The sequence below is a fragment of the Desmodus rotundus genome, chromosome 12, assembly GCF_022682495.2.
Source record: "Desmodus rotundus isolate HL8 chromosome 12, HLdesRot8A.1, whole genome shotgun sequence".
In the NCBI taxonomy this organism is placed as follows: Eukaryota; Metazoa; Chordata; class Mammalia; order Chiroptera; family Phyllostomidae; genus Desmodus; species Desmodus rotundus.
The window spans coordinates 67,221,319-67,365,497 of NC_071398.1; the positions used below are offsets into that span (position 1 = coordinate 67,221,319).

A 144,179-nucleotide genomic window follows, 5' to 3' on the forward strand; every position below is an offset into this window, starting at 1 on the left:
ATCCAGGCTGGGAAACCTGTGTGTCTACTCAGCTATGTGCTGAGGGTCTGCTGTGTGCTAGGCATTTAACATACATAACTCATTTAATCCTAACCATGAAAGCTGAGGTTCAGAGAAGAGAGCTGACCAAGGTTACACAAGTAGAATCAGGCTGAGTCAAGAGTCCAACCTAAGTCAGTCCAAGTCTAACACCTACATTCTACCCACCCATTGAGCCATATCTACCTTGTTATTAGGACTCTCCTTCTGTCTTCTCACCTATCTTGGCCTTCAATTCCCTTTTAACTATATCTATTCTGCACTTTACAATATGAAGACACTTCTCATTGGTGAAGAAAATGGAAACTTGTTAGAACAGAGGTCTTTGCTCCCTCTCATGTCTGCTGTACATTCTAAGCATTCGTTAAACAATCAAGTACATTTTAGCAAAAGGAGATTTATCATTTTTTCACAAGCTTCAGCTTATCTTGTACTTTTATGCTGATGCCAAGCCCATCCCCCATCTTTCACCTAAAACCCTTTGATCATATTGGTGATCCTTGGTTCCTGTAGGTCCTGAGAATATGCATTCTGTTCCTCATCAGGAGTCCATATCTCTTGTATCAAGGCTGTTCTTTGATTCTATTCTCCTAAATGCCAGGGCTTTCCCCTGCCCACTTCTGATCTTCAACCAGGAGATTCTTCTCAGTGTCCTGCCCACCCTCCTTCAGGCCCTTTCTATACCCTCGTGTCCTGCCCACCCTCCTTCAGGCCCTTTCTATACCCTCACGGACTTATAAACTAAAGATATGGCTGTCCACTATGTGTGATTCCTCACTCAGTGTATTCAGTGTATCAGCTGAACACTCCAAGTCTTCCTTTATCTGGAGGAATTTTCACCTTTGGAAGGGACTGGGGAAGTAAGGTATAGTGATTCTAAACATAGCTTCTAGAAAGACACTGCCTGGGTCTAAATACTGACTCTACCACCTACTACCTCTGTGACCTCAGACAATTTACTTAACCTCTCTGGCACTGGAATTACAAAGAAGGGGTTTCTGTAAGATAGGGATTTATCTGTAAGATAGGGATAACAAATCTGCTAGGATAAACATTGGCTCTTATCATCAAGTGAATCTTAATGCTGGCATTTTTGCCCTCTGTGTAGATGAAAGAAAGAAATATTTGAGAGTCAGGAGCACTGAAGGTTGCTAGTAAATTCATACTGTGTGAGGGGTTACGTCTTCTACTTAGCAATACATAGTAACATAATTTTTGAGTTGTAAATGTCACCACATCCAAGCTAGAGGCCAGAAGTTATAGATGCAAAGGCCAGGAAGGCAGACTAGTTGAAGACTGTCAGATTGGAGAGCATATGACCCTTCTGAACAGCGTGCCACGTAAAACTGTGGCCACAATGTCAACAAATCTTCCTTTTATTTTTTTCCCAAGAGATACCCCAAATCTAGACTTTCATGTAAAATCTCCCAATTTTTAAATGTTGGTAAATAACTTTTTAAAAATATTTTGCATTTTCCATGTTTACTGACAACATACCAGCAGTTTGCAACCTCTGGCCTAAAGTCTGAAGTCTGAAGCCCCAGAAAGGACTTGTAGCTACCACATGCTGTAACCATGACTACAGATAATCCCAGAGATAGGTCAGGAAACTTTATCTTATTTATGGAGCACCTCCAGGCTGGGAAACCTGCGTGTCCACTCAGCTATGTGCTAGAGTCACCCTTTTTTTTGTCACAGATATTAATTTACCACAAGACTGCTCTTGTCAGATCCTCCAGAATCTCCAGGTCAAATTCCTGGCCCATCCCAAGATTCCAGGCACTCACCGGTGATCTTATTTATGGTGTCACTTACTAATGGTGCTGAGATTAAGAAGCTGGTGAAACAGATGCCAGGCAAGCTGTTGCTAAAATTGTCTATGTATGGTTAGCAGGAGAAACCACCCCTGCCCTGCACGTCTGTGGGAGAGAGACAGAGGTTGCCAGAGCCAGCAGCCCCTGTGTTAATGGTCAGGTCTGCTGAAGCCCACAGGATGGTCTGTGTGGGGGTACCGGCGTTGGTGGCAGCTGTTGAGTAAGCCTTGCTCACTTGAGCATTATGCTGGAGATAAAGAAGCTTTGATAGGTCGCTAAGAGCCAAGTCTATCTTTGGAATCCAACATAATTTTCCAACAGATTCAACACACAAAGGCTACAGCTAGGTTAAACTAAGATTTAATGCCTACAGGTGGCCAAAACATATATTTAAAATTTTTACTTCAGCATTGTTTAGATTGGCATGACAGTTAGATAGATAGATAGATATGACCTATATGTTTATTTGTAGAAAACTGGATGAAAATTATAGTACATTTATCTATGAAACAGATACAGCCAGCTATGGGATAAATGTAATTAATTTTTAAAAGCTATCTATAGCCCTGGCTGGTGTAGCTCAGTGGATTGACCATGAGCTGTGAACCAAAGGGTCACCGATTTGATTCCCAGTCAGGGCACATGACTGGGTTGTGGGCTAGGTCCGCAGTGGGGGCCACATGAGAGGCAACCACACATTGATGTTTGTCTCCCTCTCTTTCTCCCTCCTTTCCCTTCTCTCTAAAAATAACTAAATAAACCCTTTTAAAAAAAGCAAGAATCACTTTAAAAAAATAAAAATAAAAATAAAAATAAAAGCTATCTATAGAACAATGTGTATGATATTGTCACTTTTTTGTTAAAAACTTTTAAAGACAAACAGAAGGTAGTAGAAACCTATGTGAATGTATGTGTAAGTGTAAGTAGGTATATGAAGATGTGGGCTGAACAGTCTTAGAAAAGAACCTGGAACAACATATACCAAACAAAAAAAGCATGCCAGGGAAAAAAATATTTTTACTGAATATATTCTGTAGTGTTACAAAGAGCAGGAAGTCATTTTGTAAATTAAAAAATTGAATATATAAAGAAAATATTGAATTCATATCAGATATAGTCAACTCAGAATTAATTTAGCATCTATTGTGACTCCAATACTGTGCTAAATCCCATCAAGAAAATAAAAGAGAACTTCTGGCCAAGATGGAGGAATAGGTAGACACACAGTGCCTCTTCTCACAACCAAAAGAAGGACAACAACAAATTTAAAAACAAAACCAACCAGAACTGACAGAAAATCGAACTGTATGGAAGTCCAACAACCAAGGAATTAAAGAAGAAACACTCATCCAGACCAGTAGGAGGGGCAGAAACCCTCCTGGGTGGAGAGGACTTGGGGTGAGGTGGAGGCTGGCGGAGCAGGCAGTCCCACATTGGCGTGTGGATAAACCAGGAGGAACACTGGGGAGCAAGACAGACCACACAACCCAGGGTTCCAGTGTGGGGAAATAAAGCCTCAAACCTCTGACTGAAAACACCTGTGGGGGTTGAGGCGGTAGGAGAAACTCCCAGCCTTACAGAAAAGTTTGTTAGAGAGACCCACAGGGTCCTAGAATGTATACAAACCCACTCACCTGGGAATCAGCACCAGAAGGGCCCAATTTGCTTGTGGGTAGCACGTAAAGTGACTGAAAACTGGCAGAGAGCAGAGCAAGTGTCACTGTCCCTCTTGAGCCCCTCCCCCAAAGACAGCGTCACAGCGCAGTGACGTAAGTTGCCCCTCCCTGGTGAATACCTAAGCCTCCGCCCCTTACTAGAAAACAGGTGAGCCATGACAAAAAAAAAAAGTCCAAATGAAAGAAGAGATTAAAGATCCAGAAAAAAATATAACTAGGCAACAAAGAGATAGCCAACCTATCAGATGCAGAGTTCAAAACATTGGTAATCAGGATGCTCACAAAAATGATTGAATATGGTCACAAAATAAAGAAAAAAGTGAAGGATATGAAAAGTGAAATAAAGGAAAATATATAAGGAACCAACAGTGACAGGAAGGAAACTGGGACTCAAATCAATAGTTTTGACCTGAGGGAAGAAATAAACAGTAAAGCAGAACAGAATGAAGAAACAACAATTCAAAAAAATGAGAATAGGTTTAGGAACCTCTGGGGCAACTTTAAATGTTCCAAAATCCAAATCATAGGGAAGCCACAAGGAGAAGAGGAAGAGCAAGAATTTGAAAGCTTATTTGAAAACATAATGAAGGAGAACTTCCCCAATCTGGCAAAGGAAATAGACTTCCAGGAAGTCCAGGAAATTCAGAGAGTCCCAAAGAAGTTGGACCCAAGGAAGCACACACCAAGGCACATCATCATTACATTACCCAAGATTAACAAGAAGGAGAGAATCTTGAAAGCAGCAAGAGAAAAGGAGACAGTTACCTGCAAAGGAGTTTGCATTAGACTATCAGCTGACTTCTCAAAAGAAACCTTACAGGCAAGAAGGGGCTGGAAAGAAGTATTGGAAGTCATGAAAGGCAAGGACCTACATTCAAGATTACTCTATCCAGCAAAGCTATCATTTAGAATGGAAGGGCAGATAAAGTGCTTCCCAGATAAGGTCAAGGTAAAGGAGTTCACCATCACCAAGCCCTTATTATATGAAATGTTAAAGGGACTTATCTAAGAAAAAGAAGAAGATCAAAAACATGAACAGTAAAATGACAACAAACTCACAACTATCAACAACCGAACCTAAAAAATACAAAAACAAACTAGGCAAACAACTAGAACAGGAACAGAATCACAGAAATGGAGATCACATGGAGGGTTATCAGTGGGGGAGAGGGAGGGGGAGAGAGGAGGAAAAGGTACAGGGAATAAGTAGCATAAATGGTAGATAGAAAATAGACAGTGGGAGGTTAAGAACAATATGGGAAATGTAGAAGCCAAAGAACTTATATGTACGACCCATGGACATGAACTAAAAGGTGGGGAATGCTGAGGGGAGGTGGCCTGTAGGGTGGAGGGGAATAAAGGAGGGAAAATGGGTCAACTTTAATAGCATAATCAATAAAATATATTAATAAAACAAAATAATATAGAGAATAAACAAAAAAGAGAAAATAAAAGAAAAACTCCTCCCATCCTTGAGTACTATATTTTACTAGGGGAGCATAAATATTGATACACACATATATACAAATATATGTATACATAATATATATGTGTGTGTGTATACACATACACACACATACACAGAGTGGAGCAAAAGGTTTAAACCTACTTTTGCCCCACCTTGTATTTATACTACGCTAATGGTGGAGACATATATATCTAAGATATATATATTTAAGGTGTGTGTGTGTGTGTATATATATATATATATACTTAACCCAAGTAATGTAGTCCTTCACTTTTCATAAGTAAGAGAGCTATAATTATTCTTATTTTATAGATGAAGGAATCTGAGGTTCAGAGTAACTGAATGACAGCAAGTGAAAAAACTGGGTTCTGGTTCTAAATCTAGGGATCTTCACTACCAAATGCTTAAAGATAAATATCCTCTTTGGGGTTTCGTATTTGTTGGAGTGTTGTGGCTGTGAAGAAGCAAGTATATTTTAACACAAACTAAGAATTATTTAGAAGTACTTAGGCAGAGATAAGACACCCAAGTTTCAAGTCTGATTTGTCACACAAATAAGATTTGTCAGGTTATTGCTGATCTTGCTTTTCACTTATTTCTTTAAGCAGAATCTACTCCGAAGATTGACCAAAAATCATGGGCACAACCCAGCTATTCTTCATGGAGCAGAGACATTAGAAATCACCTCTTGTGACATCTCTCTTTTAAATACAGCAAACTATGGCCCAGAAAGGGCTGAAGACCGTAATGCAGCCACCTGGGACTTGCCAGGGCTGGAACTTGAATCTACTACCCATTGGGCCCAAGCATGCCACCGTCATTGTCATGAATGACCCAGTGAGACACCAAACTAGCATTCCTAGGTAACCCTGTTAACCAGACAGATGCTCCCACCAAGTGCAATCTGACCTAGACAAGAGTCTCACGGGTTCAAAGCTCCTTGGTTCAGCTGGAATGGAACCGGCAGTCACGCCATTCTAATCATGTCTTGTTTGAAACAGCTTTTGCTAACTTGTTATTTTATATCAGGAGGACAGATGGATGAACACCATCACAACTAGCGTTTATCAAGTGCCTATTATAAGGCCCTTATTGAGAGCAGGGCTTTTGATTACATGCTCTTTTAACAATCTAGGAGGTGGATTATGATCCCCATTTCACAGCTAATAAACAATAGAATCAAAGGCTCAAATCCAGGCCTTTTAAAGACATATCTAGGGCAGGTTCCCTGTGTGCTGCCTTCCATGATACAGCAGGAAAATCACGGGATATGGCCCAAAGACTATAGCTTCTTTAAAAGCAAAACCTGTTAATAAAATCTCTGCTTCCAGGGGGCAGTCAATGGAAATTAAACAAGAGTGAATTTCACTCTGTCATCTCGTGACCTATAAAAGTGAATTAGAAGACCAGGCTCTTGGAGAGTCGCTGCCTTCGGCTCTACAAAAGTCTCTGCTCGTTTCTTGTTGCTGATTTCTGGATCTGGCCTGCAGGCCGGCTTCCTGCTCTCTTCTGCTCACAGCAGCGCTCCAGCCTGAGCTTGGACAGTCTGTGAAATCTGTGCTCCCTTGGAACCGAGGAGAGGTCTTAGGCTAAAACATCCTACATATCTCATCCTCTGAGTTTCTGGAGGTGGGCATTCAGGAGAGCCGAAACCAAAAATAGATGCTCCTCATTTAAATCTAAGGATTACTCTACCACCCTCTGACCCCCTTCTTAATGTCTGCTAGTTCTGATGAGGTCTACTGCTTAATGCAATGGAGAATAAGGATGGTTTTGTGTGCCACAGCAGGTCCCATTGGAGCTTGTGATCCTGTCGCACAACTCTTTGCAAAGCATCATTTTTCCCTGAGATAATGAGCTGGAAGGAATACATCCCCTACTACTGATTCTTCTTTAATTATTTCTCTAAACAGAAAGAGGACTATGTTACTGAAAGTCTAAAATGCACCTAAAAAAATATTCTTCAGTAAAGCCCACTAGAATCAAGGTGTGACATCCCCAAGAACAGCCAAGTCACAAAAGAGCTAGTCATGCTGGAGGCCAAGTCAAATAACTCATAATTTTTGATCTCTGGGTTCTGCTAGCACTCTTGAGAGTGTGGACTTATGAAATGCCTGAACAGGCAAGACGGCCCCTGTTGAAGCTTGCTTGCCTTGGCCCTTGCCTGGGTAAGTCTTCTGTGATTTGGCTCTCCCCACACATGTCACACCTTCCCACAGTGACCTTTTCCCACTCTGCGCTTGGCTTTTCTGTGGTGGGTTAAGTGCCTGCACACATTCTCATCAGCAGGTTCCTGGTTGGACAATGATATGGCCATATATGGTTTTGCTCTTCATATATGCAAGGGGGTTGAAGTTCTGCTTGGGTTCTTGCAATCCTTTCTGGAATAATTATGGATAAAAATGATAAAGCAAGATGACATGTGCCCTACATGTCTCTATGTCTCCATGATACTACCTCTTGTATGTCCTTGAGCAAGCCAGCACTTTAAAAAAAATCAAACTGAGCTTCCACATACCTAATGGCACCTCCTCCCTTGGACTGTAAATGTTAGTGCACGTACTGTTATTTCCTAACATTCCAGAGCCATTTCCTCTTACAGGAAGTTTCCCAGAATTCCACCGTCATACTGCCTTGTGTGGCAGTGGGCTAGGCATTTCTTAGGAGCATTACTGCGGGCCACCCTGGTCTGCAGCTTATCCTGTGTCTGTGTTAAGCAGTCTTGCTTTTAACCATCGTTATCTCCAGGAAGTCTTCCTCACACTCTGGATTGAGCCAACTGTTTCTCTTCTTTGCTCCCGCAGCATCCATTTCTCTCTGTATCATAGAATTTCCTCACGATAATAATTGTTTCTGTTTCTGCTGTCTCCAGACTAGGCTGTGAGCTCCTAAATTATATGGGCCAGCTCTTACTTATACATATATTACCAACACCTAGCACTGTGTACTGCACAAAATAGATGTTCAGTATGTGTTGATGAGCCATTGTTGCAGGTTTAGTTGAATAAGTGTGGGTGAATATTATTCCCAGGCCTGTGGATTAATTCTATTCCAGAAACTCTTTTTGTTGCCAGTATTGCTTTGTCATGAAATATTGAGTATGGCTTGTGTTGACACTCGAATAGAAGAACACACAGCTGGATGAAGTTGTCACCACAGAAAGACTAATTAGTTTAACACTCAAAGGGTAACTTTATTTACCAGGTCTTGTGGAGGGCCACATTGAGGGGGATGACTGACTCCCCTCTTACTTTCACCTTATAAAACATGAGCTAGTTAGCAGACACTTTGGACTAGCCTTCAGTGGGGTCCACAGCTCACTACCACCTGGCAATATCTTCCCTCAGCCCTCCCAAAGGGATTTGCTGGGCTTCGTGAACATTGTCAAGTCATCTGATATGACATATGGACCCCTCACCTTCTGTGTCAACTTTCCAGCTACCACACAAGCATGTGTCTGTCGTAGAGACAGATTGGGTACTCCAGACACAATCTTTGCCGATCTCAGCGCCGTCGGTTTGCTTTAGGGTAGCTCTGTTCAGCTACATAAGAGAGGGTGTCTCTGGGTAATGAAGACTCTTGTATCATGGTTGTTTAAGCAGACCACTGAGTCTTTCCAACTCTGGATCTTCTGGCTTTTTTCCTGATTATTTCACTGAGGCCTCAATCTGCTCTGCTTTTGAATGGTTAAGAAAGGCCTTCCCTGGCCTGGGTGAACGAGCATATGTGAGGCTGACGCTTGGAGAGCTTTAATGAAAAGATGTATATAAGCCCGTGTTGCGAAAAAACAAAACCAGCACTAAGGAAAAAGTCTCCCCAGACCAGCAGGCTCTGGAAGTGGGCAGTGGAAGGTGCGGCAGTTTGCATACATGTTTCTGGGAGCCATTTCTGGATGAAGGGCTTGACGAACTCGTTTCCATTCTTCTCTCTCTGCTCCCTTGGTAGAGGTACCGTGAAGATAGTGGAGCCGGGAAAGAGCCTGGTTCCCAGAATCACTGCTTAGAGAAGAGCCCCCTACCCAGGAAGCCCACGCTGGAGATGGGTGGGAAAAAAAACATCAGTGTATCAATTTGGGTTTTTTTCTGGTACATCATCTAGAAAAAGCTTAGGAGGGGCTTTACTTTTCTATGGGTGGAAGAAGGTGTGCAGCGTGGAAATAAGGAGAAAACTCCAAGAATCCTCTTCATGGAGTCCAGAAACTTCTTCTAGAAAGAAGAACTGCTGGAGGGCCAACTCGGCAATTCTTTGGCAGCCCCCTTTGCCTATTTCAGCTTTACTGGGTGAAAGTATTAAAAAGGACTCAAAACCTCTTTGCTTTCCTGTGCCTCGGCAGAACCTGCCATAAAGTCTAATAGAGGCAGAAAGTGTGAGCAGGAAGCATCTGAAGTGGGAAATGCCATTAGGCTGGCCCGTAAAAGATGAGTGCTATGGGCAGTAAAATGAGCTAAGAAGGAAAGCATGATGAATGTTTTCTCGGCCTTAGGCAGCAAGGTCCCCTTTCCCCAGCCCACGCGGCACTCATGCCTGGCTGCGGAGAGCAAGGGGCTATGTGCAGAGCTGGCCTCAGAGGGCCACGGTGCCCCTCCCCCTGGGACTCTGGTAGGTACAGGGGATGGGGGTGGCTCTGTTGCAGGGGATTTAGCTTGACCATCACCTCCCAGTCCCTACTGGTCCTTCCCAGGGTGAATGTTTTCAGTGAGACATGATGGAATCCTGAACCGCCCAGGTTGCAAGGCTAGGGCACCACACGTAAGAAAAAGGAAATACGGAGTCATAGTGTTGGGAGCCACAGGGAAAACGTTTTCTTTCTTTGACTTTCAGAGATTTGAGATTTGACTGAAGAGAGTAAACACGCTCTCCCCCAACCCCACCGCCACATCTCAGTATCCCAGGTGGAGAATACTTTTCTGAATGGTGCTGCTTCCCACCCTCACACCAGGACACCCTCCTTTCTCCTCAGTTTATGCAGATTCGATGAATTCTTTCCAGGAAAATTCAAGTTCAACCTTCTCCACCAACACTTCTCTCTCTATTACAGTCCCTATAAATCTCATTTTTAGAAGAACATAGGAGTGGAAGGGCTGGGGTGGAGCCCTGTCTTTGTTACTTGGAAGCTCTATGACTTCGCGCGCATTGCTAACCTCTATGAGTGTCAGTTCCCCCATCTATTAAATAGGGGTTGAAATACAAATCCTACAAGGTAGTTGCAAGGATTAGAGGATAACTTTGCATAATGTGTAACATGTAATAAACACTCAATAAAAATGTGTTCCCTTCTAAAATCGTGCCACTCAGACAGACCTGCCTCAGAGATATTGTGGGTTTGGTTCCAGACCACCCCCATAAAGCGAATATCGTAAGAAAGCGAGTCACATGCTTTTTTTGTTTTGCCAAGTATATAAAAGTTACATTTATACTATATTGTAGTCTATTAGGTGTGCAATAGCATTATGTCTACAAAATAATTACATAACTTACTTAAAAATTTTTATTTCTAAAAAAATGCTAAACATCAACTAGGCCTCCAACAAGTCATAATTTTTTGCTGGTGTAGGGTCTTGAGTCCATACTGATGAAAACCCAGCATCTGCAAATGCAGTAACAGAGTGCGGTAAGAACAGGTGAGCCTGCATGGTCTTTACCGCCCTTTTACTGTTCACTGTATCATATGCATAGACCTTGACTTCTTAACCAGGCTGACATCTTCTTCAAGGTAAAAATTTTCTATATAACATAGAACAGTTGTGAGAAAATTATAGAATAGCAAGCTGTAGTTAATATTTTTTCTCCTTAATTATTGCTCAGTAGGAATCTGATTGTTATTCTTTGGTTGTTGGCTCATTAGTTTTAACCTTTTAATAAAGTCAGATAGAAGGAATGATTTTCATCCTTCTGCCAAGGAATTCTTAAAAATAGGACTTTATTGGGACCATGCAGAAGACAGGGGCACTGAGGAATCTATAAATAGCCCCAGTCCCAGAAGGCCAACAACAGGGCTTCATTCAGTATCGACGCCACCAAGCTCTCGGAAGGACAAAAATGCCTGGCCCCAGCTGATGCAAGACTAGCAGAAGGCATCTTCCAGGGAGGGCATGGCCACCCTAGCATACGTACATTCTAACATGATGGCTGCATTGGTAGAAAACTGAGTGAGCCTTTATTCTTAGTCCTCAATTACTCTCTATCATCCTATTACTTTTAAATTCCTCAGCATGATTTTTCCATCTGAAATTATACTGTTCATTTGTTTGCTAGAGTATAGTAGTCCCCCCATCCAGGGAGGGTACATTCTAAGACCCCCCTGTGGATGCCTGAAACCAGGAATGGTACCAAATCCTGTATCTACAGATGCTCCATGTCTTACAATGAAATTATGTCCAAAAAAACCCACCGTAAGTTAAAAACATCATAAGATGAAAATTCATGTACTACACGTAACCTACCAAATGTCATAGTTTGACCTAGACTGCCTTAAATGTGCTCAGAACACAATATCCAAAAATGCTGGCAACACAGTACACTGCGGAGCATCAATTGTTATCCTAGTAATCTCATGGCCGTCTGGCAACAGCTCACTGCTCAGCATCATGAGAAAATATTGTACCACATATCAATAACCCAGGAAAAGATCAAAATTCAAAGTAGGCATCGTAAAGTTGAAAAATGTAAGTTGAAACTTTGTAAGTTGGGGACCATTGGTACGATGTTTTTTCCTCTAAAGTTTAATATATAAAGTAGGCACAGTAAGAGATTAACATAATAACTGATAATAAAATAGAATAATTATAACAATATACTGTCATAAAAGTTATGTGGATGTGGTCTGTCTCAAAGTGTCTTATGTGCTGTTCTCACCTTTTCACTTAAAGGAGCACTTTACAGCTTTTGTTTGGCATCCAAATTGTCAGCATCAGTATTTTGGGATCCTGGTTAAGTAAAATGAGGATGACTTGAACGCCAGCACTACAGTACCAGGAAGGCAATCTGGTGACTGAAATGGCTACTAAGTGACTAACCCGTGAGTTATGTATGTGGTGTGGTGACCCTGGACAGAGGGATGACTCACGTCCCAGCCAAGGTGGAGTAGGACAACATGAGGTTCCATCACACCGCTCAGAACACTGCGTGACTTAAAACTTATGAATTGTTCATTTCCGGAATTCTCCACTTAAAATTTTAAGACCTCAGTTGACCGTGGATAATTGAAATTGTGGAAGCAAAACCGCGGATAAGGAGGGACAAATATATTCCCTATCAGTCTCCCCCTAGACCATGAGCTCCTCAAAAGCAAGAACATGTCTAATGAATGGTTTGCCGCTATAGCCTCATCCAAGAGTGGTGCTTGATGCAGAGTAGGCGTTAAATATTTATTGAGTTGAACCAGGTGAATCGGTGAAGCTGGCCACAGGCATGGCCCTTTCTGGAAATCAGATCTCCAACTGACCATCATAAGCAGATAAGCTTTGTGGAAACTTATCTTTGTGGCTGGGTGTCCTTTGGAGGACAGCTCTCTGTTAGCTTATTAAATGCAAAGCGGTACAGTAGAGCCTCTCTGAGTCCTCAGAGAGCTCAACAAGGACTCCAACAACTGGCGTCTGCCACGCAGCTCTGCCCGTCAGCCTCTGCCCTCCAGCCTCTCACTAACGGTAAACTATTGCACAAAAGAGAACGCCAGTCTGGAGGCCGCAAGAAGCTTCTGAATGTCTCATTTTAGTAACTTATGAGGATTGAGTTGAGATGCTATCATTTTTCTTTTTTTTTGTTTTAGTTTTTATGTGAGAAATAGATTTCATTTATTTTCTTAAAACATTGTTTGTACAACTCAGAAAGAGAATAATGAGCCTTAAAGTACATTTATATATCCCATCAGTTAATTAAGTCTGACAAATCTGTTTAGTCAAACAAATGTTAGTAACTCGGTACTTACACATTATTAAACATATCCAATGGAAAAATAGCTGGTTTTTGAGTGCTGACTAGCCTCAGGATCTGTAACTTCTTCTAAAGCTTATTTTATTGACTTTTAAAACATGATTTCACTCTTGGCCTGTCGTTCCTTACCTCTACCAAAATCCTGAACATCCTTCAAAGCTCAACCAAGTTCTGCCTCCCCAGTGACAACAACACTGCCCTCGCCTTCTTACACGGAGCATCTTCTGGTTTTGCAGAGAGCATCTTCTAGCATTTTCCTCACATGTGCGTGACTGCAGAGAAGTGAACCCTTTCAAGAAAGAAACAATGATGTGTATCTGTTCTAACCCTCCCTGATATGTAAGGGTGCTGGCAAGCTAGTATCTCAACGAAATTTACATTAATCTGTCAAAGATATGACATGAAGAACAATACATCCTTGTTAACTAAGGTCCCATTAATTTGGAGTGAATGATAATTCAGCTGCGCAACCACTTTGCACTATCCTTAAAAAATCAGTTTGGTAAATTCAGCAATAATAATTAATATGTATGGAGCAATAATAAGCCTGGAATGTTCCTAGTCATTGTGGATGCAAAGAGGAATGAGGTATTTCTTGAGACCTCAAGAAATATGAGTGAGGGTAGAGCACCTTAACATACAGAGGAATAGTCCTTCTGTCGGTCTTAGTATATAACAGTATCTAATAGCCCTTTGTATGTAGCCCGTGGACCAATTACAATGAATTTTCCCCATTCCATTTAAGAGAATTAATTGGGTAGAGCATACTCTTGACAATTCTTTATCCAGTTTGTGTTAAAATAAATATTTTTATTACTTCTTAATTACAGATAGAAACATATGCCATAATCCAGATGTAACTGATTTGGATTATTCTAATTCTATAAGTTTTCTGTGCCTATACTCTTAAATAACTATTGAAATTCTTATTCCTACTAGTGAATGAAAATATGGAGATTTCTAAGTCAAGTTTGCTACTTGTCACATTTTGATTGTCTCTTGCCAAAAACCTCACACACAGACCTGTAAATGATGCTTGGTGTGTGCTGTGCTGCTAACTTAGAAACAAATGTAAGCTTCACATGTTAGGTCTACCATTGTTAAGTCAAAGGTTGATTAACAGATTTCCAAATAGAAGGGTCTTTTTAAGTTTTGAGAGCGTATCATGCCCAGAGAGCCTACCAGCCATGGAGGTCCTCAGTCAGCCATTGTCCCAGCTGTTTTGGCAAAGGTCTGGTGGCTCATGGAATTGACTAGCACGGCACTCTTTGAAGTTATTTATGAAACCAAAGCAGTGATTAATTAAGGTTTTACTCCCCCAAACCAATTTCCATTTCCAGTGAGTGAGTCTGGGTGTCAGCAACTCAAGTCCCCCAAATCAAGCACTAGTGAAACGGGTCAGTGGGCTCCCAAGGTAACTGTCCACTGGGAAACAGTCTGGGGCAGGGGTAAGAACAGGAGATTGAAGTCCAGGCTCTGCTGCTTCCCGGCCCTACCTCAGTACAGGCATGCCACAGTCTTCATACTCCCAGGGCCCCAGTTACAAAACCATGCTTCCTGCCTGTCCTGTCTCATGGCTACTGCAGGGGTCAAGTGAGATAATGCGGGAAAGTGCTTGCATGTGGAAGAGCTGTGGGCACATTGTTGGTCTTTTACAAGTCATCATTTTGTGCAAGCCAAGTCAAAATCACTCCTCCTGTGCTGCGGTGGTACATTCAGAGGAGAGGGTATATAGTTATAACCAAACACACGAAGTAAATCCAGCCACAGGGCAGGCCTGGCTCCACCCCTTCGGGTGTATCTTCCCTCCTTCCCCCGTGTTCCTCACGGGACTGATGGGGCTCCAGAGGAAGGACTTAGTGTTACTGCAGTCAAATTGCCAACTTGGTCACTTGATACGTGAAGGCCTTGGTCAAGAACTTCACCTTTTCAAAGCTTACTTCTGGATCTATAAAATGATGATGAACAGAATAGCTATCTCGCAGAACAGTGGGACCACCCGACGAAATAGTAATGTGATGTCTTGCCCGTGGCTGAGATGAGGGCAGCTATTGGACTCATGAGAGGACTTGAGTCCATTGGACTTCAGCCCCAGCTGGTCTGAAGGCGAACGTCCCACTGGAAGGATCAGACCTGCCTTCAAGTTCCCTTCCCTCTCTGACCAGCTGATTCTGGGTAATTCGCTCAGTATCTGTGGAGCTCAGTTACTACTCACAAAGTGACGACGGCAATGTTTCCTTCGTGGGGTCTGAATGAAGATCACAGAAAGCAGCGGAGATGAGAGCACTGCGCTCATCATAAAGCTCAGGGCACGCACACGGGCTGCTGTCCGCTTTGTCCACACAAACACACACACGGGAAACAATGGCAAAGATTTTATTCAGCGGCTTTCTGTGCTTGGCACTTAGAAACAGAGTTCCGTGCATAAGGGCAAATTTTTATACACCTTTTCTTCATACATATTTTACATACCCTTTTTATTGCCCCCTTTTTTAATATTCATAATATTGAATTCCCCACTAGGCACATAAATACACTTATCTACAACACCTCAAAATCAAAAATCTTATTAATATCTGTATTATTTTACTTGGTATTATTTGCATTTCCACACCACTTAAAAAGTTTAGCTTACACCAAACACCACTTGTTTTTCTTATCATTAAAGGATTTGAAGGGGAAGGGAGAGATGGAGGCAAAAACCCAAACATCAAAATGCAATGAACTATTTGATAAAAATGGAGTTCTAAGGGCAGGTGGAAGGGTGTCGAAGGCCCATCGCAATTCTCTGGAACGTGACAGGATTTCTCCAGCCACAAGGACATTGGGGCAGCTGACCCAGGCCAGGTGTCTGGATCTGACACACAGAAGGCCAGGCCTCTATTCGTCACCTCTGTACTTGGCTTCATGTGCCGGGGTTCTATCACTCTCCCGTCTTCACACCCCGCCCCCCAGCCTCCTTCCCTGCCAGGCTGCACGCTCTGGAATCAGCACTTCCCACATGGTGCACCCTCTCCTGGATCGCAGTGGTCAGGGCTGTGGGATCAAGACGCGTTCCTTGCCCGGTCCCTCTCACCATTGCCCTTGACCACGCACAGTGTCCCGGAGATGTTTACTCCTCAACAACACCGTGATCCTTTCAATAACCTGTAGGGGGGACAAGGAAAAACAAACCAAAACCAAATTTCCTCGGTGAGTTAAATCTCTCAACATCGCTCACACTGCCTCTGTCAGTCTCGCTCTCCGCCTCTCTTGCCTTCTATTCTTTCTCTTTCTCTCTCCATCTTTTCACAGGACCACTGGAACATCAATGCTAGCATGCTGAGTGAGGACAGCTAAAGTTTAAAAGCAATCTTCTTCAAGAAGCCAAGTCCAGTTGTTGTGCTGATGTCTGTCCACCCTCACAGATGGAAAGGAGTTCCAAGATACATGGTTCATTCCAGAAACAGGGTAAGCTGCAGGAGGGGAAATGGGCAGCTGCTGCTGACCGCGTCTGTCTAGAGCTGTACACAGACAGTGTCCGTGAAAGCACCCGTTCCGGGCCTCCCTCCACAGAGTTCACCCAGTTCTGAGTCAGTGTGCATGTATGTGTGTGATGAGTGGAAATGTGTGTGTGTGCATGCATGCATGTATGAATGGGTAGGTCTGCATGTGTGTGTGGCTAACTTTTCATGGCTGCTACATGCTAGCATCTCCCTTAACATTATTATAAAATGATTATTCAGTTTCTTCAAAGGCCACTCTGGAGTAGACGATGCTTTATAAAACTAAGCTTTGGGAAGACAGGAGAATGGCCACTGAGTTGGAGATGATTCCACCGCAAGTATATTTCAGTGGCTTAAACGTCTCTTGTTCTTGGGTATATGCTTTCCTCCTCCAGCAAAAACAAAAAACAAAAAACAAAAAACCCACGCAGTTCCTGTGTTGCAAAGCCATTGGGCTTCCAAAGAGGAGGATCTCCCTATGGAGACTCTGGGCCTTGGCTGCAGTAGGCTCCGTGGTGTTTGAACTGGCCATTAAACCATGTGTACGGACATCTGGGAGGAGGAGCCTGGGACCGCCCCATACTGCCGGCCATCACAGGTGTTAGCCGCCTGCTGGTTATTGGGTGAAGGGCTGATCATGTGCATGCTGTGCTCCATCCCCGTGGGCAGGTACTGCCTCTCTCCGAAGGCCCCATTGGAAGGCGAAGAACAGAGTAAAGTGCTTTGAGAGGCGCTCAGTTTCTCTGGGCTTGCAGCTAGCCTAGGGGAAGTGGGGAAATTGTATCCGTACAGATTGTAAGGGTTGTGGAGAGAGAAGGCATTGTAGGAGCTCTGCTGCATGTGGCTGCCCCCGAACATGTGTGGTGATGAGGAGGTGGAGGCTGCATTGCCTGCCTGCATGACATACTGAAACTGGGAAGTGGGGAAGGACCCCAGCTGGCCCCCGTAGGCTTCCATCTTGCTGTTGCTAGGCAACGAGGGTGGAGTTGGTATTCCTGAGATCAGGGATGGAGTCCTCTGAGGCATGAAGGTTTCAGAGGGCTGAGTGGCTGCAGCAGCGCCACTCTGGAGCCTGTTGTAGCCACTGTCACTCAGCCCCGGGTAGCTCTGCAAGGCAGCCATGTTGCTTCGGGCACAGGGTGGGTAATCAGAGAGGTTCAGGTTACACAGCTGGCTCTCTCGACAGCCCACGTTGAAAGTGTTGGGGGCCAGATGAAAGGTTGGAGGAGAACAGGATGGAGATAAAAGATGAGAAGAAGCTGAAGGGGATGGTGTGCCAGTGCTGGAGGTGGTCGGGGAGGTGCCTGTGCTGCCCCCTGAAAGACAAAACATGAATTCCCTTAAGACAGAGGCCTTTTAGGTTGAGTCTGTCTAGGGCAGATGCAAGCCATGCCGGAGGTACCCTCAGGTGTGCGAGATGGGCTGACCTGTACAGAACCATTGCTTTCTCTTAACTCAGCAAACTTAAGTAATTCCACCTGTGTGGGTGCACACACACCCTGCACAGGAGAGGCCAAAGAGAGTGACACAAAGAACACGGAACTCTTTCGTTTCTCTGTGAAGTGAGTCTTAATAACTCTTGTCTTATAAAAATAATAGTAATAATATACCTTCTAAAATTTGCTTTGCCATTTCTTGCCATCAACTTCCCTTTCCAGTATAAGACCTCTGGCAGTCAGCATTAAAAGCCACTAGCTCAACTTGTCCCATTCGCAGTGGAAATGCATTAAGTATGTCTATTGACCTGGCACTGCTCTTTACTTCACCGTATTTAGTCTTCCAGCTAAAAATATAGGATACCAAGACTCAGGGCCTTAATCTCAGAAGAAACGCAGCACTTGGGGCAAGGTGGCCAAGTCAACGTTGAAACCTGGGAGGGCTGAGCAGAAGGGCCCAGGTGGTGGGGCCTGGGGTGTGGGGTTAAAGCTCTGTCATATGAAAGACATTATGAGCACAACTACAAGAGCTAGATGAGCGTAAAGCAAAAGTAACCCAAAACAAAATCATTATGACCCATAGGCTCTGCTAATCTCCTTTTACAAAAGTCTGCCCCGTCTCAGACGGGAGACAAATTGTGAATGGAGTCTGGGTTTGGGACATTTATGAGGACGAGAGCCAAACGGGTCATGAAGTCCAGAGATCTGCATTCTACTCCCAGCTCAGTTCGATGAACCAACCACACCACCTGACCCTAGGCACACCACTTTCACCTCTGGGCTTCGGTCTCCTTCTATAAGGTGAGGACTTGGGTTTGATCAGTGGTTCTCAAGCGAGGAGAAGCTGTGAGCTTTAAAAGCTGCTGAAGCCCCAGCATCCCACCTCAGACCAACTACATGAGAATTTCTGAGCATGGGACCTCCATGTCCGTATTGTCTTAAAACTCCCCCAAATGATTCTAATGTCTGCAGTTGAGAACCAGTGACACAAACCAAATTCCTTACTTCAAAGTACCCGAGTAGTGATTCCTCAACTTGAGCATGCTTGAGACTCACTGGAGGGCTTGTTAAAACACTGGAATCCCTGACTGCACCCCCAGAGTTCCTGATTCTCTAGGTTTGGGGCAAGGCCTCAGAATGTGCACTTCCAGCAAGCTCTCAGGTGAGACTGATGTTGCTGGTCTAGGGAGCACATTTTGGGTCAGAGGACCTCTAGGGCCCTTTCAACTCATGAAGCCCCTGTATCTGAAAGAGTTGCTCCTATGACCTGTGGATATAGAACTGGACTGGTGGCTGATGCACCAACAGAGGGAGGACCAGTTCAACACAACCTAGTTTGGCCTTCAGGTAGTTTACGAAGACCAAAAAGGACCTTTCCAAGCATCCCCTTTCCAGGGCCAGGAAGCAACAGTGAAACATCCACTTTCTGTCTCCCCACTGGTCAAGACAGTGGCAAGTGGCTGCTGGGTCTTCCATAGGGAACTTCCCATGGTGGAGTCCCTCCTTCAGGGCAAGATTGGGAGTTCCCCAGAGCTATTGAGAGCTATGATTCCCGAAGGAATAGAGGACATGGTGCCCTCTAGGTCATCCACAATTCATGGAAGGGCTCTTAGAACCTGAGCTGCTATAAAAGGGTAAAGGACATTTTCAGTGGAAAGAAGCAGGAATAGTTTTTACTTTGAGGGGACTGTTTAAAAAAAAAACTGGAAAGATTCCAAATATTGAGATTGCAAAGACACCATCCCTAGAGTGACAGGGAGGAAGGTCCAGGTGCCCAAATAGAGAGGTAGATACCTCAAAGAAAAGCTGAGGTTAATTTTTAGCAGGAAAAAAAGGCTTCAGCCTACATCTACAAATATGGTAGTAGTACTGGGTGTAGAAATACAAATTTAGCTCTTGATAGTTTTCTCAGAGTTAAATTTTTACAGAGCCCGACTGATATCTTTTCCTTGGTCAAAAGAATTTCCCCAATGAATTTCCAAGGTACAATTGGATTTAGTTATAAATAGCTGGCGATTTTAGAGTCATCTCAGGAAATTCTTCTTCCTTGTTTCTTGTCCATGCCTAAAATTCCTTTAAGAGAGGTAAAAAAGACTCTTAGTAAGGGATGTCCAACTGTCTCTAGTCCGCACTGGATAAAGAAGGGTTGTCTTAGCCCACACAATGAAGCACAAACGCTAATAAAAACTGATGAGCAGAAAAAAAGGTTTACGTGAGTTTACAATTTTGTGTTGGGCCACACCCATAGCCATCTTGGGCTGCATGCAGCCTGCTAGCCACGGGTTGGACACCCCTTACTAAGGCCAACATTGTAAAAACCTCTGGAAGACCTAAGTCAGCAGCTGACCACGGTAGGAAGAGCACCAAGCCTGATTCCAGGTTCACCAGCATCCACCCAGCTTGTGCCCACAGGCAAGGTGGGCTACCTCCTAATTCCTCTCACCTGTGAAGTGAGGGGCTTGAACTGATAGACTTCAGTTTCTGTTTTTCTCAAAATTACATCTTTGTGTGAGGATTCAATTGATGCTAGCATGTCAATGACCAACAACGAGTACTTTCCAGGAATCTGTCTGGAAAGGGGAGACCGAGAAGGATGAGAAAGAACCTCTCGTGCATCTTGTCCTTCTGAATGCTCTGCCCGCAGGGCCTTACAGGAAGCTCGGGTGCTCGTTTTCTGCAAGCCTGTGGTTCCTCTCAGAGGCACATTTTCCTTGTCTTTCACCCTAAATGCCATGAGCTTCTGTGAAATAAATGTTGTGCCACAAATGGAGAAACCTGACTCCAGCTGTAAAGAGAGTTGTGTTTTATGAGCTATGTATCTGGTCTCCTTGCTTTTAAAGTCAGTCCTTGCACTTCCAGAGCTGGTGTTTATGCGGCCCCCCGGGGAGACCCCCTGTTCAGCCCACCATACTGTCCTGTTATAGGTCTGCGCCATCGGCGCTGGGCCTCGCCCTGCAGCAGGAAGTGCAGATTGGAGCAGATGACTTTTTACAACTCTAAATGGTTTTCTCGGATGGCCCACGATGGAACGAATGGTACTGATTTAAGGCCTCAATTGGTTTCACTACCAAAAGAAAAAATAATAATAATAAGGGAACTATTAACAAATTACAGGGATTTCTGCTGAGCAGATGAGAGGCACATGTTAAAAAGTTTGTAGTCAGCTTGTTTTGGCTTTCAAATGACACTCACTGGAAATGAGAGTTGGTGACCTGCTGAGCTTCAGGGGGTGAGAGCCCCCATATGAATTAGTGTTTGAAGGGGAAGAGCAAACCTGTGAGGACAAGGGCATAATGCTTCCATTCGCATTGAAGAAATGCTCTAATGCACTTGAAGTTCTCCATACAGATAACAGCGAGCTTTGAAAGTTCATATAGAGAAGACTGCTATGCATTTTGCAGAGAAGCAAACTGAGAAACTCAGAAGTCTTTACTCTCTTATGATCTAACAACTTGTCAGCTGTTAAACAAGACTGGGAGTGCCAGCCAAGTGCTAAGTAAGCAGAAGGAGGCAGGCTTCCCTCCCTGTGCATTTCAACACTTGGCTGCCTAGAGGCTTCTCCTCACAGAAAAGCTCGGGCCGAGTGGGAAGGCCAGGCCCCGCTGATACAGAGGGATCAGAACTGCCTCTCGGAGAAAAGCATGCCTCCCTTTCCTGCAGCCTCATCCCCTCTCTACCCCCCAGGTCCGAAAGCTCAGGGTCTCAATTTAAACTTCATTTAATGATGAACGTTGGCTACAGAGTCAAACCAACCCAGTTCCAATTCCAGCCATTGTCCTGACCTTAGCAAGTTAGCCTTTCCATATAAATGGAATTATGAATATCTACTGGGTAGGGGTTTTAAGGAAATGGATGAAATAATATATATTACAAAGTGCATATAGGTGTTAACTATTTGTTTCCTTTCTTCTTTACTTGTAGGAGTGAAGGGAGGCAAAGGGAATCTTGGTGTGTTTAGGCACTGATGGGCCAGCTGCCAGGTGTTGGCCTCTGTCCTGGGAGCTGAGCATCTTGGCCTCGCCACTGGTGAGCTGTGTCACAGGTGGATGCCCTGACATAACAGGCTCGAAGAGCCTCCATGGCTGTGAATGATAGAGCACTGGGCACGTGATGGCTATCTATGGGCCCACCAGGGCCATATTCCCAACTCTGTTTCCTCTCTGAACTATCTGCCCCTCCCCCCCTTGCCTCTGCCCCTAGACACAGATGCCCCACCTCTCCATCTCTTCTCAGATCAAGCAAAGCAGAACTGAACACAGAGAGGTAGACTGGTATCTTTCCCCAGTGGATTAAGACCACTGACTATACTCAGAGGACTTAATCCACTTCTGAGAGGCGATTACAATTTAATGCCCATGACTTATTTATTTTATAGCTGGAAGTTTGTACCTCTTAATCTCCTTTACCATTTTTGCCCATCACTGCCCCTGCCCCCTGCCCCCTGCCCCTGGCAATCATCAGTTTGTTCTCTGTCTCTGTGAGTCTTTCTGTCTTGTTCTGTTCGTTCTGTTTCTTGGATTCCACATACAAGTGAACAGGGGTGTACAGCACAGGGAATACAGTCAATAACATCATAATAACTTCGCACGGTGGCACAGATTTACTGAACTTGTCGTGGTAGTCACATTGTAAGGGATATAAATGTCGAGTCTCTATGTTGTACACCTGAAACTAATATAATATTTTTAAAAACATAATTCCCTAACTAACCAAAACCTCTCTGGAATCCCAAGACCCATCCCCCACCTGCCCCGCCCCTGCACCCTGTTTTGTTTGTGGACCAAGGTGAGAAGGTGCTCATTAAAATTCAAATTCAGCATTCATTTGCTCCAATACTCAAGGCTAACAGACAAAATAACCGAAAAGAATACATGTTTAGCAGTGGTTCCACATGAGGACAATAGCCTAGCATATACTTGTGCACCATGAAGACAAGTGAAATGTGACCATGAAAATCCTGAACAGCAAACCTGCTGACTTCTGCATCTTGAAGTCGATCACTTCCAGATTGTAATACAGAGGCTTTCGCTTACAGCTTCCTTTTGGGTTTATTTTGTTGTGCTCTCCCTCCCGCCCCCGCCAAAAAACAAAAAACGCTTGAAAACAGTACAACAAAACCCCATCTGGACTAGTAAAGAATAAATTTCCATGTAATTACTTGGTTCCATGAGCCACACTCTTCTCTCATATGACGCGATGGCACCTGTCCCTGAGGAGTGCTGATTCACTGTGTATCCCCGAGACATCTTCTTTGGGGCTTTCGGACAGGTAAGAGGTAAAATGTCAGCCCCTGTGGACTGATCCCAGGGAATAAACCCAGTAGCTGTAAAGTTTAATGATCACAGCCCTGTTCATACCAACCAAGGAACTGCCCTTCCTCAGTGCCCTTCTCCAAATGCAAGTGTGAAACAGTAGAGCGCTCATGCGAACTGGGTGGTTTCAGTCTTTCAGTCTTAGAAAGACTCCAAGTGCATCCTTCTCCATGAAGTTCCAAGACATGCATTGGGCCAAACCTCTTCCCTTTAAAACAGCTTTTAACATCATCACCTGGTTCTCAGTTTTCACTTTGGTCTCTCTGCTTCTTAAATGGCCCTAATCTATGCCTACCACACTCCCTCGGTGGAGTGCCCCGTTTTCTTCACTTGCCGTGAACTTGTTTCTCTGCCTTCCTGTCTGCAGTGTGAGTCTGTTATTATAATTTAGACTGAATCTGCTTGTGTCCTGGCATTTGCATCTGGTTTCCCACTGAGAAACACCCTCTCTTCCACTCTCACCCCTTTGCCAGATCTCCAGGGAAAGAATATGACGCATGCCAGGACAATCCAGGCATTGTGTTCCTCTCCCCCAGGGCCACAGCAGTTGGTTCAGACTCAGTGAGATTTTGCTAGAACCCTTAGGAGAGAGGCACATGACCTCTCCCATCAGATTTAAACCTAAAACGATGCAGGTCCAGGGCTGCTGGCAGCTAAGTTACCACCCTGGGGAGCCTGAGAGTGAAGTCAGGTGAGAAATGAGGACATGTCGGAGTAGGGTGGTAGCAAGGGAGGTCAGTGATGTGGATGGGCTTAAGGACTTGGCAATGGTTGGAACTGGTGGGGAAGAGGAACCTCCAGGCAGATGGAAGGATGGTGGTGCCGTCCTTCCAGGAGAGGGCGCCAATCCCTGGATTCAGTTCTGGATACACTGAGTGTAAGGCTTTGGGGACAAATAGAAAATGGAAGCGGTAACTGTCAGTTGCAGTGATGGAACTGAGATGTCCTCCAATCCCTGTCATGAGTTCCTCAAGGTCTTTATTCCTTATCTCAGCAATAACTGAAATCGGCCATTTCGGAATCATTACAGTGATCGCACAGTCGTTCAAAGACTGCTATCCATTCAACTGCCCTCCTTTCCCAATCTCTTACTAGTAGGAATGAACTCAGTAACTGGTCCCTCTCATAACCAACCTCTGATTAATGCCAAATCTCCAACCAACAGAGACATCATCATTCAGACTGTTAACTACCTGACAAGCATCAGAACACCCAACGGTGGTGACGTCTGTCTAGGGATGTCTGCTGCCAGTGGAGGACAGGGAGGGCTTCCGTCAATGGCAGCTCTGTCTCCTCCTTTCCGTGGGTGCAGACATATTGCCAGTCCTGGGGTCACGGGCCCTGGAGGGCTCCTTTTAGCAAAGCAGTGGTCAGAAACACTTCGAGACACCGCTCACAAACGCTCTCTCAGGTGTGGCTGTACAAACAGCTCCACCTATATTCTACTGGCACATGTCTGAAGATCAGACCATACACTTGACTTCATTAAAATGAAATATGGGCCAACTTAGAGCTAATGCACAAGTTGTTAAACAATAAATTTAGCTGGAAGAATCAACTAAATTTTATAAAGGTTATATTTATTTATTTTTAGAGAGAGGAGAAGGGAGGGAGAAAGGGAGAGAAACATCGATGTGTGGGGAAAACATCAACGGATGGCCTCTTGCACCTCCCCAACCGGAGACCCGGCTCACAACCCAGGCATGTGGCCTGACCTGTACTGAAGCCTGCCAGGGATGAACTAAAATTTTATTTCTAGAAAATTAAAGCTGTACTAAGTAAGAATGGAGGCAGATACCGTGGTCTGGTGGAAACTGTCCTGCCAAGTAAGAGATCCACTGCAGAGTGCTCAGCTCAGCTCTGCCACCACTTAACTGCAGACACAGTGCTAGACTGCTCTGCACCTCAGCTCCTTTTTGTGTAAAAGGCAGAGGATAATGAATCCCATGCATGCTTCCTATAAGAAAAAACAACTATGTAGAACGCCCACTCGATGTTTTTAAAAGCAGAGGATTTGGGTTTTTGCAAAAGTGTGGCTCATTCACCTAAGGGCTTTCCTTGGAATCTTATCAACAGGAGGATCTTAACGAAAGAGAAACAAAAATAATGCAAGGGCAGGGTGAAAAAAGCACCCTTAACCTCGTCCAAGCAGAGGGGCTGACGCAGCCTCCAGCAGCAGTAGCGCAAGACCATCTCGAGCTATGTATTCGACACACCAGACGGTCCTGTGTGTGAGACAGTGAGGTCATATGGACACCTTGGCGAGTCAGTCCTCGTGCGGAGGTCAGGTTCAGTGCCACCCTGCCAAGACTCTCCTCACTGAAAGGTGATTGCTACACCATTGGTCTGCCACTGAGGTTTCCTCTAGAAGTTCACCACTCCCTACCTCTTCTAAGACACACAAACAGTCCCGCACAGATGGCTGCACCTCTTCTCTTCATTTCATGAGTGATACTGTCCAGAGTTACTATAACTCTTAGTCCTTAAGGGAAGAGGGAATGGGTATTGTTACTTTTACATCCTTTGTTAACGTCAAGAAACCAAGCCACATATTTTTTAATAATGAGAATCTGGATCAAGTTCAGTGTATAGTTCAAAAATGTATTTCAATTATACTATTTAATAGGGTCTTGGCTTTTCCTCTAGCCCATCCCACTGCCATATGTATCCAATAATTCAAGCTCATTCCCCCCTCCGAGTCACTGAATAAACGTGACGTTTTACTTCGAAAGTTCAGTTTCTCTTTAACCACAGGTTGCTAAGTTTCACCAATAAGTCTTCATATCGAAAAATTTTCAGTAGAAGCACCATGAAACCTAAAATGCATACACCTAAGCTGCTCCCACGCCTACCCAGTGGCCCCCGGGCAGGTGAAATGCAGTCAGCAGCCCCAACACCACTCCCCATCCACACCCACACATAGGTGGTTGTGCTCCGAGACATAATCAGACAGTGACCCTGCCTCCCTGAGCCACAATGCCACCATGTGACCTCATTCCTTGTTCATTGGGTACTTCCTGGGTGCCAGGCCCTGCAGTAAATCTTGGGGACATGGCAGTGAACACAATGCTACCACCAATGTCTGTTCTCAGGAACTGCCAATATCTCTGCCAGCCTCTTCACACCAGCCTCCATGACACAGATGCTGCTTAGCTAGAGCTTGGAGAGTCCATGAGCAAAGCAAAGGTCTATAAGCAAGAAGCTGTCTCAGAAATACACAAGGTCAAGTGTGTATGTGATACATTTTCACTTATAAGCATGTTTATATGAGGAGCCTCAAAAAAAAGATCATCACTTTCTGGTGGTGAGGAAGCTGGGGCCCAGATACTGAAATAGCTTGCCTGAGGTTATATAGAGTTAGTGACCATCAAGGATAAGGGCCCAGGTTTCCTGACTCCCCATAAAGCCTCTGCCTCAAAAGGGCTACAAAGGCCTAAAAGTAACGCACTGAATATTTACTGTCCTTCTTCTCTCAAAGCTTCATGGGGAGCAAGTCACTTCATAGGGAGGGCTTCCATGTCTCTCCCACTTACGGAAAAGGAGATAGAAATTCTGAATCATTTGCTTCTCCAGATCCCAATGGAGGTGAACATTTTGAACAATCATCAGAAAAGCTATATCTCTTGACCCTGATTCATCTTCCTCTTCGGTATCCATATACAGAGACATAGGGGATGAAGGTGATGGTGATGGTGACGAAGGTGATGGTGGTGATGACGACAACCACAGCTAGCTGTACCGAGCGGTTCCTATGTTTTTACATGCATGATCTCATCTAATATTCACGAGAATTCTATTACATTTCCTCATTTTGCAGATGAAAAATTAAGTGTCATAAAGGATGAGGGACTAGACCAAGTTCACAAAGCTTGGAAGGAACAACGATAAGAGCCTAACCCAAGCGCCTATGCTTTTCATCTCTATATTCATCTTAAACCAAGAACGGTGGCCTTTCAGTGGAACAGAATAGGCTCAGTCTATCATTTTGATTGGTGTCACTTTTGAGCAGGACAAGACTGGAGAGGGGAACTCAGAGGTGTCTGACTCGGTGGGAACCTGTCACTCCGGTACCTGATGAACAGGGGAGTCACTGAGCCCTCTGTACACGTGGCCACCAGTCTCCCAGCCTGAGCTGTAAGGGAAGGGATGTTAGAAACTGGGTGAAAAGCACAGAGCAGGGGGCACGGGGGAGTCTACCCAGCCCATCACCTTGAGAAGCGTGTTCCACAGGATCAAAAGAGGAGAGAGCACGAGTTACAGCTCCAGGCGGGTTTACAGCAGCCCCCTCCTCACTTTCAGACCCAGGGTAATTTATTCCCATGGTCCAAAGCTAAGTTTTTTTCTCATCCACAAATCTAAGAAAACCTATAAGGCTGCCATGAGGAATAAATGAAGTTATTATGAAGATCTCTTCAAACGCCAAGGGCAAGTGATAGAAAAGATCCTCTCCCCACCGTCATAATCTTGCCTGTATGACCTCACTTTTAGGAAGGCAGAGGGAGTGTGGGGCTCCAGGGGAGGCGCTGCCCCTGGAACCAGCCTGATTGCACAAGTGGCGATGCTTTTGTTATTTGCAGAGCAACCAAGTTCTCTTCGTTCCAGAGAAATCAGGCTTGGCTGGGGGCCAGGTGTGCTATATTCAGTTCAGCTGCCACTCTCTCCCTGGCCCTATCTCTGAGCAGAGGCCTTGCCCAGGGCTTTACCTTGCTGCTTCTGCATGGTGGTGAAGTCCTCAAAGGTGAGTGTGCGCACAGGGGGTCTCCAGAACGCGTAAGTCTCCATGATGGCTTCCAGTCCAGTTCTGCAGAGAGAAAAGCCAGCAAAGGAAGTTGTAAATAATCCCAAGAAATGCACTGACTTTTTACAGATTCTGGGTGGTTTGTCTGGCAAGTGGTGTATACAAAGGCATGCATGAGAGACAGCACCACCAGGAAATGAGTCTGGCAGAGCACAAGGCACAGATGACACTGGGTGGCGGGAGGAAGAAGAAATGAACCCAATTCAGATGATCTGCAAGCAAGTCATAACTACGATGGAATTTCACTCTGACCTTCTTCAAAGGAGGTTTGGTCTGCATGAAAGAGATAACACGTTAAGATCAGGGATGCTAATATCACAAACAGAGTTGAGCACAGAGTAGCATTGGCTGTGTCCCTGGCACAGGACAATGTCATCATCATTACCAGAGTGCACTGACCCAGCCTGTCCCAGAGTCAACTCCACCACTGGGTACGTGGAGTCAATGAACCTGACAAGCAGGGCAATAGAAATAAAAGGTGAGGTAAGCAATCAAACACACCTGCATTTCTGTTGCAACAAGAAATACCTATTTGAAGGCAAAGAGAGGGATTGATCCCAGAAATTATACATCAAGCAAAAAGACCGATCCACTTCTGCAAATATTTATCTGTATTTTGTAATCTAATAATCAAGCTGAACTTTGAGGGTCAGATACTTGGGACTGTCAGACTTCAGAAAACACCCAGGAGTTTGCAGATACATTTAAGGCTTCTGTTTCACTGATATTGGAAGCTCCATTAATTGAACTATGCACGCACTCCTACTTTACCCTGCAATCAGTTCTCTCTGTATCATGTCAGTGAGGTGTTGAGGGACATCAATTTAACATAATTATCCAAGTTATCTCAGACATATTCTTGCTGATATCCCATATCGCCAAAACAGAGTATTGAAGTTGGGGTTTCATGTAAAACTTTGAACACAGCTTCTGACATTTGACTTTTCTTTAAAATTAACTGCTTCTCTCTAAGTGGAGGAGGGGCAAGTTCAAATACAGTGGAGAAGGTTGGAGGAAGGGGGTAGAGAAGTGGCATAAGTCACTGGACTGTAACATGGTGGCCTTTCCTGGAAGAGACAAGCTTTCACTCTTGAGATGCACCTTAGGCTGCCTTTCGGTCTCCCTAGGTAAAGCATTTCCAGAATTCTCTCCAGTCTTGCACACCAGGAAGAAAGTGAGAACAAATATTCTTTCCTTATAAATGACTCTAAGAGCCCCTGAGGTTCTTCTTAGATGAGCTGCTGATATACTGATTGGCTCTTTGTGTTGGAAAATTTCCTCTCTGAACAGGCCTTACTTGCACAGTTAACTTTCTAAAGTCTTCTCTGGAATCTTGGAGGCTTTAAATACACCAATGTTGGCAAATCAAACTCTGTATTTTTAGAAGAGGTGGAGAGAAGAGGGTGTTGCATGGTGTTTATTAGCTGTTAATCTGTTAAAAGTAGGAATAGAAGACATCTCCACCTAGTCACCTACATTAATGCTGAATACAGTACATGAAACTATTTGTGGAGAGAAAGAGTCCCAGCAGTTAGGAAGTTCAGGATAATAAGGGGATAGGCAGGTAAAGCCACACTGAGCTCTTTGTTTTGGAATGTTAGTGGCCCATTAGAGCATCTTAGGGGTCCCTTTGGTGGCATGGGAGGCTCACTGCCAATGGCAGGATATTTATTGTTCCACCTCCTATTCCATTCTTCCCGAGAGCATGTACTGATGATGGTGACAAAATATTAGCTCAAGGACAAAGAACAGTCTCTTCTCATTTCATAATAAGGTGACAGAAGAAGACTGCAAAGTATCAGTAACACATTGATATACTACCAATATTAAATTCATTAAAGAAAGAGAAGATGAACTTTGATTTCATTTTCATAACAGGCAAAAAGACTGTAGCAAATGTATTAATAATTTTATTTAAAGCAGTCAGTTCTATATAGGAGAGTGACCATTTCCCCAGATCTAAAATCCAACTGAAAGACTGAGTTGTAGAATCATAGATTTAAAAAATAGAGATACTGGGTGTCATCAACTTCTACTTTCTCTGACACCATCTGGGGTAGTAATCCAGCCTCTGTTGGAGTATTTCCCAAAGAAACCATTCAATTTTTTGACAAATCCATTAGAAAGTTCTCCCTGACTTTGGGCCGAAATCTCTAATGTAACTTTACCCTCTGGCTCCATTACCAATGGGTAAACGGTGAGAGTGCGCAGCATTCCCACATCCTCGTCCGGAAGACCTGCCTTAGCTGTGAAGAGTATAATGGATAACATGCCACATAGGGATGCACCCGTGGTCATGCAGTTCAGGGGTCGGTCACAACAAGGGCTATTCTGATGATGGAATTGAGGGGTAGGGGTCATGGCTACCCAGAAATACTGGCTAAGACCACACATTCCTACCAACACTTTACGAATCCACTGCGGATCCATCTCTCATAGATTTATCCTAGACTGAATCTATGTATTCAGAATATATTTCTTCTTAGAAAAATTAATCATTATCTGTTTATAACATGCCACATCTTCTTTGTCTTCAAACCACATTGAGCTTCATTGGCAAGATCTAATTGTTACAAAGTACCAGTTCTCTACATCCGGACTTAGGAACGCGCCATGGCAACATTCGGATTAGATAATCCACCTCCCTCAGCACTAGCACGTCTGCTTGGGATCCCATGCCTTTCTCTGTCCCGATGCTTAGCACGTTGCCTGTTACATGGCAAGACATCAATGGACACGAGTCATTATTCCATGAACTTTAAGCAGCATTCATTTTTCAAAGCCTAAAATTTAGGAAAACAACTTGAAGTAAAATCAAGACCCTGAAGACAGGGTCTAGTATTGGAGACTTGGGAATTATTTCTATTGCTGATGGTACCTTTCTTGACTCAGGTCTCAGCCAGATTTCAGTTTTCCTTTGGTTTCTTCCATTCTGGTCACAGAATTTCTGACCTTGGACAGAGTCTGAGTGCCCTAGCCAAGGTCGGCCAGTTCCACCCTCCTCTTCTCTTACAAGAGTCCTTGCCAACCGTCTATTAACACCTTCCGCCACTTGATGTCTTTTGTAACACATTGTTTACTTATTCGTCATCGTTATAGCCTATTTTTTATCTCAAGGTTCTTAAATGTGAATTCATTGTCTAACATAAAAAAAAAGTGGCCTTAGGTAACCACATATCATTAACATGTTCCACAGGGTAAGCCACTCTGGGTTTGCTGCATACCAGAGACCTGATGTCATCTCTGAGGTTTGCAATCAGAAATGATCACACTGGCAAGTGTCCCTCTCTTGCTTACTTTTCCCTGTTTTCTCCAGTGACAACAGAGGCCATATCCAAACTGTTTTTGTTCAGTCCTTTGGCTGTAATCACCTCTTTGCTTTCCAGGCCTTTTCTCTTTAGACTTTTCAGTCTGCTCCCTGGCCAAACCAACAGAAACTGCTGAAGAGGCAGGAGAAAAGAAAAGAGAGGAGACAAGCCAAAGAGCTCTTGCAAACTGATGATGCCTTGAGATCAACTGATTTGGAAAAATAGCCAGACTATAGAGAAATATTCTTCCAAACTTCTCATTCAAAAAAGTTGCTGGGACCATCCATTTGCAGTTCAGCAAATATTGGTAATTAAAATAATTACAACTATGTTCATGAGCCTATTAGGTGGCACGCCAATGCATGGTTCTGCTTCTTATTTGTCTTGAGACAGAGAGCTACTTTTATGTTTCTCCTGTTTATTTTCTCCCTAGTTCTGCCTCTGGACTCTTCCCCAATCCTATTTGCTGGTAACAAAGGGAACGTATATGCCACGAGTTGATAAAACCATTGATCATCTCTCAATAGAGGACAGTCAAGAGCTAAGGCAAGTCTACTGATCAAGATCTTGAAGTCATAAGGAGTTATCTAACCAGGAAAACAATTATGCTAGAGTCAGGAGATATGAAGGTGAAAAAAGACACAAGATCTTTATCCTTTAGGTGCGTCCTGTTCAACAAAAAGAGCACACACAAATGACTGATTTCTGAATTATGTGATAAATGCCACACCGGAGACATGTAGATGCCACGGAGCACTGAGCAAGAAGTATTAAATATGCCTGAAAACCCAAGGAATAGTCTATAAAGTCCAGTTATTTAAGCTCCATATTAAAGGGTACTCAGCAGTTTTCTACACAGAGGCAGAAAGAACTTTCCTAGTAGAGTTATCCCTGTGTGCAAAGACTCGGAGGCATAAAAGAGAAGGTGTGTTCTGGGAACTGAAAATAGTTCACAGTGACAGAAGCTCTGGGTACAAGGTGAGGGTGGGGGACGTGGGAACACCAATGGATGTTTATTCCGTGTCAGCTGTCAGCTGCTTAGATTTTATCCCACGGGCAGCACTATGCCTCTGAGCAACCTTCCTTCCTCTTCCTGTTCCAACATTTGAAAAGATACAAAACAAGAATATACTGTTCTCTGAGATCTCATTACTGTATCTCAACTGCCAAATCCTTTCTCTGAGACTGCCCTTGGTCCACCAAGGTGAGGTCAAACCCTCTACACAGCCTTCTCCTTCACTGGCTCTGGAATCGGCTCCTACATCTAGATAGATTCCTCTGAGTATTTGTTACCTGGGGATATTCTTAAAAGACCCCCCACCAGAAGTCTGCAAATTGGCAAAACAAAACAAAGCAAGCCATCACCCAAAACTTGGTTTTGGATGGTACAACAAATAAATCTATGTGGTTACTTGGCTGTCACTGATGCGCCTTACAATGGTTTGGCAGAGCAGGTAGCTGTCCAATGGACAACCGCTTGGAGCTGAGTTAAAATAGTTTCTTATGCAGTGATCCCAACCTGGGAACCCCGTCCCTTTGAGCGAAGGCAGTCCATAAGGAGTTTTCACGGCCTCGGGAGGCACAATAAAAAGCCATGAAAACACAAAGCAGGCTGACTAAAATACTAAGTTCCCTTGCATTTGAATGGAATGGTCTAACTTGAATTTGGTAATACTGACCCTGGACTCCAGTTGTCCTCCTGAAGGAGAAGAAGCTCATGGATGTCAAAATAGGGGAGCTGCCAAACTGGATACTGATGTGGATTTCATCCCAAAGGCATTGCTGGAGCGTTTCAAAGAGGTTACTACTGGTGTCACAGCAAGTATGTCAGCGGGAAGAAAGAGGGCGTCGCTGGGGCTTCTACAGTGCAGGCAGCTTCCGTCCCTTTCAACTGCTGCCGGTCTTACAAGGAATCAGACATGAGTGCAACGGGAGTGCCACTGAAGACGGCCCAGTGTGGACTCCACATTCCTGACCATGACCTTTGCCCAGCACCGCTGGGTCCCTTCATATTGTAATTAACTCCTAATAAAAGATGACTGGTAAAAAAAAATGGGGGGGGGTGATACTGAATCACATGAGGGGCAGATTAGCATAGTGGTTAAGAACACAAGCTCTGGAGACAGACCGCCTTGGTTCAGAGGGCAGCCCGGCTGCTACGAATGCCAACTCGGCCGTGTGACATAACCTTTCCACACCTAAGTCTCCTATCTGTAAAATGGGGGCCATGGTACTGCTCCCTCCTAATCATGACTTAATAAACACAGATTGATCGGAGACAAAATACATCAAAACAAGAGAGAAAACAATGAAAACCTGAGGACCACTGGTCTAACTGAAGCAAAAGCAATCCCCCCGATGGCTCAGGTGGCGACTCATAACCAGAGCAAACACTCTTACTTCACTGGAATTCAGAGCTGCGTCTGCCCTCTGGCTCCGGATCGAATGTGGAGGGATCTGTGTGTTACCTCATTCCGTTTCTCATTCTCTCCTCCGAGAACCAAAAACGTGTCCCTCAAGTCTCCGTAGGCCTCATTATCTTGCAGATATTTCAGACTCCAATATGTTAGCCATTAAAAAGACGTCACTCTGTTAGATGACACCATCGCTGGGCAAGAGCCATAGATAATAAAACAGCTGCCAACCTTCCGTGGCAAATCCACATGGCCGAAAGGACAACGGTGGAAAAGGTTCATGACAGAGGAGGGAGAACAAATAACAAGGCAGAGAAAAATGTGAAATACCGTAAGCCAGGGGACGTGATGAACAGCTCTGGCCTGGATGAACAGGAGGAGTCTGGCAGGAGGCGGCTGCCTGAGTCCAGTACGGGGCCAGCTACCTTGAACTGTAGATGCAGTTGCGCTGGCTGGAGAGGGAGTCCAGCGCTGATTACTCCCATAGCTCTGCTCAATGTCACTCGTGCCAGGGATAACAAAAGAGTGTGCAAAATCTACGGAGGCTAGAAAGATTGCCAGGAAAGAACAGGAGGAGATTGGCTGGAAAAAGCACAGCCAATGGCTCCAGGGAGAACAAATGAAAATACAGAAATTGAAAGTGAGATGCTTAGAAAGTCGTGCTGGTGGAAAGAAGGCAAGTGGTCCGCTCATTGGCTCTACGCTGGCTACGTGAGCCTTCAAGAGTGACAGGGAATCCAAGGTGGATGAGGGCAAGGTTTTCTGTTGGCTGGCAAGCTGAGACTAGCAGAGGAGGGTGACATCATTCTCTGGATGCTGTCCCTGCTGCATGTGCAAATTCTGAAAGCTACTAACTCACTGTTCTTGGTGCTACCATCAGTAAAATGGGTACACTGAGCCAATACCGATCAGCTCGGAGATGAAAGTGGACAACTTGGACCACAGATGCTATATGAAGTGCTTATTGCTCTTATTTGTATATTTATAATTTAAATGACTAGAAATAAATATCAGGTTGAACTGTATAAAATTACTGCTATTTTATCATTTTGACCTACAAATACAGTAACTTTTTGTGTTCAGCTTGATAGATAGGTAAGGGTGTAGACAAGATTTCAGATACTTGGTTGTAACAGAATTCTACTAACTGATTGTAACAGATCCGCCCTGCCCCATTTCTCCCCTGACTCCCACAGAAATGTTGTTTCTTGTGGGATCTAAGCAAAGATGAACTGGCCCAGGGCCGATGTCTAGCTGACTTTTCCTTCTCCTGTTTGCGAACTTCAGCCACTCTACTTCCTCATCTCACAGTCCTCTTGCTGGCTGCACACTCCTCTTCAGTGGCTGTTGTGAGGAGAGGCTGGGCCTTTACTGGGGTTCCTGTCTGTGTCAAAGGAGATGGTTTCTTCCTCTGTGAACATGGCCTTGGGATAACAGCTGCTTAAGAGGGAGGCACAGAAAAATTCTTTACTCCCAAGTATTTTCCCCACCACGAGTAGAGACCTCTCCGTTTGGGTTAAATATGAGTCTTGTTAAGTATCCTCTTCCAACAAGCAAATCCATCCATCCCTGTAATGCAATTAATGGCTCCATTTTTAGATCCCAACCCCCTGAAACGTTATGTAACAGGATACCAGGCGCCTGGAAGGGCTACCACCAGCCACGTTCCCGGCCAATGGCAGGGGCGGCTAACAGCTCAGGCTCAGGTTGCTTCCTACACCGCATCCTGCGGACCCTATCGTTTTCTCAGTGAGGGATCACCTAGTGAAACTATTAGCCCATAGGAACCAACCTCGCCATCATTCAGGGCCTGCCACCAGCTCCTTTCTGATGGTTCCAAGTTGTGGAATTTGAGTGTCCAGGCTCAAGCCTGCAAGGGTGGACTCCACAGAAAAAAAGATGCCCTCCTGAAAAGGTACACCAGCTCCCTGAGCTACAGAAGGGCCACTCTACCTGGGACCTACTGTGAGACCAACGGCAGTGGCTTCTGGGGCAGCATGCCCGCTGGGAGCGTGGGGAGGAAGACACGTCACGTGGGACAGCACCCCTCGCAGTTATCTTAGATGCAGTGAGGCTGGGAGTAAGGGGAGAGCCCGGCGTCAAAGACCGGAGTCATACACTTATGACACTTTTAAAACAAGTTCATGGAACCTCTCACTCCCCACACAGATCAAATTTTTAATCCTCTCCTTTTCATGTATGTGTTTGCTTTGGAGGAAGTCCCTGGGAATTATATAAAATTTCCCAAGCTGACTTGGGCTTTCTGTAAAATCTTGGCAGCCACCCCTAACAGGCACAAGGCTCTCACACTAGATGTGGGCCAAGGGCCCCCCCAGAGTCCGCTTCTCCGGCTGCCCCTCACAGTGCAAGGTCTGCGGTCAGATCGCTCCCTCTAGCTGAGCATGGTGGGCTGTCCAGGCATGTGGGCGGGCGTACCTCCCGCGGCCGCTTCTTGACCACGAGACTCAGTGCAAAGACTATTGCTTCTCTCCAGTTTCATCACCTTTGTCTTCTGTTTGGCACCGGTTTCCCATTGGGGTGGCACCCCCACAAAGATGTAATCTTTCCTCTCAGTTTGCTATGGAGTGACCTTTCTCAACCAAGCCTTACTCTGCTCGGGCTCAGGCCCTGAGACCCCTTCTTTCCTGAGGCTCCCAGGCTCTGAGACGGACTGGGTGTCCTCGGTGGGCCTGAAGGCTGCATGTGTCTAATCTGCAATGAGGGTAAATCAGTGTCTCACAGCAGCAGTCTGGCTCGGACTGGACTCAATTATTGCCTTTAGTCTTTCAAACTAAGCTTCTTTATAAATTCACTGCTGTTCCCCTTCTTATTTGGTGTCCAAAACTAACTCCCCACTGTTGCTGTACCTGACTCTCCCTTGCTTGGGGAAGGCTTTCTCACTCTAGAGTTCCTGGCTTTTAATTTCTCTACCACTCCCCAACTCTGGTTACTGTTTTGTAACTAAATGAACAAGTATTATTTTACTCTGTACACCTGGCACTATAGGAAAAAAGGACCTAAAAATAGAAACCTGAAAAAGGTACAGCCCCATTCCCAGGAGCCTATATTCTAGCCGGGGCAGAGCCCCCGGACACAGACCACAGGACAGAAAGTCACCTCGGGTTGAGGGGACCTACTTTCCCCTGGGAGCAGGAAGGTGTTACTGTCTCCTCCTGGCAGGAGACAGCTCCCAGAGGGAACTCTGGGTACTGTGCCTGATTGAAGGTCTGATTACAGTAAACGTGTATTGACCTACTCCCCAGACAAAGCCAGCTTTGGACCGCATCTTTTTTTTATCCTCGCCCGAGGACATATTATCACTGTTTTTAGAGAGAGAGGAAGGGAGAAAGAGAAATATCAATGCAAGAGACAAGCATTGATTGGTTGGACCACATAATTTCTGAGAAATCTAGAAGGAGGAACGATTTCCCTCCCATTGTAAAGACGAGGTCTGGAAGCAAAATCGGCCAGGGTTTCCATTCCAAAAGGCCCGGGTGTCTACTACTCTTCCCCCGCCCCCGCACACTCACATACATGAACACACACAAACACACAAACACATACATGTGAGCACACACGTGCACACTCTTCTGGTGGAGACTTCTGAATAGGGACATAGTTACATGGGAATGAAATTGAAGCTCCACAAGTCAAGCCTGCAGGGTGCTGCCTCTCACACTGAGGTGTGTGAATGACGCTTCCTAAAGAAGTAGGGAGAACTGCGACAGGCTAGGATGCTGGTGACACCACAGGGCTGACACTGTGGACTCCCTGGGGCTCCTGCTGGGGTTCTGGAAGGCCCCATAAATACCACCTCTTGTCCTTATTCCAACGCAGAATAAATTCCCAGAGAGACCTAGGAGTCTAATGCAATGGAGGCCAGAACACCAGTGCGACTAGCGATGAAAGTGTCTGGAGACTATGACACAGGTATGAAGGCTGTGAGTGGGCCAGAACTCCCCTGGAATAAGCTGGCTCCCCCAAACTGTGGGCTTCCTCTGCTGGGCTTACCATACAACAGAGAGAGCCCAGAAAGTCAGCGCTCTGCAGACGAGCAGGTCCTGAAGAAGTCCTCCTCCCAGGCTCAGCAATGAGATCAGTCACTCTGGTTCCCACCGAGGGGAAGAGAAAGCGATTGGGCTAGAAGCCAGGAATATTTCTCCAAGGATATCACTTTGCATTAAAATGGGGAGAATGGGAACTAAGCATCCTTACCCCAGGCACCCTCAGAGGACATTGCCATCAATCCAGCTGTGTGAGAGGGCTGGCGCTGCCTTGACAGGCTCACGGGCCAAGAGACTGACATGGGGCATCTAAAGAGACTGTCGTGGGTGGCTGTGTCCTCCCCATCGTTCCCCTCACATGCCTCCCTTCCTAGATCATGCTGTGGTGGATTGAGATCAACAAACCTGAACGTGTTTTGGTTTGAGGTTTGGCAAATTCTGTAACTCCAAAGTATTCCACAAATGTTTTGTGTTCTGCAAAACCAAAAAACACCAGCCGAGTGCTTTCCCCCCTAATTTTTAAGCCCATGTGTTTAAAAGGAAATGTAATCCGTATGTTTGGGGTACATTTATATGCAACTCGACAAACTATGCTCGTCTGTATGAGTCATTTGACGTCTAACAGGCATGGGGAAGATCACGGATTTGTAAGAACTCAATTAGCAGGAGGAAGGCAATAGACAAGGCACTGGTTGGAAGGCGAGGAACTGGGCTCTGATGTTGGCACAGAACCACCAGGAGATTTACAGACAATCCTCTAGATCCTCAATCCTTCCCATCTGCAAAATGGCCTTAATAATTCTTGCCCTCATGAGATCCTGCAGGCAGCTAGCGAGGACTGCATTGTGATAGCCAGGTAATTTTGAGATTTTTGAGGAGAAAATACAAGGGCCACTGTACTTGCACCAACGAGTTTATTTTACCCTGGCTTCCCGGAGGCCAGAGGATGGACTGGCTTCTATCTTTAATGATTCATCCTCGCTCCATAGTGAGACAGGTGACTTCAGTGTCATTGTTTCACCTGTTAGGCAAGTTCAGCCTGACTTCCTGTCCTCTACTTGGGAACCCCTTGTTCACAGGGGTGGAGAAAGCAGATGTCAATGTCCTGGGGAAGTGCACAAAGACAGGCAGAGAATATTCATGTTGTTTTATTTGGAAAATTGAGTAATATCTTTAAATAGATGAAGGATTTTTAGGGAAAAAATTCTGTTCTTCATATCTGTTGAACATAAAATAAGTCCGGTTTAAATTGTTGGCACGATAGAGCAGAAAGTGCACAGGCTTTGAAGTTGGGCGGACTTGGGCTTTAGTCCCTGGTCCAACTCCACTGCGTGACGTTAGGAAAGCTGCTTAAGCTCTCTGAGCCTCAGTTTCCCTATTTGTAAAACACAGGTTGTTTTGAAAATTGGAAGGAATAAAAGTAAAAGGTCTGGAACACAGTCAGTGCTCAATCTCAGATAACTTCTACAATTACTAATATTACTTAAAATAGCCTTCAGGTTTTAATGGGACTTACTGAGGAATTTCCATACGATCAGAGAAATAACTAGATAAAGCACGGAAATGGGATAATGGGGATCCACAGTTCTACTTTCCTGGAGTCCTTGCACAGAGCCATTCACCAGGCAGGACCGACAGTTGCAGAGCCATAAGCTACTCACCAGCCTTAAGGGCAAGAACAGACTAAGGCCACAGGATGTTCCAAGGTCCCTTTTGCCCCCTGAGGAGACAGGAGGACCTCAGGGCTTGAAGTGAGATGCCATCACAACTTCCTAACCAGAGGCAAATGCTTCAAGAGACATGGCCGTATTCTCAAGTCCATTAAGATGGGGCTCCAATTCCCACAGAATAGCTCTAACACTGGTCCATGCAGCCGATCTATTCTAATTTTCTGTTCCAGGCCATGCTTCTGAAAAACAAGGACTCCAATGGGAGAGTAAAGCAAAGGAAAAAGGGAAAGCTTTGGCACACCAAGAAGAAAATAAATGCTCTACACGCCACTGGAGACACAGGAGAAAAGAAAAAGAAAGCGCTTGAACAACTAAAGACAGCAGGGCTGGCTGGCCCCAGGACAAACAGAGTTGTGTTGAGAGCAGAAATTCTTACCTTCTAGTCATAGACCTTGTTGAGAATCTGAAGGAAGCTACAGAGCTCTCCCTAGAAAATGCACACCTGCTCACCCACACACAATTTTACTTACAATACCTGGAAACTCACAGAGCCCCTAGATTCCAAGTTAAAGATCTTAAATACCCTAGAGGCTTCTCTATGAAAGCAAGCTTCTACTGTGGCTCCTACCATTAACAAGGTCCTTGGTGAGCTGGAGTTCCAGTCCTGAAAAGGACCCAGCAGGAAACAGCTCACAGGCACATAGAAACTTGTTGGGACAAAGAGGACTGTCCCTCTGAAATGAAAGGAATAGGTATTCGTTCTTCATTGGCTAAATTTTGAAAGCAAAGACTTTTGTCTTGTTTTAAACAAAGACCCGTTGAACAGGAAAGTATTTGGCCTGGAGTCCATATGCCCGAGTTCTCATTGAGCCACATCACCAACTAGTTGCTTGACCTAAAACATATTACTCAATTTTGTCATCTGCAAACTGGAAGCTTAAGTGGATTTTACTTTATTCAATGGGTGTGACCTTAAAAAACTCTGAGGTAAATAAAATTTTATAGACATCTAAATGTATTTGAAATATACAATAAGGGTTTCATAAAGTACTTTCATAAATCATTTTGTAAAGGAAATGATCACTACAACCAATTTTTATCATAAATCTGGATTTGAATATAAGGGGCCACAAAGTTTATGAAGTGATTCTAAATATAAAAGTAGTTTATCTGAAATCTCTTGCAGAGAAAATAGCAAAGGTAACTCCTGATGACCTGGGTCATTCCAATGTAAAGAAATGCCCCCAGTTTGGAAAATGTCTCAACGCCAAGTAAATAGTTCTCACAAAGCCTGCACCTTTGTAAGAATTGTGTGTTGCATTTGCTGTCTCGGTGTGGTTTCTGTAAAATTAAATTTTCTGATTGAATAACCTTAGATCAATCTGGTTTCCCTGGCAATTCCAGGTCTCTCCTAACTCTCCATGGGTAACCGGTTTTACATGTAATTTTAGACAGGAGGGATGCAGAGAGAAGAGAGGAGAATTAGCTAGAACAACCTATAGTCTCTAAGGCCATTTACAACAGGAGCAAAGAGTCCTACACACGGCAGCAATTCCTAAGGGTCTCACTGTACAACAACCTACTCATGATGACCACGTTAGGCCGCCCAGGATGGTGTGCTATAGAAACCCTCTCTAATAAAGTAGAAAACATCTAACATGTTTTGGAAATATTTCCCAGAAAAAATGGTTGCGTTTTTTTTAACAAAGTTATAGCTCTTAAAGGTAATAATTTTGTGAAAAATTGTACTTGTCCACAATTACCTGATGATGAGATATCACTGTAGGTGCTGTAGGCACATATGGATGCTTTTCAGGAAAAGCAGCAATCTTGCGATGATCATAAATCACATCAAATTTGTTTTAAGCAACTGAATTACCAAGTATGAGATCGAGGGGAAACTACCATGAGGGATTCGATCTGCTAGTTTAATTTAGTGTGTTAGAGAATCTGGATAATTCAGCCTTTCAGGGGACAGCTTTCTCACTCTTCGATCAGCTGTTTCTCTTTGCACAGTGGCTTAACGTGCAGGTGTTTTCCAAAAAGCAGGAGCCAGAAGCCACCGATGGGGTGTGGTGGGGATAATGTCACATAGAAAAGAAATGTCCATGAGTCTCTTTCCCAATTGTTCTTACCTGTTTCTTCCAGAATCTCTGAATCCTTTAGCAAAAGGGTTCCGGTCAATTTTTAATCTGGTGATCTGGAAACCAACAAAAAAGCATGAATTGTATTTTCATGAATGGACTTCCTTTTTGGTTGCTCCTAAAAAATTTAACAAAAATCACTCTAGTAATAACAGCTAGTGCTTCTATTTAGTTTCTTTTTAGTTGGAGATTTACACTGAAGTTGATACAGGGCCAGGGCCTGGCACACGTATGTCCGACCCACTTGACCCACATCTCCCTAAAAAACAAGGTTTTCCCAGTATGACTCCATAAACTCTTTTTTTACTCACCTTTCTTGCCTCAAATGGTGATAAACAAAACAAAAGTACTGAAATGGAAAACTGGGTCCATGGTATATGAAACACAGGAGATCCCTGAAAAGTGTTTATTGATTGAAGGAGTAAATAAGTGAGTGAATAATGAATGAATGGATTCAGCTAATCTAATCAGGTAGAATCACCAAGACAACCTGCACACCTAAAGGATGCAAATCACTGACTGTATTAACCATTTTACTTAAGTTGTGCCATTCCAGTCACTAGGGATTGTTCCTTTAATGACCTCACATGGTCTCATAAAAGACACAAGAAGTAACTATTCTTTTGTCTTAAAAACATGTGACTAGATGGGGCAGAATGCAGCGTGCCTCCTCGAGTCTCCAAGGCTCACAAGAGAATCCGAAGAAATGGAGAGGTAGCTTCAGAAGGCTGAGCAAACCCAATGCAAACAACTGTGGGGCGCAGCTCGAACAAGTCCCTAGGAGCCATCTGGTTAACCTCCACTCAGTGCATAAGTACCTATCCTGTCCTATCCTAGTTCCCTCAATCTCTGCAGTGGCTGTACAGATTATCCTGGTGCCTCTAAACTAGAAGAAGCCTGACCAGTAAATTCCATATGCACCCCAGTGTTTCCACTTTCAGCTTTGGTCACGGGACCCATTTCAATAACTGTATGCCTAAATCTGATGTTAATGACTTACTACATTCAAGTAACAGAGACATTCAAGCAATAGGGGTTGGGGCTAGGGAGCTCAGTAAAGGAGGGAAGGCACTCTCAATAAAAAATAATTCTAGAAATAAGGGAATCTCCTTATTTGAGATCATCTTTTTTCCCCTGATAATTGCAGAACTTATCACTAAGATGTTCGAGTTCTTTCCAATGGTGCAAATCTTCCATCAGATGGAATTTCCCAAAGCCACAGTCTTTACAAGTCTTTAAAGTGCAATGTGAGATTCTGATGAACAAACTTGAAAGTACCAAAGTTATTTTTCCCCTCAACATCCCTTGCCTTTAGAATGGCATACTAATAATGTAGCACTAATAATGCAGCAAAAGCAATTTTACATCTATTTTATAGACCAGAGCAGGAGCCTGAAGCTTCAGCTTTCCAAAGTCCACTGTCTGCCACATGGATACTGAATTGAGTTTAAAGACTGTCACTGTGTTCTGTTTTTGACTTAAAATCAGTTCTTTCTTTCTTCATAGTCCACAGCAATAAACCACACACCACATTTTCTTTTCAAGTTGGGGTTATAATATTTTATTTTCTCTTTCAAGTTGGCTTACCCTGTCCAACTCATTTATGATAGGGGTTTCTGATATATGATTGTGCTGCCGTGTTTCGGGGGCCTCCTAAGACCCTGTAAATATAACGACATTCTGCATCATGGGCCCGGGAGTAATTGTTGAAAACCCGTTTCCCACAATTCACTGGATCTCAGGCCAAGGGGCCTGCATGGAGATTTAATAGGCAAATGCCACCAAATGTTAGGAAAAACAACACCTCTATACTTGTTTCAAAGCTTTTAATGTGAGATTCAGTGAACTTTATCAAGACTATTGTTCTACTATTCATTATGGATTTATTATCAAGCGCCTATTGTGTACAAAGCAATGTGATAGGTTGCACAGCTGGCAGAATGGTGGACAGTCAGTATGTGATTGTGTATCAGCTTTCCCCCCAACCCAAGAAGCTTATAATCTAGAAGAGGAAAGCAGACATAGACACTAATAATTACAAGGTAAAATAGAAAGTGATTAGGTTTGCCATAAAGGCAGAGTGCCATGAGAGCTTAGAGAAGGTAGGGATTAGTCCAGGATGAAGGACTCTGAGGTCTCACTTTGGAGGTAGTACATGAGCTACATTTGACTAGTTAATTTTCAACCCTACCCCATAATTATGTTTATCAATTAGACCCTAATATGCGTCTGTCTCTATCTCCCTACTGTAGACCTGGTCACCATCATCCATTGACTAAACTACTCTAAATAACCTTCACACTGATCTCCCTTCTTCCATTTTTGTCCCCGTCCAATCTCCTCTACACAGCAACCAAGGTGGTCTTTGTACAGCAACCAAGGTGGTCTTTGTTAACAAGTCACTGGGCCATGACATTCTTTTCTATGGTTACTGCTATGCTCAGAATGCAGTCCGAGCTCCATGCCTGGCCTGGCAGGACAAGCCTGCCCTGGTTCCTGCCTACCTCTCTGTCCCCACCCACACTCCTCTGTTCCTGATGCATAGGCTCCAGCCCACCTGGGCTGCTCCCAGTGCTGGAATGTGCCACGCTCGCTCCCTGCTCAGGCCCCTCACACTCACTCTCTCTCCAGACAAAAACACTCTTTTCTATACTCTTCACACAGCTGACTCCTCCTCTTCCTCCCAAGTCTCACTCTAAATGTTACCTCCTGAGAGAGGGCCCCCTCGAACACCCCTCCAAAATAGCATACCTCTACTCTCTTGAACTGCATCCTCTTTAATTCCATCTTGGCTCTTAACCCAGTTGGCAATTATACATTTATTTTATTGCTCACATATTTACTATTTGTCTCTCCCCTGGTCTACTGGTAGGAACCCTGTCTATGTTACAGACCATTTTACTAGGCAGAATGTAATACGACATGCTATTCATGCTTAGTAAATATTTGTTCAATGAATGAATGAATGAGTAAATGAAGGATGATGTGGGAAGCAGGGATCGCCAATCCCAAAGCCGTATCAAGCCTTAGAGACTATAGACCAAACAATTCCCTCAATCCTATTTGCTTTCACTGGAGGCAATGCAGACAAAAGTCTTAAATGTCCTTCCAGTGAGCACAAGGTCTATTAGTAGCTCCCTGTGCAGCCAAAGCTTTTCTACAGGAGTCATGTTCAAGCTCGGTTCAATGATAATGAGGAGACATAGAAAAACAGAGACTGTGAAAGTATTTTTCTTCACTGATTTGTATCATCTGAGTTATTGAAGACTGGCCCGTTAGGGGGTGGTTGCTGGCCTGGCACCATTAATTTTAATCATTTTCACTGACTTTTTTGACTACTAACATAGAGGCAGTTAATAAATGAGATACTATACCCCAGAATGCACAACACAGATATAATTGCACGACCTACAAAGAAAATGAGATCTTGAGTATGATTTTACAGAACCAAGGATGAAAGGGCCTGCCCTAATGAACACTCTTTAGTCTTATTTTTTATCATATTGTTTGAAGGGTGTTCCATTGGAATTTAAGAAACCAAACCTTAGCCTGTATGGAAAAAAAAAGTTTTTACACTGATCTGATTGGAAAGTTAGGGTAAAACTGTCTCACTAGTTCAAGATATAATGAGTGACTCAGAAATCCTATTAGATTTGCTTACACAAACCTGGCTGTGGTTGCTGACTTTCTAGCTGGTTCATGTAGCCAATTCTCATCAAGAAATGAGACTGTGTTACCTGAGGAGAATGGGGCTGTATCTTTTTGAAATCTAGTTTAGTTTCCTGTTTGGAAAAAAAAAAAAAACCTCTCAAGGTTCAGCAGGCTTTTTCCCTTAGAGAAGACAAAGATTCTGTAATGGAAATTTCCTGCTAATTCCATGAGGACATGTTGGCGTCAGCCTCTTCCAAGAAAAAGCATAAAGTGTGGAGTCACCTCTATTCCAACTTCTACCACCTTATTCTCCACGATGAGATTCTGGGCATGGTGCACCCTCCTCTCTGCCACAGGCCAGCCAAGTTGGCACTCTGAGAGCAAATAACAGTAATAATAACTTCAGTATGCTAGCAGCCCCGGGAGTCTATGGGTCAGTCAGCAAGGGTGGGAGAAAGAAATAGGAAAGGGGGAAAGAAAAGCATAAGATGTTTCATGAAATAGAAAGTCTTTCTTCACACTTCACTATTTATATCTAAAAAAGCAGAACCACAGACATATAAAGAAACTGGTAGTAGAAGTGTGGCAGCTAATCATTCATTCAATCATTTTCCAAGGATATATCCAGAGTTCTGCACTGTGGGACAGACACGAATGTCTTAGAATCATGGAGATGAAAGTGTCCTTCATCTTGACTAGTGGCTTCTGGGCTTCAAAATTTCACAGGCCAGCCCTGGGTGGTATGGCTCAGTGGATTGAGCACTGGCCCATGAACCAAAAGGTCATCAGTTCGATTCCCAGTCAGGGTAAGTGCCTGGGTTGCAGGCCAGGTCCCCAGTTGGGGGTGTGCGAGAGGCAACTGATCCAATGTTTCTCTCCTTCTCTTTCTCCCCTCTTTTCCTTCTCTCTAAATAAATCAACAAATAAATCTTTAAAAAATTTCCATAGGCCAATTCTAATTTCCCCCTTCCAATTCAAATATCTTCCAATATTTGAAAGATCGACATTGACATTCCAATTGTTTATTCTACCAAGTGAAGAGAGTTAACACTTACTATCTCTTGCCATCATTATTTCATAAAATACATGAAATTTTCACATCAAAAAAGTAGAAAGGACAAAATTTTAAAATGTAAGGTCTATTAAAGTGAATGCTTGCATGTATAAAGAGTCCCTATCTATGCTGTATTTTTCCTCTTTTCAGGAGACCATAAAAATCTTCTCCATTGACTGGTGACCAAGAAGCACTGATTCAGACCAAACCACCAACTCGCAAATGAAAATACTGAGGTGGGCTGATCTGCCAAAGGCAGTACTCCCAACCTGGTGTTCTCCACCATGTCGCACTGTTTTTTGTAGAATGTGCAACCATTGTTTTCCAAAAGCTTTTTTAAAACATTGAGAGGAAGGCTGGACACACACAGGTCAGCAAGTGAGAGGGTCATGAGAGAGGTACCCTCCCTAATAGTTCTACGAGGAAAGCTCATTTGCAACCGGAAATGTAAGGAAGGTGGTACGGGATTGTCTATGCACCAAACTTGAAGAACGGAAGGAATCTAAGCAGATAAAGATGACGGGGATGGGTGTTCCTGCAGAGACAACAGCACATGCAAAAGTAAGGCAGCTACCAAGTACAGGCAGTAAAATTCGAACCACATTGCTGAACTCTTGGGGATGCCTAACGAGAATTAATGAAAAATAAGCCTAGACATGTAGTTGGTAATCAGCCACAGGGGACCTTAATTGACAGGCTTGGGATCCTGGTCTTGGCTCCCAAGGCACTGAGGATTCACGGACAATTTTTGACACAGAAATGATGCAGTCAGAGCCGTGCTTTTGGAAGATCCAACTGGCAATGAATATATGTGATGCCTGGTGAGACAATAAGCTTGCAGCCCTGGTGACTCCGGAAGCTATCGCAACAGCCCAAGGTGGGGGGGCAGGAGGGGTAGGCCACAAGGTGGGGAGGTCAGGTCCAGAACAAGGGCAAAAGCAATGAGATTAGAAAGAAGAAAATATTCCATCAGTACAAGAAGCAGAGTTTAATGGCAGATTGGATGTGGGAGAGTTGGGTGTCCAGCCTGGGAGACAAGATGGAAGTCAACAGGAAACACAGGCTTCAACAGAGGAGAGGACTGGGAGGAGTCACAAATGGATAGTATGTTTGGAGTATTTTGTTTACCAGCAACAAAACAGCAATGTCCTCACCTCTCAAGTGTGGACTCACTAGAACTGCATTGGTCTAGGATATTGTAGAGGTTGGAATAAGTGCAGACATGAACACTCATAATTTTCAACATTTGAAAATTGTGTGTCAACGGCCTCTGTTTGATAACAACAAATTGCTCCCAACCCTCATTAAAAAGCATGCAGGAAAAAAGGAAGGAGAAATGATAAATTCAGAGCTACCAGAGACCTTCGAAAGTATAGGCCAACTGCTCATTTTCTGGAAGAATAAATCTGAGCCCAGAAAGAAAACATGACTTGCTCAGAGTGACACAGGTAGTCAGTAGGAAATTTAGGACTAGAGCCCGGTCTCCAAATGTCGGGTGCACTGCTGTGTGTGGACGAGACACTGCCTTCCCTGAGGAAACTGGGTAACCTTGCCTGCCTCCCTCCATTGTCCTTTCTTCATTGTGTTCCTCCAAGCAAGCTCCTGAGAACAATGATCCGACCACTGGCTTTTTTCCTGTGTACTCTCATAGAACTCCTAACCACCCCCTTCAAAAGAAATATAAGAAGTAAACAATTTTGCCATAAAATATTAATTGTGCTCACTCTGGAAGGCTGAGGGCAATAAAAACACAGTAATCAGTGAATATAGCTCACGAAAGAGAACAGTTTATGCTGCCCGGCCTCTTCAAGAGAAGTCTGAAAATGATTGTTTAGCTCACAGCTCTGACTTACAAGACGCAGACCTCAAGGTTCCTGGGGGAAAGAGCTGAGGTTAGTTTGCTTTATTACAAGTCACTGCATTACATTAAATCATATCTACACAGCCGAAGGGAATGTTAAACAATCGTGCTCGTTGATTTATCCAGGGACGGGAGGCTTGTTAAACAAGCTGTTATCTTGACTTCAAAATGGGCAGAACTGAGCATGACTCATCCATTTTGAATGTCTGCATATCACGAATTCACCAACATGACATGAGCACAGAGAGATCAAAGTAGTTACCTATTGATTATAATTTCTTCAAGAGCCAAGGCGGCTCCTCCAATTCCTGACAGTCCCCTTTCTCCTTAATGAGCAATTTCTTTAAAACGGACTCTACTCCCCGCTCTCCTTCAGGTCTGTGTGGACCTGGTCATTTAGCAATGTCAGCTGACTGCCATTAATTAGACTCCAGGCTGGTGTCAAGTGACTTTATGCACGCTCCCTTGTCTAGTACTCACGGGGCTGGGACATTTCGGACCGGGAAACACAGGTTGAAATGGGGTAAGAAAGTTGTTCACGGTCATATAATTCATTAGCAGAAAAGTCAGAAACTGAACCAGGTATGTCTGTTGCCACATCCCTTGATCTTAATCACGGTTTCCTGCCCCCACCAAGCCACCATGGCCCCGCCCCAGTCCAGGTATAGACAAAATATTTATACAAGGAGAATGTACTCAGATGCAGGAAAGTGCCTATAAGAGAAGGCCAAGGAAGAGAAAGGGGTCTCAGGTACCCACGTTTGGTTTTCGTTCATTGTGGCCATGAGCTGTAGCTTTCCCGTTTCAGCCTGAGTTACCGTAGTGACCCTCCTAGCCTCTAGAACTGATCTCAATGAGTTCACTCATCACTGTTCTAGTTTGTCCTACAAACTAAATCCTAAAGTTGTAGAATTTATTGCCACATCTCTGCCTTGGCGAATAGTCTTGGGATAAAGTCTGATCCATTATTCAGAGAACTCAGACTCGTACTTTCCCTCTTCCAACCACAGTTCATCCCCAGGGTCCAGACACTCCAAGGACCAAGTCTGTGTTGCTGCTCTATTTTCTATCAGAGCTTGAGAAATCTTGATTGTTTGAGTTTTCTGTAAGGATCCTCCATGGCCCTTACAATTTTACCATTTAAGGTGTCCAAGAGGATTCAATAGTTTCTAAATAGTGCCCAAAGAAAACTAAAGCTCTTCTTATACTGTAGATCAAACATGGCATTCACAAGGGAAATCTGAAACTGGGAATGCACTAGAGCTGCTGAGAAAACTTAACATTTACCAGACTCAGGGGTTGTTGCATTTCAAATTCCTCTGAAGGTAAGAACATCTAAGGACCCTTATTCAGATGTATCATGAAAGACAGAAACACTCTTCCTGTATGAACCCACTATATAAGGCGCCTTTACACAGTAAGCACTCGATCAATACTCAGTAAATGAGTGCTTTTCCTCTACTGCTTTCTTTGTCAGAGCACCATGCAGAGTATCAAATACAAAAGGGAGTGAGTACCACAGTGCGATTTCATTTTGCTGCAAGCAGGTCCAAAATAAAAAAAGTATGCAGACTTTCAAGCAAAATGAGCAAAAACATTTTGTTTCAAGGAAAAGGATTCACTGCAGGATCCTATTAATCAGACAATTTGCCAAAAGATGAAATACAATCTAGTTTACAAAAATGATATTCACATGTACCTTTTAGGAATTGCACTAAGTTAGATCATTTGTATATCCCCCCACCAAAAAAAATCATCGTTCAGAAGGCCCAATAATTCCACGCTTGGTCTCTCTCCCCCGCCCCCACCCACATACCTCCTACCTTAGTCTGGCTAATTCAGAGATACATCTCAACATTAGAAAAAGCATCAGCTCTTCCAGGAAAACTTCCCTCATTCTCCCAAAAAACAAACACCACCCTGTCTACATCTATTGTTAAATTATTCCACTGTATTATCATTATGTATATACATGTCTTTTCATTCAACTAAAACTCTGTTTAGGGAGAAGTCTTACCTGTTCAATTTCTCTACTAAGCTTGGAATATTATCAGTTCTCACTCAATATTTATGGAATGAATAGATGTATTACTGACATTAAAACATACAGATCTTAGGGTGTAACTGGTGATCACACATAAGTGAATTTAGACTGAAAGTGTAGGTGAAGCTGTGGGTCTTGAATAGAATTTCAGAGGTCCGGTGAGTTTAATGTAGCCAGGTGCAGAAATACACGAGAGAGGGAAGGAATGAACCAAACCCCAGTACTGTTCCATGATGAAGAACACTTGCCAGGATGCGGTAGAGATTGTGAACGTGGTACGCGTACAGAGAGACATGAAGATGACTGAGGAGGTTTGCTCCTCTTGGGCAAAGATGTTGTCTCTGATCTAAATCTAGATCGTGCCAGCTGCCACTAGGCATTACTGCCTTGTCATCACCAGTGCCTTGGGAGCCCGCAAGCCTGCTGTCTCTCGTTCCCTGCCCCTCAGTGCCATGGAGAGGACTAAGTGTTTCTTACCAAAAGTCTGAGTAAGCTCCTTTAAGAGCAGATACAGCAGAAGACTCTCAAAGGCAGCCTCTTACCTGCTGGTTCTGATAGGCCGTGACCGTGGTGAACACAGTCTCGGGAAAGTTGAACGTCTTCACTCCATCCCCAACGGGGACAGGTTTGGTGGGTGAAAGGTCGCTGCTGAAATCCTTGCGAATCACATGAACTCGGGGCTGGTATTTGTGCATGGAGTGCAGAATGATCTGAAATGAGAAGGAAACATGAAGCCAGGGTTGGCTGTAAGGTCCCTTCATCTTCTCAAGCTCTCGTGCAAATAAAATCACAGAATAGAAGCATTACAGAAAGAGCACAGATGGGGGTAAAATGTACAGAAAACCAGAACCCGATTACTTGCCCACGGCAGGAAGGACTAAGTAGCTGGGGAGCATTGCACGGAAGCGTACAGCACAGCATCCCCATCGTGGGATGTGGAGGCAATGTTTGCTTTACCTGAGTAAATACTGAATGACTGTTCTGCTACCCGCAGACTTCACTCCACTAAAAGGTCTCAGACCCTCTACCCCATGACAGTGATCCCTCCTGCTTCGAACTTGCAGCATGGGCTCACGCTGTCTTTAAATTCTGTGGGCCATTTATTTGCACTTTGTTAGTGAATTTATAGACAGTCTCTTATGTCATGTGAGAGTGAGTAGTGTGTGTTCTTCCCTCCTCAGAAAGATGTCCTTTTTTTCAAGAGAGGAGCCATGGTTTTAGCTGCCCCGATCTTCCCATAGCACCCGGTATGGACCCCGTCATTCAGTGAAAATTCAGTGGCTGTTTTACTGCAAAGAGTAAATTAGTAGCATCAGGTGCTCCAGTTACGCCTGGAAAGCCTTAGGGCCTATTCTTCCCTTACAAATGCAGACAGAATTTATAAATTCTCCTCTTGACAATCAGCCAGAACTGTCGCATCAGTTGTTTCCCTGTGAATTATTCTACTGAATGTTGTGCTTTCTTCCACCACTTTTTGATTTGCCCCGTGTTTCTGTCCCCGAATGCTCCCCTGACTAGACTGTGAGTGCGGGGAGCACAAGGCTTCTGTCTGATAAACACAACCTGATGCGTAGCGGACGTTTGCCAACTGTTAGATGTGTGATGAATGAAATTTCACAGGAAGCAAAGAAACGGTGATGCTTACTTTTTAAAGGTGACTAAATAAAGGCTTTTATTTTATCTGTTTGCCAAAGCCTGGGGCTAGTCAACTCTAAAGCAAAAAGGGGAAGAGGGAGGAAGAGGGGGATGGGATTCTTTGACTCACATGTCCTTGATCATCCAGTTCATTGTTGGTCAGCTTGAGTTTGTCAAAACTGACCACTTGTCTCATCCAAGTGTCTCCAGAAGCTAGAGAATCGGGGTGTATATAAACTCTTGGAGGCACGGGGGAATCGGCGTTGCCAGCCACCATCCACTTGGAGCTGTGATACACGTATCTGAGAGAGGGAAAGAAGAGAACTCAGACTCGTGTGCAGAGAGGGAATAGAGGCCCAGGAAACAAGCAGGGACAGGAGAGAAGGGACATGAGATGACAGGAATGGAGAGGTAGTGGAGATTAAACAGAACACAAAGGAGAAAAACAGAAGGGTAGGTCAGGAGGAAGATGAGACAGAGATGGAAATGGAGGATGAGACGGGGTGGGGAGAGCAGAGGCGTGTTGTGGTTAATGATCAAAGCTGCAGCTCTCACAAGGAAAACATTCTCACAGCCTTTTTCTTTTTTCTCCCCCTCCTTGCCTTGCACCCCTGTGTGCACACAGGCAGCCTGAGCCCACGTGGCCAGCTATGGAAACGGTATTTTACTGCAACCTTTCACCTTTCAAATGCAAACCATATAATCCGTTGGCCACTTGTTCAGGATTTGGTTCCTTATTAAAAACATCTTCCATATTGTCCTATAAAACACAGCCATGTGCAGAGACCCTCCAAGCAGCTCACTTGTTAACCATTTCCTGGCTAAAGATCTCAATTTTGAGGCACTTCTGTGAACATGGGGGCCTTTGCCTTGGCAACCATCCCCAGAAACACCGCCAAGTCTTCCCAGTGAGTGTTTCCTTCGATGAACCTCATTTTGAACACCATCATCTCCCATGTCATTTCCAAAAAAACAAAACAAAACAAAACCCCACTAGAAATGAGATGTTGTTGGTTGCAAAGGAGGTCAGTTTTCCAGACTTTGCCAATTCCATTGTAGTTCCGAAGAGTGCTCTCCATGGATCTGACCCACCCTGCCTCTCAGTAAAGGGGCACGTGGGCCCTGCACCCTGGCAGACAGAGGCACTCAGCCCAAATCCCAACTCCCAAGTTCCTCTACAACAGATTAGAAGCCTCCCGGCTCCTAAGTCTTACAATCAAGGTCACTTCTCTCTTGGCCAGCTCTCTCACCCTACCACATTAGCCCTGGTCTGTGCCATTCACCTCTCTCCTCCAAATTCATGGCTTTAGGGTCAAGTTCTAAGACACTTCAGAAATAAGCTATGACTCATTGTTCAGACTGAGATCTCAAGAGATCAATTAAGCCACAACTTGTTTCAAACAAGAGCTACATGTAAGCCATCCAAGAGACATAGAGACTATGTTGGCTTTTCATGACTTTGAAGGAAAATTATTTAACAAACTCATTCACAACCCATATTAATGAATAATAAATCACCCTAATTAGATGTTTTTCTTGACCCAATTCTCCTACTCTCCTCCATCCTCCACAGGGTAATCTACCAGATATACACTTGAATGTACTGCACCAGTTCACTCCCCCTGCCCCTCTTCAAAATAAATCCTTTTAATTCAGCATTACATAAACCAAATCATTCAATACGTTAATCACTTTTGATGTTAATTGAATTAATTTTAGCCTTACAATCCATTTGATTTTTGCTACCCTGGCAGACACTATACAATCCCACTCTCTCCAGTGGGATCCCAGACCCACCCATTACTGAGCCCTGACTTCCTGCCTCTGGTGAATTTTCCTGCCCGGTCCTCTGCCACAGGCCATTGGCATATCCTCCATCCTTATTCTCTGTACAGTGCATTACACAGTGCACTGGTAAAATGCTCCATCAAATGAGTTTAAAGGATAATTATGGAATGTTCATGCTACCCACAATTCCACACTCCAGAGTCATTCATTACCTGTATCTTTTATTGTCCACAGGCACAATGTCCATTGCTATGTAGTACTGCTGGTGTGGATCCAGACCGGTGATTTTCACTCTCATGGCAGGAAACATCCTCCTGTGGAGGGGAATACAGTGGGAAGCTGAGCAATCAGAGGGGCAGCAGTAGCAGAAGGGAAAGCTCAGAAAGTCTCTTCTCATTAGGCACTTTGAGCACAACAAAGTCCAATGTCCTCTAGTTCTCAAAGTGGGCTGATTTTTTTCACTTCAGAAATTATCACTGTAAAATGTGCTGAAGGCTTAACTTACACTGACCTATTTGATGATTCATACACTCAAAGGGCTCATAACATACCCTGCTTTATAACTGTGATTGGGTAGGTAGGTAGATAGTTAGACAATGTTGTATATCCACCCATACATTTCTGACTAGACTATAATATTCCGGAACATACTTACACTCTTATACTTAATGTACTTGAATAACTTATGATTATCTTACTCTCTAAGTAGCTAATCACATTTGATTGTTGCTGATCATGAAATATTTCTGATTGACTGATTCTATTTGAAAATGACCACTCTAAAAATAACGTCTCAAGACAAAGAAGAGGAAAGGCACTACCAGTTTCCAAACAAAGGGCCACCAAAGGTTTGGGTTTTTTTTTTTTAATGCATAAGACTGTAGAAAAATTTCTGCAAGTTCTCAGGCTGTCAACATGTGTGTCAGAGGAAGGACCCTGTGGAATAGGGAGCAAATACCAAAGGAATTCTCGTGGCCTCTGGGCAATACCTTGTTTCTGCCACAATGGCTTGTTAAACTTGCCAAAGCAAGCAAGGTCAGGATATGGCACTTTACAACTACTCTCGTAATTGAAGAGGGAGCAACCCCAAAGAGGTATTGTGTTTCAAGGAGTCTAGAATAAATGTCACTATTCTTCTTTAACCATAAGAAAGAAGAAAAATGTCAAGCTCCTTTGTGAATGTCATTCACGTAGGAGCCAGACATAAAAAGTGCTTGGTTCAAAAATTTGGATTGCCCCGAATGTTCTGTAGGGTACTTGTACACAAAATGCTACGTTAAGCTTAACCATCTGGGGCCATTTAATCGAGCTGGGCAGAGCACAGTGCTAATGAGGTCAAGGTCACAGGCTTGATCCACATACGGCCTAATTGGCTTTGCTCCATTTCATGGCCATAGACCATACCCTGGCCCCAGACAGCCATCTTGCAAATGTGCACTGGTTGTTTATATGAGGGGCTTTCTGTGCTAGTCACACAAAAGCAACTTAAAAGGCAAATGTCCTCTATAGGAGGTTAGTGTCATCATAATCATATTTAGGGGAAGCACAAGAGGGACCATAGACCTTTAACAGGGATGATGGCTAATTCTTAAACATTTACAAAGAATAATATATAACTATTCCTGCATTCCCACTTTATAACTTTTCAGAAGCTTCCATTGGTGTGCTACTTTAGATTCTTCCCTCTACCCTCACAAGTTTAACTAGAAAGCCTTATATTTTAGTCTTATGGTGGGCTAATGACATTTGATGGTGGACTACTCATAATTGCTAAACCTAACATTTAGGCATAGGTTAGACAACTTGACCCACTAATTCTTTACAAAAATTTGAGAACCTTCATCTATAGATCTAAATATAGATTAGTAATTCCTTTCTTAATAGAAATGACTTACAATTGACCAGTATGTATAAATGGTTGGAGAGCATTTTGCTAGGGATGGAGAGAAAGTCCCTTACTTGCTGAGATAAGAAAATATGGTTCCTTTCATCTGTGGAGGTTTGTTACATTGAAAGACATGAATTTCTTTGCTTGTTGACTTCAAGAAAAGGGGTTAGATGTTTTTAAGATGGTTACCTGTTTTGTCTGGAACGTTTATGTGACCTAGAGTAGAAAAGGTACCTGTCTCTTCCCAGTACCAAGTTCTAAAATGAATGAACTATGCGACTTTGAAGAAGTCATTTAACCCAATCACCTATAACACAAATGCAAGGGACTAGATAATCTCCAAAGTGCCTTCTTGCTTCGAAATTCTAGGATTATATTTGAGTACTCTTCTTAAAAATGTATCAAGTTGTTTTTTCTTTTTGTCAGTATTTTAGCCCAGAATATCAAGTGAAGTTACAAAACCCTGGGGAAAAATTAATCTTCCATATCTACAACATGAGATGTGTTTGGTTTTATTTTTCTGGCTAAATTTAGGCCAATTCTTTTGTCTTTCAAACCCATTAATCTGTACAAGCACCTCTGTCCATGGTGCTGATTACACAGATTATGTTGGGACATTCAAATTGAGGGCTTTGTAGACAGCAGTGGTTCTGAATCAACCGGATTGCAGTTTGAGGTGTGAGGAGTAGATGGTGTCTAAACTCTCCTGAGCAACAAAAGAACAGAGAGTCATACATAACTAACGTTAACCAAGAAAATGGAAATTGGAATTCAAATTGAAAAAGACACTACATAGGAAGAAAAGGAAGTGAAAAGGAAGAAACCAACTGGGGGAATGGGGAGGGGGTGAACAAAGTTCACAGAAGAGAAAACCTTCCTTGTGTGTTTCTGAATTGTTCAGAGTGACTTGAGCAGAGTCACATGTAGCAACAACAACACCTGAGACACTTCAATACAGAAGCAAAGAATGTGATGTCTAAACCTAAATAAAGGAATTTGACTCCAGAACGAACTGCACGTCTGGGCTCGGAACATCTGGATATAGAGAGTAGGATGGAGAGACAAGACTAGACTGAAACCCAAGCAGCCAAAAGCAGATGGTACTGAAAATAATGCTCCTTCAAAGTCGCTCCTCCTAAGAAGCCTTTTAGTGGTTTTATTCACTACAAAAACTTAGAGAAGGAAGACGTGCTAGAAGAGAAAGAAAATGAGTAAGATTTCAGGTTCATTTTGACCTCATGTTTCTATGGCATCTTATTATATCCATGTGTACTGGACCTAATCAAAATATTCTTTTACTTTAAATGTCCATGTTCACAAAGACAGCTTATGAGCACTGAGGTGAGTCTTTCTGGTCTCCATGACATGAGGCTATGTAGGTTGGCTTGGAAAATGGGAAAGCAGCCTTACTGTTTTAATTTCAATGAACTATCCCTATCGACTCAAGAAGCATAGCCCCCATTTATCTTTATTTAAATCATCTTTATTTTAATCCAAGGGGCAAAAACTACAACTGTTTCTTAACAGTGGAGAGTTGTACATAGTTGAGACCACACTTGTAGAGCCAGACAGAGTTGTATAGAATTCCGGAGCTGCCCTTTACTGCTCACATGGCCTTAGTCAAGTTAATTAGCTTCTTTCGGCCTTCGCATCCTCACCCACATACGGAATTATCCTATCCCACCTCACAGGATTCCTGTGAATTCTAAATAATGTAGTGTATGTTTTGAGTATCCAGCACAAATAGATACTTAACAAAACAATATCTTTCAAGGAAATTAAAAGATTCCAATGAAAGAGTAGCTTCATGAAAAGTTTATTTCAAGAGAAACTGTTTTAAACTTTTATTATCCTACATAAATAGTTTTGCAAGAGTTTCCACCAGGTTGCCATAAAAGTTTTGTAATAATCTCAAGCCCACAATAAAAAACAGTGGATCGACAAGTGGGGCTCAGAAGATAAACCAAGGCCAATTCTAATCAAAAGCGTCTTGCTGCTTTAAATGCCTTAGAAGATGTAAGCTGTTGCTTGGGAGCGAACTGTTTCTGTTGGAAACGTTGGATGATCAAGCAACACGTGCTCTGGAAATCGGTTTGGCTGTTCCATACCACAGACCTGCAGTGTTAACTGAGGTACATTTGTAAGCAGAAAGTGTCTGCGAGAGTGGAAGTGATTTAGGTTCCAGTGGCCCTTGGAGGAAAAATGGCAGAATCACAAAAAGCACAAGATCCCTTTGCTGAGCTGTCCAGGTGTAAAAAATGCGAGTGCATGTGCCTTTGGCTTTGCTGATGCTACCTACCAGAAATAGTCGAAAAGAAGCAGTGTTAACAGCTCCAACTTTGTCCTCTGTTCTTTGATTGTGGCCATTCAAAGAAACTTGTCCTTACCTGCCTGCTTTGGTGATGATCATCTCAGTTCCAATGTCATGGAACCTCTTCCAGAGGTCAGCACACTGCAGCTCCACCTGAATCTCCTCCATGGAGGACATGGCGGCAGGCACAGGGCCCGCGGCCCCAGGGCCCAGGTCGGCGTGCGTGTCAAAGGGGCAGGAGGTCCGCTCAGTGAGCACCTCGGAGTCTGAACCAGTGCTCTGCTCGGAATCTGCAAAACAGACCATCAGGCCTCAGGTGAGAATCTGCCGGGCACCCCCCACAACACCCGGGCCCTCAAGGACGGGAGGCGGAGAGAGGGGCATCACAGAGTGGGGGAGAGGAGAACAAAAGGAGACTTAAAGCTGGGAAGCTCCAGAGCACAGCGCTCAGGGTATTTTATTATTTTTTTTATGGTTTGTTTTTGTGATTTATGACCTTCTTTCAGGTTTCGTGTTTCCAACATGACATCTGGCATTTTAGTAAGTTTTAGCAACAGCTGAAGAAAATTGGTCCGCAACAGGCAATATAAAGAGTACTAATATCACCATGTTGAAGGACTCAAAGCCAAACTGAGGCAACAGAATAAATAAAGACCATATTTTAACAACAACAACAACAACAACAGACTTTAGCTCCAAATCTAGATTTGAATATTTCACTTGGGGTGGGGGGTGGGGGTGGGGGCAGATTCAATGCTAACAATGGCGTGTTCTTGAATTCCATCCTACTCAGCATCACTGCCCACCAGTTACTTTTAAACACAGCAATTTTCCCTCCACGTACATATATCCTGGTCATCAAAAGTAATGAAACATTGTTTAGGATCTTTAGAAGCATTTTATTATATATTTGGGTAAATGGCTTTTCCTAAGAGTTCAATCAGGCCACTTTGGATGGAAAAAAAAATCCATTGTGAGGCAAGGATATAAGCATATGGAAAAAGTTACCCAAGAAGGCGGTTGAAACAAAGGGAATAAATGAGTTCAGGAGACACCTTGATTGGTTTCTGAAGTATGGGCAGAGGGGAGGGGTGATCCAAACAGGAAGGTAGGATTGAGAGCAACCAAATAAAAAGCTGGCATGCTGGGCCAGATGGTCCTTTCCTCCTGTGTCTTCTGTACTCATGGAGGGGGGAGGGGGTGAAGCATGTAGACTGATGGAGAAGGCTAGCATCAGATTTACCAGAGAACGTTCTATAACTTTACTTTCAAGGGCTCGGTGCCAAGAATTGTATCTCTTAAGATTTTCTAAACTTGAATTAGGACAATTTTCTTAGGTCACATGATACTTCCAGCCAAGCCTAAGATCCTGTTTCTCTCAGTAACCTTGAACATCTGATTCCTTCCCCCAGAAACAAGCACATTGGTAAATAAAGGTTGGAAACAGCAGTGTCTTACTTGGACACCTGACTTTTCAATGCTGTCAAAGGTCATGACTTCTTGGGCATCAGTCCTGGACACCAGCAGGGTGGGGGAAGGGTGGCACGCAACGCCAGGTCACCTTGCTGCCCTGCTCACTTACCTGTAGCAGGTTTCCAGGCCTGGGGACAACCCAGCTCATGATACCTTTAATTGTCTTTCCTTCTAGCCCTGTGAAACTCAGGCAGCATTTCTGGCAAGAATCTTCTGCAGCTTTGCCAAAGCCCACAGGGAACAGAGTGCCATTTCTCTGTATCCTCCCCAATTCCTCACCCTTCACTTCTGAAAGCATTCGGGGGCCTGCAGGACTGAACCAAGCTCCTAAATAACAGGGAAGTCTCTGCCCACGATCTTTAGTGCATCCGCAATCACTAGTCCAGTCACCATCTCCACCAAAAAAAAAAAAAAAGTTTTGTAACTTAGTTTTACATGTCCAAGCATATAATTTTATATCCTGGACTTAACAGGAACTACTAATTTTGGTCTCCTTCAGGCGAAAGTGGAGCTACTTATCTAACATGAGAGGTGCTGCTGAGTGCGGGTGGCCTTCCTAGGCCGGATCCCACGTGCCTTTCAATAGCAGAGCCATGACGTCATCACGCCCTCAGCCAAGCACAGTAATCCCCAACCGCAGAGACGTGGACTCCCGCATCCCATTTTGTTTCTGCGGTGTGCCACGAGCTTTTCACTGATCACGAACATTGTGAATATTTCAAAATTTCTCAGCAAGATTTTTTAAAATTGTCTTGTCCTACTTTTTTTTGTTATGAAATCTCCTTGCCATAGAGTGCTATGATTATGAAAAAGTTGGAAACAGACATCCTCAGTAGGGCCCAGTAGAAGTTTTGAACCTCTGGTTTCTCCAATGTGTGTTCGGGAAAGGGGAGGGGAGGGAAAGATACCACTGCACTACGTCGTGATAAATATTTAACGATGGCCAAATTGAGGTTGGGGTTGGAACCAGGACTATCGCTGGAGAGCTAGGAGGTAAGAGGCTCTACTCTGAATTCGCTGCGTCATCTGGAATAAAATGGACACTCCAAATGTAACATTAAACAGATAAATGAATAACCTTGGATGAGTCACATAACCCACAATGGACCTATTTCCTCATGATGCAACTAGAAGGATTGAACTGAAAAGTTTTCTAATCTCTTCTACTTCTGATGACTTGAAGAACTACGAATCTTCTCTAATGCAGCTTTCAGTCATAGCCCAGGCAACCTCGGTTAGAAGCATCACATTTAAAACTGTTTTGGTCAGACGAGCTAAATGAAGAAAAAGACTAAGAGCCCAAATTCACATCATCATAGGAGTTAAAGAATTGAATGGGTATTCTGGTAGCAGTTTCAATCAAATCAGTCAATAAGCACTATCAGCACGTGGCCTTCTATGAGGCACCGTGCAGGTAATTTGAAACAGAATCCCAGACCTTGAGAAGTTTCCCAGTGAGTGTTGATCAATTATATGTTTACTGAGTGCTTACTATTTGCCCAATACTGTGCTAGATTCTGGGAAATATCGAAGTACATGAGGGGAACAAGAGGAAACTGGCCACATTCACAAATGATCAGAGACAAGGACAAATACTATCATACAGGTTTCCACATCGTCACATATAATCTTGTAAGTGTCATAGGAATCCGGAAAAGAGACGGACCCGAGAAGACCAGAACAGTCCTGGGGCGCCCGTAGTTACTGGGAATGAAATGGACCAGTCTGTGGAGGCACAGGCAGTATCTGCCCATGAGCAGGCTTCCCAGAGACAGTTATTTGTTTCCCAGGAAATATCCTGTGCTCCTAGACTCTCAATCCCTCCCACAATAGAGCCCAAGTGACTGTTACACACAAAGTATAGGCAACAGCCCACATCTGCCGCAACATGGATGCACCCTGGATGCACCCTGTAATATTCCACTCTCAATTGTTTCTCAGATATCATAATGTGGAAATAAAATTAATATCACATTTTATACATTTTTTAAAACTCCCAGAGTAGTTAGGGTTACCTGTGACATAAGCTACCTACAAAAGCCTTAAAATAGTAATCTCAGAGTCAAGACCCACAACTTAGGTAAAAATAAAGTTCATAGCATTAAAATACATTTCTAAATCAGAGTTTTATAAAATATTTAGGCTAATCAGATCAATTATTTCAGCTATCAATCAGAAGGTATAATCAAGTTACCTACGTCACGAATGTAAGAAATGCACAGCAGGTTATTTCAATCAAATCGGGTCATCCACTCAGAAATATAATCAGCCCCTTGAAGACCAGAAAACACTTCTGTGCTTTCAAGTTCTTTTATTCTTGGCAATTTGTGACTTCCTGCCTTCAAATAATAACCATTAGGAACTCACTGGAATGACCTGGAAAGAATTCTTGATTATCAGATGTCTCCTGTGAATAGTATTTTAACAAGGAGAATTTCAGAAAATCAGGAGCATAAGTGACAATATTACACATAACTAAAGAATTTAAAGGAGAAAACTTAGGGAACCTGCACTGAGCCAGTTACAAGTCACCAGAGAGCATTGCGTGACTCAAAGGGTCAAACCAACATATTTATAACCATCAAAAAAATCCCTAAAAAAGAGATTCTAACCATCAGTTCCTAGTGCCCTTCATTTTCTGTCCCTGACCGATCTAGTACGAATAGAATGGATACTCAGCTCCCACAGAAAGTGGGGTTTAGCTTAGAGCAAGGTCCATTCTCAATTCATGCAAAATATTAGCAATTATAAAAGAGTTTCTTAATTTATATTTTATACATTATCTAATATATCCCTCCATGTGATGAAGTAGACATGGAATATATTTTTATGTCTGTTTTGTGAATAAGAAAACTGAGGTTAAGAAACATTGAAAACAGCATGGCCTGGAACAGCGATTTTCTACCTGCGTGCCGTGGCACACTGGAATGCCTCGAGAGTTGTTAAAACATGCAATACCTGAACATGTAGTTGGGGGCACTGGCCTACTTCCCCTTAGATTGTCAAATGAGAGAAATGTCAACAGCCAGCACAGCAAGAGCCATGCAGTGTGAATGAATCAAAATTATACTGATTTCTTGTCAGATTAGCAAAAAAAAGTCACATTTTTTTTGGTGTGCCACCGAATTTTAGTAATTAGTTTATGTGTGCCATGAGATGAAAAAGGTTGGAAATTGCTGGCATAGGAAGTAGGGCTTCTGTCTCCTGATCCCACGATCAGGTCTCCCCAAGTTCACACTAGGCTCAGCCCTTGCCAAAGCATCCAGCAATCCTGTAACACTTCTCAGCGAGTTTGACCATCCTTACAACTGAAATGGCTGAACATGTTTGACCTTGGCCAAGTCACATAGCTATTCTGGTCCCCACATTCCTCGATCTTTATAGCCCAGCACAGGCACATTTAATTAGGGGTGTTATAAAGCCCCTTTCCAGTCTAATGTTTAATGATGGACCAGCTTCAAGACCCCCGAGTCTAACAACAGTGAACGACCCACATGAAGTTGACTTGCTGACATGTATAGAAAATGCCTGTCTTATATATACTTTGATTCAATTTCAAAATTAGATGTTATTAAAGAAATTTCACAGTCTTCCAGATGATTTTCATCCCCACGGAATGAATAATTTTAAAGAATCACTCATTACAACAGCAAACAACACACATTTCCTCCAGAGGCCCAGCTCCTCGCTAGGCGTGGGGAGACACTTCACAAGGTCTTGATTTCCTTGCCTTTACTATTTACTTATCTTTAATTCTATTTCCTTATCTTTACTATTAGGGGCTGGGGGAAGCTATCTTCCTGGGCAAAAAAATTATATTTATGTCTTTATGATAAAATGGAATCTAGTGATTCTGTTGATAACAATATTAGTGACTTTGGACGATGAGATGAATATGAGCTCACAAGAACTATCTCAACCAAAGAGACAGTGGTCAGTATCTCCTGAGTGTTTACTATGCATCTGGCACTCTAAGACTTTCCACACATAACATCATTGAATAGAACAAATCTAAGAGTTATTGTTATTTCCATTTTATATAGTATTGACAGCCAAATCCAGATTACATCAGTTCAACCTCCTATGGATTGCAGGCATATGAGAATGTATTTAATTCTATTTTTATTTCAACAAACATTTCTGCTTATAGATCAGGTTCTATGGTATGGTATGGACCAAGACAGATATAACAGGTTCTTGCTCTGAAGGAGCTCACCATCTTGTAGGAAAGACACAAAATGATTAAAGACCAACTGTGACAGGTGCTCTGACAGGTGTAGGAGCAAAGCATTTATGAGCTTTGAAGAACAAGCAGTCAGTGACGAGAGAGTCAAGACTTGACGAAGTAACATTTGAGGATAAACTTGAAATGTAAGTTCAATATGAGCAAGCTCAGAAATTATGAGGACAGAATTTAGGATAGCAGAAGTAGTATGAGTAAAGATTTGTCATTTTCAACAAACAACAAGTGCTGGCAAGAATGTGGAGAATGGGGAACCCCTTTGCACCGTTGGTGGGAATGCAGGTTGGTGCAGCCACTGTGGAAAGCAATATGGAGATGCCTCAGAAAATTAAAAATGGAACTGCCTTTTGACCCAGCTATTCCACTTCTGGGAATATATCCAAAGAAACCCAAAACACTAATTTGAAAGAACATAAGCACCCATATGTTCATTGCAGTGTTATTTAAAGTTGCCAAGGTATGGAAGCAACCCAAGTCCATCAATAGATGAGTGGATAAAACAACTATGGGGCATTTACACAATGGAATTCTACTCGGTCATAAAAAAGAAGAAAATTTTACCCTTTGCAACAGTATGGATAGACCTGAAGAACATTATGCTAAGGGAAATAAGCCCGTCAGAGAAAGACAAATACCCTATGATTTCACTCATATGTGAATCTCATGAACTGAACTAACAAGGAAAATGGGGACAGACTCATAGATGGACAGCAGATGACAGCTAGTGGGGGTAGGAGGTTAGGGGGTAGAAGGATGGCACAAGAAGGAAAAAGGACTCATGGACATGGACAACAATGTGGTGATTGCTGGGAGGAGGAGTGTATAAGGGGACTAAATGGTAATGAGAAGAATACAATAAAGATTAAATAAAAAATAAAAATAAACACATATGTATATATTTAAAAAAAGATTTGTCATTTGTAGAGAACTAATAGCACATCGATATGGCCAGAGCTTAAAATACATAAAGGAAGAGGGGAGGTGAGACAAGCAATGAAGATGGAAAGTCTGGTCTGACTCAACGCAATGACTATTTAACATTTACTATGTGCCAGTTATTCTTCTGGATTGTTGACACATCATCAGGGATAAAAACAATCATCCCTGGCCCACATGGAGTTCATACTCTAGGAGAAATTTGGGTATCATAATATGGAGTCCAGACTTTATTCTCTTTATACCAAAGTTTTCTTTTAAGTAAAGGGGATGATACTTCTGTCTTCCTTTCCAGCTATGAGTTCCATAAGCTGAGTTGAATGCTTTTCCACATGCTCTGAATGATTGACATATGATCACCTTTCACTGTTGAAGATGGGTGATGGAAGACTACTATAGAGTCAGATAAGAGATGGAGAATTATCTGAGATTAGATTCCAAAAGACCGGACATCAGCTGTTATTGTTTACCCCAAGGAAGAAAATAGTTTGAAACAAAGGAGAAAGACCCAACCCACATGATAATCAAATAAACAATCGTGGTGTTTTTGTTCATTTGTGGGTTTTGCCAATACCTGGGACATGACCACACTGAGCGGTACTTCCTATCTGACATTGGTAGGGCAACCACTCCTCAGTCTACTTCCCAAGTCCCAAAGTCTCTAAACAAACACCCCCACGGCCATCTCCAGGCTCCCGGGACTTCACACCTGGATAGACATCAGAAGCTTGTACTCAGACAGCACCCTCTGTACCAGGCTCAAGGAAACTCCTCTTTCCAGAGGACCTCTGCAGTGGAAATTGGTTCTGGAATGTCAGATTGTATCAGGGAGCTTAGAGAAATCGGGTGATGAAAGTTTTCATAGAGTAAGTCTAAATATGGCAGAAGCAGAGCATTTGGCATTGACCTGAGTACGGACTGAGCCCAAATTTGATACCCAGTCCAGAGCTTCATGGGCATGAACTATAACCCAGGTTGGATTAAAATAAAATTATGATGATAGCAAACTCTCAAATGAGCCTGTTAGATGATTAGTAATGGAATGAAGTCTCTGAGTTCTCCATGCCCTCCGAGTTCTATTTGGGAAAAAGGGGGAGGTAACCTGAAGCCTGCAGTTCCCATGCCAATAAGCCAATTAAGGGGAGTAAGAGTACATCTCTCTCCACCTGACAACCAGCACCTCTCTCAGTGATACACAGAACCGGAGGTAGGGCCCAAAAGTCATCCCCGAGGTCTAGGCCTTTGAAAGAGGCTTTGCAAAGAAGTGGCAGCAGTAATTTTTATATCTATTTCTTGTTGTGGGATGACTCCGTGTCATGAAAGGGTCAGCCTCTAGAGCTCCAGCATGCTTGGAAGGTGGAAGCAGAAAAGGGGAAGTAGAAGTAACAGGCACTACACTAGACAGTTATCCCCATTGTCTTATGCAGTTTTCACAGGAACCCCAGGAGCGTGGGCATCATACTGCCATTTGATAAATGCAGACACTGGCACTTGGCGAGAAGAAGGTGCTTCTCTCACACTGCATAACGAGGAGGTGTCAGGGTGGGGCCTGAGTTAGTCTGACACTAGCGGCGATGCCCTTGCCACTGTACACTGTTGCCCATTTCAGAATCAGATCTGCAGAGCTGCGTGCTCCGCCAACTCTGAACCTGGCAATGCAGAACTAATGTTTAGGCTGCTCAGTCAGAAGACAGCTCTACCGAAACTAAAACATTGTCAGTTCTTTTGGGAGAGGAGAAATTCCCAGCCAAGGTCATATGGGACTTTGCCTTTCTCAGTAGCGTGGTAGTTATGTTCATGAATCATGAAGGTGTCTTCGTGAAGTTAACATAATTTAGTAAGTACGTACAATGGTAAAGGCCCTCTTTTGTTGTATTTCATTTCCTGTCCCCAGGTCCCCTGGGTAAAACATCCCAATGTGACAGATCACTGAAGATCACAGTCAATGTCAAATCATTCTTTTGCTTTACACTAGACCATAAGCAAAATAACATTAGAAGGTACAAAATCACATTGGAAGATGTCTGCACTTGGAGAAGTGTGTAATGACAGCATCGAAATACACAAAAGGCAGCTGAAATACTTCCTACTTGTGTAACATTTAGTTTGTTTAGGCTTAACTCAGGTCAGAGTTCAGGGCCCAAAAGTTGTTGATCATTTTAAATGGATATCTGTGCTTGAGGAGAAGTCATCTGATAATAATGTATGTGAAAGTACTTTATAAACAGTCAAGTATCAAATTAACATATAAGGTAATATGCCAATAATCAAGTTAATCAGGAAGACTGAGAAAAAATGAGGGTACCTACAAGTTCTTGATTTTCTAAAATGGTCCTAATTTCAAACATTTTATTTCCTTCTCTCCATAAAATTAAAATTCTTAAGATCAACCTTTGGCTCAGAAAACATTCCTGATGAAAGCACAGAAAATGCATAGATGGAGTAAAGGAAAATCAGTCACAAGCCACATGGCAATATTCTATGTAAAGACCTCTTGCACCAGGGGTCCTCCAAAAGTTGATGCTAATGGACTGGGTGGTCTTCAAGATTTGCCAGTCAATTTTAGGCCAGCAGCTGTCAACACAGGCCCCTCCCAAGGCTCTTGACAATTTTTTCTGGTAGAAGTGACACATTAGCTCATCACCAAGCCAGTGTTTGTTTGCTCTGTGCAAGCACAACCACTTGCAACCTCCCACCACCATCCCAAGAACACCACCGTCAGACGTCTACCACGGCGGTCCCTAAATGTCCATGAAGTGAAAAGGAAGCCGCCCCCAAAGGCCCTAGAAAAACTTGCCCTATACCTTGGTAGGATATTCACACTGTGAACCGATACATAAACAAATTCATGCTAATAACCGCAAAGGGAAGAACTAAGCAACCAATTTCTAAGCAACAAGTGTAATTTAACCATGACTTCTGGAGGCAGTCCCCTTTGGGGGTGGCAATTTCAAACATGTAAGTAGGACATTCGATTACAGCCAGGAACATGCAATGCCTTTCAAATTATACTCAGGAGATCACCAGCTACACGTGGTTTAAAATCCACCCAATTTATGAAACCAAACCTGGAGGACCATCCTGTTTAATGACTACAGGAGCTACATGGCTGGCAACTATATAACCGCCGCCCCAGTGATCTTTTCCATTCATCCATTCAACCAATCATTTATTCCACAAATATTTATCAGTTATGTAGTCTGGGCTGGCAATGTGTTAGGTACTGTAAGGGCACAACAGTGAGTAAGATATGATCTACGTTCTCAGGAACTTACAAAAGTGGTTACAAAAACCACTTAGGAGACAGCACAGGTCAACAAATAAGCTAAGGAAGTTAGAACTGTCAAAACCCAGCATGGCACATAGCACACTGAGGGTCGAGCTCTAAAGCTCACCTCCTTTTTCCAATGGTCTAACCTGGAATGAGCCAATGCTTTTAAGCCTTAATTTTATCATTTGTAAAATAAGGAGATGATTATTTCCACTTTGTGACATTTTTATGAGTTACTAACAGAGGGTGTGTCTGTATATTTATGTAAATACTTTATCAATAGGGAACATGTATACAGGACCCATGGACAAAGACAATGGTGGGGGAGGACTGAATGTGGGAGGTGAAGGGAAGTAGGGCAGGGCAAATAATAATGGGAAAATAGGGACAGCTATAATTGAACAACAATAAAGACATACTTTGTCAATAGTAAGAAGTAAGTAAGAGAAGTATCAACAAAATGCTATGGGAGGGCTCCTCTTTCAGCCCAGGGGTCTTCTCTGGACCTGATGAAGAGATGTCTGCAAGATGAAAAGGCAGAGCTGGCAAAAGACGGAGAAGGATCTTCCAGGAAAAGGGAGTTTTACAGCAGAAGCGTGGCAGTCAAGTCTACTGGATGGGTATAGAGAACAGCAAGTAATTCGGACCACATCTGTGTTATTCCTCTTGTATCCTCAGCACCTGTGACAGGGTCTAGCACCTTTGTGCACTCAATAAAACATTGTTTTTGTTGAATGAATGAATGCATGAATGAATGAGTGAATGAATGAAATGCTGTATGCTTGATCAAGCAAATTAAGAGGTGTGGGTGGGTGGAGAAGAGCTGGGAGGAAGGGTAAGCTGAACCAGATGAAGAATCTGCAATGCTATTCTTCTTCTTTAGGAAACCAATATATCCCTAATAATGAGGTGTGTTTGTTGAGTGCCATGTTCCCAATAAAATCCCAGAAGGTCACCTCCACACTCAGTCTGAACTACTGGAATTCCACTACCTTTTCCTCCCTCAACTGTGAGTTGTGTTAAAACGAGTTCAGTGAATTTTGTTACTTCCATGAGTAGGAGTCGAGGTCAATCATCTAGGAAATTCTCAGATAGGTGCCTGTGGTCCTGAGAATAAATTGAACTCTCTCCCCAAATGCTAGAGCTGGTGATGCTGTCAGGGGGGTGGCAGAGAGGGTGGTGGCGATGTCCTATCCTTCAGGAACACAATGACAGCTGTACAGATAGCTGCTGCACGCTCTATACCCCTGGTGTACCTACTGTCTGCAGTGAAGTGGGGTTTCCGGAGAAGCTGCCAGGAAGGGGAAAGAGCACAAAGCTGTGTGACTCTGGACAAGCGATTTAACCTACCTGAGCCAATCTCCTCATCTAAACAATAGCAATGCCGATGGCTCGCAGTAAAGCCCCTGGCACACAGTAGGAGTACATTAAATGTTCGTTCCTTCCACATTTGGAAAGGGAGGTGACCACAGGGGTTAGATCTTTCCCAGTCATTTTTCTGTCCATTATGTGAGTGGGAAAAAGGTTAGTGTTCTTTCAGTAGAGAAAAGCAAATCCTCATACAGAAACATTTAAATGTGGAACAGGAAAAGATATGCTGAAAGAAATAAGGGCCTGGAGCAAACACTGTCAAAATCGAGTGATGTTAGAAGGAGAGACAGCAGGAAGGCAGGAAGTCAAGCAAAGACATAGTGAAAATGGCAGCTAGGGAAGCCTGTTTGTGTGGGGGGCTACTTAAGTGATGCTCTCGTGGCCCACGGTGGCTGCCACACTGCCAGGCAGGCAGACTGACAACTGTACAACACTGTATGAGGAGGAAAATGACTAGAATCTGGAAGAAGAGAGAAAAACACAGGCCACTGAGGAAAGCTGTATGTTGGATCTTCAGTGAGGAAATGGGACCAGGAAGCAAACCCCAGCCTTGAGCGGAGAAGCAGAGAGATCAACCTTGGCGGATGCAGCAGCCCAAGAGCCCGACCCCACAAGAGATAGGAAAGACAGGTAAAGATCTGGGAGGCTGCAGGGTGACCTGACTCCAAATTGACAATCTTTTTTTTTGTAATTTTTAATGTTATTCAATTACAGTTGTCTGCATTTTCTCCCCATCCCTCCACCCACTCCAGCCAAACCCACCTCCCTCCCCCGCCTCCACCCTCCCCCTCCTCCACCCTCCCCCTTGATTTTGTCCATGTGTCCTTTATAGTAGCTCCGGTAAACCCCTCTCCCCACTATCCCCTCCCTACTCCCCTCTGGCTATTGTTAGATTGTTCTTTTTTATTTATCTATTTATTTTATTTATTTTTTAAAATTTATTTAATTTATTTTTTTTATTCAGTTACAATTGTCTGCATTTTCTCCCCATCCCTCCACCCCACCAATCTTGTCAAGAACACTCACCCTCTGGCTCAGGAGGAGGCAGAAAAGGTCTAGTACCTAAGGGAATCTCCGAGAGCATGAGGGTGAGGCCTGACCGAGAGTCGGGCAGTATAACCAATCCTATTCAACAAGTGAGATCCTTGAGCCTTAGCCAAGATAACATGCCCAGCAACACCCACCTAGAAGCATCAGAGAGAAGAGAAGAACCATGGTCTTACTTCAAAGCCTGAACTTATTCACCATCCCATGCCACCTTCAGAAACCCTGAAATCAAATGCTTTGAAACAGAAAGGAACCCACCTTGGGGGCACAGGGCAAGCACTGAGAGTGAAACCAACACCCCAGATGGACTGTATTCATAGCAGTGTCTTTATATTTACAACTCACCAACCCCAGCTCGGGACACTTGCAAAACTTAAGACTCCCACCCTCACGTCCCATATCACTAGACCCTTCCAGGAAAAGCCCACCTGTAGTCTCTCCTGCCTCCTTTCTTTCTTCCAAAGCCCTCCCAAGAAGAGAATGAGTTGTCAAAGGAAGCTAACTCCAGGGTAGATTTTAGGTGATAGCCAAAAAGAAAAGGGTGGAGTGAGGTAAGGAATTGCTGACCACCGGCTTCTGTGTAAAGACTGATCTGGAGATCCCACAGCCAACATGTTACTCCTACCTCCACGTCTGGAGTCATCGTGGTCAGCTCACGTACTTCCACTTGTTCCTCAGCCAACACCTTGGCCACAGCATGACGCTGTTTTTTCCCCAGGCCTACCTACCTTGAAGGGTCAGAATGACCATGGAAGAGACAGTGTCCTCCAAGTGTGTCAGCAATTCAGAGACTGACCACTTCTAAAATAGCTGAAGCGTGGTTGGGTGTCGGCCGCCTTCCGAAGGAGTGGTGGTGTTGCTGAAGCAGCGGGAGCTCCGTGCCAAAGTAGCTCCTACCCTCCTCCCCATAAGGCTGTGCACTGCCTCTCCCTGTCCTGGCTCAGGAAGACTTCGAGGCCAGGGGCTGTGGCATTTAAGCACTGTCACAGTTCCCACTTTGACCCCTGTAATGGTGCCAGTTCAGCATCTGTCATGATGACCCAGCCTGAACTGTATTTAGAAGCTTCGGACATGGCACCATGTCCCAACCCATCTCAGAGTGACAGGAGATTTCCTGAGCACCTGGGCTTACGTGAAAAATCCCTGCTTTTTACAAAGCTTGCAAAGCAAGTGAGGATAATGGGAAAATCAACCAGAAAATGGGTTTAGTGCTCTCTGTTCACGGACTATTCTTACAAAGATCAATTTCCCTGGAATTACATCCAGAATCTACCAGATATCGCCAGTCAACAGAGACAGCCTGCCTGTGGCACTTGGCTTCCAGTGGGACAGTGCAGAATAACTCACTTCGTCTTGGCAGCCCCTATGCCAGCCTTGAAAGTAGCTTCCTGGAGGCCAAAAAATTTGTAAGTGATTCCTGGTTAGGGGTAAAAAACAAAATAAAACCTCATTCACTTGCATTTTAAGGTAACCTCCACCCAGGCAGGCAGACCGACAACGGCACAACAGTGATGCCACAGGCTCTCTGTGTTGAGGGGCTGCACATAGAGTGGGTCTAGGGCCTCAGCTCTGCTGGACCCCAGGAGAAAGAAGGGCCTTTTCCCAATCAACTCTCCACTCTCCACCCCACTGTCCCTGATCCGAGCTCCATGCAGATACCCTGTTGTGTAAAAGGCACCAGTGTTTGGCCTCTCCCCATTTCTGGGCAAGGACCCAACATTCAGAGAATGTGGTTTTAGGATCATGGCATCTAATCCATTCAAGGATTATTTTGCCCCTTACTGCTCAGATGGGTGTGTTAATCATCACCTCCCTTTGTTCTGCAATAAATTCAGCCCCGCTAATTCCAAACCTCGATGCATCGCTGAAGTTTAAAGATGGAGTTTTGGGAGGTCAGATATTTAAAATCAATAGACCACCAACCAGTCAAAAATCTTAAGTCAATTTAGGAACATGTGGAAGTAATTTTTTTCCAAGAATTCACAAGTCTGAAGGATGAGATCTTATTGATGGCGTGTGGGCTGTTGTATATATTAAAGTATTACTTCATATACCGTATTCTACATGTGATCCAAATGCATTGAACAGTGAAGGCAGATCTTCCTTATCATAACAAACATCACTTGTGTTATCAGATACAAATTACCATGGGATACACACTACATAGCATCTTTAAAAGAACCCCCCCAAAAGAACGATAAAAGTGTTAAGTGAATGTGCAATAACTACATTTGTAAAATGCAAATGTGATAGGCTAGGGAATTTCATAGAAATCAGAATTTTTACGGGGCATTGGTTGTATATCTACATCTTCAGTTACAATCATCTTATCTGGACGCAATGAATCTTTTGGAAAAGGAAAAATTATTCCATAAAATATTAATTTTTAAGTTTTTTAAACAAATTGCTTATTAACCTAAAGTCAATGGATGGGCTTTGGGAGTTTCTAAGTGACCTAAAATTTTAAGTTGCATTTGTAGGAGCTTGCATCTGCAGGGAGGAGGATTATGGTATTTCTGGGGTTCTCAAAAGAATCTCTGACTTGAAAGAGCTCTAAACCACTGGCTGAATAGGTTTCCTTCAAGTGGGACAAATGTCCATTTTCCAAGCTCCCTTTTGCTATAATGTAAAGCGTTTCTCCTCAGCCAGGTATTTCCAACGGGAAAAATTGTCCAAAGAATATAACACAGAATATAGTGTTGTATCTTAATAAAAACATATTCTTTGGCTCTTTCACGAAGACAAGAGGTTGAGTTTTTCAGTAAGTGTGAAATGGTGCTAGCAGACCACCCAGACTGTCTCTGTGTGCTTCCTCTGGTCCCTTTCATCTTTATTTTAACCACGTATATGTGCATGTATAAATGGGTTTGGTTTTTTACTATAATCCATAGCAAATCATTCTGGGAAGTAGGGGGTTATTATTACTACCGATAATCACTAATAAAATGATTATTAATATTTATGAATATAAATTATCTTTAAGTAAATGAAAATTGCCGTGTTCACCCTTCCTGACTCCCTCACCCTCCTTCCCTCTGCCTTTCAGAAAATGTCAATGGCCCAGAAACCTGGGGTTTGCCAGGCTGTTTGTCCCCATGGGTGACAGAGTCACAGCAAGTTGGCTATTGCAGGACACCCAGTGCAGGTCCCCTCACCAGGGATGTGCTCTCAGTCCCTGGTCCCCACACCTCCCACCCCCACCCCCATGCCAGGTCCTCTCGGGCAGCTCCTCAGGGAAAGCTGGGCACAGTGAGAAGGTGACGCTGCCCGCAGTAGGACTGCCAAGGCTTTCCCAAAGGCCACGCCACAGAGCCTGCCCTCGAGAACACTTTGGTGAGCTCAGTTTGTTTGCTTCCGAGAACCTCCCTGCCCGAAGTCTATTTTTATCACACTGTGACGCCGAAGCCTCTACTGTCATAATAAATAGGGGAAAAGCTCCATTATCTATCATTCTATGGTGAAAGGAACCCTGGATTCAGAATCACAAGGTAGGAGGTTTGAGCCCCGGTGCTGACCTTGATCTGACCTTGAAGAAGCCCTTTAATCCAGCTGAGTCCCAGTTGACGCATCTGTGGCAAGTGTTTAAGGAATCCTTCTGCTTACCCAACTCAATGAGTCCTCAGCAGGGGGAAATTATGGAGATGAAAGCACTTGGAAAACTGTAAGTGCCTTACGAATGTATGTTATCAGCACTACATTTAATCATTTAACCCACAGAGACTCCTCCCTGTGCTCTAAACATCATGCTAAACCCACACTTACTCCACAGCACCCATTACAGACAGGAAGCTGAGACACACAGAAGCAAGTGGTGAAGTGAGAAGGCCTGCCTGCTTGCAGGGAGCCTGGATTCTCTCCCGCCCTCCTCCACGCCTCCCCACAGTGCTCATTTCATCTACTGCTGCTGAGCAACTACTGCCTCACCCTTAAAATGAAGAGTATAGCCCTGGCTGGGTGGTTCGGTTGGTCGGAGCACAGTCCTGTACGCCAAAAGGTTGTGGGTTTGATCTCTGCTCAGGACGTGTGCGAGAGGCAAACGATTGATGTTTTTCTCTCACATTGATCTCTCTCCCTCCTGCCTTCCTTTCTCTCAAAATCAATGAATATACCCTTGGATAAGGATTAGAAAAAAACATTTTTACTGAAGATTATAATCCCTAGCTCTTGTAACGCAAAAAGCTAGACAAAATGGCCTCCCCAGCATCTCATTCCATGACCTATGACTCTGCTAGATGTGACCAAGGTCATGGGGCACCTAGTGGTGAAGTGTGGGTTAGCACCCAGGTCTGCTGACCAACTGAATGCCGTCATATCATTGCTGCCATGGCCTTAGCACCTGCCTAGCCTGGTGGCAACCCTATGGTATGACAAGATCCTCAATTATCAATGAGACATCACAGAACATTTAGGGTCTCTCCCATGCTAAGTGCATTTTACTGTATCCTGACTCTCTGTTCATCCAATTATGGAGCATCTTTTCACTGAGCCAGCAGAAGAGCCCATCCCCTAATAGTGGAGGCAGGTTCATTCTTCAAATGGTCAGATCTCAGTCCACTCCCAGAGATCTGCCCAAGCACATACCCCTTGATATGGAGGCCACTAGGCTGTAGGATATTTACTGTAGCCAAATTGCTTTAATCATTACCAGCGACAGGAGGCTTTGTTCAATCCCATGGCAAAATGCTTTGTGCAGAGCCCCTGGGATTCCCTGGCCTTCTGCTCCTTGGGTGAGAAATAAAGGCCGATCCCAGCAAAACCTCGGGTTTCCCATCACATTACTCAGCTTCCTGAGGGTCCAACATTCCTGTCTCATCTCCCTCTGGGCCTCTGTGTAGCTCTTCTCTCGGCGCTTACCTCACATCTCAGCCCCATGGAGTCACTGCTGTGGTGGGACTCAACCGTGTTTACACCCTTATTGAAACTCTACAGGGACATACCTGGTGACGTGAGCTGCCACTGATGCTCCTCTTAAAGGACCTTCTGAAGCAGGCTGCTTCTTGCCTCAGAGGAAGTGACTTCCCCTGCTTACCCCGAGACCCTCCTAGGGCTGGGGCTGGGATTACACATCTGGATCCAGTTCTCACAAAACTGCTGTCCCTGGAGACAGCTGTTCTGCTAACTTAGCCTTTAGAAGGAAGAATGTGGCATGTTTCTTGTCATGCTCCCAAACCAAAGTACCTGTGAAAGACTTCCTTTGTGTCATTATTTACATTTTAATTATGAGCCAATATAGTCCATGATAAAATACGTCCTCTTAGGCAAAGAGACTGGGTGAGTTTTAACATATATGTCAGCTCTGGTCATTTGATGGAGACAGTTGAGAGCACAAAATTAGAGTATGAGGACCAATCCAGGCTTAAAGAAAAGAGTGCCAGATTGATTAGTGATGTCTGCCATGGGCACAGGGGTGGGGATAGCACCCTACACGTTACATACTCACTGTCTGACTCTTTCCAAGGTTCTGCTGAAATGCTGTTATGCACGAACTGCTGTGCTGTCCCTCTTACCTGTTTTAAGGTGATAAAAGCTATTGTGCCCCTGTTTATATTTTGTGTCATTCGTTGCAAGTGGGCCAGGTTCTCCAGAGGCAGCAGCGAGGCCACTAATCTCTCCCGTCCAGCAGTAAGGTCATCATGTTCGCGGACTTCCTCTTCTCCGACACAGTTGTGGTTTTAATGGAGAACTAATGTCTTCATCAGTATCTGTGCTATTTCACACTTCATTTCCTTCCCCAGCTCTTGGATGAAAACCATCCGGTCCTGGTGATTTACTTTGTGAGAGTTTCTTTCAAGTTTGTTCCCTTCTCTAGAGTAACACACAAGTGTTTTCAGGGCTCCAGCTGGGGAGCACCCAGCCTTGAACCATCCGTGTGTGATCAAATCATTCAAGAAACCCCAAGGCCTTGGCAGGGAGCTGGCGGGAGGCCTTTATGAGGCCTTTGTGTCTGAGGGCCACAGAAGCAGGTGCTGCCTTATCTGCCTCTCAATCAGCCCTGGTTCAGTGGCTCAAGGTGGTCCAGATCGTCAGGACCCAGAGAACTGGCAGCAAATGGGAAGAAAACATAGACGCTTTGAAATTGTGATCCACAGTTCAGGCCGTCTCCAGATACCTCCCTGAGTTTCACAAACAATCTCAAAGTAAGGACAATCCTAAACTTCTTTTACATGTCCTGGAGTTGTAGCAATCGCCAACCCTGATTCTCTAAGACAGCCCTAATTTCAAATATTCCATTCTGTGGTCCTTGAAATTCATTGGCCTTTAAAAAATATAGACAGGCTCTGGCTTGTGTGGCTTGGTGGGTTGAGTGCCGGCCTGTGACCCAGAGGGTCACTGGTTCGATTTCCAGCACATGCCTGGGCTGCAGGCCAGGTCCCCTGTGGGGGGTGCATGGGAGGCAACCACACATTGATTTCTCTCATCCCCCCATTCTCCCTCCCTTCCCCTCTCCAAAAATAAATAAATAAAATCTTTAAAAACAGATATAGACAGGAGATGATATCCTAATATCTTGCTTGAAAAACCATCCATTAGCATAAGTACACAATAAATACTTCTAAAGAAATGAATAGGGAGAGAGTAGGAAGAAGTGTCACAACTTCAAAACAATTATAGAGGGCTATTCTTATGGGACAGAAACAGAAAGTCACCCTCCATGGTAAACATATGGCCTTGGGGCTGGGCACACATGGCTTGTGACAGAGATTTCCTCTTCTGATCTCAGCTCTTAGGCTTCGTCAGGACAGGGCCCTATGTGACTTGTTCTCCACTGGGAGGGGACATGCGGGGACTGAGGATGAAGGACCCAAGATGCACCAAGATGAAGCTGGCTAATGCAGAGCCAGGACCCACAGGTACAGAGAGAACCTCTCTCTTCCTATATCCTTGGGGCAGAAGCCCCCATTGTATGGTCTCATTTTTTTGGCCTTAAACCTGGTTTAAATGAGGACCACTGAAGCATCTGCCAAGAGCTGTAAAGGAAAATATATAAGCACCTTCCCTCAGAACAATCTCCAAATGCAGGGTCAAGCTGAGGCCTTCCAGCAAAGACTGGTCAGCAGACCGTCCTGGGCTGCATGAGCTCTGATGTAACCTCACTGTTACTGTTTGTTTATTTTTTTTAATGAATACCTGATATTTATACCTTGATAGGGAGAGGTATGCTTTACTCGGAATACCAGGGAGAGCTCAAACACCATTACCAAGAAAAGTAGGAAAAAAAACAGCCTCAGTGTCTTGCAGCTTGCTGGTGGGACTGCACGTGTGCCTCCTGTTTCTTGGGGGGTGGGGCACGTGGGTCAGTCTCAACATGGGCCTGTGACCTGGGCTCCTTGTCAGATGAGACAGTAAAAACATGCAAGCCCAGAGTGTCGCTGTGGCACTCAAACAGGACCTGGCATTTACGCCCCAAAGTGCAGCACACGTGAACAGGTTTCGTTCTGCAACAAATGCCAACTCTTAAGGACAGCATCACGACCCAGTTCAGAGGTCATAGAGCCTAGCGATGTGCAGTAAGAACAGAATACTCCAGAAAACAAATAACTAGGGTGGGGGAAAACACCCTCATCAGTAAGATCATAAAACACCTCGTTTGGAACAAATGTTTCCTTGACAGCAGAGAAAAGATTCTCCTTCCCCAAAGTCTAGAGATACCTAAATTGCAGCCATCAGAAGGATAACAAAATAAGGGGGAAGAAGCTGAATCTCCCCACAGTAGGAAGTACTGACCCCAATCAGTTTGGTATTCCAAATTCTTAGCCGAGTCCCTTACCGAGTTCTGTGCTGTGTGCCACACAGGCCATTGCCAGGGTGCATGCCCACAGAATCAGAGGCAGGGACATGTGTCTGCTCAGGAATAGCAATATGCTGCCCCACTCCTGCGTCTCCCTGCTGGAGAAAGGCCCCTGGAGGGCTTTCAGTATCAAACCTAATAGTCATTGGCTCTGAGCCCCAGGCAGATCTGTGGAATCGCAGGCCCTGGTCCTCTCCTGTGGTCTCGAAATGACTCGTGAGCTCTCTTTGGCTGTCACTGAAGTTCACCTGCGGCAGCCAAAGGTGCCATTTCTGCTTTGCTTCATGGCCTTGGTTGCAACATCCCATTGTTCCTGATCCTGGTGCTGAAACCTGAAGGTCACCACTGACCTGGGCCAGAGTTGCTTCCTGCTCCTGTCCCTGCCAATCTGTACCACTCACTCTGAAGGTCACCAGCCTGATGTCAGTGTCCCCTGTCCCGACACTGGCCTCGCTGCTTCTCCAGACCTATGGCCTCCACAAGATTCCCTTTCTCCCCGTGCCATCCCTACCACAGGTGTGAGAGGCCCCTGTCCCCACCAGTGTTAGGGATGTGATTCTAGCAGGGCCTTCAGCTTATAGAACTATAGCGCTGGGGTGGAAGATGCTACAAGGGCACAGCCAGGAGTATAATTTTTAAAATATCTTTCTGTACTTAGAGCAAACCATGTCTTCCAAGACTTCCATTCTCAATTCTTTTCAGTGTGAGCTCTTTTCACCCAGGGCCCTCACTGTCAGGCAACAGTCTTAGACTCCCTCTTTTTATAAGACGTTTACAACCTTGGAGTTGACCATCAGCTCCAGGTGTTTAACCCTGAGCAGCCTGCCCTAACATAGTCTTAAACACCCACCAAGGCCCAGACTGGGCATGCTCCTGAAGGGTGGCTGCGCTTCCCCAGTGGGCTAGCCATAGGAGGCTCAGCAAAAGAATCAGAGCTACTCTTTGGCTATGGGGAGGCTAACTAGGACTTTTTCCCTGGGCCAAGAACCTGCATTAGAGCCACAAAGCCAGAAGTCAAGCACTTCTTTTACTTGAAATCCTGCTGTCTCAGAAAACCAAGCACAGGAAACCACCAAGAAAAAGCCGTTAGCACTGGAAGGAATGGTGCATCCTATATTTAAATCCACGCTCAGCTTGGGCCTGTTAGAGCAGCACAGAAATAGAGAAGGCAGCCACAAAAGGAGGCTGGAGGAAAGGGACGTTTTTGTTTTTGTTTTTAATATGTGGACCCAACGCTGACATGTTTTTCTATATTGCCATGGCTCATTTGTGGCCTGTGGACAGCTGAGGATATTCTCTTTTAAGACTTCATTTTGTGACAAAATTCATTAAGGCCACTGATTCTAATCATAAAACATGTTTAAAATGAATTTTTATGATTTCACAGTTCACACAGTAAGATTATAAGATTTCAGGTGGGAATGGGAGGTACACGAGAAAGGCTGTGTGCCTGTAATGTGGATAATGCCACACACGTGGGAACTCCATGAAACCCACGTCTGCCTAACCCGACACTGGTGTTTTACACGGAGGGTTTCTTCAGGCTTCTCTCTCTTTCTTTCTTTGTTTCTTTCTTTTTATTTCAAGTTTATTGGTCTGCACGCTCAAGAAAGTCAATAATTTTCCTCTTCACTACGTGAAAAATGCTTCAGTGAATATTTTCTTGCCCCCTACAGAGTTAGATATTATTTCAGCAGAGCTGAATTCATTCTAAATAAACCTTCTAAACTAAACAGGGCCAAGGAGCTGTCTTTATTTGGAGTGGGAGTAAACTTCACATAAATATTGTAAGTTGTCTACACTGGCTCTTGCCCACCCTTCTAAGTTCTCATAACCAGGAAGACCAAATACAGCCCCATGTCCTATCCCTCAAGAATTGTCACATGACCTCAGGTGATGACTGAGAGAAATACTGATCTTTGTGTGCACACTTGGAAATGCCGCAGTCTGACCAGTTACTTTCCAGTAGACTGTCAAGTACTTCTTTTTCTCCAACCTACAATCAAATCAAACTATAATCTGAAGACTAAACGTCACAAATTGACAAAGTCAGATGACCCTTTGGGGACCAAAGAATGCTAAGGAGTTCCCCGACTTGGCTTGCCAAGGAAAGGATCAAAGGAATCAAAGGAAGCTTGGAGTGGGTGCAATATCACAGCCCTGGAACGGAGGTCAGGTATTTGGCCTTTCCCCGGCTTCCAATGATATTGAATACAACAGATAAATTAAGATCAAGGCACACGGCAGTTCTAAAAGCACCAGCCTGTCCCCAGGAGATCCCAGGGGAGAGCCGTCCTCCACCACGGGGCAGATGTTGTCGTCACTTGGAGGGCTGCCTGTTCACGTGGGGGTGGATTGCAAACAACAATGTCTACTCGAAGCCCTACAACCTGATTACAGAAAGGAGCAGACTCATCACGGGCATTCGCTCAGCCAAGGAAGAGACCCTCATGCAGCACAAGACAGAGTCGACAGACTCACTGTGCTCCGGCTCCTGATGAAGCAAATGTGTGTGGAGAGGTGATTACCCAAAATAGCAAGAGGGCTCAAGTGCTTACGGGAAAATCCAACCCCTTAACTTCAGGCAAGCATGGCCTACCAGCAAATCTCAAAGACAGGAAATATTTCTGGGCTTAATAACTCAAACCGATATTCATTTCAGGTTGGGGGATTTCCTTAATCCAACTGTTGGTTTACACAAGGGAGGCTCACCGACATCCCAGCTGGGAGCACTGCGTGATTTGATGGGTTCTGTGCAGCCTTCGAGTTCCACCAGCACCTACCCCTACCATTAAGAGAACAGAATTCCAACATCTCCTTGGCTGGGGGAATTACACGAAGCCAAACTTCAGGCATCTTCAGGCCCAAGAAGAAGGGCCAAGAGGGAGTGTGAAGAATGTAAGCCATCTTTCCAGAAGACGTCTTCATGGGCACCATAGAAGTCACCAACACAGCGTCCTTTTAGGGTGGCCAGGGAGACCTCTCTTGCCCTAAGTTTGCTTACAACTCAACACTGGAAATCATCTAGTCTATGGTTTTATTTTTATTTAAAAGAGACTTTTCAAGATATAGGAGCCCCCATTCTTTTAAAAGGCCATCTGCTTTTTAAATGAGGAACAATGCAATAAAAACAAACAAACAAAAAGATGCTTAGGAAAAGTAAGGTCTGGAACTGCTGTAGTGATTTTGTTTCTGCAAGGGAAAGCCTAGAGCCACTCCAGGGCTATAAGGTTAAGCTAACACAACGAAAACTTTGCATTGATACAAGTCAATGAGAATCTCATCACTGTATCTCCCATCCCACACGTCCCAAAGCAGTCAGGGTTGTTGCAGAAAACCAGTCAATCAATAAGCACATACAATGGGTTGGGGGAGGGTGCCAATAGGTAAATGCCTCCAAGGCACTTACAACCTAGAGTGTAGACGTGAAAATATAAAATTGTTGAGCCAGGAAGAAAAAAAACCTGGTATGCTTTTCTGCTAGGTGGTACTCTTTCTGCAAGGATCTGAAAACACAGCTCACACAGCAATTTTACAAAGAGTAAGCTCCCTGCTCTAGGACCATCAGGGAATATAAAAGGGCAGAGAATCACATGAGGTCATGCTCTCCTGTTTCTTCACGACCCTGTGCTAGGCTCCAAGGAATGTGTGTGTGTGTGTATGTGTGTACATTCAGTGAGATCCAAGGCTTAGTCATAGCAGCCCACTCTTCCCTGTGTGTCCCATTAGATTTATAGCTCGGGTGTGAAAGGCGACCTATAAAAGAGTTTATCTTCCCAGGCAAGGTAAATGTGCACAGAGTTCATGCTGGGTCTGCAAAGGCCTCCTGTGCCGACTGTTATGAGCTGTGGGGTCCTGCCTGTCCTCTCTATCTCCATCCATAATCTCCTCCTCAGAGTTGGTAGACTTACTGTTGGCACCCACAGACCACGGTGATGCTTTGTATACTTTCATGCGGTATTTGCCACGGCTTAGAGTACGCTCTTCTTGTCTTCCCTACTAGTATAGAAAACTTCTTGAGATCAGGGACCATCTTCCATGCTTTACAGAATCAACGAGGTTTAAGGACAGAGCCAACCATCGCCAGACAGAAGCATACTGAGTTAACTGGGGTGTTTACTGTGGTTCTTAACAAACATACCCAAATAAACGCATCGCCTAAATCAGAATGATACACCAAGCACTTTTGTGAATCTCACCCCGGCTTGAAATTCCAAACCAAAGGAGAACAACGAGTTCAAAGAAGACTAACTGATGCCCCCTTTTCACAGGAAGTGCTGATGATATCACATACAGAATGTGCTGCAAAGCACAGGGGACGCAACAAATAACATCCAGTTTGGATTCCACCTCCGAATTCCATCCTCAGGGAGAGTACCTTTCCACCTCCAAAAAAATGAATTAAAATTTAATCATATTGTTTCAGTGGTTAGGCAGGAAAAGTACACGACAAACCTGGAACATCTTACTGCATTGGAAAGCAAGAAAGAGCTCAGAAATAATGGGAACATGTCAAAGCACCTGGAGTGACATGAGTGTCAAAATAAATAATGACAAGAACAGATGATAATCCATTAAGAATAATAGGTCCATGAGTCCCTCAGTCCATTTAAATAGGTACGTAGGTTAAATAAATAGATAAATATTTTAATTAGCTAAGAAGGATAAAAGCTCTTTCTTATGGTAGAAGGCCAACTAATAAATACAGAACGGATGACAGACATAAAAATATCATCCTCCAGTCTCAGGTCCAGCGTGCGAGGAGGTTAGACGTCATCACTCCCTCCTAACAACAAGCAAAAAACCCAAACAAACGGAAAAATCAACAACTCCTTGCAGCTGTGCCAGAGAAACGAGGCCGCACAGCGAACCGCTGAAGACGGCGGGTCAGGCGGGTCCTGAGACTCGCGACTCCCTGGAGCGGAACCCCAGCAGCACGAACCTCCGCAGGGACCCGAGCCAGGGCCGGGAAGCCTAAACTGTAACTGACCGATCGCGAGAGGCTCAGCATGGCCAAGCCCGAGAGGTAAAAAACGCTAGGGGGACGCAGTCACAGGGTATCCCAGACTTCGGTGAGCTTTACCTCCAGGAGCTCTTCACAGTCAAAATTAGAGGAATCCCCTCATGCTTCCATCCAAAACAAAGGGGGGGAGCGATTTTGAAGCATGCCAGAGCACTTCTCAACAAGGCCTGCCCTCAGAAGAAACGACGGACAGCGGTTTACCACACCCGGGGGAAGAAATAAATACTCAACCGCAGACCCCCCTCTAGCTATCCCGTCCCACCTGGGCGGGAGGGAGGAGGGAACTGAGAAGCACGGGTGAAGCTCACAGCCCAGGAGCCCAGCTTACCTGGGCCGTTATCACGGGACTATAGAACACTTCCCTCACCACCATGACCCCCGCCACCTTACCACCACACCACCAAATGCCTATTTACTACAGTTCCTTTCACGTGTACATCATGCCCAGATTTCAGTTAAAAATTGCAAGGCAACTAAAAGGCAAAAAACATAGTTTGAAGAGACAGAACAAGCCTCAGAACCAGACTCCAGGGCAGGGATGTTAGAATTATCAGGCCAGAGATTTAAAATAACTATGATTGATACACTAAGGGCTCTCATGGAAAAAGTAGACAACACTGAAGAAGAGATGGATAATATAAGCAGAGATATGAAAGTTTTAATAATAAAATTTTTAAAATGCTAAAGGTCAAAAATACTGTACAAAAAATAGGGGATGCTTTTAATGCGTTCATCAGTAGACTGGATGTGGTTGAGAAAAGAATCTCTGACCTTAAGGATATAACAATAGGACCTTCCAAAACTAAAAATCAAGAGAAAAAGACAAAAATAAAACAGAGTATTCAGGAACTGTGGGACAACTACAAAAGTATAACATACATGTAATGGGAATACCAGAAGGAGAAGAGAGACAGGAATAAAAACAATTATGACTGATAATTCCCCCCAATCAATGTCAGACACCAAACTATGGATCAGGAAGCTGAAGGAACACCAAGGAAGATAAATGCAAAAAAAAACCCCCAAAAAACCCCAAAACATACAAACCTGTACCTGCAAATACCATATTTTAACTTAATAAAATCAAAGATAAAGAAAAAAGAAAGAAGCCAGAGGGGGGAAAAATCTTACCTATAAAAGAGCAAAATTAAGAATTGCTCCTTGCCCTGGGTGGTGTGGCTCCGAGCGCCAGCCTGCAAACCAAAGGGCTTCCAGTTCGATTCCCAGTCAGGGCGCATGCCTGGGTTGCAGGCCAGGTCAGGTTCCCAGTGAGGGGCGCACGAGAGGCAACCACACATTGATGTTTCTCTCCCTCTCTTTCTCCCTCCCTTCCCCTCTGTCTAAATAAATAAATAAATAAATGTAATAATTTTTTAGAAGAGAAGTACTTCCTTTTCTCAGAAATCATGCAGAGACGATTATCAAGAAGAGAGTGAAGTAAAATATTTAATGTATTGAGAGAAAAAACCACCAACGTAGAATTCTGTACCCTGCAAAATTATCCTTCAAAAGTGAAGGAAAAATAAAGGTTTTATCAAATAAAACTTGAGGGAATTTGTTGCCAGTAGACCTGCCTTATGAGAAATGTTGAAAGAAGTTCTTCAGAAAGAAGGAAATGACAAAGGCCAGAGACTCAGATCAACATAAAGAAAGGAAGAGGATCAGAGAATAAATAAAGGAAGATAAAATAAAATCCTTTATTTTTCTTATTAACTGATCTAACAAATAATAATTTGTTCAAAATAATAATAGCAACAATGTATTTAATTATGTATCATATATCTATGCCTGCGTGTGTGTATACACACGCACACGCATAAGCACTTGTGTGTATGTGCTTATTTATGTATGCTTATGTGTGTATATGCAGGCATAAGCATACAGATAAGCCACATATAAGCATACATAAGCACATATACATGATACACACACACACATGGCAAATAAAGCAAAATATTAACAATTAGTGAAACTGCGTAAAGGGTATGCAGACACAAGTTCCTTGTACAGTTCCTATAACTTTTCTATAAACTTTATATTATATCAAAATCAAAAGTTAAAAAAATGTTTAATTCAGTGAAAATATCACAAAGACCGAGAAAAGTCACTGCATTATCGGAGAGCTGAAGAAACATTCATAGTCTTTAAATGAGATTAAATCTGCTGGCTCTCCCAAAGTACAGAAGTCCTAACAAAAGTTTGCCTTCCAAAGCTGAAGGTTCCAAATGGGTCCTTTGGTCTCTGCCTATCTCCATTCACATGAGAAATTTAGGAAATTAGACTTGATTATGGAATACTGTATTTGAGTAATTGCAGCATTGTTGGATAAAATGCCAAGTACTCTGAAACAATGAAAATAATTAAGTTTTGAAAAATGCCACCAAATACTTGACAAAAATCAAGAAGGAAGAAGGAAATGAAGGATTTGGTCGGTGCTGGACCCACCCAATGAGTGGTCAGACCCAATCCTTTAGCTGATGGTGGTGCTGTGGCCCAGCGCTCCAACCCCACATTCAGGAGCTGGGGTTTCCCTAGGCCAGGTCCAGGGCTAACATGGAGTGGCCTGGAGTGCAAAATTTAAGCAGGCATCCAAAAATTCAGTAATCAAGATAAGTAATACTGAAGTGCAATGCTTTTTAAAACCAAAATTCATATAAAAATCAGTGATGAACAAAATATCAATATATTAAATAAATATAGTGTTATGTCCTAAAGGTTTGTGTCCCCTAAAAAATAAATGGGGCATCTGGGAGGTAGTTAAGGTTAGATGAGGTCATAAGGATGGGGCCCCTATGATGGGGTTAGTGCCCTTATAAGAAGAGACAGCAGAATTCCCTCTCTCCTCCCCTCCCTCCCTCCCCACCTGCTCCCATTGTGTAAGAGCAGAGTGAGAAGGCAGCCATCTGCAGGCTGGGAAGAGAGCTCTCACCAGAAACCAACTCTGCTGGACCTTGATCTTGGACTTCCCAACCTCCACACTATGCGAAAAAAGTTTCTGTGTTGAAGCCACCCACTCTATGTATTTTGCTAAGGCAGCCCAAGCCAAGTCATACAGACAAGATCAGTATTTCTCACTTTTCCTTTCGCCTCAGCTGCCAATATCACTCCAAGTTTTTATATTTAGTTAACCGTGGATTTTTTCACATTAACCTTTTTTTTTTTAAATAGTACCTATCTTGATTAGTGAGGAAGTTTTGCCTCCCCCTAGTCCTAGCCCTGCTCTAGGAAACACAGTCTAGGGCCTACTCTTCTGCTCCCACCACAATATCCTCACACATCACCACCAGCTTACCCTCCCACGGCAAAGTGGCCACATCCCCGTGCTTTCTGGTCTGTGTTTTACCAATGTCTTGCCTTATTAGGCAACTCCACCTGGCCAGCCATGCCGCTTCTGCTTTCCAATGGCCTGGTTCCAAAGAAGGAAAATATTAAACAGATGTCGTAGCACAGAATAGGCAAAGATAGAGGTGGAATAGTAAGTGAGATGGCAAAGTGATAAAGGGTGATAGGCCATGGTTAGTGTCCCAGTGTTGCAAATACTATTTAATAGGGAGTCTAACTCAGAGAGACGATGCCTTACCAGACAGCAAAAAGCATAACATCTTCCAGTGTATATGTAATGGGAAATTAAATGCAGGTTCTGGTAACTGTCCTTGAGGGAGAAGGTAGATCCCAAATAAGGAATAAGGGAAGGTAGAATAGAGGAAGGAAGGTCAACAATTAAGTACCTGCTCTGCACCGGGGTCTCTGCTCAGTGCTTCTTCCACACGACCTCACTGAACCCTCCCAACTCAGAGAGCTGGGCTTCCAGGCAAATAAGAGCACGTATTTATAGACATCTGCAGGGGAGACCATCAGCTCTCCCTGTTGGAAGGCAGAAGGCTGCGGTCTGCCAGGTGTGCAAGGCTTTTGCCTCTGAGTGGGAAATGCACAAACCGTCTCGGGCCGGTGCCTGAGAGATAATGATCCTTGATATTGCCAGCGCCTGACCTCCGTCAGCACTGCGGGGGCTCCCGTCTCTGTAGCTGCAAAAACAAGCCATCCCTGCCAAGCTGTGCTGAGCGCCCCTGGAGCTGCCGTTGCCATAGGGCCTATTTTATTCCTAGTGTGTTTTACCGGTCTCCTAAAACTGCCTGAGCACTCTGGGCACGAGCAAAATACAGCGTTTCATTCTCCAGAACAGTGTCCATCCTGCTCGAGTCCCCCAGTTCATTGTTACATTATCAAATAGAGAATGGACTCAACTCCATGTGCGATGAGAGCTACCTGTAGACCGAATGAGAAAGAGATGAAACCTGACTTCCAGACAAGAACAAGCACAAATATCTGCAGTAAATGCAACACATCTAAAAACACTCCGATTACAATTTGAGTTGGGACCCAATTTCCCCTCCTGTACCAACAGCTGGACTCCATTGCCTTGGGGTGGAGCAGAGACGCATGCTCCCTGTGGCTTCCCAGAGAGAAGGAGCCCTGAAGGAGAGAACGCCCTCCTGCATCTCTCCTGCACCTCAGGAAAAGCCCCAGCTACTCAGAGACTGCAAGACAACTGCAGCCTGTGGGCTAACTGGCAAGTCCCGGAGCAAAACAAAAGTTGGAGCGAGAAAGAAAAACAAAGAAGAGAAAGAGGGGAGGTGGAGTCAGGGAGAGGAGTGTCTGGCAGGGGCTGGTGGGTTGCAGTGAGGCAGGACAGGGACCCCTCAGCGGTGTCTGCCTTTGCTTTGGGCGGCCCTGAGTTCATGGGCCTGATGTGACGTTCCACCCAAGTACACTCGCTGGGCTTGCCGAAAACGAGCCTCCTTCCACACAGTTCGCATTTCATCTGATTCACACCAGGAGGCTCTGCTTTCAAGAGCCCAACACAATTTTGCCTCTGGATGGAAACAACGAAGCAAATGAGACCTAGAGAACACCCGCAGCTCCTCACCGCACTTGCCACCAGCTCCCCATCTAACCTTGGAGGTGACTGACTTGAGTGACCAGATGCAATGACTGACCTTCTCCAGGCTTTGGTGTCCACAGCTGCCAGCTTCCCAGGACCCCAGAAGAGGGAGCCAGTCCCAGAAAGCACCTAAGTTTGTGCAACAGGATAGGGTGACCAGGAGGCCTGAGGGAATGCCTGTCAGAGCAGGAAGTAAAGGGGTGTCATTTATAGGACATGACATGGCCTCCCAAGCAGGCTGGTGTGTAAGCCGGCAGACCGTCCCTCGGGATCATGCTTTGGTGTTCCGAAGCTGAGCAGGTGTGAGGAAACAGAGACAAGTGGCCATTCTGACTCAATCATACAGAATTTTTGCTACTCATTGCTTTGAAATCAGGGGGAGCGGGACGCAGAACCAAGGTCCGGTCATCCCAGCAGTGGCTCAAAGTGCTATTGCATCATCCTGGGCTTGACCCACTCCTTCCTCTCGGTGTGAGGGAGGGACAATTTGTTGCTGCTGCTGGCATGGACACTGGGCAGCCATAGCCAGAGACCCAAGACAGCAGCAGCAGGAGAGGCCGCTGGGCAGTGGGGGCAGGGGGAGAAGGGTGACAGGGACTGGAAATTCAGGCCAGGTCTTCCTTCACCCAGGCCCTGCTTCCAGGAAACCTGGTGGGAATCAGGAGACTAAAAATCACTTCTGGCTCCTTCCCAACCCAGACTGGGTCAGGCGTCCTTGCTCTGTGCTCCCCCAGGCTGTACGTACCCTGTCAGAACACTCGTCACCCTGTATTACATTAGCCTGTTTACATCTCTGTCTCCCTGAGAGCAGGGAGGTGTTTATTCACCTTTCTGCTTCCCAGCACCTAGTAGCCTGTCTGCCTAGGTTAGTGCTTGTTGAATGAGGGAATGAACTACTGCTAGGATAAACTGTGAGTCATCCCCTCCACTGAAACGGGGGTGTTGCTGCTGCTCTGTTGGGGTGCAGGCCATGTCTGCACAGCACGAGTTGGGGCACAGGAGCATTGCTCAGGATTTGTCTGTCACAGCCGCGTGGCCTAACCTATCCTGACTAAACTCTGATCCTCCCCTTCTCATCTTTTCTGGTCCGCACTCTGTCATCTTAGTTCCTACTATCACGTGGCTCCTACTGAGGCACAGCCCCCAGGACAAAACATCTACTAACATTATTTAATCACCAATTATGGGTGACTTTATGCCATTCTTATAACAAACCTTTATAGATCAGGAAACTGAAGTCAAGGAAAGTTAAGTAACCCGCCCAAGTTTTCAGATCCAGTAAGGGACAAAGTCACAATTCAAACCCAGTCTAAGCTCATGACCACAATCCTAGAAATCTTACAGGGGCTCCAAATACTTACCTACTCATATTGTGTGTGTGTGTGTGTGTGTGCGCGCGTGTGCCTAGATTTCAAAGTCCATGGGGCAGAGTCCATTCCTTACTCATCTCCATACTGTTAAATGTTCGATGAATAGTTGATGGATTTAACCAAATAACTATTTGTCTTCTTGTAAAAAACACCAGAAGAGCTGGTGCATGGGGCAAAAACAGCACAAGCCCAGGGGTCAATAAGCAGCCTGGATGGTCACTGCGCTCAGCCCCTCTCTGGAGAAGGTGGGAACTGTCATGTGGGAATCACACTCTGGGTCCCCCTCCAGGCCTTTCCAGCGGTTCCAATTCTCTCCTACTACAGGAAGGGATAAACACCCTGCATATATTTCCTCTCAGCCCAACTGCAAGGAAAACAGTAACACTAATTAGTTGTAACAGGGTGTTCATTTCACACAGTTCTCAGCAGGTTGCCCTGCTGTTCTTTGAAATGGTCTGGAAACAGCCTTGATTTTAAACATCTGAAGATAATTGAACCAAAGTTGCGCCCAGAAACCCTGAGTGACATGCCTTTTATTCTCTCCCTCACTAACAAGAACTGTTTGCTGCCATGTCTTATTTACTCAATACCTTGAAAGCCTCCGGCACTGGTGGCTTGCACCCTAGGATCCTAAAAGAATAAGTTAAAGTAATGATTGGTAATAAATGGAGGAGCAGGGAAGCCTGAGAGATTAAACAAAACCCTATGCCTGCTTAAAGGGAAGAAAGAATTGCCCCCACAGACCTATAAACGTAAGCTCTGTGCCTGAAAAGCACAGGGAAGTGGAGGTAGAGCTGTAGAGAACGTATGACGATCAATACTGCAAACATTTTTCAAAGACAAGGATGTTAGTCAGCAAAGGTGGAAACATTTTCCAATATACTGTTGGCAAGTGGGTGGGAAAATAGGTGGTTGTCCCCTGCGGGTGGAAATGGTATAAAATGAATGGCCTCTTTTGGAGGGGAACTTGGCACATTCATCAAAATTTTAAATGACCTACCTTCACCTGCACTACCCCACTTCTAGAATTTATTCTATAAATGCTATCACCATTGTGTCCAAAAGTAATCATGGAGCTCTATGTATAGAAGCAAATGATTAAAAACAACCTAAAGGCCCATTAAAATGGGTTCCATAAAAGTTATGATAAATCCACACAATGGAATATTTGGTGCTTTTAAAACAGCGGGAAGCAGGAACCTATAAGTATGTTGATTTAACAATCTCCAGTATAACAGTTTGAAACTGAAGTCATAAAGTCCAAAGTACTATGTTTATTATGCCACAATTTGTGTTTTTAATTTTAAAGTTTGTATGTGTACATACGATGGCTCAAACATCACACATATATCTGGAAGGATGCAAAAGGAACCGGAAACAGTGGTTCATCCTGGGATGGTAAACTGGGATCCTAGACTAGGGGCGGTAGGTTACTTCTCGATGTATGCTTTGCGGTGGTTTTTGTGCGCTGTTTGAATTGTTTGTGTATGTACAAATTGTCCGAGTTTTTTTAAAGTTGTAAGTCAAAGGGGAGGACAAGTAACAACTGTCAGAACCTCTTAGAGGATGGAATCTCACAGGTCAACACGATGGTCCAACACACAGAGGTGGGCCTGGTAGCTCAAGGGGAAACAAAGAATAGAACCCATCTAGTGATTCTGGGGCTTTGGTTCAGTCTTTCAGGGAAAACCTGTCAACTCACTTGCGGAGTGGACAGCGATTTAACAGGTGTAGAGGTGACCAGAGGCCCCTGCCCAGAAGGTGGTGTCCAGTGACCACTGTCACTCAGTAGGAACCTAACTAAAAGTGCGGGCAGTGCTCCTGGGTCCCCTGGGCAGAGTGCGGGCCACATACAGCAGACATCCTGGGCCCAGGAACACTGGTTCCTCAGAAAGAGTAAAGGAAACCTCCCCAGTCACGCCCACCCACCTGTCGGCCCAGCGCTCGGCCAGACCCTTGTGGGATGAGAGGAAAACCCACTGCACAGTCAGAGGCCCTCAGAGTGTGAACAGTATTCTGCCTCCTTCCAGCCCGCCCTCCAACCTCCCAGCCACTCTTTGCCCAGCACAGGGGACATAGGGTGCCCTGAGGCTGGAGAGGCGGGAGGTGCTAACCGGAAGGGAACCAACCGGTCTGTGAGGTCTGTTCCTACCTGGCTGTGATTCGGGGCAACTTGTCTCCATTTGTTTTCCTACTTCTGAAATAAGATGACTGTTGGCTCCATTCGGTGTGGTTTTGAGGGAATCAAATGAGATTACCAACATGGTATTCCATCCTAAGACACACAGTGCTTTGAGAGAATAAACTGCTATATAGATGCAGAACATTAGCAGTGTTATACAGGCGACCTTTCCAGCAATTTGACTAAATTGTCCAGTCCATTGGTTCAGTTAGGAGAGTCATTCTGCGAGCCCAGCACAAGCCCAATTAATTCATTAATTGCCACACACATTTATTGAGCACTTATTAAAAGCCAGAGGCAATGTGAGGATTGAAAATACAGAGATCGAGAAGACAGACTCCTGACCTATAGAAAACGCCAGGTCTAGTCCAAGGGACGCATGAGCAGATAACTGTACTCCAATATCATCGTTACAGTATTCTATTAAAGGTTCAAGCAAAGTGTCACAGGAGAAAAACAAGAGGACTGACCCTGTGATACCTGCAATATCGGCTTTCAAATGCAGACGCACCAGACGCCAAGGCATACGGACTAATGACAACTGTTTATTAAACTGTACCTTTGTAAAGAAATCTGCGGGTGATTAGTAGTAATGTTTGTAACAGCATATTAGTCAGCGTATTTACTTAGCATTGTTTTGATTTAGTCAATCCCCTCGCTGAGTAATTTCAAAACCAAAGGACCAAAACTGACCCTGTAATTGGTGGTCACTTCAGATTTCACAGTGATAGGAACACTGGGTAATTGAAGAAATGACCTGACCGTGGCAGCATTATTGGGCAATATTTCAATCAAGACAACTTCACATATTATGTTCACTACCATCAAACTCGGGTCTGATGTTCTCCATCCGAACAAACATAGGCTACATTCTCTCACAACACCGACGCCGTGGGTCGCATCCATCCGCTGAGTGAAAGAAGGGGACAAGTCAAGGATAAAATAGACAAAGCAGTTGGTTTGTAGACAAAAGAAAAGGTTAACGAAATGTTTTCAATTCAAACGTGCGTTTTATTCACCTTGGTGTGTCATTCAGGTCTCAATAGCAGCCTGAGCTGCAAATGTTAGGCAAAGCTCCCTGAGTTAACCTGCATAAAATTAAATTTCATTCCAATTTCCCTCACTTCCAGAATGGTGTTCTGTTGCCAATGGGAACACCCCGGAGGAGTTTCATTTTCCGTGACCTCTATGAAATAACAAGCTGTATTTGCCACAATCAGAAAAACTCCTGAACCTCACTTGCCTAGGGAGCCAGTAGTCAGGCGTTACTTATTGCCCCCACGCTATTTCAGTCGCCATGGGTCATTCCTGTTAAAGCAAAAAGTAATGTTCTGACCTTGCTACAATAAGGAATGTTCTCCAGTGTGACATCTTTGGGGGTGCTGGTAGAACTGTTACAGTAATTTTAAAATACAGGTTCCAGAGCATTCTTATCATACAGCAATCTTGCACTAACTTGCCCCTCGTCTCCCAGGCATTCCTAAGGAAAGATAATGGTTTCCTGAACCCCGTTGCTCATCAAAATCATCTGAGGACTTTTCTAAAACACAGACTTCACCTCCCCACTCTTCCTGTCCTCACCTGCTGAAAGGAGCTGCCAGGTTGGGGCCCCAGAATTCATCCTGGTAAAGTACCTTCAGGTACATTGGGCAGTCAGTCTAGGACAGAACCTTGTTTGGAGCGAAGCGATCTTGAAAGAACCAGGTAAGCAAATCAGAGGAGAAAAGTTGGTGGCAATGAGGGCATAACGGCTTCTGAACAAATCAAGGCAATTTGAATATGGATTGACTGAGACCCATATTAGTATTAATCACATTATATGTGATGCTGACATTGTATTTAGGTCATAAAATGACCCTAAGTATTCAGTGGTGAAACGACATGAAGTCTGAGGTTTGCTTTAATAGGCTCCAGCAAGCCCCGGCCAGTGTGGCTCAGTGGGTTGGGTGTCATCCCGCAAACCAAAAGGTCACCACCGGTTTGATTCCCGTCAGGGCACGTGCTTAGGTTGCAGGTTTGGTCCCAGTCGTGGCGCATAGGAGAGGCAACCAATCGATGTTTCTTTCCCTCTCGTTCTCCCTCCCTTCCCCTCATTCTAAAGTTAAATAAATAAAACCTTTAAAAATAAATACATATAAATAAAATGCTCAAGTGAGACAGAGAGAGCGAGAAGTGGTCCACCAGGGGTCGTGGTGCTTTCTTGTTGAGAGATTTTCATAATGAAATGTTTTTTAATTGTCTAAAAGAGAACAGCAATAATAACCAGAGCCTGTCTCTGCCACGCAAGGCTATTTTCTACCACCTCTGAGAGGTAGCTGGTTGCATTCTCCCCCATTTGCGTGAGAAACAAGGATGCAGACAGCGTAGATGATTTGCCTGTACTGTAAATTGCCTGATACTTGTAGGTCCCTGCCCTTTTTCCCTGTAGGACTTTCTGTTCACTGTTCTACTCTGCAAATAGAATCAGGACCCTTTCCCCAGCAACAGCTCAAGCAGTGTTTTAGAAGTTGACCTTCTTCAAGTATTGTGAATTTTTCTCTAAGAAATTCCCTGAAACTAGGCGCTTTGGTTTTCAATGAGGAATACACTGAGTTGGTGAGCTTGGCAATGCAGGAGGTGAAATCCCAGTCAGCAAGTGTACAGAATGGGTCCATTTTCAAGCCCCAACAGAAATACAGAATCTGACTTAATTTTAGCAAATTTGATATGTGAAAATCTGGCATTACCAAAATGATAGGAATTTGTCTTCATTTTATCAATGGATTTTTTGGGGGGCCCTAATAGTATTTCATGCTGGAACCCAAAGCAACAAACACCCTTTATGCTGTGAAGACAGTTTATTACCAAAGAGTGTATGAACACATTTGGTGAAAATGTACATAATTCCAAAAAGTGAGGTATAGCACACCAAGCTATAAGTCCCACTGGTTAAAATCAAGTATAAATTTCTTTACAGAGTCTACTCAGACGTCAAAAGTGGTGGTGGTAATATTTTGCACTCGTAGGTAAACAAGCTGCTTCATTTACCTCCTACCAGCTAAAGAAGGAAAGACCCGGATGTTCTAAGCACGGACCCTGTTGGAGGGGCTGGCGGTTCTGGTTTGGGCTTCTGAAAGAGGGCGTTGGTGCCACACTTCCCTTCTATAGAGACACATGTGATGTGGGTGTTGGCTTACAGTCTGCAATGAACACAGACCCTGAGCCAAGCACAGAGAGCTTCCCTGTTTGACCAGATACAGACACTAGGCTTCAAATACAATCTTGAGTACCAGGTGTTTCAAGATGTTTTGAAAAGTAGAAACATGGATGAGAATACAAAGTCAATTTTTGGATTTTCCTAAGACAAAGTGGCCCAAATGTCATAATCACTATAGCAGGGACCGTTAACAAGATCTGGGCTGAGCTGTTTTGCAAATAATGAAAGGCAACAGGCATGGTGGTCGGAACATCTCTTTCCCCAGCGTATCTGTACTGAGATCCTTAGCATCCTGGGCAAATGCACTTACTCCCTGTACCTGGCAAAGCTCAAAGGAGAGGCTTCTCCCAGTACCCTGAAGCTCAAGGTCATCCCATGCTCTCCTTCACTCAATAGGGTTCACATCTTTGTGAGACAGAAGAGAGCTCAGTCTGTGTGAATATTACAGGGACCACGAGGCAGTGGCCTTCTGGGGTTACTATCTGTGGTTATTATTGATTCTGACCTTCTAGAGCCTGTGGTCAGGTGTGCAGCTGTGGTGGCTCACGTGGCAACCAGCCTTTCCCAGATTTGTTCTAAACTCAAGGTAGTAGCCCAGTTGGGTTGGGGGAGGAGAGAGGCAAGGCTATTGAAGATCTTTCTCTTGCCTCAGAGAAAGGCTTGCCCCCAAGATGCTCCAGCACCCTGACATCTGAATTTTTATAATGAATATAGATTAGAAGAATTAAATAAGATGATATTTGACTGCAAAAATGTTTATAAGCAATAGCTTAGCCTTCTTACACTTTGGTATAAAGCTGTAAACTTCATCACTTTGAAAAGCAAGATATAAAGTAAATACAAGAGGAAAATACCTTTACTAATTGTTAAATAAAAAAAGATTTAGGGGCCCACAAACTCATCTTGAGGACATATCCTCACAATTCAGGGCCAAAGATAATTTTGAGAGAGAGAGAGAGAGAGAGATTAGGAGTCACCCGGCTGTTTACATACACGGTGCAGAGAAACTCTCTTCTCACATAGCTTGGAGCTCAAGGCACTAACTCACCCCCGTCCGTCAGCACCCCTGTAAGTTGGTCTCCATTCTGCTGTGTTTGCAATTTAACTTTGGCTTGGAAGCCACCAGCCCTGCAGAATACATTACGGCACCGGGTGGGGCTCAGCCATCAGCCACCTCTGTGGGCTTGGTAGCTGAGGGCCCACACAAAGACAAGTTTGGAGAGCCTTTTCCTCCAAAGCAAGTTCCAGCTACACAGAGCAGCAAGGCAGGCCACCAGACAAAGGACACCAGGAAATAGCCAAGTGAGGTTCTTATTCTCCTGGACCATCTGAGCCAGACTCAGGACAGTGCTAAGGATTCCAGATAGGTACCAAATAGTACCTAAAACTTTGTATAGCTCGGTCCCTGACTCTTCTCTGTGACTGTGCTGTTCTGAATGCATTCCCATGGGTGGTCCCGTCTTCCTCAGCCCTCCATCCTGCTCAGAGGTTACCTTGTATTTCAGAGGGTTTTCTCTTTTCAACAACATGCTTACTCCTCCATCATGGGGCTGAGCCCTAAGCTGGGGACCCTCCCCACCCAGCCAGTTCACTCACATATTTCCTACTGCTCATGGGAAGGCAAGAAGAATTTCTATCATTCTGTTTCAGCTTAACCCAGCTCCATGTTCTTAGGCAACCTCAGGCAATCTGTCTTCCATTTAGAGATATTTCTGCACTTCTGTTTAACACTGGGGATTTTCAGATTGCTCTTTACTCTATTTCTTTTTCTCCCTTGCTGGACAGAAAACAGAGGCTGCCGTGAACATTAAGATCTGAAACATATAGGGAAAGATGGGGTACAGTTACTCCCACAAACTTACTGCATTTCTAAATGCGAACGCCTCATTCGGAGAGAGCTCTGACAGACTCCATGTAGGGAGCATCCAGCAACTTCTAGCTGCAAAAATGCCGTGTTAGTAGTATCATTTGATATCCTATCCTTCTTACTAAAATCCGCTGGTCTTATCTCCATTAAGATTGAGACTTGAGAGTATAAAGATATCAATTGACACATCCAAGATCACACCTAGAGGTAACTGGCAGACACCTCCTGCTGGGCCTCCAGGACCATCTTGAAGCCAAATTATCTGTAAAGTGGCTGTGGAGGCTACAAAACCCATCACTAACTTCTGACAACTACCAGTTGAGTTTAACAAATGTTCACAGGGCGCTCACAGGGATTCTAAGATGAGTAAGACGCAGTGCTCTCCAGGGCTTCCCAGTATCCTCAGCTTATAAAACAAATGTACCCTCTGAAAAGCTTTCATTCAAGGCGAAATGTGGTCCCTGTCATAAGAAAGGTACAAAGTATTAATTTTTACAGGCTTCACTTTGACCCATTGTTCGATGAACAATTTTTAAATGTAGAACAGATCGATCAAAAGCATTACGTGAGCCCTGACCAGTGTGGCTCAGTTGGTTGGGTGTTGTCCTGCAAAGCGAAAGGTCACCGGTTCAATTCCCAGTCATGGCACACACCTGGGTTGTGGCCCTGGTCCCCTGTCAGGGCGTGTGTGAAAGGCAGCTCATCAGTGATGTTTGTCTCACACAGTGATGTTTCTCTCCCTCTCTTTCTTCCTGTATCCCCCTCTCTCTAAGAATAAATAAATAAAATCTAAAAAAATAAAAATTAAAAAAACAGCACCATGTCAATGTGTACACATGCACAAAGATGGCAGCAGAACAGAGCCGGCCAAAGTCACTTTCTCCTTGGCTACAGGCCTCAATTGTCCAAGAGCCTAAAGGTTAATGCCCATCGAATAGGACGCAGAAGAGAACAGGTGTGTATCCTGCCGAGGAAATAAAGGGCTAGAGTCAAATTAGTAGTCCGCTGCTAATACGAAGCCTGCAGGGATTCTCTGAAGCTCAGGGAGGTCAGGGGCCTTGCTCAGAAATAGTCTAATCAGGTTGCTTACTGAGGACCTCCTCTTAAGAGGAGCTTTCCCGTGATGGTCGTCTGGGGGGAGCCCCATACTTTTACCATCTTGGCTACACCTTTGAGCATCGTAGATTACCTCGCTGAGACTCCCCTGTGACTCTAAAATCACAGAAGCACACTTGGCACCATTTTTAGAGGAAACCATAGACCCCCGAAAGATCTCCCTCTAGCAGGCTCCCAGTGAAAATAAAGTTGGTGACAACCAAGAACCTTCTTCCGTCGCAGCAGCACCCCAACTGCACGTGAGCTCTGCAGGGGCACCTGCAGTTTCCTTCGGAGCCACCCCATGTTTGACTCTGTACATCCTGTCGGGTAACATTTCTATCAAATTTCCCTTTTTCATCTTGGGGTATTTCTGTCACATTGGGTGCGTGACATCGGTCTTTAAAATAGGATAAACTTTCCTCAGAAGGAACTTAGGGAGAAGGAGAAAAGTGTTCCCAGCAGAAGGAGGAGCAGGGGCAGCTGCACCGAGGATGACATAAAAGTCATCCAAAGGAATGGAAACGGGATCTTGAGCTCCCATGCCTATTGCAGCATTATTCACAAGAGCCAAAATTTACAAGTTACCTGTGTCTGTCGATGGATAAATGGATAAGTGTGTGAGATATATATATGTCCACACTCATATACAATGTATATATACAAACACACTCATACACAATGGAATATTGCACGGCCATATGAATGAAGGAAATCCTGTCCTTTGTGACTACATGGTGGACCTTGAGGGTATTATGCTAAGTGAAGTAAAGCAGACAGAGAAAGACATATCCTGTATGGTGTCGCTTATATGTCGACTCTAAAAGAGCTGAACTCATTAAAGCAGAGTAGAATGGTGGTTGCCACGGGTTGGGGGTGGGGGACGGGGAGATGCGGGTAAAAGCTCGCAGTTGGAAGCTGAGTAAGTGCCGGAGGTCGGACCCACAGCATCGTGACTCCGGTCAGCGATGCTATGTTGTACACTTAGAAGTTGCGCAGAGACTATTTTTTCGATGTTCTCACCATAAAAGGTGGTCATTGCATTGTCACATAGGAACTTATCAAATCAACGCGTCATACACCTCAACCTTATGCAATGTATCTGTCAACTATAAAAAGAATCAAACTGTGTGAAGGGAGGTGCTATGCGTAGGACATCAGTGGAGATGAGCTAAGGAGAGTAGTTAGGGACGATCCTGTGTCTGACACTCACCAAAAGGTTTCTCATCACAACATTGAAGGGGTTCTGAGTTTCCTCAGTTTACCAAAAGTGTAATTACGAGCAAGGTAGACAGGGGAGGTTACTGGGCACTGTCTATGCGACTGGTGCCAGCCGAGCGCTCTGCACTTCGTTCTCACGACAGCCCCGCAGCCTCGTTTCACATGTGCACGACTGAGGCACACAGTTCACTCACCTGCCCAAGAACTACGTCGGGGAAACCTAACCCAGACCTCCTGCTCTCTGTTGTCCCAGTTTCCCACACCAGCCAGTTTCTTCTGCTTCCAGGACATGAAGGCCCATCTGCTTTCTATAACAAGTCATCCTCATTCCCCCGCAGAGGCCATCCAGTGCAGGGGAGAGTTGGGACTCAGCCAACAAGATGGACAGAACAGGACTCAAGGCTCAGGAAAGTTGCTGGGTGAAAACCTCTCAGAAGTCTACCTAAACACATGCCCCAAAACGGCCCCTAAAGCCAGATCTGTCATTCTCAACATTCACCAGCGATGAGCCACACAGCTGTGGAGGCCTAACAATTTGGGCAGGAAAACAGGCAAAGAAAAAGGAGAATGTAGTCAAGCCCCAAGCAAAAAAATGTTAACATCCGGAACCAATTCGCCCACGCAGGCTAGGGAACCGTTACACCCAACCCTTCATAACACACCTCCCCCAGCCCTCCCTGACACACACACACACACACACACACTCGCCTGGGCTCGGTTTACCATTTGTTCACCCTTACAGCAGTCAAATCGTCTTGTGTCTGCAGGAAGCGCCTCCTGCGGTCCCTACCACCCAGTCAGAATATCACAGAGATGTCTCAAATCTCTGTGGTGTCCCAGGGTAATCTGGGTAATGCACCGTTGCACCAGATGAGACCCAGCGTTCCCAGGATTACTGCTGGGCAGGCAGCTAGTGCTCTGAACACCAGGGGAAAAACGAATGGCTCAGGCCTGGCTGCTTTCCTATCTTGCAGAATCTACATTTCTAATTGGACAGATCTCCTGAGTAAGATCCAGTAAATCACCTGAGATTGCAGCATTCACCTCATCCTCTGCCACACTTTATATTTCAAGACTTTGGCTCCACCTGGGTTCTTTGGGAAAGGAAATAGGCCCGGAGATTCATATGCTTCTGTTGCTACAAGAGCTTATCAAATCCCATCCATCGCTGCCTGCACAGAGTGGGGTGGGCAAGAGGAGAAAGCAAAGATTTAAAACAGACATGGACTTTACATCTTTTTCTCTTTAGTTCTAAAAAGCCACTTTTTTTTATCACTGGGCACAATAAACATGAATATGATAGACTTTACAGCTCGAGAGCCAAGAAACACATTAATGCTAAAGTCCACCCACCGAAAGCAGGGGGTGTAGTTTTTCTCCAAATCCCTGTTGGAGACACCAGACTTCCTAAGAGAGGAAGGTTGGTTGGAGTGGGAGGAAAACTGATGGAAAGACAGTGAACAGGTGGACCAAAACCCCCTGAAAGCCAATGTGCCCTACAACTCACTGCCGGGATCACATCCACTTATGGCGTGTCAGGAGAGCAAAAGCTCACGGGCTGTAAGTGTTTAACAGGATGAGAGATTTCTGCAAATAACTGATCCCATACCAAACAAGGCCACTCTCAATAGAGCTGTTACAAAATAAATGAATCAGAGCAGTCACTCAGAGGTTAAAGTTAAAACCGCGACTCTGAGAGCGGGTGTACTTGCTGTGGGTCCTCAAGGCGGTTTCCTAATCCTTGGGCATTAAAAAGAAGCCACTGTGGAAATCAGAATCTCTTCCTTTGTAAATTCAATCCATGGCAAAGGGATTTCAGCTGTGATTACTGAGTTTGGAAAAAAAAGAAAAAAAAAAAACAAACCCAGCAGTACTTAGAAATGCACGAATTGCTCGTCACTGCAACTGATACATTTCTAAGCTGTTCCATTTTGAATCAATTACCAATCAGATTCTTTCCATCCCGTTGTGAATGGAGAAGGGAATGGGTAAAACAGAGCACACTGCGTTTCACTGCACAAGGGGATTTAGGATGAGGAGGTTTTAGATCAAGTTCAATATGTGGCCACCGCATTTCAGACACTGAGATTTCTGTGCGTTCAACTCAGAGAAAAACGAGTAGCGCTGGGAAGGCTGCGTGCGCATGCGCCGTTCCAAAGCCAGGGCTTAGAAACAACCCTGCGTAGCTTCTACTAGCTGGTAGGGGAGAAGGCACCTTAGGATTGGAGGGACTAATAACAATGAGAAAGGAAGATAGAGACCCAGAAACTGTAACCAGCTCTCTGACATTTGTGACTTAACAATTTCTGTGTGGGAGGACAGAATGAACAGCAAGCACACATTTTCATCTACGAAAGTTCAAAGTTCCCCCTAGAGCACTGAAGAGCCATCTGCAGGGGGAGGCGAGGGGTTAAGGACATTGACTCTGGAGCCACAGGGAGCTGTGTCTCCATTCTGGCCAGTCCACTTCAAGTGGACTGGAGCCCTATGTCGGTGGGCAAGTTACTCAATCTGTTCGAGCCCCAATTTCCTCATCTGTAAAATGGGGGAATAATTACCTCGTTTCAAGGACTATTAGGGGGATGCAATGAGAGAATTAAAACCATCAGCGCAGTGCCTGGTTCAGGGTGCACCCTCAGTCCATGACAGTTCCTATTCTGGTTAGCACTGTGGGCACTCTGAGATAAGATGATGCTGGGCAAGTACAGAAACATCTGTCCTGGAGATAAAATGGGGGGCAGAGAGGCTGTTTCGCACCTGAGGCCTGATTTCCAGCTAAGACAGAGCATCAGCCTCCTCCTCCGGATGGGCAGGCAGGGCCTGAACGCTGCTGCTGATCTGCCCTGGGCTCCTTGAAGCTGGGAGACCTTGACGGGAACCCTTCCTCTGCTCCTCTTCCCCGGGGAATGCACTTTCGCCCTCACAAGCAATACCCACAAATTTTTTACCACAGCCCCAACTAATTGGTGCAACTGGCTCATCTTGCCCAGAATCCTGGGGCCCATAAAAGTACAGGCCTTATAAACAAAAGCCTTATGCAAATGAATCTTCCTTAGTTCCTAAACCTGACTTTTGGGGGATTTCTGGGCTTTAAGTATAAATATCAGGAAGTAACCACAAAGACACATGCGTGTGTTACTTTACTTCCCTGCATTCAGAAAGGCCCTTCTGTCTTCTGCCGGAGCCCAGCTGGGGAGCTGGTAAAGCTGGGGCTCCCCAGCGCCACCCTCTTTTCCTACATTATGCCAGAGGCTGATCCCCACTCTTACAAGCCCGTCTCCCTCCTCCAGGTGCTCCCTGGGGTGCTGGCGTCTGCCTCAGTGAAACCCTGAATAGCAACAGCTCTCAAAGTTCTATATATTTGACCTATAAGCACGTGCACTCAGATTTCGCATTCTGCCTCTAACCACAGGCTGCACACCGAGTGTGACCCCACTCCCAGTGCAACATCGCCTTTAAAGCAAAAGACTGGGGCAGTGGGTGGGGGCCACTGTGCATGGCAATCCGCGTCTTATCCAAGGTGGTCACTGAGGTGAGTATCATTATCAATTCAACTGATAGGAATAACAGGCATGGTGCTAAGTCCTTTGTTTCTTTATGTACATTAGCTCATTTCATCCTCACGACCACCTTTTGATGAATACATTTTTAGTATAATTTCACAGATGTAGAAACTGGGCTCAGGAGAGATTTAGTAGCTTGCCCAAGGTTATACAAGTAGCATGTGTTGGAACCCAGCCTCAGACACGAGCAGTCTAACCCCAAGAACCTGAGCCTTCGACCACCATATCACTCATTCATTCATCGCACTGAATAGAATGATAATAAGGGAATCTATTTCATTAGAGTGTTTTGGAATTTTATGTATTATGTATAAGTAATTATACATACAAATATACAGAATCACATATTATTTGAAATACATAACTGTTGTATATTATTATAAAGATATGTAATGTATAGATAGATACATATTTGGAATATATATAACAGCCCTATATATAACTTAGTACTGTGGCTGGCACACAGTGCTCAATATATGTTACTCCTTGTTATCATTGTTTCTGTTGTACTGTCATTGTATTTTTACTACTTACTAAGTGCTAGGCTCTGGAGATACGAGGCAATGAAGACAAGGTCCCGGCCCCACAGCAGCTGTAGGGCAGTAGTGAGAGTGGATGACCAGTCAATCCACAAGCTCCACCGTGACAGAAGTGTGCACAGGGGCAGGGGCATCACTGAGGGGCATCTCCGGGGGTGGGGAGCTGTCACTAGGGCGTGAAGCCCAGCTGTAGAAGTCTGCAAGGAAATACAGTCCCCCAAGATAGAAACCTGAGAAACCCTCCTAGGTGAGTGCTGGGCCCGGCTTTTTTGTCTGACCCTGCCTTCAAGTTCAGCAGCTATGAATAGAGGTCCTGAATGCTAAGCTGTCTTCTGATCTATCTTGTTGACAAGCGTTTTGCCTGTTACTAAGTCATCCTTTTAGCATTCTCACATCTCTGCCAGATCCAGATCTCAGCGTAGCAGGCCAGGCACGGAAAACAGTCACCAGTGCTTTCTTTCCACTAGGCTCACATAGTCACGAGGGGCAACCGATTGTTTGGGGGGTGGGATTCCACCAGTTCAATTTACCAGTGATGAGGTTGGCTTTTCTCAGTCTTCATCTTTCAAGTCCAGAGTTTTTCAGCTATTTGTGGGAATGGCACAAAAAATGTTCAAAGCATAAAATAACCTCCAGTTGCTTTAAATTCACTGATGCCATAGAATTGTTTTGGCAGTGGGGCCCTGGGCGTTCACACAAGCAACAATAGGTTACATCAAACACAAAGGACTAGAAATCACCAATTCAGGACTTCTGAACATGTGATATTAATCTAAAAACTTTTCAAGAAAAAAAATTTTTTTCTTCTCCGGGCTGTGTGTTGCTGTGCTGCGTCTTTCTGCAACTGCAGGAAGCCTCCCTCGCACCGCAGGGTAGAGGATGAGACCAGTGATGGCCAAGGTGCATTAGGAAAAAATGGTTATTTAAAAAAAAAAACAGTTTACAGGATCAGGTTCTTATAGCTAAAGGGGCCTCAGGTGTCATTTGAGCCTCTATCTCTCGCTTCACAAACCAGGAACTGAGACCCTAACAGTGCCCACGAAACAACTTTAAAACCTTTCTTTCGATATTTGTCTGCCTTTAAAACAAACCTCCCGACTTCCAATATGAATGACGAAGCCAGCGCTAGAATCTAGGTCTAATTTAAGCCAGTCTAGCCCTCGCCCGACCACACTACGTGGATATAACCTAGAGCAGGAGGCCTGCGTGGAAAGCTCTGCAGCACACCATGTCCAATGAGCAACTAGGGGTTCCGAAATGCTTTACAATTCACTGTTCCTCTGCAGGCTTGCTTATATGATTCATTTTCCAACTAAACCTTTTTTTCTAAGTAGGACACAGATTTATAGTATTTTATATATAATATATCCCGTAGCTTTGCCGCCAAAAATACATACACACATACACACATACATAGTTAGGCTCCTGAGTGAAGGAAGCCTTGTCAGACCCAGAGACAGAATTGCTGTGTTTACAATCACTTATCGGCCCAAATGCCTGCCCCTCCACTGTGAAAATCAATTATTTGTTTTTCAGAAGCTAGAACGGAAGCCCTGAGCCACCCAAGTCACCTGGCCCCCAGGTTTCGATTCTGGTGTGATTGACGCTTCGAAGCGACGATGCCCGGAGGCAGGACTTCCCCCTGCTCCTACGCTCAGCTCGGGCAGGGAAGTCGGTGTCGCCGGCTTCTAGTCATTTCTCAATTTACTTTGCAAAGTTGGGTGGTTTCTTCCCCTTCCTTTACTTTTTTAAGAAATGGATCACTTCACTGTTTTTAACCTCCAGAAGGGTGTGAAGGACGATCGTTTGCTGTCCCTTTGTCTCCGCGGGGCAGCTCCGCCGTCCGGGCCCCAGCACCGGGGATCCTCTGCGTCTGGAACCGAGAGCGTGACTTTCCTTTCTAACGGGCCGGCTCTGATATTTGCTGACCTAGAATTACCCATTTGGAAATGGTTAGGGATTAAAAATTCCTCAGTCCGAGGGATTCTTAGTTCCTAATTGCTAATGTTTGAAGTCGGTCTGATTCCTCGAAAATTTGTTCAGTCTGATGAAAGCAAAAGCTCAAACTCCCCTCGGGGCGCGAGGTGTAGGACCCACGGGTTCCGCTCGGTGTTTGGTTGGTTTGGGGTTTTTCTCTCCTGATTTTGGGGGGGTGGGGTGGGGAGAAGGGGGTCTTTCACCGAGGCCTTCCCGGTTACCCCAGGGTCTCTGCAGTGCGCCGGGGCTGAGGGCGCCGCCGCCCTGGTTTCCAGGCCCAGCGGCCGCGCAGACCCGCGGAGACGCAGCGGAGCGCGGGGGGCAGGAGCGCGGGGGACCCAGCGCACGGAGGCCGCGCCGCGGTTCCCGCCGCCAGACCCCGGCGCGGGCGGAGGGCGGGCGCCGCAGCGGCCCGGGGCGCGCCTCGTAAAGTTCCCCCCGAACTGCCCGCTGTCCCCGGGCCTGTTTCTCCGAGAACGATGTAATCCCGATTCCTTCCTCGGCGAAACGTCATCTGAAATTTTTTTAAGAGTGGGGGAAAAAAGGGGCGTTTTCAATGTGCGCGAAGGAGGTTGGGGGAAGGGAGCTGCTCAGGATGTCGAGGTGAGGGGACGCGGTGGGGGTGCGGAGAGGAGGAGGGTCGACCGCCTTCGGAGCCCCGCTCTGGGGCTTTGACAATCCCCCCTGGGCGGCCGGGCTGGGAAGAGAAGGCGGCGGGTGTTCGGAGCAAGGATTTCGATTCACCTTCTTGAGAACTGGGCGCCGAAACTCCAAGGCTGCCTGCAGGCTGGGGACATGACAATGACCTCGAGCGATGCCTTCCAAGGAAACTCTACTGTTATCTCCAGCGTTTTGGTTTTTAGAAGGAGACTGTAGTAGGCTCTTGGGTGTGCAATCCAGAATGAAAGGTTTGTTTGATTTTTTTTTTTTTTAATCTAACGTGTGTGTCGATTTGGGACTAGCCCATGGGAGCCTCAGTAACTGTAGTTTTGCCTATGCTGCCTGTGTTCTTGAATTATTTCCCCAAATCACAATGTTTTACTCGTTACTTCTATTAGTCATAATTATTATCGCGGTTTCTCTCAATGAGTCCCTTAACATGGGAGAACATGAAATTAATTACTCTGCAGAATACAAGGCAGCGTACTGCCCACCCAAAATGAAGATGGCATTCTTCACAAAATTAAATGCCAAATTGAGTTAGGAAAACTCTCACTCTCCCTGTCTTTTAACCTAAATCCGTAATATCCCTGTTCTCTGCCAATAACTGGAATTTTCAAATTTGGGATTCTCTTGAATTGTCAAAGGATGTCTAGAGATGACAAAATGTTTGACCTCCAAATTTTAGGCGTTTCCAGTTTGTTAAACTGGCTACACACACACACAAGGCCATTTCTTTTCCCTGAAATACTACCTATGTCCCATCTCAGAATTTGGCGTTCCCACACAAACTCGTATATAAACACCTACATTTGCATACATACTCTGGAATACATTTTATACTCATATACAAAGGGCAAAGCTGGACACTGGCAGATACAGTGAATACAGGATAAGAAGTAGCAGTTTCAAGGCCTATTTTCACTGCTGGTATCAAAAGCTAGTCATCAGTGTGTAGTCAGCAAAATGTCCTGCCTCCAAGTGAAGCCATTAAATGGCACCGAATAAATGTTGATTTGTCGTCACCAGTCGCTTGAATTCTCCACCTCTCCCCATTTCACCTCCGGTCCTCCCTGCTGAGTCTCCTTTTCCACCCTGACACTTAGACCAAAGGCCTCACTTAAATTAACTAATGATTATCCTTGCCCAAAGAAGTGTAAACAGACCCTAATTTATAAATTTGCTAATTGCTGTTCCCAGTACAGACCCTTGGGTACTTCAGTCAGGCACATATAAAATTCAAAGCTTGCTGGAAACCAGGAAAACGCGAAGCAAAAATAAACCACACGGAGGAAAGAAAGATTCCACATTCCACCAGTTCCCTAATTCTCCCCATGGAAAAGTCTCCCTAAAGGTCAAAACTAGAAAACCACTTAAATAGTCTCTCCTGCTGAACGATTGTGTCTTTTGGGAGTAAGAAAGCAATAACCAGCTACACCCCAGAATAATCATTGGATGGATTTCTGTATTTCCAGAAAGGAAAGCGAAATGCCAGCCTGCTCTTTACCCTGGAATCTGCACAGTTCGGCCTTGCTTTAAAAGAAAACAAAAACAAAAACAAACAAACAAACAAACCCCTACAGTCCTACAGTTACCTAGAGAAGGAACGTGCAGGCTTCAGAAGTACTGCAGTCTTTTTCCTCCCTAGTACAAGAAATAAATTTTTATCGGAGTCCATAATCAGACTCTCAAAAAAAATGTTCTCATCTTCTTAATATTATTTTTTGGCAATAGAGAGGATGATTGTAACAGAACTGGAATATTTCACTCAGTAATATGAGCAATGCCCTTGGAGATGCTTGGATGAATAAAATGTTTCGGTCTTGGGAGCCAAAACGTACTTGTCCCTCTCTCCTTGTGGCCTAATATGAAGGACTAATGACGAGGGACTTGTTTCCATTAAACTCTAGTCCACACGCGTGAAGGAAATCATACAAATCAATAGGGGAACACGAACCACCAACCCCCACGATTTTAGTTTTGGCTCCCAGGTTAGGCATCTCATACCATTCTTCACAAGCTCCTCCCTGCAGGGTGTGTTAACTAAAGAGATTTCAAACCAGTTTTCCATAATAATTAAAAGATGTTTATGATGCCATCTGAAGTAATTGGTATGGGGGGTAGGATAAGACAGCCATGGGCGTGTCAACATAACTTCAGTCCGAACTCCACTTTCAGAACTTGAATGCCCCCGTCTCCCTACATGAGCGGCACTTCGTGAACTTTTCTTTCTAGGAGTTTTACTTATAAAATAAGAAAACTCAAAGTGGCCAGCTCTGAACCCCCCAAAAAGTGTTTGATGAGAAATAGCGTTGGGTGGAGCGTGGGTGATGTTAATTCAGAATCGTTGCGCGCCTAGCCTGCGGGCTGCTCTGTCTAGGACAGCCTTGGTCGCCCATTAGGCTTGTGCTCTTCCGACGGGTCTCCGAGGGGCAAGGTGGATGCCGTAGGAACGGGGCGAGGGGCTGCCCAGCACTTCGTAGCCAAGAATCCAAAGACTGTTCCTCACGCTCCCTTGTTATCCCCATACCTTCCACACCCATTGCTAGGGTTTCCGAACACCCCTGGGGGAGTTGGGGGGAGGAACTAAGGAGGTGCAAACCACAGCACACTAAACCTTCTTTCCATTGCAGTCCAAACTGTGGCCACCATGGTCCGGCCTCCCCATTCCCTGTCCTCCCACTGCCCTCCAGCACTTTGCTCCGTCTATGGGATGGGGGCAGCTAGAATTATCTCCTTCCTAGTGGCTTCTACTGCGCCAGGGCCGCAGAGTTATACAGAACGTCCCCATAACCCTCCCCAAGCATTCAGGCCACGGGGGTGCGTCCGTGCATGTCCCGCACATCCAGAGGTCGTCTGATTTAGCCACCATCCCACTGCGTAAGAAAAAAAATGTTTGGCAGTCATCCCAAGAGAACCACCATCCCTGCCGGTATAGGACGAACTCAGAATCTTGCCTACCCTCCACTCCGCGTCACACAAGGTCACTTACCCAAGGAACGACCGCCGCGGAAGGCCGTTCGGACCTAACAAACGGGAACTTTGCTCACACTGAGCAGGCCCCACACTTGGCTTGTCCGCGGGGGCGCAGACCTGGCACCCTGGAGGCCTGCACGGGTGCAGGGGCGCGCGCAGCTCCGCGGAACCAGGGTTCCTTGAGGGGGACTCTACCCCAGGCAGGCCCTTGAGCGTCGCTGCGCACCCTTGCACCGCGGCCCCAGCCCGACCTGCGCCCTGGCTGGTGCGCGCCCGGCGCACGTACACTCTCCCCACCGGTTTCCAGCTCATCGCTTTTTCTCCCCTTACTTGAACGTCAGTAAAGAGTCACTTCCTCCGCCTGACCTCGTGTTTCCCTGCTGGGGGTTGGGGTTGGGGATGGATAGAGGGGTGGTGTCAAGATTAAAATCTTGGAGCTCTACTCTGAGCAAACAAGCCATAAACTGGCATATTAATTCTCGGGACCAGCTGCTAATTGAGAGAAGAAAGTGCCCTGAGGCACTGCCACAGCTTTTCTCGTCTCGTTTCACTAGGGGTTGCGTAGACCGGGGGGGGGGGGGGGGGATGAGAGCGCCCGTCGTGTGCGCGGAGTGCCGATCTGCCCGCGTGTTCCTGCGTGTGCCGCTTTCTGCGCACACCCGCGTATGTCGCCACCTCCTCAGGCCGCCAGAGCGCGCGGCTGCAAGACTCGAGACCGCGGGCTCTGTTAGGGGAAATACCCCCGCAGTGGGTTTAAATTATTTCTCTCCGCAGGAGACCCGGCCTCAGCCGCACTCGAATGTGGATTTGGGCGGCAAAGGCCCAAACCCGAGCTGGGGAACCGAGTGGAAACTGGGTTGCGGTAGGAGCACCGTTGGCGCCGCCACGTGCCTGAAATGTACTTTCTAGGCCGCCGCAGCCCGAGCAGCTGTCCCCCGCGAAAAGTTTCCTCCGTTGCTTTGCGGGAGAGGCGGGGGCGAGCAGGCAGGAGAGTCAAGCTCCTCCAAGACGGGTTTTGAGACCCTCCCCAGCCCACGGCCGCAGAATACTGGCGGTCCCTCCAACGGACTCGGAGTGCTGGCCCCGGTATCATCACGAGGGCACCTCGCAGGCTCTTCTCCAAGGCCGCGAGGACCTCAGGGAGTTTTTGAGACCACCAAGCTCGGTGGAAAATTTTGAAATACATACTGTGTGTCCTCTGATGTGTGAGGGCCTACAGTGCGCAGGCCGGGCTGGTCCCCCGCTGCTGCAGGTTGGCGCCCCAGGCTGCGGGCACTGGGCGCCCACTAAAGCCAGCTCAGTCCATACTCGGAAAGAAAAACGGGCTGTGGAAAAGCAAAAGGCCACGTCTTTGAATAAAAGCGAAACATTAAATCTGACCCGTGGATGGTCCGAGGTTCCGGAAACTTTGAGGCTAGGGCAGGGAGGGTGGGAGACGAGGTACCAGGAAAAGAGAAGGGATGGGGAGAAGAATGAATACAGTTGCACTAGGCGGTGGTCAGGAGCGTTTAATCCTTCCCCAGCCCTGTGACAATTTGGCTTTTGTTGTAGGTTTTTTTGTTTGTTTTGTTATGTTTTGTTTTCTGTTCCCGACTCTAATCGGCCTAGGAGGGCGAGCCACGCAGCAGCCCCACCCCGCTCCGGTTCTGACTGGGAAAAGAGAGTTAAAACAGAATTGTGAGAGGCCCGGCCGGGCAGAGACGTGGCTCTGGGCACAGTGGAGTTTCCGGGGCCCCATCTCCCACCTTTACTATTATACACACACCATTAAACGTGGCCCTGGGTGCGTTTGTTAGGGTGCTGTACCAGAGACAAAAAGAAAGCAAAGACATGCAGAAGACCCTGAGTCCTGGCCCTGCCTTCCACTACCATTCCGGGCAGCCAGAGCTCGCAGCTCCGCCTCCTCCGCTCTCGGGTCGGCCTAGTCTCCAAGCCACTGCGTCCTTTTTCTGAGAGGTTTTTTCTCACCCAGCGTCCGGTTCCTACGAAAGCATTGGCCACAGCGAACTCCAACTTGGAGATCTCCAAGGGGACAAGATCTCCAACTGGAGTTCCCTCAGCCCGCGACGTGGCCAGGCCAGGCCCGCAGCCCGGCTCCGCAAAAGGCCCGTGAATGCTCTAGGTTTCCGGCTTCTTCCTCCTCCCGGACCTTTGCCCACAAACATATTTCGTTGTCTAAAACCCAAACGCCCATTTTTTCCTTTTAAAAAATGACGAAGGTAATAAGGCCAAGTCCACCGAACTCTGTTAGGTAAAGTTCTGTTAGGTCCTCACTTTCTAATCTCAAACTGCAAGAGCGAGGAACAGCATTTTGGACACCAGGCCCTCTCGTTCACGACCCTGGACTGGTCTCTCCTTGTCCCAAGCCCTCGCTGTTCTCTCCACGCTTGTGGCTGAAAAGACCCGCGGGAAGAACACTTAGAGCTGAGTCTGATCGTGACCCTGCGCCTTGGTCCTTTTTGAACCTGCGACCGTAGGGACGGCTCTGGGAGACCTGCTTGTTCCCTAGAGGATAGCAGTGGGGACAGGGCGTCAGCCGCGCGCAGTTAAATAATTTGTGCTCGTTCCCCGGCGGGAAGAGTAAAACAAACCCACTCCGCAAATCGGGAGTTGTCATCAGGCCTGGGAGAACTTCCACTAAACTGCGTGGAGGCCCGACTGAGATTTTGACAGCAAACAAATTCAGTGAGGGAACAGGGTCTGGCCAGAGATGCGAAACACAGTGGCGGCGCGCGCGCCCCTTTCTGGATGGCCCACACAGTGGTCCGCGTGGACGGGCGCCCACAAGTGGCCCGCGTGGACGGGCGCCCCCACTCAGATACAGGGGGAAAGTTCAGCGGAGGAAATAAATCTCCTTTTAAGTTTCTTTTCATCGACTAATAAAAATAATTCCCCAGCACTAAACCCAAATGCCATAACGGGCCACAAGAACACGGAGAATTCATAAAACTCTGTCTCTGCAGGTCACCCGCTAATCGCGTTATTATTAGCCTGGGGAGCATGGAAATTGAACTGTCACTGCCGAAAGAGAAAATGTAAGCGACAGCTGTCCCTCCTTGGGTCGGCCAGTTTTCCAGCCCCCAAGTTCCTGAGCACAAGGCCTCCCCATCCCTATGCAGGCCGCCGCCCCCACCCAGGCTTGCCTGCGCGCTGACCCAGGTTTACTCCCCAGCCATAGCAGGTCAGAAGGAGCACCTCCAAAATAGCTTCAGAAGTCCTGGCTGGAAAGTTTCTGAAGCCGCTAACCCAAGCTGCAGCCTCCGGGTGTGTGTATGTGTGTGCGCGTCCGCGCAAGATTCCTCCGACAACAGCTGTTCCCCGGGACTGTTTTGCACTGTTGAAATCTTGGCACTTAACACAAAACGTTAAATTGTCCCCCCACCCCACCCCCTGGATTATGTTAAAATACTGACATCGACACCCTCCCTGTGTGTTACGTGTTGTGTGCGTATAGATCCAAGATACAAATTAATTGCACCGCTTCGCCCCCAAATACAGACGTGGGGCCCTGACGAGGGACCCAGGGAGCAGGGTGAGGGGTCTAACATACATTCCTCTTTCCATAAAAGCCAACAGAGTAGAAATACGACCATGCTCTCTCGTCTTTCGTCGCCGGAGGAGAGGAAATTCAACAACTTCAGTCGCAGAAAAGTTGGTGGGGGAAGGGTGAGGGACAAGGCTGAAAGCAAATGGAATAAACGGGGCATTTCTCGAGGAGGGGTTGTCGGGCCAAGAGCACTACGCTCGTTCTCCCGAGCTCTCGGAAGTGAGTCCCAGACCTTCTCTCCATTCGTTGCCTGCGACCGGCGCCCCTCATAACCCCAGGGCCCTGCAAGCCCTTCAGCTGCGGGCACCCGGAACGCTGCGCTCTGCTCCCCGAGAAACGGGCGCGAGCAAGAAGACCTCCTTGCTTGATGTTGGCGACAAAATGCAAGGCTTAGGCCAGTTCTCCTAAATTGGTTCCGGCGAATTTGCGGGAAGGCTCAAGGCATTTGTGCAAAGGAAAAGAAACCCGAGTTGGAGCAGGGCAGGGCGTGGGCGGCCAGGGCCTCTCTCCGCACCACTCGGCCCCCGGGCTGGCCGCCCGCCTCCCGCGGTCTGGCCCTACGCACTCACCCGGGTGAGGCTCCAGGCCGTGTGCGGCCGCGTCCTCCGCGTCTCCGAGTGGGCCCGCGGGGCTCAGCGCCTCCATGGACAGGTCCAGCCCCTTCTCCTCCCAGTCTCGCAGTTTCCGTTTTTTATTTGAGCCGATCAAGGCTTCAACGGAGAAGGCATGTGCTCGCGAGCTCAGGGCGACTGCAGATCTTCTCCTTTCACTCATCTTAGCCGCCCGCTCCCCAGTCCCCGCTCGCCCCCGCTACTGAGGGAGCAGCCCGCGCCCTCACGCTCCAAGCGCCCGCCGGGCCGAGCCCGGGAGAGGCGGCGGCTCCGCGGATCCTTGGCACCCTCCCTCTGCGCCCTCCCCCGCCCTCCGCCGCCCGCTCGGACCGGCGCCCCTAGCTGCCCTAGCGGCTACGCAAGAGCGCCCGGAGCGCCGCCCGCTCGCAGCATGAGCGCCCGCGTCCTGCTTCCCACCCACCCGGGCAGGCGCTCACAGGCTGTGCAGACTGGACTTCATCTTTTTTTTATTCTCTCTCTCTCCTCCCTCTCCCTTTCTCTCCTCCCTCTCCCTCTTCCTCTCTCTGTCTTCCCGTCCTTCCTCTAATCCAAACTTCTGGGAAACTTTTTTTCTAAATCCCTCCCTTCCCGAGGAGCTGGGGGCAGGCGGTGCACTCCTGTCCTTGGGGCCAGGGAGAGGGAGGGGGGAGGAAGAGAAAGACTGAGGGGGGGAAAGCCAGCCCCCGACCAATCGCGAGGAGGGAACAGGAGAAACCCTGAGAGCACGAGCCAATGAGCGGAGGGGAGAGACTGAGGCTCGGGCCAAGGCTCGGCGCCCGTTGTCCCCGGAACGCTCCCGGGCCGACTTTAACTCCTGGCTTCCCGGCGCCCCGCGGGTTCCTTGAGGTAGGAGGAGAGGGGAGCTGAAGGTCGAGGTCTGATCTGTGCCCTTACAAACGCCTGCCAGCCCCCAATCCGCACCTTTTCCTCCCAAATCCTCTAGGTTTCAAAGAAGCTGCAAGACCAGAGTCATTTTGATCACAGATCTGGAATTTGGGGGCTAACACCAAATGACAACCTGTTCAAAACGCCCGAGAACGACTGTAATAATTTCGCGCCTGCCCCCAGATGGTTTTAGATCTGCTGGTTCCGCCCGGATTTCGACATACAGGTTCTCATTTCCCTGCTGAACGATTTGTAAACAACTCTGGTAAACGCAAAACGAAAGAAACAAACAAAAAACGCACCATTGCTATTCAGAATCTTGTCGTTGAAACTCTAAAGACCGCTTCCTCCTCCCAGCTTTACCTGGTGGAGAAGGGGACGAGGAGACGTAGGCCCCTCAAAGCAGGAGGCCGGCTGGGGCGCCCGGCTTACCGCGCGCTCTGCAGGCGGATCCCGACTGGGCCCGCACACTGCAAAGGCTCGCCTTCCCTTCCGCGCGGACGCTGAGCCGGGCTGCGCCCGCTCGGGGCGCTTGTTCTGGAGAACCCACAGAGAGGGGCTGGGCGAGGGCAGTCAAGAACTTGCTAGCGGAGGAGGAACTTTTTCAAAATTCCCTTCATCCTGGGGGTCCGGCTCTCCCCGCCCCACTGATCCCACCACCACCCTTACCAATGTGTATACACATATATATATGTAGACATATATATGTGTACACACACGTACACACATTTCAGGGCGGTGCAGTCGCTAGGGATTTCTAAGGAACTTAAAAGTCCATACTTCTGGCCATCCTAATTTCCCACACTCCTTCCCAGGTTGAGCTACTGGTCGCGGGGCCGCAGGGAAACTCCGAGCCCAGCCCAGCGCAAAGCAAGTTCAGAGGGGCTCAGAAGTTGATCTTACCAAGCTGGAAGAGTCTCGGGTTTCGCGGATGACGACCTCGCCACAGTCTGATCTTCCCGTCCCAACTCCCTAGTCGAGACGCTGGTGCCCGCAAAGACGGGCAGGGAAGAGCCAGCTCCCCGGTGCGAGCAACAACAGACCCAGAGGCCCAGCAGCCTACTCTCGCGGACAGCCAGGCCCTGACCAGGGTCTGAACCCACAAGCCTAGGGCAGACGGGCCCAGGCATGTCATAAGCCCCCCTGGAAGGGGTGCCCATCGGGTCCTCCCACCCTGGGGCAAGAAGGGAGGGCCTGTGAGGTCTCTGATAAAACACGTTCGCCTCCTGACCTCCGAGGGCCCGGGAAATCTAGCCCTCGCTATTGTATTTGTAAATGCTCTGGTTTGGAGGCTGCAACCAGGTGTCCTGAATGTACTTGGAGGGACAGCAAAACAGGCCACGTTTGGGGCCCCCTCAAATTGGGCTCCAGCTCAGACAAGAAGCAGCTAGCAGCGCAACAAATGCAGGAAGAATAAGGGAAAATGCCGCTGCATGCGTGTGATTCTGCCAGGCTTGGCCTCCTGGGCCATCTGGGAGCCTGGTCTTTGACTTGCACTAAGAACCCAGGGGGCCAGAGCAGGCTGCTGAGCCCCTCACTGTCTCCCACAGGCTGCCTAGCAAACTCTGGGAAACTGGGAGTCGGGGTGGCAGGGCACAGTATCTCCCACCTCAGTCACCACTTGGCATTGCTTCCAGGCACCGCTGCCTAAAGGGATGGAGCATTTACCACCACACCCGCCAGGAAGACACAGGGGCTCGGACCTCTCTTTGGGTTCCAGATTCTGGTGTCACTGCTGGTGGCTGGAGCCTGCCAGGACAAGGCCTGGTGGGGTGGCCACAGGGTGGCCTCGATTCTTCCCAGCAGTTTCCTTCTCCCCACCGTCTGTATCTCACCCCTCCCTCGGGCAGCCTCTGGCCTTGGCCTTCTCACACAGACACGGTTTGCACTGAGCAGTAGGCGCACCGTAGGTCCTACACTCTCCCTGAAGCGGTAACAGTTTCTCAAAAAGAGGACTATTTGGTTATCCACACACCTAGATACAGGTCCCGAAGGCCTGCTTGATGTGGGTGCCCCAGAGACTCGGCTAGAGAAGTGAGCCAAGCGCTCAAGGGCGGGCATCTGCACCTCACCCCAAAGCACGGGCTCAGCACCGAGTGCTCAGAGGAGCCTCTGACTCCATCCTTCAGGTCCCACAAGTTGTCTCCACCCCCATTCTCTATACACTCACATCCTTGAAAAGTAAATTAGGCCATGAAAACAAATCAGATGGTAATGAAGCCAGGCTGGTTCGAAACAGCCAGGAAAATAATTTTCCTCTAGGTAAATGGGAGGGGAAGGGATATTTTATTTTTGTGACAATAGGGGGTCAATCTAAGGTTTTTCCCAGGGGAATGCACTCTTTGGTGTGTGACCTGTGCCAATGGGGGAGAAGGTCTGGGGAAAGATTAAGCAGGACAGTTTAATGTCTGTGGCTCAGGGGTGTAAGCTTAGGTGATTGGGGAGAGGAAGAGGAAGAGGGTTGGGGGATTAAAAAAGAATCTGGGAATAATGGATGCATTTTCCTTCCATAAATTACATCAAAAGGCTTTCAGATTTCCCTCTGGTTACCCCACTTTCTCTTTTAACTTTTAGGAACAAGAGCTGGGTCCCCTGTGTGTGAGGCTATGTGCAGAGGCAATCCTCAAGTTTCCCACCTCCAGGCTTCAGCCTAGGGCTCCGGGTTGGGGGTGTGGGGTGTAGGCCACAAATCCAGTTCTGGTCTGTTTCAGGCCTGAAGCTGATTGTCAAAAATCAAGCTGGAAGCCCCACCCTATCCCCTGCATGGCCCCAAAAAGGGTAGATAGTCTGATAAGCACCAAAAGTCCAGAGTGGGGTGTGGGAGGGGGGAGGGGGAGAAGAACTCACTGACCACCTGTAGGGACACAGGGGAGGCGGATGCCCAGGCCTAGCTTCGATGGGAGGGAAGCCAAAGAAGGGAAGGACAGCAGAATGCTCACCTAAAACTGACTGTGTCCAGATATTGTGAGTTTTCAAAGAAACCTGACACAATTCTGCAGCATAAGGTCAAGAGTCTGGAGCCCGTACTTCCTCCACATACCTGGGCTTTCCTTCCGTTTCTCCCCACGCTAAACACTACCCGAAATGCCACCACTACGAATGCCTCAGTACCAAGGTGAGCCTCCACACGCTGTGCTTTTGCAGTTCTGTGTGAGTAACTGAAAACAAAGTCAAAAATAGTTGGCTAGCAGGCCATGTTAGGCTGCCCTTAAACACGTGGGTGGGTTTGGGGGCTTGGAAATCACAATGAATTCGGCTTGAGTAGGCAGGTATAAAACAGTGGGAGAGACCATGGAGAAAGCCGTGGAGACTCCAAGGAAAGCGGAGCCTAGCAACCAGATCCCTGCCAGCGCTCAACTGTGACCTTGGGCAAGCCACTTAATGGCTTGTACCTCAGTTTCCCTGTTGGCAGGGTGAGGGGATCCTAAGTACTTTACAACCAAGCAAAGCAGGCAAGATAGTGGGTGGGAGGCGGGACAGGCCCGGGTCTTATTACTGCTGTGATTGAATATTCCAGGAATGTGAGGCCAAGTACCCACTTTTCACTTCTTTTCCCAAATTGGCACCCAGTTATAGGGTGGCTTAACTGGCCCTGAGACCTCGGGTGGACGTGGGAGGGAGTTGGTTTCTGGAAACGCCTGCTCAATGCCAGTCCCGTGGAGACAGCGCGGGCCCACTTGTGTGGACTGCGTCTCCAGTGGCAGGGACCGCCGTTCGGGGTTGACTATTCAGCTGCCCCCTCACACTTTAAAAAAATAAAAGCCCGTGGGGGCGAAAGGGTCATTAATGATGTTTTTTTGTTTTCGGGAAATAAAATCTTTTGTTTTTATTTTAAACCAGCAGTGTGCCCGCCTCTCGGTCCTTCCAGATGTTTGCAATAAAATCGCAAGTTTTGCCTTTGGGACTGGAAATAAAATTTAACGGCCTTCACTCTGTAATTATTCTCTTAGCTCGCCCTTCATAAATTTATCTGCTTTCTATCGGCGTTGGGGTAGGGGGTGAGCGAAAGGGGAGAAAGCCCCAATTTTATATTTGTGACTATAAAAAAGCGCCACCCGGTTTCCTCGCCTTCGGCGGCCACGGTGTAGCCCGGAGAGCCTGGCCCGGCGGGCGGCAACATTGCGCTATTGTTCGCGGGCTTGGGTCTGCGCAGGAGCTGGGCCCTCTACAAAGGAGGCCTGTGCAGCCAGGACCCGGACGGCCGCGCCCGGGGGGCGAGGAAATCCTGTTCCCCCAGGCCCGGCTTCTCTTTCCCTTGGGCGAATCTTACAACCTGGCAGCCTGACCTTGGCCTCCAGTGTCCGCCTGCCCAGTGGGGCGCAGCTCCTGCCCTGCCAGTCCGGCCCTGCCAACTTTCGCAGGAAGCGAAACCTCTAGCCTGCGCTGAGCCCGCCGAGCGCAAGGGAGGAGCCTGGCTTTGGATACCCAGGCGCTACGCAAAGGCCGGCCTCGGGCTTGAGGCAAGGGGCCTTCTGGGAGGGCCTTCTAGCCCCTCTCCTTCTCCAGCTTGGGCTGGGCTGGAAGGTAACATTCAACACCCTCAGCAACTCAGGGTTGCCGCACAGCAGCCCGAGGCAACTCAATCCAAAGCCAGAGGGTTTTGAGGCCACCAGCGTGCCCCACTCCCCGAAATAAATGTGGGTAGCTTATATAGTAAGCTTATAAGCACAAGGTCCATGTATGTATTTTGTGTGACTACACAAAGCCGTGGTTATATCTATCCAGCAGCGTGCACAGGCATGTATGCACCAAGTACAGCTACGTTCCTGTACATACATACCTTTCTAGAATCAAACATGCAAGGAGAAACAACACATGCTTGGGTACACAGCGTCACACTCTGGCTTATGGGGAAACATCCTGGCCACTCAGCTGGCCCCAAGTCTGCAGCAATGTACACAAATTTTGTTGCCTGCTTCATCTCTCCCGACTCCACAGCTCCCTCTGGCTCTCCCTGGCTCCCTGAAGCTTGATCCATGTGACTGTCCCCTGACGTCCTCTCCTTCATTTTCACAGAGCTACCTATGAGGTCAAAGTCTCTTAGGTGGTAAGGGAAACATGCTAAGCAGCCAGCCTTGCACCTCACCGCCTGGGAGAGCCATCCAGTGCCTGAGCGAGACCAGGTCGTTCTCCGAGGCCCGGGAGACCCAGCAGGGATTGGCAGACTGGCACCAAGCAGCAGCAGCAGGGTTTGGTCTCATTTTGTTTTTAAGCATATGTAGCCCCTTCCATCCTCCAGCCAGCAGGCCCCCAGCCAGTAGGCCTCTGGCCAGAAAGCCAAACTCCTGGAGCCAGACATTTCCTAGGCAGGGCATTCTTTTGAGTTCCTTTGACACAGAGTCCAAGCTCCTCCAAGTTTGCCCCCTAAATGTGACTCCATCTCCCACTTCCTGCTGGGTTTGCAGGTGCTTGGCTAAGCAAAGTTAAGAGTTCCGTTTGGTTTTTCCACTGAGAGGAAGGATTATCTAAAGTTTATGGGGTCAAGGGGGTACCAGCCAGGCCCTGCAGTCTCACATAGCGGGCTGGTACCCCAGGGACCGGTCCCTGGGGTTCCCAGAGGAGGGGTGCCTAGAGCGCTGCCCTGGGGCCGCCCCTGAGGGCCAGCAACTAAAGTCGAATGATTTGAGGCATAGGGCCTTGATGTGATGATTTTTTTTTTTTTTTTTTGCCAGAAGTGTTTAGATTTTGCCCGTCACTAATAAAAATTGGCCACCCAGGAGCAAAATGTCCTTGGTAGAACTCTGCCAGCTGGCCCAGCCCTGAGCCATTACCAGCAAACGTGGATAAATAGATTTTTACAGACTCCTTATGGCTCAATCGTGCCCTCTCCATGAGAATGAATTGTCCGTTACACGGGGAGAGAGGAAACCAGCTCTTCCGCGGTGCAGCTCCTGGGAGGGCTGCGGGATTAACCCTCAGGTGCGCTGGCCACTTGTCCTGGGAGGAGCGAAGGAGGAGCCGGCAAGGGGCAGGTGAGCTTGATCACAGGAGACTTTTCATTAGTTTTGGTCCATAATTCGAGCAAGCCGCCTTTCTGACCTTTCTCAGGCAAAACCAAATCAAAGAGGGTGGGAAAGAATCCAGAACTCCCGGGTGATGTGAGTGGAGGTCCTGGTGACACCCAGACTAGCAATATTAGAAGACATCAGTGTGGGGGTCCGGGATGGCCGGACAAATGAGCCCTCGAAATGGACTTTTATGTATTAGAAATCCATTGTATAATATAGACGTGTATATTATATACCATATAATATAAAACCACCTATATATGCTCGTACATATATAGTTGTTTTATAACTCGACCAGTCTGACAGAACAAAGACACGTTGGGTGTCTATGGAGAGGCCAACGTAGCACAAGGAGGAGAAAGAGGTGGGGGAGGGGCGCAGCCCCACGCTGGTCTTACTCTGACAGCTGCAGGAGACATTGCTCTCTGGCCCACAGCCAAGTACCCCAGAAAGCCAAGGGCGAGGAAAGCTCTCTATCCCTAATCAGGAAAAATATTCACTTAACTTCACATACTTTATAGGATAGTCAACAATTCCAGGCAGACGAAGGCGTTCCCAGGGCAGAACAATGCATGAATCCACATTCTCATGATTCTCAATGGTGTTAGCAGCACCAGGGGCCCAGGGGTCTGAGAACTCTGCGGAGCAAGAGCACCAGGGTGGGCTGGAACTGAACCCCAGACATACGCCCCTATACTGCTCTCCTAGGCTGCCTTCACGGGAAAAGAGAACTTTCCACCCAGCTCAAAAGACAGCACAAGGCCGTTCTGTCCAGAGGCCCCAGCTTCCAGGAAAATCAGTCAGAAAAGATGAGTGCTTGTTTTCACAACTTTCCTCCTTTGCTACCAAGTCCCCATCTGTATCCCCTCTCTTTCTGGTCTGCACCACTTACGCAGAATTAATATTTATTGAGTTCTTTATTCTGTGTCGAGTCCTGTGCTAAGTGCTTTGCGTGCACTAATGCATCCCCTTCCCCTCCAAGTTCTATGACCCAAGAGCCAGTGTTACCAGCCCCATTTTACAGAGGAGAAAACTGAGGTGTAGAGGGGTTATGTAACTTGGTATGGCTCTCATAGCTTTTAGTGCAGATAATCTAGCTCTAGAGTCGGAATTCTTAATCCCTTTACTTCCAGTCCCTCTGGGAGAAATGCACTTACGAAATTTGCACACCTGGGTTCTCTCTGCCTGCAAGTGACTGCGGCAAAGAGGATGGAGCTGGGGAGAGGGCACTGATGGAATTGTCTAACACAGGCATAAAGAGCTTACCCTCATCTAAAATGCACAGAAGCAGGAGGCCCCCCCAGCGTAAGCACAGCATCTTTGCCAGCAAGGAGACAAAAGGGCAGAAGTTCCATGGTCTTTCCTCAGGGAAGTGTAGCCCGATGCTGATCAGGAAAGACCAAAAGCTACCAGCCACATTGGTTGCGTCCAGGAAGAGGACTGTCATCCCTGGTTGGGGCTCAGTCAACTAAGATCAAAGCTCCGCTGGGCTGCAGTGATTCTGTGACACTTGCTTCTAGCCAGCCTCTCTCCATGGACTTTCCAGCCGGAGCCCTCCCTCGCGGCTTGGGCCGCTTTGCTCTAAAGCGTGGGTTCACTGTGGCTCCCACTTATTTTTGGTTCAACCCCCAATCCACCGATTCCCTTTCCGAAGGTTTCCTGCCTTTCACCCAACCCCTCTTCCCCTGGCCACCAATCCTCCCTGCGGCATTTGTGGGCTGGTACCTGAGCGATTAGACAGCAACTGAGCTGAGTTCCAGCTCAGTTCCAAGCACCTGTCCTATTCCGGTGGAATTTGCACCCCCCCACCCCTCCACCCGCCTTGAGGAAGGTAACCAGTGCTGTGCAGACAATCTCCACCCTCAGATAGGGAGCTTCCTGAGTACGGGGTGTGTGAATCTGGCCTGGGAGCCATATTTCTAAGTCCACTAGAGAGAAACGGCTCCCTAGGATGGGCCCTCAAATGTTTTTACACTGAGCGTCCCTCCCACCCTCTTACCTCCTTCACCCATGTGCACATTCACGGGGCTCCACTTCCAAGTTCTTCCAGATCCTTTGTATATTGTAATCCTTATTTCCACAGCTCCCACCCATTTGAAATGCAAATGAGAAACAGGTCCTGTGACCCGAGCAGTGATTTCTAGTGGTCGTTTATTCCTCAAAATTGCTGAGGATTCGGAAGTCAGACTTGTTGCGAAAGAGCGGACAGAGAGGGAAACCGCCTAGGTCTGTGGGGCCCAGGGTAAAGGAGAAAAATTTTGGCTTGGAGGGAAAGTTTTTTGGCTTAATTTGTTGGGAAGGGGTGGGGGAGTCAAGCAGAGGTCCTGGGTGCCCAAGAAGGGCTTCCCCTGAAGCCACAGACCAGCCCCGGAACCAGGACTGTGCAGGAGACACAGACTTGTCATTGGTGTCCCCATTTCTTAAAGGGCATACGTGGGCAGTGATGCCCCAAGGTCCTGTGTCACCTTAGGGCTCTGAGAGGCTCAAGTTGAGTTTGGTCAAGTTTCCCATAGGGGTTGCTACAGCCCCCTCCCTTCACCCAGGTCACAGGCCTGGCTCAGTGCCCCAGCCCCTGTGAAGCCTGGCCTGGGGAGCTGGGGCTGCAGGGAGTGGTAAGATCCAGAAAGCGATGAAACTCAGGAAGACCTTCCCTATTCCTTTCCCCTTTTCCTGATTCTGGTTTCTCAGTGGAACAGGGACAGCCTCTCTCCTTGGGCTGTTTTTCTCACCTCCCCCCACCATGGCAAATCCAGTGTCACTGGCAGACTGCTCCGAGCAAACACCACATTAAACTCCTGTAGGGATGCCCTAAGGGTGAGATTCAGCCTTTCTCCTGTTCTCACTAGTAACCTCCATCCATGTCCCTCCTGGCCCGAGCCCCCCTCAGTGCTGAAGATGAATTTTTTCACCTAACTAGCTGACCCCACCCTCTCCCCTACCTGCCCAGAATACACACTTGCCATCTTCCTGACTTATACATTGTAACTGGAAGTCAGCCTTGCAAGTGTCTTTTGGGGAAGACTGTGGGGAGACAGGTGAGTGAGTGGTGGTGTTGGGCAAAGGAGAGGAAAGGCCTGTGCTGGGAGGACCACCGAGCCTCTCTCCAGGCTGGAGAAAGTAAAAGGTAGGGAAACATAAGAAGGAAAGGAAGGATAGAAGAGAAAGACAAAAGTTAAGGAAGAAGTAAACAAAAGAAAGGGGAAAATAACACAAGGAAAGAAAAGGAAACAGAAAATAGAAGAGGCCAGGGCTGCTTCAAGTCCTTTAACCCCAGCCCCACTCCTGGTCTGGGGCATAAAGTCAGGGGCCCCCACTCTGACCCATCTTCCCAAAGTAGGATTTGGGGTGAGTCAGAGCAGGAGTCTAGGGAGGGGGGCTGGAATGGGTCTTCTGAGAAAGTACCTCATGCACAGCAAAGCCCCTCTAGCCAACCACCTGGGGTCTGCAGCCCTCAGCTAAGGGTTCTTAGAACAAACCAGACTCCTGCAGAGAGGGACCCTAGTGGTCTATCTGGACCAGCCTGCAGACCGAAGGGCAGCGGCGGGTGAGTGTCCTGACCCACCTGCTCAAGCACTGGTGTGTTGGATAGGGTCCCCTGGTCTCCAGAGAGGAAAGAGAGGAGATTCCAGTTAGAGAATAGAAGAGGAGCATAGGTATGGGGGGAAAGTGCTGAGGACCTCAGGGAACAGAGACTCCACTCGGGCCCTAGTAGGGTGGGGGTTTGGCCAGGTGGGCCTTGGCAGAGGAGGCAGGGCCTTTTAGCTGGGTGTGAGGGTGGGAGGAGTTGCTGGAAAGTCTGGTGTGTTTGATTAGTGCTGTAGTAGCTTAATATTCTCCTAAATTTTAATCCAATTTGAGGTTATTAGTCAAAATGCCAGGAATGGTTACACATGGATTTATTTCAGTGTATCCCCTGGCTGCAAAGACGCATGGGAAAGGGTTGACATTGCCCTCCACCCACCTAGTCGGCAGCTGCCCTCACTCCTTACCCCTTTACTGGAGGGGAGGGGGGTGGGGAGCAGCGCGTTCTCCACTTGAAGGCAGGAGGTGGTTTTTCTCTCTGAGCTCCTCCTCCCGTCTTCCAGTTCAACTCCTCCAACGTTGATCCTCAGTCTTAGCTTTTCCTACTGCAATTACCGCCCCCCCCACCATCACCACCTCGCCACACCTCTCCCGGCATCTCTAGGTCCAAAAGGAATGGAGCCCAGCTTCCTGCCTGGGGTGAATCACCAGGACCGGGGAGGGGAAGAAAAACCCTGGCGAAGAGGAATAGGCTACAAACCCGGGCAAACAGATGTGCGTGGTGCTCCGGGCCCACCCTTGGGCCGGCCCAGAAAGCCTCTCCTCAGCCCTGCGCCCGCGGAATTACATTATTTTCTCCCCGGTCCAATCATCTTTTTACAGAAAAAAAATTTAAAGAAATATAAATTGCTGCTTTGCAAGATCAAAGTGCCGCTGTCTGGTGCATCTGGCTGAGCGGCAGATGGGGGAGGGAGAGAGGGAGAGTGGCGCAGTCACAGTTCCCCAACTTCAAAGTGTTCTCAAGAGTGAATTTTGGCCAGTGCATTTTAAATTCTCTTCCCCTTCCCGTTGCGGGGTGCGTCGTGGAGGGGCGCGGAGAAGTCTGGCCGCGACCACCTAGGTGCCGGGGCCAGATTCAGGGCCCCGGGGCTCCACTCGAGACACCGACTCGGAGCTGGTGCAGGGTGGGGGAGGGCGTGGCAAGCCGGAGGGAGAGGGTGGCTGATCACGCACTGTCCGGCCGCTAAATACCCAACCAACCGCGGGGACGCCACCAAATAGCTACGTTCTTACTCAAGTAACGGCCTGAGTGTCCTGTCCGCCTCCCCTGAGCTGAGGCTGTCAGGTCGCTTCTGCTCCGCCGGAAGGACTCGGGGGGAACTAGTTTAGGATTCGGATTATTCGGGGGACCCGGGTCAGTCCCAGGCTTTCCACGCAGCAGATAGCGAGGCTCCTGGTGGCCGATTTGTTTCTCTGGGGCAGCGCATGGGGCGGGTCTTCAGGCCTGGTGGGTTAGGCCGGAGTCCCTCCGGCCCCCACGCGCTTCCTCGAGCAAAGCTCAGGGCTGGCACCGCCACGCCCCGCCACGCCGCGAGCTCGGAAGCGGGCCGGGGCTCTCGCGCCTGCGGTCGCCGGGGGTGCGCTGCGAATTCGCAGGGCTCGTGGGGGTTTGCGGCCAAAGAAGTGAATCCGGGCAGGGGCCGGCCGCTCACCGCTTTCGCGGCGAGGTTATCGTGGAGCCGGAGGCACCACCTCCGGGGCACGAGGGGCCCGCCACGTCCCCACTGGGCTCCCTGCGCCCTTTGGGGCGGGTCCAGAAGAGGTGGTCAAGCCAGAAGACTGGGCTTCTCCCAAACCGCGGCTGTCTTTCCCTTTCCTGGAAAGAAAAGTCGCCCCGATGGCACTTGGTCTGAGCCGCCCTGCGCTCGCCATTTCTGACGGCTTAAACTTCAGGTTTCCCTGCCTGAGCCGGACGGGCTAACACGGCCGAGAGCGCGCCTGCTTTTACCTGCCCTGGATCCCGCGTCTCCCCAGCCGCCCGCGCGGGATTGCATCTCCCAGAAGACAGCTGTCACCGCCCTGAGCGGGACAACGACGTGTGATTATCCTCATTTCTAGATGAGAAAACCCAGGTCCCTAAAACTTCGTAGACTGGTCCTCGGTCCTTGAGCGACAGAGTTAGGTCCCTTTACCCAGGTCACCAAAACTTTTGTGTTCTTCCCACTCCCTCGTGGGTGATTCCACCCCCCTCCAGCGCCCTTCACCCTTCTCCGTCACTCGAGGTCATCGCCCCGGCAGCTGGAGCTGTGCGCAGCGCCCTCTCGGCGCGCGCCGGGCATCTCACCTCAGCCAGGCAGGTGCAGAGGTGGCGGGCGCGGGGCCGCCGTGGGTCGTCCGGCCGGCCGAAGGGCAGGAGAAGCCTGGGCGCCTCTTTCTGCTGCCCGGTGGCTGAGGGGGCAGAAAAGGGGGAGAGCAGGGCTGGGGAAGCCGCCGTCAGCGGGTCTCGGCCCCGCCTCCCCAACACAACGTCCAGGAAATCTCAAAACTTTCCATTGTTTGAGGAGCTTCCCTAAACAAATTGTCCCTATAACTGTGGGGCTACGCAGACATACGGATAACTGGGGGGTAGGGAGACCAGAGGGCCGGGCGCACACTGGAGGAGCCCGGTGCCCGGAGCCTGCCAGCTGCGGGTGTGACCGGAAGCCCGGCACCGCCCGGGCGCCGGGGGAGCGCAGAGCGCAGCGCCGGGGCGCTTCCCGGAGCCGCTCTCTGCGCGCTGAGCCCCTGGCCGCGAGGCCCCGGGAGGGGGCGGTCAAGCCCCGGCCTCTCGGGTTCAGGGTGAGCAAGGGGCGGCAGTCAAGCAGCGGCGGGCTCCTGGGAGAGCGTGAGTTCCTTGAAAGACCTGGAGCCAGACTACTTGCGCCAAGCGCCGTGTTTCTCAATATATGTCAAGATCCCATCCTACAGCGTGGTGGGTGGCGAGCTTCCCCTCCTCTCTGCACAGAACTTACACTCCCGTACCCCCGACGGTTGCTTTCCGATCTCTGCCAATCTCGCACGCCTCATCTTGCCTGGCACCAGCCTTCCTGCCGCACGCACTACCCTTAACCCGACCCCGTCCCTGGAGGCCGATCCTTAAGAGACCCGGGGACTCTGACCACTACTCTCCTGCTCTCGCCAGGTGGAGTGAATATCCGGCAGCCTTCTCTTGTCAAACAGCCGCGTGTGGGCGCCCACCCCACTCACTGGGCCATGTAGTCAGGTCTCTTGGTGACCAAGTCGACATTTCTCATGTATTACACTAGGGCGTTTGGGGCAGCCTGTGAGAACTTTATGGTTCCTGGGACTCGTCAGCGGTGGCGCCCGGCCGAACACCCGTGAGCAAGTGCCTGCCCTGGGATCCCAGCTCCTGACCCCCTGAACTCTGGCGCACAGAACCACAGTCTTTCTGTCCCCCTAGCTACTTTTCCTAGTCGCTGGACTGTTTTCTGCTGGGTGATTAACGACCCCAGATAGTGTGAGGAATTCGGCTTCTCAAGCTCAGCATTTTCAATTCCTTAATTTGTCCCTAGGTGACTGTTAGGGATGGAGGCTGTAGATCACATCTAGGGCGGGCCAGGTAGAGTGAGCAGCTGATTCAACACTGTTGAGTTAGGGTTTGGCTTTGTTTTTTAAAGGCGATTCAGAAAGTGGCCCCTGGAGAACTTCAAGAAGGCGTCAGTCAGCAGGCTGAGGAGGTCCCTGCGCTAGACCAGCCTTTGGGTTGTCACCACTTCCATTCTTTATAAACTGTAAAGCGCTAGCAAATCGCAAAGCTCCTCCGGGCCTCAGCCTCTGAGGTAGGTGGGGCAGACAGGTGAGAAAACGGAGGATCCCCCGTGTCCTGCCCCAAATCCAAGGCCTCACTAGGATTACTGTGCCCTGGGTCAGGCCTGTTCCTGGAAACCACTTCCCACGGAGCTGCCCCAGAGGCAGTGCTGTGGGGCAGTGGAGGGGGAGCAAGGCTGCCCACGGGCCCAGCTGCCCACCAGCACCGGCTTTCTAGCTGTTCAGGTTAGAAACAAGTTAGACTCTCCTGTACCTCTGGAGTGAGTTTGCTTCCCCTCTCCCCCCAGCCCACTCTGAATCCTGATCACGATTCATCTCTTTCAAGAGGGGATATTGTCCCTTCCAGGGTGGGGTCTGAAACTTTCCAGATTGCCTCAAAAAACTGCCACAGTTTCCTTGGCAGCTTTGGCTTTAGTGGAGCTTTTAAAGTAGTTTTCCTGCCCCTGCCCCTCTTTCCTGATGATGCAAGCAGCTGCCCTGGGGCGAAGGCTTTAGAGACGCCTCACTTCGTGGATCTGCAGCCTCCTGAATGCTAGATGGGAGATGAAGAAGGGGAGAACAGAGGGAAAGGGGAAAGGGAAGAATCTTATTTCTCGTTTTCCTGAGTCTTTCTTGCTGGGGCAGACTTTGTTCACAGGGGACAGAAATTAGTTGGTTTCTTCCCCAGCAGTGACAGGTTGGCCGCTCAGAAAGGGTCTTCGGGAGGATGGAGGGACAGGATATCAGCATCCTCTAGGTGGCAGCAGGTTGGCTAGGGCATCCTACAAGTCCCTCCAAGGGATGAGGACTTGGGGACTGCTGGGTTGAAAGAGAGAGGCCCACTGAGCTCCAAGGTCCTGGTACTCGACTCTCTGCTTGGAGGCACCAAGTCTGTAATGTTTGAAGTCACACACTATTGTGATTAAATATGTTTTTGTAAAACAAAGCTAGAGTGGTGAGACTAGTGTCAGCCAGATTGGGAACAGTGGCTTCTATCCTTCCTGGAACTGGCAATCCTCTCCAGAATTCAGACCCCAAGCTCTCCTGAGAACTTTGGCCACTCTGGGAAAATGCTGACTGAGGCTGGATCGGTTCACAGGGGCAACCTGCCTGTCTGCAGGCCTGTGAAACCCAAGCAGTATACCACCTAGAGAGAATATAGAGGGATGTGGGGCTGTGCAGGGTGAAATCAGCCGAAGAACTCTTGGAGAAACATGAGTGTGATATGGGAGGGAAATAAGGATGTGGCCAAAGGAACGCATTTGCTTTTATTGGCCGAGCGACAGGCTTTGGTAGGGGCTGGATACGTTTACCAACTGGTTGCAAAGACCTGTGACTCAGGCAGGGACATGGGGGAGGAGGCTGCCCAGGAAAACTTGAAGGCAAAAAGAGACAAATACAAAAAAAAGTCCCCTATATTCTCAGCACAATTCTTTGTCACATATATATTACATATCATATACCAGCTTATTTAGTGAAAAAAAACTTGCCTTGGGCAGAATAAATATACACATGAGTTCATTCATTCTCTCAACAAACAATCAGTGAATGTCTACCACATGCAAGGCATTTTACTAAGCTCTCCTTTGCAAAAAAAAAAAAAAAAAAAAAGTCTGTGCCTGATTACAAATTCATCCAGCAAACTCTGATTTGGCTTCATGGCAGGTTTGTGGGACTTTCAGCTCAGAACAGTTGGAGTGATGGGGCTTAGACTTCAGGATACGCACACACTTTCGGTCATTGCCAGAGGTGGTGAAGTCTGCAGAGTCTGTGGGTGCCCTAGGAGTTCGCACTTTTCCTCCTGCGTACTTGTGGAAGTGGGGGAGGGGCAGCACTGAGCTCCAACTTCCAGTCCTACTACATTTAAGGGAAATGCTGAGAAGCAAAGTATGCTAAATCCCTTTTAATACTTTCCATTCCTAAAAGCCTGCTCCCCTTCCAGGAGCCTCCTAAGAAGCCTGTGAGAATCACAAACTCTGCAACCAAAGGATTTCTTTTCAGTGCATATTCCAGAGAGGAGAAATTGACTTGGGGCCATCTCCATAGGCGCACACTTCAATAGCATGCTCACAGACACACAGGCACACAAACAACATCCACTACCACGTTACTGTACAAATGCATTTACGCAGTGTAAGCACACCTAAAAATAAAAAAGAAAATAAAAAGCAGAGTGGGAAAAGGGTGTATTCAGTGTCCCTTACTTCCTAAATTCAGAAACCCTACAGGTAGGCTCAAAATACCACTCAGCTTCTTCATAGTCATTTTCATGTGCCCTTACTGACTTCTCTCCTCTGCCAATAACCAGCCCAGCCGACACTGGCCTGGGTGTGTATCAACCAGTGACCACTGGCTAAGTGGCACAGTCAGTTAAAATCACATCTATACTCCCTGGCGTCGAACGCTCAGACCCTCTGAGACCCACGGGGAGGGTCAGCAGCCTTGGGCATTTGCACGCACAGGAATATTCCCGGGCAGTGACTTTGAATTCTAACATCCAGCCAGGCAGAGCAGTACCAACATAGGGATTCGGTCTGATGAGTGCCTTTTGGGGGTCTGATTGGGGAGGGGTGACAAAGCCGTGGAGAGGAAGGTAAAAGGACCCAAAAGGAAGAGAAGCCGCGGTAGAAAATAATGCGCTGGCGGGAGGAAGGCCAAGACTGGGGTGGGGGCTGACCGCCACCCGGACTGGTCCAGATACGGCTGTGCTCAAGCACACCCCGACCAACGGCCAAAGCGGGTACAACTTTCCCAGCTCAGAGGCACTGCGAACAGAAGCCTTTCCTTTATGGATTCAGAAACGGTGCAAACTGCACACCACCTCCCTAATGACCCTTCACCTTGCTATGACCAGCGAAGGGGGCAACGGAGAAAATCATCCAGCTGCATCAGGCTGAAAACCTTTTCGCTTTCATCTTGAACAAGTGAAGCAAACGGCTCTTCCTTTTCTGAACATCGTTCTTATTTTTCCATCTAGACTTTGGAAATGGGGCCTTGGGCTGGAACGCGTACCATCATTTCCACTGCACCTGTGCAGGTGAGACAGGCTCACACCCCTGCAGCGTCGGGTCGCTCAATTACCCGCCGGGCGTCTACCACCCAGGGAGAGCCGTGGCCGCCGGTTTCCCTCCCCGGCCCAGGTTCAGCAGCCCGCAGTGGTGAGGGCCGGCGGAGAGGCAGCCAGGCTGCCCGCGGGCCGAGCCGCCCGCCCGTGCCGAAGCCAGGCGGGAAAAGGAGCTCAGCCGCCGCCGTTCTGACGCAGCTCGGAAGTGGGCAGTGCCAAGCGCACCCATGGCAACTCTGCGCTTTCCACCCGTGGCGGGCGAGAGCGGTGGCTTTTCGTCAGGCTCGGTCCCACCAGCGAAGCGCTGGAGCTCCGTGCGCGACTCGGGTGTGCCCGCAATATTCAGACGCAGACCAGGCGGCCGCGCCTGCCTTTGTCCCAGGCGGGAAGCCGCCGCGCGCAGCTCGGCTGAGGCTGCAAAAAGCGGGGAGAAAGATTAAAAAAGAAGCCTTCGGCCCGAGCTCCCGGCCAGGGCCCCCTAGGGAGCCAGCTCTTTGTCCAAATGAGCCACTCAGTTCCGCCGGCTTCGGATTTGACGCTTCCCGCGAATTCGCCTGCCCGCGGGCACAGACGGGGCTTCGACGTGCGGTTCCTGGGGCCCTGGGACCTCTGGCGACCTGTCGGTGATGAGACCCGTCCACTCCCCAGACCCTCCACCCGCACCCCGACGTGAGCGGGCCGCCGGGGGCAGCCCGCAGGAGCGTAGAAAAGGCGCCCTCGCCTTTATTGCTAGGGGCTCGGAGTTGAAGAAGGGCTGAGGCTCCCGTGCACCTTAAACCAGGTATTGTCCTCTTCCCCCTCTCCTGGAGGGGAAAAAAGCCTTTTGGAACTTTATTATTGTTTCTTCTTCAGAGTTTGAAAAGCAACGGGCTCCCCCTCTTTTCCAACAAGGGCTTGCCCCGCAAGACACGACTTCCGGAGCAATGGGCCCGCGCGCCGAATTCCGTGGAGCCTGCGGGCGGGGCCCCGGCTCTCCAAGCGGCCAGCTGGCACGGCGCGTACCCACGTGGGGTCCTGGGCGGGAGGAGGCCTGCTCAGCGGGCTCGTGGTGAAGGCCGAGGCCGAGCTCTTCAAGAGCCCATTTGCTCCGGGTGCTTGGCGGGCCTGTCGGGGAAGAAGGTAAAGCCAGAGAGAATCCCCGCTGCTGTTTCGAGGAGCAAAGATCTGGCTTTGTTTCGGGCGGGCTCCGTGCTCTTGGGTTTGCGCACACGCTCCCAGCTCGCACGTCCGGCTGCACGCGCACGCACGCACACGAAGGAACACATTGAGCACTGAAGACAGATGTACACGAAGAGACAAAATCCTCCAGGCCCAGCGCTTTCGCCCATGGTCCGGGGAGGCCACAGTCGCCTTCCCTTTGACGGGCTTTATCCGATGGCACGTCCAGGTCTTAGGGGTCCCCAATGCTAAGGCATTAACCCGTTGAGTGGGAAAGAGCACGAAGGTTTCGGACGGCCAACTGCGAAGGGTGCAGCCAGTGAGCCAGAATCCCTCCGCGCCGCCCCCCGAAAGAAGCCAGGAGCGCGCCTATGTGAACCAGAGCTCAGAGCTCCTGTGGGCGTAGTGCTCTGAGGGGCAGGCCTGGGAGCTGCAGCCCGTGCCTCCCCGGTTGGGGTCGAGCAGAGCCTTGCGGGTCCAGGCCCCGTCCTCCCATTGCTGACAAGTCCCCGCGCGCAGTCGTGGGCGGGAGCGGGTCTCTAGGAGCCGGTGGGGCTGGCAGGACGCGGTGGCGCGGGGAGACGGGGGCGTGTGTGTGTACGTACGGGGTCGGGGTCGGGGGCTGGGGCTCAGCGAGTTCCCGGAATGCGGGGAATCCCGGCTTCTCGCTCTCGCCCGCGCGCTGAGGTCTTTAGTATCCCAGGACCCGACGTCTGCAGCCCCCACCCGCCGCCTCTCAGCTTCTAATGCTTCCCATTTCAAAGACCCAGAGGATTTTTGTGGCTCTTCACAATTCCCGCACATTTTCGTGGTATCGCCTCCTGGCTGACTGAGGAGGTCTAAGGCTCGGTTCCCGTTCCACCTTTCCCTTTAGCCCTTTTTTCTCACCCTCAACCTCGGATAAAGAAACCGAACACATTAAAAAAAAAAAAAAAAAAAAAAAAAAAAAAAAGTAAAATTTGTGCTAGAATGAAGCAGAGGACACTTAACAGTCACAAGACTGCCCCCAGGTGATGGTTTTCGGCAATAACATTTGTAGGCAACTTGCAGTCGCTTTCTCTCTGCTGAGCCAATGTCATCTGTGGTAGAAGTTACTGAATCCAAAAGTTCACATTACTCTCCCAAGAAAAGGAATAACGGCCCCGAAAAACCTCCTTCCCACAGACGCTGAGAAATTGTTCAATTTGTCTTTCTAGTGTCACTACCACTGACATTTGATAACTGCACTTTCAAAATCAAACTCCCCAAGGTGTACACCGACTTCCACCCATCCCCTTTGCTTTTTCTCCCTCCCCCCCAACCCCCATCTTCGTTGTTTCCTCCTCTGAAAAAATAGCACGGGCTGCTGGAGTCAGTCTGATGATATAATCCGTAAGGCATTCACGGGCAGACCAAGGGCCAAGCTATCAAAGGCTTCAGCTTCTTCTTTTTTTAAGCTGTTTACTATTCAGGAAATTTGGTAATTATTTTTTTTCTTCATGTAGTGGCATTACCCTCTTCCTTTTGATATTAGATCCTCTATAGGCCCCTAGCTTCATGCGGTAGAGACAGGAGAAAGATGAAGGGCTGAATTCTGCATCAGAATGTAATTTTCCTTTATGTCGTCATTGCTGCTACAGACCAGCTGAGGGCTTCCAAAGGAACAGGAACCCCCAGAGCAAGCAGAGCCCTCATATTTGCGGGGGCAGAAGAGAGTGCCAATTTAATGAATTCTTTTATACCACAAACTTGGGGGTTTTTCTACCTGTTCCACCAAAATACTTTGAGTACTTTATAATAGGATGAAAAAGGCACACCAAGAGGGGAAAAGGAAAATAATAACCAAATTTAAATAAGTTATTTGTTTAGAATGCTTCACAGTGAATCATGTCTTTTTCAGGGGGTGTTATTGATCGGTATTAATATCCTTGATATGTTTACCAAGGTTTTCCCTGTGCCCAACATAATGCCTTGCTCATAGCAGGCAGCACTCAATAAATATTTGTAGAATGAATGGATAAATTGTTTGAGAAGCATAAAGCCAAGGAGTACAAAATGGGTTGGATATTTAACTCCATTTAGTTAAAAATTCCTCTATGATCCATTTCTTGAGTGGATGTGTCCTACAAGGCATGACTATTTTTTCTACAATGTGAGGGACTGACAGAGTTTAAATGGGTTGAAGTTTTGTCTCCCAGATTAAATTGTAACCTATTGAGATCAGAGACTAAATGTTAAGACTTTTGTTATGTATAATGTCTGCGTTTTGCTGGGTACATCCACCCACCATCTTAGAGTATAGTGAAGCGGAAGACTCAACCTGGAAAATGTAAAGAAAAATTTAATAGGCAGGCACCCCTTTGGGCAGTGCCAGGTCTCCTAGTAGAGGGGCAGTAGTGGTCCAGGGGCAGGGAAATTTCTGTTCAGATTCCCCCTTCAATTAGGTCATATATCCTCCTGCCCATACTCTAGAAGCAACATCCTTGCCTCCCCTACCTTCCCACAGCAGGCTAGGAAAACAGAGGGTGAGAGTGAGTTCAGCTGAGGATGACTTCCATATTACCTCCCAACCTGCTCCCCGACCCATGGCTTTTTTAGCTGCTCCAGTGTAAGCTATGAAGATTGGTTAGCTCGGCGGGTTTGTGTGGGTACTAATGTAATCATTACAAAGTCCGACCCATTTGGGTGCTGGTTAGTTTGGCCTATTGCATGCAGATCAATGGTAGCCTTTATTATAAATGTGTTATTTGGCCAAAGGGAAGTGGGAGAGAGTCACTCTTAATCTCCGCACAAGAGATTACGTTTTTTCTTTTCGCAAAGGTATGCTAATTGGATTTTCCCATAGGAGCCAAGGCAACACATAGGTTTATATGCCTGTCAGACTACGTAATAAAAAAAGACATAAAACCCACTTTCAAGGAGCTTTCTGTTTTCTACCTCTTTTTATATTTTTTGTTTAAAAATTCCCTAAGACAAAGACAGATGCTGAAAAAGCATTTGATAAAGTACAGCACCCGCTTATGATAACAACACTCAGCAAAGTGGGAATAGAGGGAGCATTCCTCAACATAATAAAGGCCATATATGAGAAACCTGTAGCCAACATCATACTCAATGGGCAACAACTAAAATCTTTCCCCTTAAGATCAGGAATAAGACAAGGGTGTCTGCTTTCACCACTTGTATTCAACAAAGTACTGGAACTTATAGCCACGGTGATCAGACAAGAAAAAGAACTAAAAGGCATCCAAATTGGAAAGGAGGAAGTAAAACTGTCATTGTTTGCAGATGACATGATAGTATACATAGAAAATTCTATAGGCTCCACCAAAAGACTGCTCGACTTAATAAGTGAATTTGGCCAAATAGTGGGATACAAAGTCAATATTCAGAAAGGGAAGGCATTTTTGTACACCAACAATGAAATACCAGGAACAGAAACTAGGGGGAAAATCCCATTTACTACAGTAACAAGAAAAATAAAGTACTTAAGAATAAACTTAACCAAGGAGGTAAAGACCTCTACGTGGAAAACTATAGAACACTGAAGGAAGAAATTAAGGAAGAACAAATAAATGGAAGCTTATACTGTGTTCATGGATTGCAAGGATTAACATCATTAAAATGTCCATGCTACCCAAAACAATCTATAGATTCAATGAAATCCCTATTAAAATACCAGTGGCATTTTTCACAGATCTAGAACAAACATTTCAAAAATTTATATGGCACCAAAAACAACCCTGAATTGCCTCAGCAATCTTGAGAAAGAAGAACAAAGTAGGAGGGATCACAACACCTGACATCAAACTATACTATAAGGCCACTGTAATCAAAACAGTCTGATACTGGCATAAGAACAGACGTATAGACCAATGGAACAGAATAGAGAGCCCAGAAATAAACCCACGTCTCTATGGTCTGTTAATATTTGACAAAGGGGGCAGGAGTATAAAATAGAATAAAATTAGCTTCTTCAATAAATGGTGCTGGGATATCTGGACAGGTTCATACAAAAAAAAAATTAAACCAGAAGACCAACTTACACCGTACACCAGAATAAACTCAAGATGGACAAAAGACTTAAATACAAGCCATGAAACCATAAAAGTCCTAGAGGAAAACATAGACAGTAAAATTTCAGACATCCTACTCAGCAATATTTTCATCAGTATATCTCCTAGGGCAAGGGAAATAAAGGAAATAAAATAAACAAATGGACCTACATCAAATTAAAAAGCTTCTGCATGGCTAAAGAAATCATCATCAAAATGAAAAGGAACCGACCGTATGGGAAAAGATTTTGCCAATGATACCTTGGACAAGCGTTTAATTTCCAAAATATACAAAGAACTCATACTACTCAACAACAGGAAGACCAACAGTCCAATTAAAAATTGGACAAAGGACCTGAAGAGACAATTTTCCAAGGAGGACAGACAGAGGGCCCAGAGACATATGAAAAGATGCTCAGCATCACTAGCCATCAGAGAGTTACAAATTAAAACCACAATGATACACCATCGCACACCAGTCAGTGTGGCCAACATAAACAAATCAACAAACAAGTGCTGGAGATTATGAGGAGAAAAGGGAACCCTAGTGCACTGTTGGTGGGAATGCAGACTGGTGCAGCCACTGTGGAAAACAGTATGGAATTTCCTCAAAAAACTAAAAATGAAAATGCCTTTTGATCCAGTGATTCCACTGCAGGGCTTATACCCTAAGAATCCTGAATCACCAATCCAAAGGAATCTATGCACCCCAATGTTCATAGCAGCACAATTTACAATAGTCAAGTGCTGGAAACAGCCTAAGTGCCCATCAGTAAATGAGTGGATCCAAAAAACTGTGGGACATTTACACAATGGAATACTACGCGCAGCAGAAAGAAAGAAGGAGCTCCTACCCTTCGTGACAGCATGGATGGAACTGGAGAATATTATGCTAAGTGAAATAAGCCAGGCAGTAAAAGACAAATACCATATTATCTTACCTACAGGAGGAACCTAATGAACAAAACAAACAAGTGAGCAAAATAGAAGCAGAGGCATGGACACAAAGAACAGACTGACAGTGACCAGAGGGGAGCGGGGAGGGTGATAGGGGTGAAAAGAAAGGGAAGGGCCTAGTCAAGGAACATGTATGAATCACCCATGGAAGTGGACAACAGGGTGGGGATTGACTGATGGGGGACAGGGCAGAGGAACGGGGAAAAATTGGGACAGCTGTAATAGAACAACAATAAAATATTTTTTAAAAATTTCCCAAAGGCAAAGATAGGCACTCAAGATTAAGTTCATCATTTCCTTGTGGCTTTCCAAATAGACTTTCCACTTTCTTGAGCCATCTCATTGGCGCCCTTTACTTAGATGGAAAGCACAGTTCACAAACGCCTAAAACACCGGCCTTCCTAACACTGAGTAGTTCATCCTCTGCTTCCTCATTATGTTTCTGCTTTCGCATGTCCACAAGTCTCCCATATTTGAATTGCATGTTGGCTAAATTAGAAGGCATACAATGTTAGGATTGATCTTAAACCCACCACATCAGGAGTATTTTCCATCTTAGCCACACATCCTGCGTGTTATCTCATGATGGTGAATAGCAGCTGTCCCTAAGGTAGGGCTCCCTCCTTTGATCAGTTAGAAGAATTTGTTTCAAAGGATTCGAGGAGTGAAAGCTGACTAGAAAGTAATGGGGCTGATATGTGTTTTTTTAAATACCAGAAGTTATTCACATTGGAGTTGTCCTTCCAAGAAGTTACCCTGGGGTTGTATATCTTATTCAACTGATGGCTGAAAACATTTCTGGAATGCCTCTTTTGGAAATGGCTTCAGGGATAGTTTACTGGCCACGTAGAAGACTGTGTCCTCACTTACCCCAATACTCTTTTCCTCCTTGCCAGCCAATGTGGGTGCACTCTTGGAAACCGAAGCTGCCCGTGCCAAAGAACTGATTCTAAGCCAGGTGTGTCAGGCGCAGAGCAGCATCTTTGCCTACAGAAAGTGTGTCAACTGCAGTGGCATCCCTGTGACAGAACACACAGCCAGCAAAGTGGTGACCCAAAGCAACCGTTGCAACCACATCCAGTGGCTCCAGACTGCTGGAACAAAGAAAATCAGAGCAGATTCCTAGAGAAGGTGCACCTACCTGGGAGCCCCAGATATTCTGGGCCCTCGTTTGAGAGAGAGCTTTTTCCAGGACAGCATCCCTATTGGAAGTTTTTAAGATATTCTAAGGAGGTCTCAGAGGAATTGGGCTAAATTAGCTGTCAGGCCCCTCACCTTCCCAAACTCTCTAAACAAAACAACAAAAATAAGTGCTTTAGACTAGGGAATCATACTTGTAAGGCCAAACAAGCAGATTTACAAAAGTTTGCTGATGGTTTAAATAATGATGAAGCATCTACAGATTAAGAAGTCACAGTCCAATGACCAATCACAGCTTTCTGAATGTCCCCAACATAATCCTCCAAAGTGCACACCAAGGAGACCCCATGCTCACCACGCAGCCCAGGATGTGCTGCAGATGTGGGCAATCTCATGCTCCAGCCCAGACACAATACTGGCAGCTGGAGGTGGGAGCAGTGTCCTCTTTGCTCCTCATTGTTGCTTCCAGATTGTTGCCCTCACATCCCTAAAATCCTCTAGTTTTGGGCCCTGGCAAGGTGGTTAAGTTGGTTGCAGCATCATCCTGTGCACCAAACGGCTGCAGGTTCGATCCCTGGTCAGGCCACAACATACCTAGGTTGCAGGTTCAATCCCGGTTAGGGGACGTATGGGGGACAACGGATTGATGTTTCTTTCTTATTGATGTTTCTTTCTCCCCTACTCTCTCTCTCTAAAATCAATGAAAAAAACCCAAACATATCCTTAGGTGAACCTCTGGTTTTGGATCTCATGTCATCAGCTGACAGACTCCTAAGACCACTCCCCTTCATTTTTTGAAGATTTCATTCCTGGCTCGCCCTATCTCCAGTGCTGCTCCAGGCATAGAGTCTTTGTGGTTGCACATTGAAGTAAATGATGTTTACAAAACCCTACTCTTTCTGACCTTCCCTCCTCCAGAGACTATATATTCCACCGTATTTCAACAACCATTCCTCAAGCCATACCTCCAACTTTGTCAATACCAAGAGTTGCATGTCCATATTTTGAATTCAAGCTCAGACCAACATCTGTGTTTCCATCTCACTCCCTCCTTTCTCTTTGACACCACTGGGACCACTGGAACCCTCAATCAATTGATTTCATTTTTTTCACTGTCTCCATACCCCTCACCTCCTCATTCCCCCTGGCCCAGTTCAGATGTGGTGGCTCATTGTTATAAGCATTTAGTTCCTCTGTCCCTTTGCCCTTTTGTGACAATCACTTAGCAAAACCCAGCTCTAGGCTAATCCAGCTTTGCTTATGCTCTGCCTACACCCACACAGCGGAATGTGGCGGGAGCAAAACAATCAGCTGGTTGACTGCTCTTCTAAGATCATGTTTTCTAGCCTCCAGAGAGCCTTTAAATGCTGCCTGCCAGTTCTACCTGACCCTGGTCCGTTCCCCTTCCTTTTCCCTAGATGACTGTTCACACCTCCTTTTCCTCCTCCTCAAACCTCTGACATATCTTCCTTCATCTTAATTCTCTGCTGAGCACCTTGAGTCTTGTTTCACTAAGAAAACTGAAGCAACAAAGAGACCCACTTGCTATTGTCCCACATGTAAAAATCCATCTGTGCCTGTGTCCCCATATCCTTCTGTGTTCTCTGGTCTCCCATCTAACTCCCACCTCTTCCCACGTGCTCTGCAGCCCATCCCTCCTTACTTCCTCAGAGACATGCATCAGTCATGGTTCTCTCTCACTCTGTATCATCAAACTTCCCCTCTCCACTGGATCATTCCCATCAGCACACACACGTACAACTATTTTTCCCAACTTAAAAGGAACCAAACCCTCTCTTGACTCTACGCCACTATCACACTGTCCCATTTCTCTGTTTCTCTTTACAGCACTACTCGTTCAAGGGTAGTCAAGGTCCCTGCCTTTAATTGCTCTTCTTCCATTTCTTCTTAAACCTATTCAGTTAGACTTTTGACCCCACCATCTGCCCAAACTGCTTTGATCAAGGTCACCAATGAGCCAACATTGCTGAAGCCCATGGCCCTTCTTCAGTACTCGCCTGACTCGACACAGGTTAGTCCTTTTCTGGGAAACAGCTTTTTCGCTTGGCTTTCAGGGCAGCACTCTTCCCTGGTTTCCCTTCTGTCCCACTGGCTTTTCTTTTGCAGTTTCCTTGCTGCGTGTTTCTCATTCCTCTCTGTCTCTAAGCAGCACCAGTCCTTGGATGCCTCTCTTCTCTCTCCACACTCGCTCCCCTAGAGATTTCATCAAGACTTAAATGCTCTCTATGGATGCCTCCCAATTAATGTCTCTATCCCAGACCTGTCCTTGACCTCTGGTTGTAAATATCCTGTTGCCCACTAAACATCTCCACATGGCCAAAACCAAACTCCCGATCTTTCCAATTTTGCTCCTACTACAGTCTTTGCCATCTCCGTAAACAGCAACTCCATCCTTCTACCTTCTCCAGTTAACGGTCTTGAAGTCATCCTTGACCTTTTTTATTTCTTTTCTCAAATATCAGGACCAATCTGTTAGCAAATCTTTTTAGCTAGACATCACAAGCTGGATGCATGTGGGAAAACGGGAATCCGTGTACACGGTTGGTTGGATTATAAACGGGTACAGCCACAATGGAAAACCATATGGAGATTCTTCAAAAATTTAAAAATAGAACTACCCTATGATCCAGCAATTCCACTTCTGGAAATACACTGGGAGGAAACAAAACCACTATGTTGAAGAGAGACGTGCACCCCCATGTTCACAGCACCGTGTACAACAGCCAAGACAGGGAAACAACCTGAGTGTCCATCCATGGATGAATGAATGGGTAAAATGGCGGTGGTACATATATGCGATGCAATATTATTCATCTATAAAAAAAGAAGGAAATCCTGCTATTTGCAACAATATGGATGGAACTTGAGGGCACTATACTAAGTGAGATAAGTTAGAGGGAAAAAAACTTATATGTGAAATCTAAAAAATAAACGAAAACCTAAACTCATAGAAAAGAGATCAGGTTTGTGATGACCAGAGGTGGGGGCATGGGCAGCGAGTGGGGGAATTGGATGTAGGTGATCAAGGGGTACCAACTTCTGGTTGTAAGACGGGTGAATAAGGGGCATGGAATGTACAACGTGATGACTGTGGTTAACACTACCGTGTGGTGTATTTGAAAGTTGTTAAGATGCAGATCCTGAGTTCTTTTTTAAAAAATTTATTGTTGTTCAGTTGCAGTTTTCCCACCTTCCTCCCCATTGCGCTCCCCTGCCCTGTCCCCTTATCACAAGGGAAAAAGTTTTCGTATCTCTGTGAGATGAAGGAAGTTAACTGAACCTACCGTGACACCCATTTCACAATATGTCTAAGTCACGTGATTGTGCACACCTTACACTTTTAATGTTGCATGCCAATCATACCTCAATGAAACTAGAGAAACAGGCCTGTTAGGTCTACTTTCACAAGCATGTTCCAAATTTGATCATGTGTGGCCACTTCCATCACTATGAGCCTACTCCAAGCCTTTCCTCTTACATGGGCAATTAAAGTACCTTTCTGACTCGGTCTTCCGCTTCTATCTCTTATCCCTATAACCTGTTTTCCAACATCATAGCTGGCATGAACCATTTATCCCTTAAGCCTGCAATAGCTTCCCAATTCCACTGCCCTAAAGTAAAAGCCCAAATCCTTACAATGGCCAGCAAGGCCTTAATTGCATTATAGTCTGGCCCCATTCACTACTCTCCCTCTCATTCACTCGATTCTAGGCACAGTACTCTCCTCACTGCTCTGTAAACAAATCAAGGGTTCTCCTGCTTCAAGGCTTTTATGGTTGATGTTCCCTGGGTCTGACCTGGTCCTCCCCCAGATATTACACGGCCATCTTCCTTACCTCATTTAGTTTTCTGCTTAAATTTAATCTCAGCAAAATCATCCTCTGTAACTCTATTTAAAACAAGAATTCTTGCTCTGGCTGGGTGGCTCAGTGGAATGGAAAATTGTCCTCGACAGGTTGAAGGTTTGATTCCTGGTCAGTGCCTATCCCAGGTTGCTTGCGGGTTCAACCACTGGTTGTGGCACGTACGGGAGGCAACTGATTGATGTTTCTCTCTCATCAATTTTTCTCTCTCCCTCTTTCTCTAAAATCAATAAATATATCTTAAACAAACCAACCAACCAACCAATCCCCCCCCCCCCAGCACTCTTATTAGTTTGCTAGGGCTGCCATAACACACCACCACACACTGTTAAACAACAGAAACTTATTTTCTCACAGTGCGCGGGATATGGAAGCCTGAGATCGAGGCATTGGCAGGTTGGCTTTCTTCCGAGGCCGCTCTCCATGACTTGCAGATGGCCACCTTCTCACGGTGTCCTCACCTGGCCTTTACGCTGTGCACAGGCACTCCTGGCATTCTAATCTCCTCTTCTTAAGATGCCAGTCAGGTTGGATTAGTTTCATTTTAATTACCTCTTTAAATGCCCTCTCTCCCAATATAGTGTATTCTCAGATACTGGGGGCGGGGGCACAATTCAGCCCATAACACACTGCATCCCGATCTTCTTTACATTTCTATATAGCACTCCTCACCAGGTGACCAACCATTTACTCTCCTTGGTGTTTTAATTGTCTCTCTCCACCACAATGTTAATTCAAAGAGGGCAGGGATTTTTGTCTGTTTTGTTCACCTCTGGATCCCCAGTGTCTAGAGCAGTGCCCAGCACATAGTAAGCACTGAATACATATTTGTTAAGTTATTTAAATTACAAAGTTATCTGTCTTGTGAAGCCATATGAATTTGCAGCCCCTAACCTCCCTTTCTCTTAGGGTGGTTTCCAATCAATAAGCATTTATTTAGCATCAACTCTGTGCCCACGCTTATGCGACAGAGTCTTTGTAATTTACAAAACAAAACAGTCAAAAAAATTCCCAGTCTTTTTGCAACAGCACGTTCTCAAACTCACTTACAAACAAGTACACATACGGTACAGACTTCAAATGCAATAAATGAGTTACCTGGTGTCAAAGTATTCAGGGAGAGCTTATCTGTAAAATGGGGCTATCAATTCTCTTTTTTAAAGGCAAAATTCATAGCTTTTATTTTATTTTATTTTATTTATTTTATTTTCATTGCTGTTCAAGTACAATTGTCTCCATTTCCCCGCCCCGGGGATATCGATTCTTATGCTTTGTGAAGAGGAAATGTGGTTAGAGTTTACCCAACACTTAATACGTTAAATTAGGAAGAGACTAGAAAGTTATGAAAGACAGAAACATTTGGGGGCCACACGAGCTCTCTTGTGGAAGGTTCACGAGGATCAAGAAGGAGTTAACCTGCCTGGCAGTGCCCAGGGGTCCGTTGGGCCGGCCAGCCCATACAAGCAGATCCCAGTGATGTAATTCTTGTAACATGAGTCCTTGCAGGGGTAGGGCGGTGGGGTGTGCTGGAGCCTCACAGAGGAGCCCCTCTCTAGCTTGCCCACACAGTTCAATTTACTCTCAATAAAAATGCAATAAAAAGCTCACTTGCCTCCAGACTGTCGAATGCTTTTGACTCCGAATTATTTGGAATAGAAATCCTGACTGACAGTGTTTGGGGAAAGAAGATGGATGTAGTATCCTTAAAGGGATAAAAGAGGGGAAGAGGGAAATAAAGTGGTTGTATTTTACCAGACTGGAAGGCAGTTTAAAGATATTGCAAGATTTAAAAAACATATAGGCCAGAGCTAAACTGATTTCTAGCAGCAAACAGCAGACCTGCAAAATGACTGTTTCTAACAGTGGGCCGGAAATTAAACCCTTTCTTCTAAAGATGCACACAGCTTTGAGGAAGATGGACAATAATGACTGTTACTTCTTTTTTCTTCCAAGATTTTATTTATTTTTAGAGAGAGGGGAAGGGAGAAAGAGAGGGAGAGAAACACTGATGTGAGAGAGAAACATCGACTGGTTGCCCCTCGTATGTGCCCCGACCAGGGTCTGAACTTGCAACCCAGGCAAATGCCGCGACCGGGAAGCGGTGACCTTTTGCTCGGCAGGATGATGCTCAACCCACTGAGTCACACCAGTCAGGGCCTAACTGCTACTTCTTCATTATCACCGAGTCTAACGTTTCTAAGTCTCAAGTCTGGCTAGCTTGGGCATGCGCTAACTCTTTTATATGTTAGCACCAGCCAAGGTGTTGAGCTCCTGTGCTGAAGACCTAAGATGAGTTCACTGTGTACGAGGGGTGAGGGGTCAGTGGACATGGCCCTTCCCCCTCCCATGACTGAGGGGGCCCCTGGCCAGAAGGAATGTGTATTGTTTTGGAAATGTATTGTAACTTCATCTTTACCACTTTTGTGAGTGGCTTCCTGTCCTGTGACTGCTTCTTGACCTCGTCTTTACACTGAGGTAATGTAGCGTCGAGTCATGCGCAGGACATGTGCCTCCTTTGTCTGGGACCCCTTAAAACAAGCGTTGGACACAGGGGTTCGGTCGGGCTTGCCACCACTGGAGCTCCCTGTACGGTGAATAATAATGGCAATGTCTCTTCTACCCAGTCCTCCTTGTGGATTTTCTGGCTAATCCAAATGAACAATTGAGATCCCTGGGCTTAACCTCCTGCATTACGAGGTGGTCCCCCTGCCCCCCAAAATGGAATTATCTTCTGGCAGGCAGTCCCCTTGCAGTACAGGCTGCCCCCACTAGGTGAGTGTTCCAGGGCCCGTCTGTCTCAGTGCACAGGCTGGCGTTCGAGAGCCTGTGTTCGGCCTCAGTGAATTATTTTGGTGGACTCAACACGTTTGCCCATTTCATGGTGGGTGATTTACAAGCGCACCTGTCCACACCATGCTGAGTGTTCGGCAGTTTTCGACCCCAAACGGCATGACCTCCATGCCCCACCCTCCCCATGCATCCGATTCGTCCAACTGTTTTTTGTTTCCCCAGATGAAAAATGTCCTCAAAGCAAAACGTTTTGCCGATGTGGAAGGGGTGAAACAGAAAATGGCAGAAGCACTAAAAGG

The 144,179-nt window shown here is 46.3% G+C and overlaps 1 protein-coding gene across 4 annotated transcripts; it reads right to left on the bottom strand.

Annotated features, from left to right (window-relative positions):
- Positions 1-15,289: 15,289 nt before the first annotated feature.
- TBX15 (T-box transcription factor 15) lies at positions 15,290-113,156 on the bottom strand. 4 transcript variants are annotated; one of them, XM_024570383.4, is made up of 8 exons: positions 112,590-113,156; positions 57,809-58,022; positions 53,746-53,847; positions 51,876-52,047; positions 50,653-50,820; positions 41,492-41,556; positions 27,866-27,963; positions 15,290-17,730 (listed from the first exon to the last, which is right to left on the bottom strand). In XM_024570383.4, the coding sequence occupies exons 1-8, from the start codon at positions 112,792-112,794 to the stop codon at positions 16,946-16,948; spliced, it is 1,809 nt and encodes a 602-aa protein (XP_024426151.1). In that variant the 5' UTR covers positions 112,795-113,156; the 3' UTR covers positions 15,290-16,945. The 4 variants fall into 4 exon arrangements, with proteins under 4 accessions (XP_024426151.1, XP_045059851.1, XP_045059849.1 ...); XM_045203916.3 differs by lacking the exon at positions 112,590-113,156 and adding an exon at positions 108,490-108,551; XM_045203914.3 differs by lacking the exon at positions 112,590-113,156 and adding an exon at positions 70,802-70,993.
- Positions 113,157-144,179: the final 31,023 nt, after the last annotated feature.

Excerpts from the sequence above, each read along its gene's own strand:
- TBX15 (XM_024570383.4), bottom strand. The coding sequence starts at position 112,794 with ATGAGTGAAAGGAGAAGATCTGCAGTCGCCCTGAGCTCGCGAGCACAT. Across the intron at positions 52,048-53,745 it reads GTGGACAATAAAAGATACAG|ATACGTGTATCACAGCTCCA; the intron begins GTAATGAATGAC and ends TCCCTCTCTCAG. Across the intron at positions 50,821-51,875 it reads AACTGGATGATCAAGGACAT|ATCATTCTGCACTCCATGCA; the intron begins GTGAGTCAAAGA and ends TTCTCATTTCAG.